At 41.6% G+C, this 121,359-nt stretch overlaps 3 protein-coding genes and 1 non-coding gene across 8 annotated transcripts; 1 reads left to right on the top strand and 3 right to left on the bottom strand.

Annotated features, from left to right (window-relative positions):
- Positions 1 to 3,704: 3,704 nt before the first annotated feature.
- On the bottom strand, positions 3,705 to 47,088 carry LOC138981847 (ubiquitin carboxyl-terminal hydrolase 40-like). The gene is made up of 29 exons (XM_070354952.1): positions 46,623 to 47,088; positions 44,115 to 44,176; positions 43,068 to 43,184; positions 35,760 to 35,885; positions 34,769 to 34,957; positions 33,686 to 33,772; positions 32,908 to 33,090; positions 32,296 to 32,424; positions 31,753 to 31,821; positions 29,960 to 30,156; positions 29,183 to 29,343; positions 27,288 to 27,369; positions 26,307 to 26,499; positions 25,183 to 25,270; positions 24,602 to 24,672; positions 23,476 to 23,789; positions 22,843 to 22,939; positions 22,448 to 22,501; positions 20,830 to 20,932; positions 20,275 to 20,345; positions 18,707 to 18,839; positions 15,642 to 15,784; positions 14,007 to 14,094; positions 12,288 to 12,513; positions 11,750 to 11,815; positions 11,249 to 11,459; positions 10,670 to 10,792; positions 10,054 to 10,175; positions 3,705 to 7,135 (listed from the first exon to the last, which is right to left on the bottom strand). Exons 1-29 carry the CDS (start codon positions 46,807 to 46,809, stop codon positions 7,042 to 7,044), a joined length of 3,786 nt encoding a protein of 1,261 aa, XP_070211053.1. The 5' UTR covers positions 46,810 to 47,088; the 3' UTR covers positions 3,705 to 7,041.
- Positions 47,089 to 51,763: 4,675 nt separating this feature from the next.
- Positions 51,764 to 83,459, top strand: LOC138981848 (ATP-binding cassette sub-family F member 2-like). 4 transcript variants are annotated; one of them, XM_070354953.1, is made up of 15 exons: positions 51,764 to 51,873; positions 54,699 to 54,872; positions 55,869 to 56,099; positions 56,918 to 57,106; positions 58,661 to 58,785; positions 63,725 to 63,867; positions 64,228 to 64,330; positions 64,673 to 64,768; positions 67,400 to 67,519; positions 75,199 to 75,288; positions 75,896 to 76,006; positions 76,526 to 76,588; positions 77,288 to 77,416; positions 82,185 to 82,388; positions 82,948 to 83,459. In XM_070354953.1, the coding sequence occupies exons 2-15, from the start codon at positions 54,728 to 54,730 to the stop codon at positions 83,074 to 83,076; spliced, it is 1,878 nt and encodes a 625-aa protein (XP_070211054.1). In that variant the 5' UTR covers positions 51,764 to 51,873; positions 54,699 to 54,727; the 3' UTR covers positions 83,077 to 83,459. The 4 variants fall into 4 exon arrangements, with proteins under 4 accessions (XP_070211054.1, XP_070211056.1, XP_070211057.1 ...); XM_070354955.1 differs by having other exon boundaries at positions 54,699 to 54,866; XM_070354954.1 differs by having other exon boundaries at positions 51,765 to 51,873; positions 54,705 to 54,872.
- Positions 83,460 to 84,434: 975 nt separating this feature from the next.
- Positions 84,435 to 95,067, bottom strand: LOC138981851 (prostaglandin E synthase 3-like). 2 transcript variants are annotated; one of them, XM_070354959.1, is made up of 8 exons: positions 94,908 to 95,066; positions 92,945 to 93,061; positions 92,499 to 92,568; positions 90,237 to 90,338; positions 89,177 to 89,269; positions 88,616 to 88,678; positions 85,553 to 85,577; positions 84,435 to 85,063 (listed from the first exon to the last, which is right to left on the bottom strand). In XM_070354959.1, exons 1-8 carry the CDS (start codon positions 94,943 to 94,945, stop codon positions 85,044 to 85,046), a joined length of 528 nt encoding a protein of 175 aa, XP_070211060.1. In that variant the 5' UTR covers positions 94,946 to 95,066; the 3' UTR covers positions 84,435 to 85,043. The 2 variants fall into 2 exon arrangements, with proteins under 2 accessions (XP_070211060.1, XP_070211059.1); XM_070354958.1 differs by lacking the exon at positions 84,435 to 85,063 and adding an exon at positions 85,074 to 85,155 and having other exon boundaries at positions 94,908 to 95,067.
- A 6,061-nt stretch (positions 95,068 to 101,128) lies between these two features.
- Trnaq-uug (transfer RNA glutamine (anticodon UUG)) lies at positions 101,129 to 101,200 on the bottom strand. The gene has a single exon. It is a non-coding gene; the product is annotated as a tRNA-Gln (tRNA).
- Between the last annotated feature and the right edge of the window lie 20,159 nt (positions 101,201 to 121,359).

A 121,359-nucleotide genomic window follows, 5' to 3' on the forward strand; every position in this document is an offset into this window, starting at 1 on the left:
GCCAGGCGGAGCAGCCACTAGATTGCCAATTTTAAAGTCTTAGTCGGTATGACCCGACTGGGCCGTTCAAACCCACGACCTCCCGATCACGGGGCGGACGCCTTACCACTAGGCCAACCGTGCCGGTCCATTTTAGGAATAGCGGAGACAGGGCTTGGTAATTGGATGCGATCATATAAATGGACAAGAAAAACAACAAGTCGCGTAAGGCGAAAATACAATATTTAGTCAAGTAGCTTTCGAACTCACAGAATGAAACTGAACGCAATGCAACGCAGCAAGACCGTATACTCGTAGCATCGTCAGTCCACCGCGCACGGCAAAGGCAGTGAAATTGACAAGAAGAGCGGGGTAGTACTTGCGCTGAGAAGGATAGCACGCTTTTCTGTACCTCTCTTCGGTTTAACTTTCTGAGTGTGTTTTTAATCCAAACATATCATATCTATATGTTTTTGGAATCAGGAACCGACAAGGAATAAGATGAAAGTGTTTTTAAATTGATTTCGACAATTTAATTTTGATAATATTTTTTTTTTATTTAATTTTCAGAGCTTGTTTTTAATCCAAATATAACATATTTATATGTTTTTGGAATCAGCAAATGATGGAGAATAAGATGAACGTAAATTTGAATCGTTTTATAAAAAAAATATTTTTTTACAATTTTCAGATTTTTAATGACCAAAGTCATTAATTAATTTTTAAGCCACCAAGCTGAAATGCAATACCGAAGTCCGGGCTTCGTCGAAGATTACTTGACCAAAATTTCAACCAATTTGGTTGAAAAATGAGAGCGTGACAGTGCCGCCTCAACTTTCACGAAAAGCCGGATATGACGTCATCAAAGACATTTATCAAAAAAAAGAAAAAAACATTCCGGGATATCAATCCCAGGAACTCTCATGTCAAATTTCATAAAGATCGGTCCAGTAGTTTGGTCTGAATCGCTCTACACACACGCACGCACACACACACATACACCACACCCTCGTCTCGATTCCCCCCTCTACGTTAAAACATTTAGTCAAAACTTGACTAAATGTAAAAATGGCAAGACGAGAGAGGAAAAAAGAAGAAGAAGAAAGCAGTCTATAAACACACACACGCACACACACAGACACACACACGCACACACAACAGACACACACACTAAGACATATATATACCCTGGCTCATGCACGCACTAACTCACAGTGTTGTACAGGTGAGAATGGTAAAGCAGTCTTCCTTTCTCTCTCATTCAGCCGGTCTGTCTGTTTGTGTCTGTCTGTTTCCTGTGTCTGTCTGTTTCCTGTGTCTGTCTGTTTGTGTCTGTCTGTTTCCTGTGTCTGTCTGACTCCCGTCTCTTTCTCTGCTCAAACTCACACACAGCACCCGGCCTAACTCACGCACACGCCGCGCGCGCCGGCGCACACACACACACACACAATGGGGACACACTCACACACACTCACACACACACACACTCACACTGGGACATACGAACACACACTGCCGGACACGGCGCACACACACACAATGGGACACACACACATCATAAACACACACACACACACACACACACTCAAACTGGGACATACGAACGGCACACACACACACACATACACACACACGCGCACACACACAATGGGACACACGGACACTGACATACACATAAACACACACACACTCTCACACTGGGACATACAAACACACACACACACACACACACACACACTGGGACACACGACAACAAAAAAAAAAAAATCCACAATGTTTGCATGACCTGTCTTTAAGCCTTCTGATGAGTTCCGGTTATCTGTGCGCGTGTGTGTGTGTGTGTGTGCCGGTGTGTGTCTGCGTGTGTGCGTGTATGTGTGTGTATACAGTCGGCACATGTCTTTGTGACCATACGAAAACAGACGCTAAGAAACGTACAATAGAATCAAGCAAATGGCCAAGATAAAATCGATTTAGCGCTGACAGCAGGAACAGGTGGCGTGGTCCAAGAAACAAGGATGTAAGCTGGCAGGAATCGGATCACACACAAGGTCACCGCTCCACGGGACAGCATGAACAGCCGGCTTACCAATGGGACCGCTACAGCTTAACACAGGCCTGTCTGACAGACGCCCCCCCCCCCCTTTTAAGACCGCCAAACATTTGAGAAAAACACGGAGGGGATCTCAAATATGTGTGTACATTTGCAGATGCGGCAATACAAAATATGACGTTAACCAACAACAACAAATTTAAAGAAAGAAGAAAGAAATACAGGGCGGTAGTGGTGGTGGTGTCTTTCGTGATGGGGGGGGGCACTGGGGAATAAGCTGCTAAGCCAGCGGTTTAAAGTTAGAGTAGTCTGGATAATTGGGAAGAGATATGTGTTGACGCTAAACGAAGGTGTCATTTTTGGAATGGCAATCGTCGGATGTCTTGTGTGTGTCTGTGTGTGTATGCGGTCACAACACTTAACATGTTTCCCAGTTGGCCTTTGAACGTTTAAAAGGCACAGTCCTCCTCCTGTAGATGATTCAGCTCACCATCTTACATCTGACCAGGCGTTTATATGAATCAGAGCAACTTTTCACTTGGATACACACCACACAAACACAACAACACAAGCTTGGTGAATTTCTTTTGAATTTTTTTTCCACATTGACATAGAGAGGTGTTAGTTATAGAACTAATTCAGCAACAAACAACTAAAAGAATCCCATTCTGTGTAGAAAGCTGTAGATTTTTGATACATGCTCAAGTGGAAGGATGTTCTAATCTCAAGTACCAGTCTTATCGTGATTTACCAGTTGCATGGTTTGCACAGGAAGGAAGGGTAGTCTGGATAGCAGGATAGTGTGATTTACTGTTGATCGTGTTCATCTAATGTCTGTTTCATAAAAGTTTCTCAATTAATTTGGGATGCATGTTTTACACAGGAAGGGTACTTGCATGACACAGACCACTTTGAACTCAAAGCCATGACGTTCCCTGTGTAGGGAACGTCATGGCTTTGAGTTCAAAGTGGACAGACACCCATACACACACACACAAGCTGGCAACCACACACACACCACTACACACCAGACCACTGCCAAAACGGGTATACACACACTCTCATACACACACACATCAAGGGCGGATAACATCATTTTTAAGGGGGGGTGGGGGATTTCCCCATTGCAGTTTAGAGACAATTCGACAACGCGAAGCGTTTAGTTGCGGGCGCGAAGCGTTCGAATCTCCTAAGGGGGTTGATAAAAACAAGGTAAATGGAACAATCTGAGCCAAGAAACTTCCTCTAATACACCTTCCAAAAAGTAAATTTAAGAAGAAAATTTGGATCAAAACAAGGACAATTCACCGATCTGGTGCAACCTGAGCCAACAAATTACCCAAATACTTTCCACACCCCTCACCTAGAATACAGAGGCCGGCTCTTAGGGGGATCCAGGGGCATAACAATCAAGGAAAATGGAGCAATCTGGTGCAATCTGAGCCATCAGTTTTTCTTCTTTTATTTTTTATTTTATTTTTTTTAGGCTAAGGGGGGAGGGGGTCTGTAAACCCTGGAAACCCCCCCTGGATCCGCCCCTGCACATATACTAACACACTTATGCACATACACTAACACACACAGTCACACACACAGTCATGCATATATACACACACACACACATACACACACACAAAACACTACACTCAAGACAACACTGCCATAACAGGTATCAGATTTCAATATTTCTTTCATAATTTATTGCCACAATAAATTTATGCTGACCAGATCTCCATCGTTCTGAGGAGAATGCCAATGAAAGTGACAGAATAGAAGCAGAATATGAAACAATGCTCGCGCCATGATGCACTGTGTTAAAATCAAACAAAAAGAGAATGCAACTTTTAACCGATGTTCCACAGTGCTGATCATTCCACCTCCTGCATGGATCCCTGGGCTGAGTGCACAAAGCGAAACTGGGTGCCACCCACTTAGTTTTTTTTAGATTTGTTGCGATTTCTTTATTTAACCAATCAACCATTTAGTATCTTCTCTTCAGCACTCAAAGAGCGCTTCTGGGGTGATAACGCGAGACAACTCCTGTGATCTTGACGCGAGGTGGCGCCAGTTACCAGCCGAAAGAAAGAAGGGGCATAACCTCACCAGAACCGCCCATTGTCTGTTTACCATATAAAATGCACGACTTACACACGAACTGTTACCAAACCGATATGCTGTTTGGGACAAATGCAAGTTTTTTTCCTTTCTTGTGTGCTCTTGCCGCGAGGTGGCGCCAGTTACCAGCCGAAAGAAAGAGGGGTCCTTCACACCCAGTTGGGTGGCACTCAGTTTTACTTTGTGCACCTCAGCCCTGATCATCATTTCATGTCTATTTAAGTACAGGTGTTATCCATTAAATAAAGAAGACAGTCACTGGCCTGCTACTATAAGACATTCTTATGGCCTTTGGTGTTAGCTGAAAGTACGTATCTCTTTCATACACTCATGTGCACATTCACACATGTTTGTATGTATGCACGCACGCACAAACTGCAATAACATTCCATCTTCTCTTTGCCCATGGGGAACAAATTAATTACAGAAACTATTCAACCTTTATTAACACAAACATATATGCACTCAGTACTTGTCGCTAATTCCTGCATCAATTGATTCAGCTACACCAAGACTCTGTATTGTGTACTCAAAAGTATAAAATGATTATAAAAATAACTCCATGACTTATCCCTTTTTTTTACACAAACAAAGATTTTATGAACATGAGTAACGTTTTCCTCCGAAAACGGCGTATGGCTGCCTAAATGGCGGGGTAAAAAACGGTCATACACGCAAAATTCCACTCGTGCAAAAAACACGAGTGTACGTGGGAGTTTCAGCCCACGAACGCAGAAGAAGAAGAAGTAATGTTTACTGCCAGCCATCTGTCTGGAAAGAGTACAGACAAAAAAACGTTAACTGTCAAAACCATTTAGTAGCTTCTCTTCAGCACTCAATTATATTCAGTTAGCGGTATCACCACAAACTAAAACTACTGACAATAACAATTTGTATCCTGATCACTCAGACAAACTTAGTCTTGACACTTGGTTAGTGGTACAAAATCCAACAATACAAAGATAATAAGTCATTTGTAGAAATAGCTTCCTTCTATGTTCTGTCAGAGACCGTGGAGTACACAGTCTGTGTACTCTACAGTCTCTGGTTCTGTTTAAATGCACAAACAAATGTTCTTCACTACTTTGCACCTGCCCTATGTTCATTAACATAACACAAAATGCACTCTCATTTTGGAGCTGACCCGCAAAATACACCAAAAAAAGAAGGAAGCCAATACCAACAATATCACCTCATCCAGAAATCAAAATAATATCTTTCTTTCTTTATTTGGTGTTTAACGTCGTTATCAACCACGAAGGTTATCAAAATAATATAATAATTCCCCTTTTTTCATTCAAATTGAAGCATTTATTTTATTCTCATTATCTGAGAATCGCAACACAGTAACACATCAGCTTCTCCAGCCATTGACATATTTTTCCAACAGCATCCCAAACATCCAAATATCATATCAAGAAAAAGACATAAATAAACAAGTCGTGTAAGGCGAAAATACAACATTTAGTCAAGCTGTCGAACTCACAGAATGAAACTGAACGCAATGCAATTTTTCAGCAAGACCGTATACTCGTAGCATTGTCAGTCCACCGCTCGTGGCAAAGGCAGTGAAATTGACAAGAAGAGCGGGGTAGTTGTTACGCTGAGAAGGATAGCACGCTTTTCTGTACCTCTCTTCGTTTTAACTTTCTGAGCGTGTTTTTAATCCAAACCAAGGACTACTAAACATATCATATCTATATGTTTTTGGAATCAGGAACCGACAAGGAATAAGATGAAAGTGTTTTTAAATTGATTTCGAAAATTTAATTTTGATCATAATTTTTATATTTTTAATTTTCAGAGCTTGTTTTTAATCCAAATATAACATATTTATATGTTTTTGGAATTAGAAAATGATGAAGAATAAGATGAACGTAAATTTGGATCATTTAATAATTTTATTTTTTTTTAACAATTTTCAGATTTTTAATGACCAAAGTCATTAATTAATTTTTAAGCCACCAAGCTGAAATGCAACACCGAAGTCCGGCCTTCGTCGAAGATTGCTTGGCCAAAATTTCAATCAATTTGATTGAAAAATGAGGGTGTGACAGTGCCGCCTCAACTTTTACAAAAAGCCGGATCATCAAAGGTATTTATCGAAAAAAAGAAAAAAACGTCCGGGGATATCATTCCCAGGAACTCTCATGTAACATTTCATAAAGATCGGTCCAGTAGTTTGGTCTGAATCGCTCTACACACACACACGCACAGACACACACATACACCACGACCCTCGTCTCGATTCCCCCTCTATGTTAAAACATTTAGTCAAAACTTGACTAAATGTAATGAATAAAATAGACAAGTTTGGAAAATAACTTTATCGGGTTTGTATGGGTTGTGAAAGAGTGAATACTCTTGCTTTTAGTGAGGCAAGCTTTCTACACATGCCTTGTCCACGTGTTTCAGACACACCTTTCACTAGTGACGGCCCTATAATGTTATGGAACCTTCGACTCGCTCAAAGCAACCCATAAAAACCTGACTGAGTTATTTCCGAATATCATCTATTGCAACACAGCAAAACATCAGCTTCTCCAGTAATTGCAGCTTCCACAAATCAATTCACACACAGCCACACAACAAATGTATATAATTGTGCCAAGGTGTAGAAAGATCTGTCGATGAGCTATTGCATTGCCATCTTTGTGGTCACATCACAGCCAAGCTTGAAAGACTGAAAGTTTACAATAGAACCCCCCCTTTTAAGACCCACAAATGTAAGGCTTCCTCCTTTTTAAGGCCTTGATTTATCTGCTCATAGCCTCTGTAAATTGACCTCCATTTAAAGACTCCCTCCTTTGTGAGACCTGACTTTCTCACATTTTGTTGAGGTCTTAAAAGGGGGGTTCCACTGTACGGTGAGTTCCTCTGACATCATTCTACCGCTACGTAAAGTCTCCGATCTTGATTCTCAGGGGAACCTCTGGTCGTCTTTTCCCTGGACCGCAAAGACCATCCACCAGGTGTTTGGCTTGACGTCTGCAGACAAAAATGCAACAAAATAAAAGCTTTTGTTTTCTAAGTTTATAGATGTTTTGTGTGGCAGACTTCTCTGCAAAGTGACAAATTAAATATGTCAGAAGTTTGCCATCATCAAACCACTGAGTTAGAAAAGGTGGTGCTTTGCTCTGAAGATAAAAAACCAAACAGAATAAAAGTGTTCACTTTTCTATGTTTATAGACAGTTGTGTGTGACAGACTTCTCTGCAAAGTGACAAAATATGTCAGAAGTTTGCCATCATCAAATCACTGAGTTAGAGAGGGGGAGCTTTGCTCTGGGGATAAAAAACAACAGAATAAAAGTGTTCACTTTTCTATGTTTATAGACAGTTGTGTGTGACAGACTTCTCTGCAAAGTGACAAAATATGTCAGATGTTTGTCATCATCAAAACTGAGTGGTGCTTTGGTTTTTACCACCATTTCAATGTCACAATGAAGACCGAATAAACTTTGTTTACAGATGGTGATGGCTTGTCCACACCTAACAAGTTATAACCAAGATATATATGGGTTATTCATGTTTTGTTCTTTGACTGGCAGAGGACCCAAAATGAGGATGTATTTTCTCTCAGACCACAACTTAATACTATTACTAGCCCTAGTAACAACATACATAAACTATAATAACCACCATCAATCACTGCACAGGACGATCAACATTTTAAGATCAATACGACATTAACTGGTATGTAATGTTAATTTGAAGTAACATTAAAGGCACACCCCTTCCCATAAAATCTCTTCTGCTCACTATCTCAGATCTGCCCTGGCTTTAACATGGGATAACACTATCGATCCATTTGGACACACACCAAACATCAACATCCTGACCAGTGGGTTTTAAATATGAATTTTTGTTTGTTTGTTTGCTTAACGCCCAGCCGACCACGAAGGGCCATATCAGGGCGGTGCTGCTTTGACATATAACGTGCGCCACACACAAGACAAAAGTCGCAGCACAGGCTTCATGTCTCACCCAGTCACATTATTCTAACACCGGACCAACCAGTCCAAGCACCAACCCCATAATGCCGGACGCCAGGCGGAGCAGCCACTAGATTGCCAATTTTAAAGTCTTAGGTATGACCCGGCCGGGGTTCCAACCCACGACCTCCCGATCACGGGGCAGACGCCTTACCACTAGGCCAACCGTGCTGGTTTAAATATGAATAATACAACAACAAATTCCCACTCTGCACAGAAAGCAGCAAGGCCTTTCAATCTTGGTATGTGTTTGTTAAATCAATCAATCAATGAGTCTTATATCGCGCATATTCTGTGGGTACAGTTCTAGGCGCTCTGCAGTGATGCTGTGTGAGATGAAATTTTATACGGCCAGTAGATTGCAGCCATTTTGGCGCATATTTACCTTTCACGGCCTATTATTCCAAGTCACACGGGTATAGGTAGACAATTATTAACTGTGCCTAAGCAATTTTGCCAGGAAAGACCCTTTTGTCAATCGTGGGATCTTTAACGTGCACACCCAGTGTAGTGTACACGGGGGGAGGTTCGGACACCGAAGAGAGTCTGCACACAAAGTTGACTCTGTGAAATAAATTTCCGCCGAACCTGGGATCGAACTCACGCTGACAGCGGCCAACTGAATACAAATCCAGCGCGCTACCAACTGAGCTATATCCCCGCCCAAGGCACAGTAAGCCTCCCGTAAACCATCACTGAGCTCCCCGAGCCTCTACATACAGTGCAAGCATACTTCCATTTGAACGCTCACCGAACGGGAACATCCTGGCTGCTTTCTGTCGAGAGTGAGACGTTTTCAAAGAATTTATTTTTGTGGACTATCCAAACGGACTATCAGGCGCCTCGTTTTGGTGCTAGACCTTACTTTTAACATCTAAATAATAAATGGACAGCTTGTTACACAAACATTCTTAAATCATAAAAGAATTATTTTTTCATCAAGACAAGATCAGTACAATTCGAAGTTTTGAAAGTTTGAAAAAAGAAAAGCCCGGAAACGTGTCACGGGAAACGTTTCACGGGAAACGTCTTTCTTGTAGCAGACGACGGTTCTGCTTAGCGCCAGTTACTCTGAATGGTCAACCACCACCGCTCTAGTTCATGTGACTCGCAGCCGTTTGTTGCGTTTTTAGATTCAGAGGTACACAATAACTTGCTATTGCAGATAAGCTTACAGTGAGTCGCATTGAAATCACAAACTGACGACTAAATTGTGAAAAAAAGGAAACTGGATCACACGGGTTCACGATGTCTCAGGGGTAAGATAAACCACACAAAAATAAATTCTTTGAAAATTGCTTGCTCTTTACAGAGGGCACCTAGGATGTTCTCAAGCGGTGAGTGTTTAAATGAAAGGATGTTTGTACTTTGTGTAAAAGCCTGACAGTGTCTGTGATGGTTTACGGGAGGCTGACTGTGCCTTTAAGTTGAAGGGTTCTCTTATAACAATTAGAAAGCCTGGACAGATCTGTGGGGTTTGAAAGGAGAAGAAAGGTACCATTGGACATCACTGACTTTAAAAGGGCGGGGATGTAGCTCAGTCGGTAGTGCGCTGGATTTGTATCCAGTTGGCAGCTGTCAGCGTGAGTTCGTCCCCACGTTCGGCGAGAGATTTATTTCTCAGAGTCAACTTTGTGTGCAGACTCTCCTCGGTGTCCGAACACCCCCGTGTGTACACAAGACCAAGTGCGCACGAAAAAGATCCTGTAGTCCATGTCAGAGTTCGGTGGGTTATAGAAACACGAAAATACCCAGCATGCTTCCTTCGAAAGTGGCGTATGGCTGCCTAAATGGCGGGGTAAAAACGGTCATACACGTAAAAGCCGTGGGAGTTTCAGCCCATGAACAAACAAACAAACAAACAAACTGACTTTAAAAAAAATGAAAACCACACTCTGTGACAGCAACTCACTCTAGTTGCTTTTGGCGCTGTCTCTCCAGTTGCTGCTCTCGGCCCACGTTGTCCTCTGGGGTGGAGAAATCTTCTGGACCCGGAGCACTACCATCACTGCCTACCAGCTGTGAAGACTTTCCCTGGGGTACACAAAATAAACCACTACTGTAAACACATCAAATTCCATAAATGTCCATTTTATAATAAGAAAGAGAAGACAAAGAACACCAATTTCCATTTTCAAGTTTTTAGTTTGTACGTCATTGCAGACAAATATTTTTCACCGTGCAATAACATCCAGCTCAGGCACAAAAGGTTTTGCAAAACCCCTTTGTCTCCCCACTCAACAACAACAAAATCCCCCCCCCCTCCCCCCCCCCCTCCCTCCCTCCCCCCCTCCCTCCCTCCCCCCCTCCCTCCCTCCCCCCCTCCCCCACCCTAAAGAAAAAATACAAAACAACGGAAAACACACAAACAACAACTACGTAACAAGTAAATAAACTAGTTTAAAAAAAAATTGTTTTAACTTATTCCTTCCCTTCCTCCCGTCCCCCTCTCAAAAATCAAGAGAAACCAATGCCAAAATTGCAGTATCAAAAATGATTCATACAAGCATACTAAATGTCATACGTACTATAACGCCGATGACATCTCCATCCTGAACCTGAAACGGTTTCAAGCGAATGTTTGACTTGGGTGCGTGGGTTCTCTTCTTCCCCTTCTTGTTATTGCTTTGATGGTGGCCTTGATTTTGAACCTGCAAAATTAATTGATATTTACAATTTCTTTTGTGAGCCAAAGTTTTTCTGTCTAAGATACAGTTTCAAAATAAAAGTCTTTCTTGGTCAATGTAACTATTTACCGGTACTGCAGTGTATCATTCTTCACAGACTTTTGCTGGAATCCAGGTAAGTGTCAACCCTCACTGTACTAGACTGAAATTATTTCCACGCCTTTTCATGACACACACACTGACACCATCTTTTGTTCGCCTTTCTCTTGCCTTTCTATGACTCCCACCCCTCTCTCTAGGAAAGTGACAGACAGAAAGAGAGATACACAGACTGACAGACACACAAAGACACTCACAGCCACACACAGACACAGACACACAGACACACACACATTAGCTTGCAACACACACACACACACCACACAACACAACCCCACCCCCTTCATGAAATAAAAACATAAACACCTGAATAATCCCTACCTGATCTGTGAGAATCTTCCATTGGAAATCATCGGGGAAGTGTTTGGCGATGGTGAGTGACTCTTCAGACATGGTGAGGCGGCGAGAGATCTCCTGTTTGAGCCTGGCAGTGCTGGAGCCCTGGGCACAATCCCACACCAGCTCCTGGGTCTCTCCGTACGCACGTTCCTCTGGTTTGCGCAGCCTGAGGTTGAGTACCACCTGGTCCGTGCTGAAAACGGCATATTGAAAGATAAGCCAAGACAAGCAAGCAAACAGAGTACAGTGTGTGTGTGTGTGTGTGTGTGTGTGTGTGTGTTAATGAGCGTGTGAGTGTGTGTGTGTGTGTGTGTGTGTGTGTGTGTGTGTTAATGAGCGTGTGAGTGTGTGTGTGTGTTGGTGAGTGTGTGTGTGTGTGTGTGTCAGGGGGTCTGTGTGTATGTGTGTTTGGGGGGGGGGGGTTGGGGGGGGGGGGGGGGGAGGAGAGACACAGGGATAATCAAAATGAATATAAATTCTTACCTGGGCTCAGCATCTCTTGTCACAACCTGAACACCAATGACAGTTTCACCAGTTATCTTCAAACGCCTGAAACCAACCAGAAAGATGTTGTTGTTTGTTAGGAGCAAATTCATTTCAGATACCAAAACATCTGTTGAAATTCTGTAACTGCATAAGTGTACATGTACTAGTTTCTGGTTTCAAAATAAAGCATTTAGTCCATGCTTTGACACTTCTTTAATTGCCAATAGCCAGCTAATTGACCGACGGTTTCATGGATAGATTGATCAAATTATTGATTAATTAATGTATCTATTGATCTATCCATCCATCGCTCCATTCATTCATTTATTTACTGACTGATTTAGTAATTTCTTAATGACTTTACTTACTTCTCTGTTGATTTTTTTATTCATTCATTTATTTACCCATATTTACAAGAGAGTGTGAGCTACATGAAGACCTTTAATCATTTATTCATTTATCTATTTATTTATTTATTTATTCATTTCTGTCTGTCTTTCTTTCATTCTTTCTTCCCTTATTGATTAACGTTTACCTGAGAGTGGTCTGAGCTCCACGCAGAACTCGACGAAGCCGCTTGGCTCTCCCCTCCACTGTGCTGACTCGTAGCTGATTGACCTTGACCTGCAGCTGCTTCTGCGACACTAATAATTCTCGGATCTCGATACGAAGATCTTCAAACGTTGCGTCTCTGGAGATGAGGATGTCTCCAACACGTTGCGGGCTATCTTTGCCTTTCTTCATGTCTCCGATTAACAGGTCTATCATAGGGACAAAAGTGTTGCGTGATTTATTTTAATGCAGAACAAAAATTGTGGAAGTGAAAAATGAGGCATGGAATGATGCTGTAATGAAAGTACATTGAATGATGTAATGCAGAAAATGTGCAATAAAATTTTTTTGTGGTTAAAAGACTGCAATGATATTGTATTACTCACACGGACAGTTTTTGTACTACATGTACACAACAAGAATACAAAATCAACAATCATGAGACTTAAGAGAACATGAAACAAGGCAAAAGTAATCAACAAAGCTTTGAAGATAGAGTTAACATGGAAGAAAACTCTCTTCCCCCTCGCCTAACAATCCCCACCTCACCAGATTTACCTTCATCTCTTGTTCACTGCAGACCAACTTTAAACCTGTCATCGCCATGAGCAAGACTTGGCGAAGCAAGAGCATACTGCAGACTAACTTTACACCTGTCATCGCCATGAACAAGACTTGGCGAAGCAACAGCACACTGCAGACCAACTTTACATCTGTCATCGCCATGAACAAGACTTGGCGAAGCAACAGCACACTGCAGACTAACTTTACACCTGTCATCACCATGAACAAGACTTGGCGAAGCAACAGCACACTGCAGACCAGCTTTACACCTGTCATCGCCATGAACAAGACTTGGCAAAGCAACAGCACACTGTAGACCAACTTTAACCTGTCATCGCCATGAACAAGACTTGGCGAAGCAACAGTACACTGGAGACCAACTTTACACCTGTCATCGCCATGAACAAGACTTGGCGAAGCAACAGCACACTGCAGACCAACTTTACACCTGTCATCGCCATGAACAAGACTTGGCGAAGCAACAGCACACTGTAGACCAACTTTAACCTGTTATCGCCATGAACAAGACTTGGCGAAGCAACAGTACACTGCAGACCAACTTTAAACCTGTCATCGCCATGAACAACTAAATCTAATCTGTATGTTATGCAGTGTGCGCTTAATATGACACTCTTTTCTTTCGAAAATATACTCATCGGAGTTTAAGATTTGCTGCGGCAATGATCGCTGGTCTGCAGTGATTGCAGAAGTGTTTTAACTAAGGTCACGTGGGTTTGGCTTGTGGTCATGTAAGTGTAGGAACACACATGTGCCTAGCGATCATTGCCAGTGATCGGCAAGCAATCGGCGGCAACGCTTGGCTCAGTTGTGCATATTTTCTAAAGTAAAGGGTATCATAACGAGCACACACGGCATGACATACACATCAGAGTTAGTTGTCTGTCGCCCTGGCCGGTCTAGGCCGGTCAGCAGCATTCTGTTCTTTTGTCTTGCTTTCAAAAGCTTGCCACACTGCTTGAAAATCCTGACAGTGTTATTTCCGAACATCGCCTATTTCAACCAATCTGACCAAGCGTTTGGTTTGGTTCTCAACCAGTTGGGTACTTTCTTGTGAATACCATCCTGGCTGTGCTGAACAAAAAATGTTTTTGGTTTTTAATAATTGTGTTGTCTTTACCTTCAATTTTAGGTGAGAAGCTGCTGAGCCAGGAAGCATCCAATTGCTTGGGGGAAGCATACAGCCAGATAGGAAGCGACACAAACCCCTGCACAAACAAACATATACACGATACATACTGAATTCAAATTTAACAGGTTCAAATAGTGCCAAAATTAACCATTGGTAATTTTCTGCAACAATACATAAACAGAACGAGTTGCACAGAGCAACAGACAGACAGACAGACAGACAGACAGACAGACAGACAGACAGACAGACAGACAGACAGAGAGAGACAGAGACAGACAGACAGACAGACAGACACACAGACAGACAGACAGACAGACAGATGCACAAACTTAAACGTTTATAGTGTGTTCAGACACAAACTCTTTCTCATTCTTCCATTTAACTACATTGGAACCCCCCTTTCAAGACTTCCGATAAATGGAGAAAAGCAGGTTTTAACAAGTCGCGTAAGGCGAAAATACAATATTTAGTCAAGTAGCTGTCGAACTCACAGAATGAAACTGAACGCAACGCAACGCAGCAAGACCGTATACTCGTAGCATCGTCACTCCACCGCCCGTGGAATTGACAAGAAGAGCGGGATATTCGTTGCGCTGAGAAGGATAGCACGCTTTTCTGTACCTCTCTTCGTTTTAACTTTCTGAGCGTGTTTTTAATCCAAACATATCATATCTATATGTTTTTGGAATCAGGAACCGACAAGGAATAAGATGAAAGTGTTTTTAAAACGATTTCGAAAAAAAAAATTTGATAATAATTTTTATATATTTAATTTTCAGAGCTTGTTTTTAATCCGAATATAAAATATTTATATGTTTTTGGAATCAGCAAATGATGGAGAATAAGATAAACGTAAATTTGGATCGTTTTATAAATTTTTATTTTTTTTTACAATTTTCAGATTTTTAATGACCAAAGTCATTAATTAATTTTTAAGCCACCAAGCTGAAATGCAATACCGAACCCCGGGCTTCGTCGAAGATTACTTGACCAAAATTTCAACCAATTTGGTTGAAAAATGAGGGCGTGACAGTGCCGCCTCAACTTTCACGAAAAGCCGGATATGACGTCATCAAAGACATTTATCAAAAAAATGAAAAAAACGTTCGGGGATTTCATACCCAGGAACTCTCATGTCAAATTTCATAAAGATCGGTCCAGTAGTTTAGTCTTAATCGCTCTACACACATACACACACACACACACGCACAGACACACAGACACACATACACCATACCCTCGTTTCGATTCCCCCTCAATGTTAAAATATTTAGTCAAAACTTGACTAAATATAAAAAGGACAGGATCTTAAAATAGGGGCAAATGTACAAATGTTATGAACAGAAAATCTGAAAATTCAAGGTCTTAAAAATGGGGAAATCTGAAATTGGGGGGTCTTAAAAGGGAGTTTCCACTGTATTCCATTATCATACGATTCATAGCAATAAACAGTGTCACAACCTATCTTTTCTCATAATCAATAGTTATACATGTACTAAGCAACCCAAACCAAACCCACAAAACCAACCCAAACACACAGAGAAATTAAGACCAATACAACCCAAACTAACCCAACAAAACAATCAACCAAGCTCACCAATCATCATCTTTCATGAAGATTACCTTTGGAGGAAGCCTGCCTTTTTCAAGAATGAAGAAATCACCAGGGTTTATTGCGCATTGGTAGAGGTTCTGAGTCAGATCCTCTAGAATATTTGCTGGTTCCCCAAAGAAGTTGGTTTTACGCAAGTGCCACTCTGAGGGTTCTGTTGAGGGAAAACAAAATTAATTAAAAGAACAAATAATAATGACAAAACAGTAACATGAAAAACCCACAGACACACAAATACAGACAGGCACACATACAGACTATGTTGAGTCTTCAGAGTGTTTTTGTTAACAAGACAAGAAAAATTTACACAACTTTTCTAGACGTTGTGTTTAAAAAACACTCTGTGTTTGATATGGCAGATTCATTGGGATACCCTGATATCGAGAGATTGTTATATGGGGGGGGGGGGGGTTGTTATGTTGAAACTTTTATGCTGAGCACATTCATAGCTGTTTCTCATCTGACCATTTTTTCAAAATCTGCTGATTCGCACAAAAATGGGATCCCTAGGAGTAGGATCCTGTTCAACATACATATTAAGACTGAAAGTTAATATTTTCCATGTAGATTTACCCAGATGTTCCATTTCATACTGAACCTTTTTTTTTTTACATCAACATAACACAGCTTTGTCATAAGCAACTAATTTCCCTGACTGATTTGTATTTGTAAATGACTGTAATCTGAACAGTGTGGGCTAAATTATTCATCCTGCTTTTCCGTTCTTTCTACATAAAACTGCTTGCAGAATATTAAAAAAAAAATTAGTCCCCCACAAAATGCCCAACAAGTGTTCCATCAAATGTATGTTAAATTCATCTTGTGAAATACTTTGATGACCAGCTTTTGTTTTTCTATTTGGAAATGTGAAATATGAGAGCCAGGCAAAACTGCTAACATGTACAGAACCACACAAATACACACAAATAAACAGAGCAAAAAGAGACAAACACACAAACACTTCTTTCAATTCATCTGCATCAATGAAAGCAATAGTTGAGCTTTAGCAAGCAAAAACTACCCCCAAGGTTTCAGTAAATCATAAAATGTGTTGAAGCCAGGTGTGCTGTTGTCTGCTATGTACCCAGGTGTTCAGACAGGTTAACTACATGGGTACAATATTAGTTTCATATCCTTTCTTTGTTATGTGACTCACATTTCACATTGTTCCCACATATTCAACCTAATGCTGAAACTTAAGTAGAGTATGTCTGGCAAACTTCAGTATCAATTATTTGTGTACATTATTTTAAAAAGTTCTTTTTTTCTCCTTTTTTTTTTGGGGGGGGGGGGGGGTGGTGTTGGGGACTGGGGCTGGAAGGAAGAGCAAACAAACTCTAACTTATAGTCTAAGCCACAAAAAAAGCAAAAGTCAAAAAACCTTTTGCAGTTCAACATCAAGAGGATTGCAAGACATACTAATTTTCTTCTTCCCTGCCCTTTGTTTCTAAAACACCTTCTGATTTCTCTCTCTCTCTCTGAGACTCAATTTAAATTGACTCTAAACAGTCATCTTCAAATATCATCCTTCCTTCTGTCAAAACACTGAAATAATTATCAGTAATATTTTGTTTCCTGTATGCCATCATCCACCTTACTTCACAGATGACGCCAATGGAAATAGTCAGAAGTTGTAGCTGTAGTCATTTCAAAACATATAGCCAGACTGCTAACATTCCGAAAAACAAGAATATTTAGTTTATAAAACATACATTTAATCGCTGACAAAACAAACCATTCACAGTCATCACCAGCATTCCATATATAAAACCATTCTCGTTTTTTTCCATTCTTGTACATTCACACTGCGTACAACTGCAATATCAGTCCACTTTCGATTGTTCTCAAGGGTGTTCTTACATCACCGGTACCATTGTATTAGCAGAACTGTCCGCATACAGGAATGAGACCAGGGTAGAAATGAAAAAGCTTAACGGCTTCTTGGAAAGGGGGCATGCCACCTGAAGCTAAGAAATGTTCATAATTTGGAAAAGTTCATCATAAATGCAAAAAAATGCCCATGTCAAGTTTTTTAATGGGCCGGTAAGGCATGTTTACACAGATCCACGTACTTCCTCTTCTTGTGCATTCCTAAGCTTTTTACTTTCAGCGGCACGTCACCTTATGGTTTGAGTTTTGCGTGAAACCCTGCCACGTGGGTAGCATGACGCGGTCTTTGAAGGTATGCAAGCTAGGTATCTGTGTGATTCTAAGTCTCTAGACTTTTGCTGGAAATTGGAGATCTTTAACATGCACATCAGTCTTTTCCCTTGCATTTGGGTGGCACAATTCCGTCAGCTTAGAGACTGCACGGAACCATTAATCTGGTCAATTCAGAAAAATACCCCGCCGTCCCGCCATAGCGAAAAACTGGAAGCCTGTGTGCTACTGACTGGAAGCTACAAACCAACCACGGATCCCCATACTTCTTCTTCTTCTTCTGCGTTCATGGGCTGAAACTCCCACATACACTCGTGATTTTTTGCACAAGTGGATTTTTACGTGTATGACCGTTTTTACCCTGCCATTTAGGAGATCCTCATACAAATCCCATCCCTGCACATACAACTTACCACTGAGACCAGCTTCCTGTGCCATGGCCTGGACGCAACAACTCACCACTGAGACCAGCTGCCTGTACCATGGCCTGGACGCAACAACTCACCACTGAGACCAGCTGCCCATACCATGGCCTGGACTCAACAACTTACCACTGAGACCAGCTGCCTGTGCCATGGTCTGGACGCAAGAACTTACCACTGAGACCAGCCGCCTATGCTATGGCCTGGACGCAACAACTTACCACTGAGACCAGCTGCCTGTGCCATGGCCTGCACACAACTTACCACTGAGACCAGCTGCCTGTACCATGGCCTGGACGCAACAACTTACCACTGAGACCAGCTGCCTGTACCATGGCCTGGACGCAATAACTTACCACTGAGACCAGCTGCCTGTACCATGGCCTGGACGCAACAACTTACCACTGAGACCAGCTGCCTGTACCATGGCCTCGACGCAACAAATTACCACTGAGACCAGCTGCCTGTGCCATGGCCTCGACGCAACAACTTACCACTGAGACCAGCTGCCTGTGCCATGGCCTCAACGCAAGTCTCCACTGTGGAGTGTTTGTGCAGCGTGACCTGCAGGGCTGGACCTTCTTCTTTCCCTTCGGGCTGCGGGCTCAGCTTGAACGCCAGTGTCATCTGCCCATGGGATCTCTTTGTTATCAGTCTTGCAACATCTACCTCATGTTGACACAATTATACAGTGGACCCACCCCCATACACACACACACGCACATTCTCGATTTAAGATCCCCCCACCCTTTCCAGGCCTTAGATTCTAGATTTTCTGCTAATAACATCTGCAAATTACCTCCATTTTAAAATTCCAGTTCCAGACCTGTTTACCCTAAACCCGAGGCAAGAGTACTTTCCCAAAAAGTTGAGTGTATTTTTTAAAAAGTTGGTGTACTTTGCAAGCAAAGCCATATGGGGTAGGGAAAATGTACGCGTGGGTGCAAACGTGTTTGTGTAAGAATAGCATGTCTTGTGAACACCTTCAGAATTTAACTCCTTCCAATACAACAGGAATAAAACAATTTTATTTACCTGTCAGTTTATAGCATTATAACCAGTGTCTTCCAAACAGATTGATAATGAAAAGATGAAGTTCGTGAAATAACATCTGCGGTTGACAGTGGAAAGTTCATTTTTACAATCATCTCAGAAAACATTGCTTCAGCGCGGACTACAGCCTTTTCTTCTGGCAGGATTTGCTTTGCGGGAATGAACTTGATAATTCATTGGCAGCTTTCAGCGGATTTCTTTGCAGCAAACTTGTCCAGGTGAGTTTTGGAACTGCAGTGTCGTTCGATGTCATTTTTCCCAGCATGGGCAACAGAGAAATCTGATTTACAATACTTGCAGTGTGCATGACTTTTTCCCATAGTAGACTCCACAATTCCTGGCTCTTTCTTATATTTCTCCAAGAAAATCTGCTGCTTCTGCTGTTTAGACTTGGTACAGTCATCCGAAACTGGCACATTTTTCCGCTTCATTTTGCCACGATTGTCCAGACGATCGCACGTGCCGACAACTGAACAAGGTTTCCACAGCTGAAGACTCGCTGTCATGGTTATCTCCCTTCGACCGAAACCGGTATCAGTTGTACTATTCCGTAATCAGCACACCAACACCGGAAAACGTATTCTAGACTTTTTCTTAGGCGTATTTTGTGCATGTGTCGCGTATTTGCGTACCGATAATAATTTGGCGTACAAAATACCCCCAAATCGTACTGGTAAACAGGTCTGCAGTTCAAAACCTGATTTTCTCAGTTTTTACAGTTTTAAAAGTGGGGGGGGGGGGGGGGGGGGGGGGGGGGGTGTGTGTTTCCAGTTTCACATTTTACCGAATTCTGTTGAAGACCCAAGAAGCACTGATTTCAAACACAAAACCTGGCAAGCGTCAAAAAGCATCAGAAAACAGAATAACTCTGAGGTGAGAATATTGTAATTACTTTGAACGCCACTACGATACCCAAAGCTTGTTATCCAGGCATATTTACTTCTTTTTTTTCATTGAACACTTGCAAGATGTACACGAATGTTTAAAAAAAAGAAGCATATTTCCTCACCTGTAAGGTGTCCAGCACTAGTTTTGTGTTTCTAGTGATACCAGCTTTGCCCACTGTTAAGTCCTCGTTATCTGCACGAAAAAAAAATCTAATAAAATTGTTTGGATTCTTTGGGTGGATCTAGCCCAACCGCTGCACTTGTAATGCGAAAACAGATGCACGCACGCATGCACACACACAGACACGCACACACACATACACACAGACACGCACGCACACATACGCATGCACACACTCGCACACAAACAAGTATTCAAAATCACAACAAATGTTTGCTGCTTTCTATGTTGACTGAAGGACGATCAGCTGTCTGTTACAGTTTGCTGGTCAGTCTGTTTGACATGCTGTCACTCTCTCAACCTGGGCCAAGAAAAAGTAAAGCAATAAGGAAATTATGTTCAGCATGGTTCATCATGTGAGCATGTGTGTAAGAACATTTTAACTGCTAGTATTCATAACGTGGGGTGAATTATTAGCTGTACCTAGGTCACGATTGTCCTTTGACCGACAAACTTAAACAGATGAGTGGGGTTCGTTGCCTTAGGAAAGACTTACATGCTGTCTGCAACCCCTTGAGTGAATCATTCTCCCTGATAGCCGCTGCTTCACAGGATATGCAGTATGTTGCCATGAACAACTGTTTCACTTCTCCCACCGTCTATATTGAGTAAATCAAATGAAAAAGACTAGTTAATGCAGTTACGAGTAAAAAAAAAATATATCCAGACAGATAATTCATCAAAATAAAAACAAGTCGCGTAAGGCGAAAATACAATATTTAGTCAAGTAGCTGTTGAACTCACAGAACACGTGGAATTGACAAGAAGAGCGGGGTATTCGTTGCGCTGAGAAGGATAGCACGCTTTTCTGTACCTCTCTTTGTTTTAACTTTCTGAGCGTGTTTTTAATCCAAACATATCATATCTATATATTTTTGGAATCAGGAACCGACAAGGAATAAGATGAAAGTGTTTTTAAATTGATTTCGAAAAAAAAAAATTTGATAATAATTTTTATATATTTAATTTTCAGAGCTTGTTTTTAATCCGAATATAACATATTTATATGTTTTTGGAATCAGCAAATGATGGAGAATAAGATAAACGTAAATTTGGATCGTTTTATAAATTTTTATTTTTTTTTACAATTTTCCGATTTTTAATGACCAAAGTCATTAATTAATTTTTAAGCCACCAAGCTGAAATGCAATACCGAACCCCGGGCTTCGTTGAAGAGTACTTGACCAAAATTTCAACCAATTTGGTTGAAAAATGAGGGCGTGACAGTGCCGCCTCAACTTTCACGAAAAGCCGGATATGACGTCATCAAAGACATTTATCAAAAAAATGAAAAAAACGTTCGGGGATTTCATACCCAGGAACTCTCATGTCAAATTTCATAAAGATCGGTCCAGTAGTTTAGTCTGAATCGCTCTACACACACACACACACACACGCACGCACACACATACACCACGACCCTCGTTTCGATTCCCCCTCGATGTTAAAATATTTAGTCAAAACTTGACTAAATATAAAAGGTAACAAAGTATTCACCCTCATATTCTTTGTGCTGTGAATGTTCTTTTAACATCTTTCAACTACCACACATTCTACCATCACCACCAAAACCAATGTCTAAGGCTTTATTCCTGGAACTCAGAAGAAGAAGATACGAAAAAAAAAGTTCTTTATGAGGATCAGAACAGAGAAGAATTCAATGCAACATCTCTTGCTTTTATAATAATAAACCGGACTTCCTATTTCTATCATAATGATCTGGACTTTGTTTTATTATATGCACATTGTTTTTTAACACCTCATCAGTTTCACGAAAGATGACAGCATTTAACTGTACTCACCATCTTATCTCAGCCTTGCTCTTGATTAAAATGCAAGGAATAATCATTATGTGTCCAACATGATCTTTAAATTCTGAAATATCGTTCACAAGGATAAAGCTAAATAGTTCAGAACTTGAAAAGATAAACAGAGTTCCTAAAAACGCTGGAGAACAGATCTTCCGAAATCTTCCTTGCTTGAAAACAACAACAAAAACAAAGCTACTGTACTTTATATATAAATTGTCAACTTCTGGCAAATCATCAAGGTCCAGAGAAAAGCACAGAGTGTGCAATGAGCAGAGGTACTTTTGAGGTGCCACAACTACTCACCATGTCTTTATCAATCTCCAACTCCAAAACTGACCACTTCTGTTTCTTCTCTTGCTGCAAAAAGAAACAGAGAGCAGTTCAGTCCTTTCTGTCTGGCTGTATGAGTGAGCGAGAGTAAAAGGAGAGGAGAATGCAAAATATGCAGTTTACTTAAAATGGCTAGTTTACTTGTTCGTCTTTCTGTTTTTCTCTCTTGCAAACGACCTCCCCCCCCCCCCCCCCTCCTCCACACACACACACACACCTACTTATCACTAAGTAAGTGAAAAAATCGTCATATTTACACACTTCAGAAAACACACACACACACACACATGTGACATACTGACACACATACACACATACTGACATGAAAACAACAAGAAAGACAAACAGAAGAGGAAACCAAATCTAACCTCATCACAGCGATTCTCAATGTTGACACAGAATCGGTACTCAGACTGACTTTCCGCTGGCGTGGGCTCTGTTTCACTGATAGCGACATTGGACTGACTGAAAGTAAAACAGCAAAATTGTGTAAACCAAAGTACTCAAATTCGTCCACACCTTGTAAATCTTAATACCTATTTTTCAGTTTAGACAGAAATTTCCATGAGAAAGTATCTTTTTTTTGTGTGTGACACCTAAGGCCGGTTCTTGCAAAGAAATATATGTTTTAAAAATATCCAGCATGATCACTTCAGTATAGTACTAGATCTCTCCAGCCCATAAGTAACATCTCTGTCATCAATTTCCTGATCTAGCCCCATGCGAGGTTTGCTGACCCGCTGAATGAATCTCAAAATGTTCACTCTTCTTTGAGTATGTAACATCGTAATACCAACTGTAAAAGAATCTGAGTTTTAAAGGACCTTCTACCTTTTGCTCAGATACACCTAAAATGTGAATAGTTTTTAAAGAGGCGGTCAAGAACAAAAACAGAGAATAAGATCGATGTCGAAATGGGTCTGTATGACCCCTGGGGAAACATCAACCAACCAACCATGTGACATAATTGCCAAAGGGGATTGGGGAGAAATTTCTCTCACTTGTTGGCATCAGTTGCAAAAGAGGCTCTGCCCTCTCCATCGAACAGAACACAAGAACCATCCTTGAGGTAAATGGACTCGAGCGTCTCTTTCTCTTGGCTGTTCTCCTCGCCGCTTTGCATCGACCCGTCTGGGAACTGCAGGCGTAGCAGGTCAACAGGGATTCCCGACAGACTGCTGACTTGTGCGTGGAACTGTTTTAAAGGCATGTTCTTGGGGAAGTTGTGCGATATCTCCTGCGCTGAGCAGTACTGTTTGAGCTGTAACGTGATTGGTTCGCTGTCCAGGCCTGTTGGGACCGGCTGGCCATCCACCTGCAAAAAGGTATGAGTGTAATATAATGATGATAATGATTAAAAAAAAAAGAAGATCCGGAGAGGGAGAGGGATACTTAGGTTAAGCTCACAGACTTCTTCTTCTACTTCTTCGTTCATGGGCTGAAACGTTCACTCATGTTCTTGCAGCCATACGCCTCTTTCAGGGGATTAGCTCACAAACAAATCATCAACAGTAAGTGTCCTCTTCAGGGCTTCCTCTTGCTGCTTACAATATCAATCCATGGTGAAAATTAGAATTGTTGAAGAAAAGACAACACCAGAGTTTGTAACAAAACATTTACACAATGCAGTAGCAGAATAGAAAGGAAGTGAAATCACCAAAATAGTGTAAGCAAGACAAAAGCTTGAGTTTCACATTATGAGAGGTAAATATTGTACATTGGGCGGGGATATAGCTCAGTTGATAGAGCGCTGGATTTGTATTCAGTTGGCCGCTGTCAGCGTGAGTTCGATCCCAGGTTTGGCGGAAATTTATTTCAGAGTCAATTTTGTGTGCAGACTCTCTTCGGTGTCCGAACTCCCCCCCGTGTACACTACATTGGGTGTGCACGTTAAAGATCCCACGATTGACAAAAGGGTCTTTCCTGGCAAAATTGCTTAGGCACAGTTAATAATTGTCTACCTATACCCGTGTGACTTGGAATAATAGGCCGTGAAAGGTAAATATGCGCCGAAATGGCTGCAATTACTGGCCGTATAAAATTTCATCTCACACGGCATCACTGCAGAGCGCCTAGAACTGTACCCACGGAATATGCGCGATATAAGCGTCATTGATTGATTGATACCTGCTGACCATCCCAGACAAACAATATTGTGCCGTTCTCCACAGAAAGCTCCTCCAGAGTTTTTGTTTTGTCTGAAAAAAAATAACATTTCTGCTGTCAACAATTTTTCTTTCATATATTAAACAGAAGACCGCAAGACAAACAAGAAAAAAAAATGAACAAGAACGCCCAAACCACAGCAAAAATGTGACCAAGTCAATCTCATGTTAAACGAATCCCTCAATGTAATCATCAAGTTCAGTGTGCAACTGCATGCTATTCATCACACACATAGACACACACACACACACACCACACACACACCACACACACACACACACACAGACACACACACAAACACACACACACGCACAGACACACACACACCACACACACACCACACACACAGACACACACAGACACACACCACACACCACACACACACACACACACAGACACACACACAAACACACACACACACTTCCAGACACATAGACACACAGACACACACACAGACACACATGCATTGAAGTAATCTGTCCACAAACATTTACAAATACAGTATTCAAATCCTTTTTGACACATATACATCATCATTTTACCTTCCAGTTCATCAAACAGGTGACGCTTTGCTTCCCAGCACCTCATTCTGTGGACGTGAAAGCCAGGACTCAACGCCTCACCACCAAGCTGTGGAATGACAACTTCAGTGATTCATCACAACCTTACACAGCTAGAGTGGATTTGGAAGGGTTGTAATGTATGTTTTAAAGTTGTAATTCTTATGAAAGGCTGTGATTTTTATGTGATGTAATATATAGGGTGTCTAAAAAAAACAAGTACCCAAAAAGACATTGAAACATCAGTACCGAGAAATGGAAAAACTAATATGTAAGCTAATACGCTAATATGTCTGTCATTGGAAAATGGAGTGGCTACATTGATCACGTGGTGTGAAGAAACAGACGATCTCAACTGAAAGCTGTGAACTGGGGACAAAACTTCTATGAACTGACTACAATATCACGCAAAAATGATTTCAATAAAGTTACTGACTTGTCTGTGATACCCCGTATATCTAAATCTGTTTAGTGAGGAGGGGTGGGGTGGGGGTGCTTGTAGACAGCTTTGAATGAAAATGGAAAACTAATTCTTTCATATGTTAAGCAATTGGCTAGTTCTTTATTCTCCCAAACTGCTAATGCTGTCACTTTGCACAAATCCAAATGCATGTTTTAAAAGGTATCTTCAATCTCACCCTTAGTTTTAACAGACCAAGCCTCACTTTTTAAAATACAGGGTTATCTTCACCTTACAAGTTGCTCCAAAGGGGGCACTCTAACCAAAATGAATCATTGTAGTCAAATGATTTCCCTGTTGTTACATCCTCTGCTAAAATGTCATAACTTCATCAGTGTTTTTTAGTTGCCTGACTTTTTTGTTACGTATGTGAACTGTGGAATTTTAGTTCAAAAACAGATAGACTGCTAATGTTCCACAATTCACAATAAAAAATACAAGAATTGTAGGTTAATGCAAAAATCCAAAAACAGAGCCCTGAGCCTGCAATCCGGCATGGATTAGCGCTATAAAAGAATTTTTCATTATTATCCTCATTATTAACTGTGCTGGTTTGCACTCACTGTAGTAATGGCGTCAAACAGGTGAAGTCTCGGACAGGTCAGCTGGATTATCATTATTACTAGCTATGCTGGTTTGCACTCACCGTAGTAATGGCGTCACACAGGTGACCGAGGGTCTGAAGTCTCGGACAGGTCAGCATGATTTGCTCCTCCTGTGAGGTCAGCACTCCCTTCTCCATCCCATGCGTCCAGTGGAAGCGAACCTCCACCTGCACCTCCGTCTTCCGCCGCTCTTCCTCGTCCTTCCACTCTCGTTCCTTCCGTGCATACTCCTCCCTGGGTGAGCAAACAAGAGTTAAAGTAACAGTTAAACCCCCCTGATAAGACTCCCCAAATGTTTAGACTAACCCCCCCACCCCAAATTTAAGACCCAAGTTTTTCTAATTTTGATGCCTGTAAACTTACCTCCATTTTAAGACTCCCTTCCAATTAAGATTTAATTTCTTTCAGATTTTTCGGAGGTCTTGAAATGGGTGTTCTGCTGTTCAACAGAAACTTCACTGATCATAGCATGAATACAAAAAATAAAAAGATTGCTGGAAATGTTGCAAGCAAGCACAGTTTTAGGAACATAATAAAAGAATTACAGAGACAGAACATGTGAAGTTTATAGTTGTGACCTAAATTAACACTACAAAAACTTCTTGATGCCAATACATTGTGGCTCTATTGCAGGATCCAACTGTTCCCTTGTTAAATAGTATTAAGAAATCAAGAGAGAAGTAAATCTTCATCGGCAACTGCCATTTTTGTCTAAGACTTGTCTTCTTTGTTTTTTGTTGTTTTCTGCTCCTTTTTTCGACAGCAGAAAAAATCCAATAAATAACAAAGAAATGAGAATGTTGGTAATCTATCATTACAATGTACTCCTCCGATGACGTTCCAGAGAAACACTCTGTTGAAGTGTAAAGCCTTGCCCTATCCATCATGTTTGACTACCTTTCTTTTGAATGAGGATGTTCTTGAGGAACATCTTATCAGTAGTCTACCATTACAATATAATCAGATGACAGAGAAACACAGTGTTGAAGTCTAAAGCCTTGCCAAACTATCCACTCCTATACCTTTCTTTTTGCAGCAGGTGATTCTTTTTCTCCACTTCCTCCAGCAAACAGTCAGGCATACCACAGGCTGGATGTCTGTCTCCTAAAACACACACAAAAACAAGAGGCGAAGCCTTCAAGGCTCATGTAAGAAATCGACAAACAGTAACACAAACTCAATCACTCCGTCACACATACACACACACACACACACACACACAGTAAGCATAGGTGAAACTGTGCAAGAAAGCGAGACCCTGGATCTGCCAAGTAGTCTCGGCCCGCTCACAATAACAATGACCGAGACTTTCAGTAATTCCTTTGCGTGACGTCTAACCCTCTTACGTCATAATGTGACGTCTTCAAATAGTTTCTATCACACACGTCAAACACTTTTGACCGAGACGTAATCTTCTTATGCGAGCTTTATCCATAGACTCGGAAATGTTAAAGTTTCTATCACACACACACACACACACGCACGCACGCACGCACGCACGCACGCACGCACAGACAGACAAAGTTTATCATCGCATAGGCTACACTTACGTGAGCCAACAAGTGCTAGAAAATATTACAATGGGTGGAAAAGAGGTAAGATAAAAATGTGGTCTAGAGAAAGAGAGTGATAGAGGGAGTATGCCTTCATGATACACTTCATGTATCTATATATATATACGACTAGTGTCTGTCTGTCTGTCTGTCTGTCTGTCTGTCTGTCTGTTCGCGATGCACGGCCAAAGTTCTCGGTGGATCTTTTTCAAATTTGGACACCGTATTCAGCTACACCCCGGACACAACCTCATCGATGAGATATTTCAACACGTGCTCTCAGCGCGCAGCGCCGTGCGCGCTGAACCGATTTTTTTTGTTTTTTTGTGTTTTTTGTTTGTTGTCGGGATCCACTACCTGTAACTCTTCCTTATCTTCTCCAGTGTTTTCAGCCGCGATTATCTCCCTTCCTCCATGTGGCGTCAATCCATATTCCCGTTACTACGTTACTATTTTTAGAAGGTCACTGCACGTTACTATTTTTAGAAGGTCTCCAGTGTTTTGCGCGTTTATCTCCTTTCCTTCGTGCGCCGGCTTCACCGGCGTACACCCGGCAAAGCCGGGTCCCAGACACAGCCTGGTATTCGGCTCTACTTCTTCCCGGCGAAGCCGGTACCCGGCGAAGCGGATAATCATCTAGTACATTAATACAGTGGAACCACCTCTCAAACTCTGAGAAATTCAGGTCTTCAAAAGGAGGGGTGTCTTAAAGTGGGGGTAAACTTACAGAGGTTATGAACAGAAAGTCTGAGAAAACAAGGTCTTAAAAGGGAGGGAGTCTTAAAACGGGGGTACTCTTACTTTCTGTTCATAACTTCTGTAAATGTACCCCCATTTTAAGACTCCCTCCTTTTAGTTAGACTTACGTATTTTATTGGAATTAGAGTTAAACATTAGACAGAAGTTTATGTTTTGTATAATATAAAGTTGATTATGTTATACAGAAAAAGACCAAGGAAGAAGGATGCCTTAAAAAAAAAAAAATTAAATTAAAAAAATTTAAAAAAAATTAAAAAAAAAAAAATCGGGCAAAAAATATGGGTTGAAGCATCCTGCATGCAACTGAGGTTTAAAAAAAAAAAAAAAAAAAAAAAAAAAAAAAGACTCCCTCCTTTTCAAGACCTGGTCTTGTCAGTTTTTTTGGGGTGTCTTAAAAGGGGACTTCCTCTGTACAAACACTATCATCTCACCAAGTGAACAGCAATCTTGATGCTCAGTTATTCTCCTTCTACTACCATCTTAAAGAAACTTTTGACAAACTGTGCCAAATGGTGGAATGCGCTCCCTTCAAGATACCATCCTTCCAACATACTTCAGATTATTTTTACAGCCACATGTGCCCATATGTCAAGACATGTGCTTACCCTCTGCTCGTTTGGGAAGATTCTTGCGTCGGTAGAAAAGCAGGTAGGCACTCGTCTTGCCAGCAAACTCGTTCTGCAAGTCCTTGGCATGCATGGGGCTCACGTTGGAGTCGTTGAAAAAATACCAGCACTGCCCAGATGGGGGATGCCCTTTTTCTTTTCTGAAAATAAAATATATAAAATGGATCAAGAATGGTACAGAGGTATATTTGCTAAGTGAGATGCCTCCAATGAGAGGACACCTCCAAATGAAGGACACCTGCTGTACCTTTGCCTTCTATCTAAAGCAAAATGTACCTGTCGTGACAGGACACCTGCAATGTAGGGGCACTTTTAACTGTTCCCAAGAGGATCCTTTAATCACAGGTACCACTGTATACATAAACGAGGTTAATGTACTAGGCCTTGCCATCGAAACAGAGACAAAGTGAAGCAGACCGAACCCGAGGATAAATGGAAGTCAGAACGAAAGTTGAAGAAGACAAAACAATTAAAAGTTTGCGTCATTTTTTCAGAATCAAATCCTAAACAGTGACACCCATCCCCCCTCCCCCTCCCCAAAAGAGAAGAGAGACCTTAAAATGCAGTGTTAAAAGCAATCAATTTCAGATATAAAATATAAGGACAAAAAACAATGTAAATTTCACTACCCACAAACAGTAGCATTTTACATTAGTAGAAAACTAGTGACCAGGACAAAACATTACAGCAAGAAATGAACATTTACAAGTAAAAAGGTCAAGTGACTGTTAGCAAGAGAGAGACAAAATTACTGACTCAGGTAAGCCGTTGGTCATAGGTGTGACTCCTGTTGTACGCTCTTCAATGCTGCAGTTGTCATTCACGTTTTCAGCAGGAGGCGATACTCCTGTGGTGCTGCTCTCGGCATTTTCACTGCTGTTTGGTGCGGCATTTTCCACCAAGGTCACCATGTTGCCGTCTACCAGAAACTTGTGAGGGTTATCCTTAATGAACTGGAATAAATAAACGAAGCTCAGTGTTTACAAATGTTACGTCAAGTAAAGAACACCTCCTCCACATTACTACTTTTGATAAAATGAGAAAAAAAACCTCATCCATAAATGTTCAGACTTTTGGATTCTACAGATGTTACAACATAACAAGAAAAGCTCCTCTATAGTGCTACTTTTGATAAAATGAGAAAAAAAAACCCTCATCCATTAATGTTCAGACTTTTGGATTCTACAGATGTTACAACATAACAAGAACAGCTCCTCCACATTGCTACTTTTGATAAAATTTAAAAAAAAATCCTCTCTGAATGTTCAGACTTTTGGATTCTACAGATGTTACAACATAACAAGAACAGCTCCTCCACATTGCTACTTTTGATAAAATTTAAAAAAAAATCCTCTCTGAATGTTCAGACTTTTGGATTCTACAGATGTTACAACATAAAAAGAAAAGCTTCTCTGTAGTGCTACTTTTGGACCAAAAAGTAAGTATGAGAGAGAAAAAAAGCAAATCGTCTATTATGTTCAAACTTCATAAAAAAAGAACAGTTAATCCACAGTGCTTATTTTTGACAAACAGCAACAAGGATAAACAAGTCGCGTAAGGCGAAAATACAATATTTAGTCAAGTAGCTGTCGAACTCACAGAATGAAACTGAACGCAATGCCATTTTTCAGCAAGACCGTATACTCGTAGCATCGTCAGTCCACCGCTCATGGCAAAGGCAGTGAAATTGACAAGAAGAGCGGGGTAGTAGTTGCGCTAAGAAGGATAGCACGCTTTTCTGTACCTCTCTTTGTTTTAACTTTCTGAGCGTGTTTTTAATCCAAACATATCATATCTATATGTTTTTGGAATCAGGAACCGACAAGGAATAAGATGAAAGTGTTTTTAAATTGATTTCGACAATTTAATTTTGATAATAATTTTTATATATTTAATTTTCAGAGCTTGTTTTTAATCCGAATATAACATATTTATATGTTTTTGGAATCAGCAAATGATGGAGAATAAGATAAACGTAAATTTGGATCGTTTTATAAATTTTTATTTTTTTTTACAATTTTCCGATTTTTAATGACCAAAGTCATTAATTAATTTTTATGCCACCAAGCTGAAATGCAATACCGAAGTCCGGGCTTCGTCGAAGATTACTTGACCAAAATATCAACCAATTTGGTTGAAAAATGAGGGCGTGACAGTGCCGCCTCAACTTTCACGAAAAGCCGGATATGACGTCATCAAAGACATTTATCAAAAAAATGAAAAAAACGTTCGGGGATTTCATACCCAGGAACTCTCATGTCAAATTTCATAAAGATCGGTCCAGTAGTTTAGTCTGAATCGCTCTACACACACACACAGACACACACACACACGCACACACGCACATACACCACGACCCTCGTTTCGATTCCCCCTCGATGTTAAAATATTTAGTCAAAACTTGACTAAATATAAAAAGGCAAATTATGAATGTTGAGTGTTTTCTATTTGGTGTAAAAAGCAGTGTGTATGTAAGGAACAAGAAAAAGAATAGCATGTAACATGTGATGTTCTCAAGGCAGTCACACCCACTCCAAAAACGGTCTTACCTTTGGAAATGATCCATATCTCTTCTTATAGGATCTTGACCATGGGACTCCTGTTCTTTTCAAAATGTCCTGTATCACAAACAGTAGCAAAATCAATATGTAACTATAATTACAAATTTTGTACAACAAAACATGGCCCAAAAAATTGCTGACGCACCTTTTAAATAAGAATCCAGCTTGTAATAATGTTTGTTTATAGCTGAAAACTTTACACACAAACAAAATTCAGAGACTTCTCGGTTGAATCGAGTGTCCAAAATACAACTATGTCACCTATGTATACAGCCTGCTGCTTTTTCACCAGCTTAATTTCATTTTATGCATACGTCCCATCATAAGCTGGCGCATACACACATGTGAATTACATTTGGCATATTTTATCTATCTCACACACATGCACAAACGTACACACAAACACTCGCGCGCGTACACACACACACACAACCAGAAAGAACAAATTGATCTTCAAAAAGAGAATGTCAAAGAGCAAAAAACAGATGAAAAAAACAAAGTGTAGAGAAAGAAAATGAGAGAAGCACGCACAGCGGACAGTTTGTCCATGGTCATGCTGTGGCCAGGCTGCTTGGACAGTATGAAGGCCACCAGCTGTTCCGGGGAGGTGCACTCCACCACTGACGTAGGGTCAGCGGTCACTTGCACTGTTTTCTTGTCCTGCGGTCAAACATAAATATTCTACCTGTATATTGTTCATAAATGGCTTTAGGATAAGGATAGGATGGGGTATTTATTGACACTAGTTTTGAAAAGATACACAGACTAAATAAAAATTGAACTGAATGACTTTTGTTTATGTTGAAGAGCATATACATCTGTTTGTGTTTGTGTGTGTGTGTTGACGTGTGTGTGTGTTGACGTGTGTGTGTGTGTGCGTGTGCATGTGCGTGTGTGTGTCTTGTCTGTGTGTGCATGTGCATGCATTTGTGTGCATGGACGCGTACGTGCACAAGCCTACGCGCGTTTCGTGTACATGCATGTGCCTACATGTTTAATTGCATGTCGCTGTATGAGATGCATGCTTCTGTACAGACATGCAAGAATGTGCCATCCTGTGTGTATTTAGTGCTCTCCTGCGATGTTATTCTCAGTTCTCCCCGTCTCCTTCTCCCACCATCAAAAAAAGTGATGTAAACTCACAGGGTCCTCCCAATGTCCGAGGTCGTCGATATCCCTTATGCAGGCGGTGTAGTGACCGCCATCACAGCTCCCCCCGTGGATGATGACCGCGTACAGCTCATAAACGTTGTCCTCGTGGGACTGGCCTTGCTCGGTGTAGGTTGACATGTCCATCTCCATAGGAAATGGGAATCTGTCAGTTACCTGTGAATTTAGATGGCAAAATGATAGCAAAAGTCTATGTTTCAAAGTCCATTTAAAGATCTAAATAACAATGGAACTCCATCCCCCCCCCCCCCCCCCCCCCCCCCCTGCCAAGTAAGACCTCTAGATATAAGCTTTTCTACAACTTTCATAACATTGATTTTTCTGATTTTCTGTTCATAACCTCTGTAAATCCACCTGCATTGAAAGACTCCCTCATTTTAAAGGCCTGATTTTTTTACATTTGTGCAGGTCACAAAACAGATGTTACACTGTACTCAGAAACCAAAATACAGCAAGACCTGAAGTGAGCCATGCAGACCAGCTGCAATCACCTCAGCAGTGATGAGGACAGTAACACCTCCTTAGAATAAGCACAGGTCTTCGTCTAATTTTATTTCTCAGCAAGAGGAGAGGAGGAGGAAAAATTGTCAAGATGTTCCTACCATAATAACTAAAACAGTAAAAAAAATGTTTGATAAAAATAAAAACAACAAACGCCACCCACAATTTTGAATTGTGTTGTTGTGCAGTTCTGAGTTGTTAAGAAGTTTAAAAAAAAAGATGGTTGGCTGGAGAGTAAATGAAAGCTTACCTTGTAACGTTTCCAGGTTTTCATGTCATAGCTGAACCTCATTAGTGAAATCTTCAGGAAGGGTGGAAGGCTCCGCAACGTGGTTGTCTGAGTGAAAGACAAAAACACAAGTGACATTTCATTCCACTTGCATAACGGAGTGCCCGAAGCACAAGAATCACCTTTGGAGGCAAAGCTAGCCAAAAAGGGGTGAGTTTGGCTTAACTCATTGTCTCCCAGGTACGGATAGATCCGTACCCACTCATATGGCTCTATCTGACCAGGCACGGATATATCCGTACACACATAGTCACTACATTGCATCTGCTCTCATTCGGCACATATCCACATTCTGCTCAAACTGTTAGCTTCAGTCGCTTCCTGTAACGTCGATCTAACGCCTGCATTCCAGCATGTTGATACACAGTTTCTACACAGTTACTACAATTCTGAGTGACCTGTTGCAGCACAGCTGGTCTCAACTAAAAAAAACCTGGTCAACATAGGTGGGGTACAAAGTGTTAAGTAAATAGTCCTATAAAACCCTCTATGTGAACACTCAGTCTCACGAGGTTTAACAGCAAAACGACGCAGAGAAGAAGAAGAGAAGATGAAGGGGCAATGCAGGAACTGTCTGGGCCAATAAAGCCAAGCAGTATCGGGGAATGCACCATGCTAAAATCAGATAGCAATATTGACTGCGTATGGTTCAGCAGCCAGAGCGAATACAGTGGAACCCCCCTTTTAAGACATAATTTGTTCAGATTGTCTGTTCTTCAGAACTGTAAATTAACCTCAGTTTTAAGGCTCCTTCCTGTTTACCATCTAATTTTCTCAGGTCATGAAAGGGTGATTCAAATATACTACACTTAGACTCCCACACATTGAGCACAATAGAACCCCCCTTTTAAGACCTCCAAACATCTGGTCTTAAACAGGAGGCAGTCTTAGTCTCACAACGGGGGTAAATTTACGGAGGTTATAAATAGAAAGTCCAAGAAAACAGTGTCGCAAAAGGGAGGAAGTCTTACTTTCGGGGGTCTTAAAAGGGGGATTCCACTATAATATATATAAAAGCCCACACACGTGTGAAAAGCAACTCACCCTAGCAGCGTCAACGTGTGCGTTGCAGACGTCACACTTGTACTGGTTCGTGCCCGTCATCATCTCCGCAGAGCAGTAGGCGTTGTCCAAGGACTCCTGCAGGCCCTTGGAAAAGCCCTCCACATGCACAAACAGGTCTGAGAACTCCATCTCCGTTTCGCTGCAGTTGCCACAGGTGAGACATTTGATCTGCTCACACAGATGACAGTATTACGCTGTTATTTGAACAACTATTTTAAGGGGCTGTGGATTTGTTCTTGTTCTCTCTCTCTCAGTCTCTATCTCTCTCTTCACACAGATGAAAATAAGATAAAATAAAATAAAATAATGCATGCTTGCAGTGCTCACACACAAACACAAAGATGGGGAGAGAATCTTGGTTTGGGGCATGGGGCACATTTGATTCTACATAAACAAAGTGGTGAACATTTTTCAAGCTTTTTTATCATTTTCTTTTTTAAGAGACTGAAACATGGAAAGCAAATAATGGGAACCAACTGTAAGACGGAAATGTAAGAAATAAACTGCCTCCAACAGGATTCATTTACTTCGTTTTCCTCCACGTGTAAACCTAAATTAATATGACTGTTAACGAGGATGTCCCAAAAGATCTTGTCACTTGTAACACACACACATACTCCACTGAAAAAAAGGCCAAATGATATTCCAAAAAACACTTTATTTTCTGCCATTGTATACATAAGGTGTTTTTGTTAATGTCATAATATTCTGAATTGCCTTTCCCATACTGTGAACCTGAATGCATGCATGTAACCTTTTCTGAATAAAAAAAATTGTGAGAAAAAAAAGGCCAAATGTGCAAAATGCATGTCGAAGATACAAACACAAACAATGTGCACACAAAATTATTTGCACAGTATATCAGCCTGCTGCGTGTTCTTTCCGACTCAGCTTCAAACAACATATAAACCACACTAAGACCAGATTTTCTTAGATTTGTGGAGATCGTAAAAGGGGAGTTCCACTGTACCTTGTTGACGGATTTGCCGTGGAAGAGCGCCTCAATCAGACGCTCACCAGATGTTCCCTTCAGTGATTGGCTGATGGCGTCCAGTAGCAACTGATGCAACTCCTGCGCGTCATGTTGCTGGCCCACCTGTCAGACACATTACGAACTTGACAGTGAAAGTGTAAATACAGATGAATACTTGTTTCAGTGTAATTTGCACCCAATGAACACATTGAGACATACTGGTAAAAAACCCACCAACTTATGTTATTTCTCTCTCCCTCTCTTTCTATCTCTCGCAAACACAAACTCACAGTAACATGAACACACATGCACACACCAACACATGCTTGCGCACACACAAAAACATTCCACCTCCTAAGAATAAGGGAAGAGGTATCATTCCTCCCAGTGAAAAAAACCACTATCAACACATATAGGCCTGATGATCATATTGTTCAATCTGTGTCTGTTACACACGCCTTAGCCTCAGATCATTTTTGTGTTTTGTTTGATCTGATGACCCAGTGTCCTTCTCCTCCACCCATGTTTAAGTCTGTCCGTTGTCTCCGTACGATGGATAAAGACGCTTTTAGGGACGAGCTGCAGAACGCGCTGCCCCCCTCCCCCTCCGCTGACCAACTTGATGCCACACTTCGTGCTGCTCTTGACGTTCATGCCCCCATTTCACGTCGCCGTGTCTGTCCGTCCAAGTCCGCACCGTGGTACTCCGATATTTGTGTCGAACTGCGTGATGCCAAATGTGACCGTAGGCGTGCTGAGCGCAGGTATCTTACTGTCTTACTGTCCATAAACAAATATTTCAAGGAGCAAAGGACATTGTAACTAAGTTAGTACACGCAGCAAAGACAACCTTCCTCCAAACCCAGATTATTGCTTGTGTAAAGCCGAGCGGTCTTAGCTTCACATTAACTCTAACTGTCTGTGTCTGTGTCTTAGATGTTATACGTGTTTGAAGGTCATTTGTCAGGATGGCAATCACACGACAGGACAAACAGACGCACAGAATATAAACTCAAGAAGAGGTGGGTGAAGTTCAAAATTGTATTGAATCAAAACAAATCATGAAAACAACTCAATACAAGGCGTAGTTCTTTTCAGAAAGTATATCTGTACATTGGTTCACTCTATTCCTGTAATTTTCCTACTACTTAAAAATATATTCTAAGTCCTAAAATGGCTGAAAATTGGGGCAGGGGTTCAGGGCCTGAGTAAAAATAAAGTAAAAGAGTAAAGCGACGCCACTTTACTCGCCGTGTGGTAACCTGGGACTGCGGAACGTTTGTTTTTAACCCTGTTAGTTCAGTCCACAGGGCGGAGTCTGGTATACCATTTAGACACAAAGTCAGGTTGGTTGCTCAGACCCCGGAGGACAATTTAGAGATGACAACAAATACTTCTCAGTACTCAGGTTGGGATCCTCCCACAACCATTCCCAAAGAAGCAATGCTGTAACTCTTAAGTGGGGAGTCCGGTATACCGTTTAGACACAAGGTCAGGTTGGTTGCTCGAGACTCCCGCCGAACCTCAAAAACTAACAGCTTATATACCTTTCGTGACTGTCCCTGACGTCACCGCTAAAGAACCAATAAAAAAGTCGCTCTGGGACCACAACAAAATGGGGAGGGAGGGGGGAGAGTTTCGAGGCTGCTGTCAGCCTCCATAGAAGCTACAGTTAAAATCCCTCAAAAATACACAAAAACTCCTGTACTAAGAAAACTGCATCAAAAACGCTATAAAAATATACATCAATAAAATGGAAATTCTACGACGCATCATTTGATACCAAACACTCATTGGTTATCAACACTGTGAACAAAGTGCAAAACCTCTGACTATTACCTCGCAAAATAGTCATGTCACACCAAAAACCGTATGCAGTTACAAGTTAACCACAATCAAACACAGTGTATATTCAACAGGCTTCTCGTATGTAGATAATAAACATAAAATCTACATTCTACTAAACAAATGAATACAGAATACATATTTATATCGAATACATGGGTAAAAGAAAGAATGATATAAAAGCTACAAGAGAGAGAGAGAGAGAGAGAGAGAGAGAGAGAGAGAGAGAGAGAGAGAGAGAGAGAGTGTGTATGTGTGTGTGTCTATGTGTGTGTGTGTGTCTATGTGTGTGTGTGTGTGTGTCTATGTATGTGTGTTCGTCTGTGTGTAACAAGTATTATTAACAAAAGCACAGCAACATAAAAGTAAAGAATCAGGTCAACAGGAAAAGGGGGTTGGGGAGGGGTGAATGTAGAAAAGACAATGCCCTCGCTGACGGCCCACGTGCACAAACAAAAGCGTAGGGAGTTCGTGACAGGAGAATTGACCTAGGGTTCATATCCCGTCAGTTACTAAGGGAAAGAACAAATATAATTTTAGAGTGTGAATCTTAATTCCACACAGTTTCAATACTAACTTAGATAATATATTCTGCTCTCTACGCCTTCTCTTCTTCTTCACTCTATATACTTTAAGAAGAAAATTGCATATGGAGAAAAGACAAAAATATTCCTGTAGTCGCTTTTCTCCACACTTGCGATTCAAGCAAAAAATTGTTCGATATTTGCCGCAGTAAGGTATCCCCACTTCCACTGTTTTCCCCGCGAGTCAGCTGCCAGATGTATTCAGTGATTATTTAATCAAGAAGGTTTCTGATATTCGTTCTGAACTTGATCAGATGAGTGCACATTCTGCTTCCTCCAGTCATGTTGATGTTCCCACTGATTGTTCTTTTCCATCATTTCAGCCAATCAGTGAAAAAGACCTTAGAATCATTATTCTGAAGTCCAAACCAACAACTTGTTCACTTGATGCCATACCCACACCACTGCTTTTTGAGAATCTTGATGTGTTGTTGCCAACTCTTACTCAAATTGTCAATGATAGCCTGTTATCTGGTGTTTTTCCATCATTGTTCAAAACTGCACTTGTCAAACCACTTCTCAAAAAACCTGGTCTTGATGTCAATATTTTGAAGAATTATCGTCCTGTATCTAATTTATCATTCTTGTCCAAAGTTTTTGAAAAGGTAGTTTTGAAGCAGCTGTTGTCATATTTGAACACCCATGATTTGATCTCGCATTTTCAGTCCGCTTATCGCCCTTCTCACTGTACTGAAACAGCCCTACTTAAAGTAATCAGTGACATTTTGTCTGCTCTGGATGGTGGTGATGTGTCAGTGCTTACCCTATTTGACCTTTCTGCAGCGTTCGACACAGTTGACCATGTCACGCTTCTCCATAGACTTCAGACTCTGTACGGCATCTCCGGTCCACCGCTGGCATGGCTTGAGTCCTATCTTATTGGCAGGACTCAGGCTGTGCTTGTCGATGGCCAGATGTCTGCTCCAGCCCCACTTTCTTTCGGCGTTCCTCAAGGTTCAGTACTCGGTCCCATCCTTTTCATCATATAAGCCCCTCTCCACACTGATTCAAAACCATTCTGTTTTAAATCAGTCTTTTGCTGATGACACCCAGCTGTATAAACCCAGTCCCCCTGCAGAGACACATTCTGCCATCCAGACCATTCAGACATGCATCACTGATGTTAAATCTTGGATGGTCGATAACAAACTTGTTTCTGTTCAAATAGGCAACACCGACATTCTTTTCTCACCATCAGCTAGAAACCTTGGATTCACCCTTTCATCTGACATGACCCTTACTTACTTATGCCTTTGACCCCGTCCGGGGCATAGGCCGCCAATTTTTTCCTTGTATCTCTTGTTGACGTTTCTGTAACATGTATTTTTTTTCATGGATGGGTTGTTAGCCCTTCGCACAACCCCCAACCTGGAGGGCCAGGGTGTATACTTAGTCTGGCCCCATTCACCTCAGACCTGTCCGGTGTGGTTACACCTGCCAGGAGCACTATGAAGGCTCCAGCCGGCATAGCTCTTTGGATCATCAGGGCACGCAAGCTGCTACGCCACGGCAAGGCATATACACCAGTGACATGACCCTTAACAAACATATATCTTTAGTCTGTAGAGCAGCTTATTTTGAGCTGCGTAAGATCAGCACCATTCGCCACACACTCTCATCTCAAACAACTAACACTCTTGTCTGTGCCTTTGTTCTTTCTAAACTTGACTACTGCAACTCTCTTCTCTCTGGCTGTCCTCTGTACCTCCTGCATAAACTACAAAAAGTCCAAAACTCGGCAGCACGCCTCATTCTCAAAGCACGAAAACGAGATCACGCAACACCACTTCTTCGCACACTGCACTGGTTACCTATTCAAGGCCGCATTGACTACAAACTGTCCACCCTCTGCTTTAACTTCTTTTCTGGCTCGTCTTCTGCTTACTTCTCTGAACTCCTCACCGTCTATTCTCCAGCAAGACAACTCCGTGCCTCTTCTGACCGTCGCATCCTTACCATTCCACACACCAAAACCAAAACATATGGACAACGCACTTTTACATTCTGCGCACCCACACAATGGAATTCTCTCCCCTTTCACATCCGCCACTCTCAGTCACCCCAAGCATTCAAACGAGCACTTAAAACACACCTCTTCAAGAAATACAACCCCTGATTTTGTTTTTCTCAGTCCATCAGTAGGCTACATGTAGTGTATTTGTTGTTCTAGTGATAATGTGATAATGTATATAAACATCTAGGGCTGTTTTCAGTATTGTTGATAACATGTTCTGTTTGATTAACACTATTGTGACTAGCATTGCCACGGCGTTAACGTCCTGCCTGCCCAAGCTTGCCACCAAGAAACTTCCCAAAAAACAGTAACTGTAAAGAAATCTGTCTAGCAAGCTTGAATTAAGTCCAATCACCACCACATTTTGTGTACTAATTAAACAAGAAGAGCAAACGCTCGATCGAGTCACTTTCGCAGTTCTGAATATTATATGAGGCATCAGATGGACAGGAAGAAATTGCTATTCACAACACAATGAGTCACGTTCACATAAAATTTGAGCCCGGTCACTTTTATAGTTTCCGAGAAAAGCCCAACGTTAAGTTGTGTGTTGCCGAACAGAAAAGGCTAGTTATCTCCCTTGTTTTTCTGATAACGTTCGTAAAAGGCTACAGATGTAAATACTTTGATGTAAAGAATAATCCTACAAAGTTTCAATCACATCCGATGAACTTTGTCAAAGATATAAAATGTCTAATTTTTCCTTTGACGCTGACCTGTGACCTTGAAAAAGGTCAAAGGTCAACGAAACCATCGTTAAAGTGTAGAGGTCATTGGAGGTCACGACTAAACAAAATATGAGCCCAATCGCTTTGATAGTTTCCGAGAAAAGATATAAAATGTCTAATTTTTCCTTTGACGCTGACCTGTGACCTTGAAAAAGGTCAAAGGTCAACGAAACCATCGTTAAAGTGTAGAGGTCATTGGAGGTCACGACTAAACAAAATATGAGCCCGATCGCTTTGATAGTTTCCGAGAAAAGTCCAACGTTAAGGTGGTGTCTACGGCCGGCCGGCCGGACGGCCGGCCGGACAGACTAACACTGACCGATTACATAGAGTCACTTTTTCTCAAGTGACTCAAAAATGGATGCCCAGTTCAGTCGTGCTATTTATAAGTTTGTCACGCAATTTGTTTTAGCAAAGGGGGGGTGAAAGGGGGATAATTTGTGGTTTTTTACGTTTTTTTGTGTGTTATTTTTTAACAGAAAGTATTATAAATAATGTTATAACCAAACAAGGTGTAAAACATATGAATTAGCTGAAATATTGTTAACATTCTACACAGAAATAAGGAGACAGTACAAAGAAAAAAAAAAAGCAAATCCCGCATTCACTCACAGCATCCTGACTCAAATGAAACAAAACGGTGACACTCACCAAATGATGTCTAGGCAATCCATATTGAATATGTCACATTTTCACAACAAAGTCCCAACTGTACACCTATGAACATTTCCAAAAGGATTAGGAGGCTCCAGCCATCCATTGTTATCAGTGCTGCCACGCCCCCTTGCAAACTACACGATTCTAAGATCCATGCAGTACCACCCTACCACGTGTAGTTTGCCGACTCATACTAGCAACAACAGGGCTGTTTCTTCCTCAATATCACTGCTATTATCGCTTTCTTGAGGCGAAAACAACACGTCGGAATCATGATCTACAGGATCCTCAAGATCCAACATCCGGAGAATCTCCTCCCGTGACAAGGCTCGCCTTCGATTCATTTTTTTTGTTCGAAAAAACCACGCAAATCTTCTCTAATTTGCACATGGCGGAAGAGCAAGTCACGTGTATCAAGGGAAACAACTCAATTTATTGCAAGCTTCAAAAACCGGGAAGCAATCACGAGTCGTGTACCTTGTATGTCTGTTACTCAAATAGTCACATCCCGTCCATGGGCGTGTCAGCGCTGTTACTAATTTAGTCACCTCCCGTCGCGAAAGTGTTAAGGGTATTCAGCTGGTATTTCCTTGTTTATCACTACCCATTTTATTCATATTTTCATTACTTAGTTAGTGGAAGAATTTTTTGTAATGTATATATTTGATGGTGTATGCTTTTAACTAAGCGTTGTTGACTATGAATGTAGATGTAAATGCTTGTATAACTGTGTTTCAATTTTAAATGTGTCAAGCGCAAAGAGCATGATTGTAAAGTTATGATGTTGCATTATATAAATGCTCATTTATTATTATTATTATTATATATATATACTAGATGATTACCCGCTTCGCCGGGTACCGGCTTCGCCGGGAAGAAGTAGAGCCGAATACCAGGCTGTGCCTGGGACCCGGCTTTGCCGGGTGTACACCGGCGCACGAAGGAAAGAAGATAAACGCGCAAAACACTGGAGACCTTCTAAAAATAGTAACGTGCAGTGACCTTCTAAAAATAGTAACGTAGTAACAGGAATATGGATTGACGCCACAAGGAGGAAGGGAGATAATCGCGGCTGAAAACATTGGAGAAGATAAAGAAGAGTTACTGGTAGTGAATCCCGACAACAAACAAAACAAAAAACAAAAAATCGGTTCAGCGCGCACAGCGCTGCGCGCTGAGAGCACGTGTTGAAATATCTCAGCGATGAGATTGTGTCCGGGGTGTAGCTGAATACGGTGTCCAAATTTGAAAAAGATCCATCAAGAACTTTGGCTATGCATCGCGAACAGACAGACAGACAGACAGACAGACACTAGTCGTATATATCTATATATATATAGATACCTACACATACAATTGGCATTCAAATCATGTTAAACAACTAAACGAACAAACAAACCAGCTCAAGACTTACAAACATCATTTGAAAAGTGCCACGTAACTCTTTCACACACACACAATGACTGTAAAGACCTACCTCACCACTGGTCCAGCCAAAGCTGTCTGTGACGTCTTTGCTAGACACAGCCTGCTGTTCTTCCAACATCAGCATGGCAAACAGCCGCTGCAGCTGCAGTGGAATCTCTCTCACTTGCTACAATAATTACAAGAAAACAAAAATGTTTGTTTTGGCTTCACTGTAAAAACACATTCAAAATGTTCAGAGGTTTTATGTTCATTCAAGCTGTAATGTCTAACAATAGTAACATGAGCATTGCCAAAGGTTGGGAATTCTGTTAAAAAGACATCCATTCAAATCAAGCATGTACCCACACATGTACTCATGTAGAGAACGACCTAACAAAATAAAAACATTTTTAACTTTAAGTATTAAAGTAATAAGTTGCATATGCTGCAGCGTGAGTTCGTCCCCACGTTCGGCGAGAGATTTATTTCTCAGAGTCGACTTTGTGTGCAGACTCTCCTCGTGTGTACACGCAAGCACAAGACCAAGTGCGCACGATAAAGATCCTGTAATCCATGTCAGAGTCTGGTGGGTTATAGAAACACAAAAATACCCAGCATGCTTCCCCCGAAAGCGGCGTATGGCTGCCTAAATGGCGGGGTAAAAACGGTCATACACGTAAAAGCCGTGGGAGTTTCAGCCCATGAACGAACAAACAAACAAACAAAGCATATGCTGCAATGTCCCACATGAAACTCTGTTCTGACAACTCAACCAAAGTTATCTGACTGGTAGGGAGGCATGCTGGTCTCTATGCATAAAGTGCCAGATGAATAGCATTAAGATTCAGGAAGGCCTTGACAGATTAGAATAGAATTTAATGTGTAAGCTTAACTTTATTAGGTATGTGGACAGACATAAGTAATTACATGTACTTCAGATTTGCAAAAAGAACAAGAAAAGAAAAATAATGAAAAATGTCAATAAAAATGTCAATAAAAAAAAGTGAAAGGTTACATCCTTTTTTTTAGCCGGACTGTGACACTGCTCTCTGAAACTGACCTGCTAAAATAAATAATTGAGGAAACCTCTTGACTTAATAACAACAACAAAAATTACCCTGTTAAACTCCTTTTCCTCTAACTTGCCCAACTCTTTCTGTGGAAGCTGAAGCAACTGAACTGGAATAAAACAAACAGACAATCGACTGCAATCAAATTCTGAACATGTGAAAAATGGAATGAACATTCAGAAGTTCGGTGAACAAAGCACATAACCACATTTTGTGTGTAGTGAATCACACACAGGCTATGTCAGGATCTGGCGATCTGCTCATTTGTGTTCAGTGTTGTTCTCATACTGAAAGGACAATAGGTCTGTATTGAAAATATGTATTATACACAAACATTGTTTTGTCAGAACACCTGCATTATTGAACAGCCAGGGGTCAGACCAATGTGTCAAATCAACAAGTCGCGTAAGGCGAAAATACAATATTTAGTCAAGTAGCTGTCGAACTCACAGAATGAAACGCAATGCCATTTTACTCGTAGCACCGTCAGGCCACCGCTCATGGCAAAGGCAGTGAAATTGACAAGAAGAGCGGGGTAGTAGTTGCGCTAAGAAGGATAGCATGCTTTTCTGTACCTCTCTTTGTTTTAACTTTCTGAGCGTGTTTTTAATCCAAACATATCATATCTATATGTTTTTGGAATCAGGAACCGACAAGGAATAAGATGAAAGTGTTTTTAAATTGATTTGGACAATTTAATTTTGATAATAATTTTTATATATTTAATTTTCAGAGCTTGTTTTTAATCCGAATATAACATATTTATCTGTTTTTGGAATCAGCAAATGATGGAGAATAAGATAAACGTAAATTTGGATCGTTTTAAAATTTTTTTTTTTTTTTACAATTTTCAGATTTTTAATGACCAAAGTCATTAATTAATTTTTAAGCCACCAAGCTGAAATGCAATACCGAACCCCGGGCTTCGTCGAAGATTACTTGACCAAAATTTCAACCAATTTGGATGAAAAATGAGGGCGTGACAGTGCCGCCTCAACTTTCACGAAAAGCCGGATATGACGTCATCAAAGACATTTATAAAAAAAATGAAAAAAACGTTCGGGGATTTCATACCCAGGAACTCTCATGTCAAATTTCATAAAGATCGGTCCAGTAGTTTAGTCTGAATCGCTCTACACACACACACACACACACACACGCACGCACGCACACACGCACGCACATACACCACGACCCTCGTTTCGATTCCCCCTCGATGTTAAAATATTTAGTCAAAACTTGACTAAATATAAAAACATATATTATTATACATAATTGACCGAAGACCGAGGCCTGAGAACAACACTGCATCATTTGCTCAATCACAATTAAGGCATTATCACAAAAAAACATTTGGCGAGTAGATAAACATTTCTACTCACCAGTTACATGTTTCTACTCACCATGGCGAGTAAAATACTCCCGAATTTCAGGCCTGTTTAACTGTTAAACTTAAAAGTTACAGCCCCTTTCAGCACGTGAATCCACTATATTTATAGACTCACTGGAACTGTAAAAGAGACAAGGCAATAGCTGGACTGAAGCGGAAAGAACAGCCCAGAGCAGAGTACGATGGAGAAACGTCGTCAATGGCCTATGCTTCGCTGGGGGCAAAGGGCCTAAGTAAGTGAATACTGGAACTGTAAAGTTTTTGTAGAAGTTGGGTCTTCGCTGTTAATGAACATTATGATTATCTATAAAAAACGCTCGCGCTGGACCCGAGTACTCTTCAGACATTCACACACACACACACACACACACACACACACACACACACACACACACACACACACACACACACACACACACACACACACACACTCTCCCTCACTCCCTCCCTCTCTCTCTTTCTTTCTTACACACACACACACACACACACACACACACACACACACACACACACACACACACACACGAGTAGACTCATGCACACACACACACGCACACACACACACACACAAACAGTAACACTAACACATGTGCACAAAATGAACACACACACACACCGCGCGAGAGAAAAAGACTACAGGGAGGCATTGACGTCAAAGACTTTCGACCGTGACGTAAAATTTACGTCACTATTCTTGGTTTACGGTACCATTCGGCGGCTTTGCTACGAGTATGCCATAGTCTTGGTTGGCCGAGACCTTGCACCGTTCTATCAGACTGCCTGGCTGGCTGTTGCACCGCGAATTCCTCCCACCGCCAAGTTGTTTTTTTGTGGTTTATTTCGCATTTAGGTCCCAGGTAACATTATGAAGTTTTAATACGATCAATCGGACCTATTATCAAGTTAGTGTATCAACTTTTGAACGAGCTGCGCCCAGTAGTTTCCCAGCAATAAGCTGTTAAGTCGACACACACACACACACACACACACACACACACACACACACACACACACACACACACACAGACAATTAAAGTCTGCTGAGCCCTAGTACTAGCGTACTCGGGGATAAAAAGAATTCTCTCTAACGCTGGATACTGAGATCACCCAGAAGGCACATTGACAGACAGATAGGCAGGCAGAAGAGGAAACACAAACAACAAACCTCTGAATTCGGGAGTAAAAGCCAGAACCTGGAGAGCTGTGTTGAGGAAGCACGTTGAACCTTGGTTCCATATTCCTGCCAACCCCGTGCGGTTTCTTGGTGGAGGAGCGGGAGGTATTCTGTTACCTCCCTCTGCATAATCAGTTGCTCCCCCACCCCCATCATCGTCGAATAAATTCCCGAACATCTCTTACTCTTATGGTCTTGTATCACTTTCTCTTTTCCTAGTTCCGATGACTGAGCCAACAAAACAAAACAAAACAGTTCGAAACAAGAAAGTAATGATGAATATCTTCACAAACTCGTCGTCTATTTTATTCTATCAATGAGAAAGCATCGGACAGGCAGCGTCTGTGGCACCTTTCTGACACAGGCGTGTTGCAAGGTAGAAAATACCTTCTTTCGACTTACTTTCTGAAAGCCCTTATTTCGGTTCTGTTTCTCACGAACTTCCACGAGATTGCAACTTCCTGTAAACAATGGCTGCTCCGCACTCAATTTTCGGAACGCATTTACGAAGATTGTGCAATTTTATGCACAAACTCATAAAAGTTTGTCAAATATAAATTTATGTCTCCGGGAACTCAAAGGTCCAATATACAAAAAATTCAAACAAACACGAAAAATTTCAGTTCTAACAGAGTCAAAAAGGTTTTAGACATCAAATCATCTTTTAACCCTAAATCAGTAGACCTCTTCCCAAATAATTGTACCTCACACCTTGAGAGAAGTGGAGGAGAGTTTTTATTCAGATAACAAAAAGAAGAAGAAAGAGGAGGAAGGCCTCGGGCGAAGCAGGATGGACAAAATTAATGACAGACGAAACAGATGAACGTGTACGGTTTGAGGCACTGTGACTGACTGCATGCTAACATTTTAGTTGAGGCTGGAACTTTAAACTCATGTTTTCAATGTGTTCGTTTAACGCATGTATCCATAAGAATGTTACTTCTTCTTCAACTGCATTAATTATACTGTAGTAACAAAGATGTCAATTCACTCCTCCCCCCCCTCCCACGGGGCCCACCGTCCACCCGCACACGCCCACACCGGCCGCGGCCGTGCCATACCGTCCGGCCAAAGCTACAGTGACAGAAAAGAACGAAATAATCCTCTTAGCTCAGTTTCAATTATATCATAATCCGCCAACAATATAGTAAACTTTAAATCAATAAAATAACAGCTTTGTATCAACTGTTAAAAGAACATAATTTGATTGCCAAGGCACCTGTTCACAGGCGACACTGACGTCAGTATTGATTATGTTTAATGATCGGCCGGCTCACAGTGTAACACTGACTGAATGACAGAATGATGTAAGGTGGTTTAGTTAGTAAGGAGACATGGCCTCTTTTTGTCGGTCTGTGTCCGTCTGTCTCAGCACAGTCAACGGTGACTGTCTGGATGAGTGTCCGCCCCCCGGCCCCCCCCCCCCCCCCCCCCCCCCGGCCCCAGTCTCTCAGTCTTTCTTTCTCTCACACGTGACCCCCTCCAATAGTCTCTGTCTCTCTCTCTGTCTCTGTCTCGCTCTCAGGGTCTCTCTCTCTCTCTCTCTCTCTCTCTTTCTCTCTCTCTCTCTCTCACACACACCGTCACTGACACAAGTCACAGTGACACTCCGTCTCTACACTGATAATCAGTCGCTCTCTCGAGCTCCGTCTGTCTCTTTCTCTCTCTCTCTCTCTCTCTCAGTCTCTCTCTCTCAGTCTCCGAGTCTCTCTCAGTCTCTCTCTCTCTCTCTCAGTCTCTCTCTCTCTCACTGAGTCTCTCAGTCTCTCTCTCTCTCTCCGGCTCTCACGGTCTCTCTCTCTCTCTCACGGTCTCTCTCTCTCTCTCCATGCTCTCTCTCTCTCTCTCTCTCTCTCTCAGAGTCTCTCTCTCTCTCTCTCTCTCTCTCTCTCTCTCAGTCTCACAGCGAGTCTCTCCATATCAAATCAGTGGAGCCGAGTTTCCTTCTTTGGCCCATGCATTAGGATTCAGCAAGCTGTATATATACAAGATGTCAACAACCACCACTGATATAGCAGTATCCCTTCCTTATTAGCCCTCAAGCAATCCATTTAGAGAAAGCTGATGACAAGCCCTCTGCTGCCTTTCCGAGCTCTAAAACATCGCAGAACACAACCCTTGGCAGGGGTGTTTATGTTATCGCTCGGCCAGGAAAGAACAAATTTGCAAGCAAGACAAGGAAGAGAAATGAATTTCTGGCTGAAAATGTGCACAGTTAAGAAGTCACACACTGAGTCAGTTTAGTAGAAAGAGACATAGTCAGTACTATCAGGGCTGCTTAATAATAATACACACATTTTAAATCATCAGAATACACTCTCTGCAATCTTCTATACTGATTGCACAAAGAAAGATTCAATGCGGAAGAAATCAGTTAAATACTGCTGTTTCCTACATGTCGAACCGGTACATAAGAATCACATTACACCGCCAACCGAAAGACCAAACTTGTCAAAGTTTTGTAAGTGAACACTACATCTTACAAGCAACAAAATATGCATGTTAGTGCATTTACACCTCCAGCATACATACAGATTAAACTTATTACGCTTAAAACAATATTTATGCTGTTTTCAAGAAAAAAAAGTGAGTGTGGTTTAAGCTTTTTGAATATTCCGCGCAAATTTCGATGCTCCGCCCTGCAAGGTCACGGCGGCCGCTAGCTGCTGAGCCGCAGGAATTCGGAAATCTGTGGCACCATAGGCGCCTTCCTGTAACATTTACGTGGTTTTAAGTGTGTTTAACATTTCTCAGTTCCTGGAGCCCTTGCAATGATTATAATGATGACAAGAAGCAGAAGTTTCAAAGTAGTGTTACACTGAAAATGTGGTTGTCTTGAAACAATTAACACAGGTTTTTTTCCATGTTGAGTGCAGCTGAGAATAGTTCTGTGTGAACTCAGTTATGCTGGTCCGCAGTAACCGAGCCGCTACTGTCGGAACTCGCGATAAAAGAAAAAACACAATCAGCACTTTCTTAAAAATCTTCCTTAATCTATTGGTATATATATATATGATATTACACTGACTAACCTTTTCATCTAAACCCTAGTTCTTCTTTACGAATGAATGTATTTTCTACTTTTGACGAGAAAAAAATAAAATGTATTCAGCTAGAGCCTATGCTTTCTTACTGCTGGGTCGGTGTCTGTAGCAGACGATACTTTGCTCTGACAGAGAAACTGAATACAAGTCTAGAGTAAAGATAATGCAATGAACTTCGATATTTATCAACAGAGACAAAAGGTTCCTTTGGATATGCTTTCAAATAGAGATATTATATTCAGCAAGTATTTGTGTTGTTGAGTCAGTAGTGCATGATAACAGAGATATAATATAGCCTACATTGATCATCTATCTACATAATTATGTCTTATCACTGATGATAAGTTGGAACTCCATTTTGACAATTTTAACACAGATGCATATATTTTCAGGAAATGGGTGAAACACTGTACACTTTTCTTGGCAGTGCGGCGGATCTATCCAATTATAATTAAATTCCAATCTTCAATCCCCCCCCCCCCCCCCCCCGGGCCTCTCTCCGGCTGCTGTTTCTAAAATCATCTTCTTTTATTTTGTTAATCTGTTTGGGGGGCTGGGGAGGGGGGGGGGGGGGGAGATTGTGTGCTTAACAGATTGCTATTTAACCTGTGTTACGGCCACTTCAGTGAATGCAACTCGGTTCATCCATACATAATCCCGTTTATTTAAGACGGAAGCACGTGACCATCCTGGCAATACTCTCTAGATAGATAAAAGAAAGTGTTAGCAGATTATATTTCACAGTTTTGGTTTGAATCAATAAGTGCTTGAAGCGATTTTAAATTAGCATAATGATTGACCTTGCTAAAATGTGCAACTGAGATACTTTATCGAAGTTTTTAATACAACATTTTGATGCAGTCATGGCAACGCGTATGCTTCAAAATGTCGTCTGCAAAACCCCCACATACATAGCAAAAAAGCTCTGGTCTTCGCTTTGCAGACTTCTCCAAGAGTTTTTACTGAGACTCGGTTCCGAGATTCTGAATTATAAACAGTGGCCACCAGAGATAAACAACGCCAACTCGCCTGCAGGCTAGCGGCGAAAGACAAACCGTTTAACGCTTGACGAGCCGGGGCTTGTTTTGTCAGCACACGCTAAACAAAACAAGGCAACTATAACACAGGACTGTGAGCTCTAATACTGAATTCGCCTCCACTGTTTTGATATGCAGTGGTCTCTCTCTCTCTCTCTCTCTAATTTCTCTTTTAGAGATGAATAAAGATTATTGTATTGTATTGTATTGTATTGTATTGTATTGTATCTCTCTGAGTCTCTCAGTCTCAGTCTCGGCGAGTCTCTCTCTCCCCGGCTCGGCAAGTCTCAGGCTCTCTCTCACTCTCTCTCTCTCTCTCTCTCTCTCTCTCTCTCTCTCTCTCTCTCTCTCTCTCTCTCTCTCTCTCTCTCTCTCAGTCTCTCAGTCTCTCTCGGTCTCTCGGTCAGGAAATGTATTTCAGTTTTACTCTGTGACTCTTTTCAGTCTATTGGATACTCTAGTTACCTTCAAAACTCAGTAACACCGAAAACTTTAGCCTGTAGTCGGTAACTGTTTGTGTCGTGGCAGAGACATAGATAGAATGTATGTCTCTGGTCGTGGTCAGCCGTACTGACCGGCCGACGGACGTTGTCGTTGTGTCAGTCACTATATTGAAGCATCGTTTAGGTAACTGATGCCATAACTATGAAGTAAATGCTTTGTTGTCATTAATATTCTGCATCAATCAAATTAACTTGAAGTCTATACCGACACTGAATTAGCGAAATGACACTGATACAACATCAAAGCTGAATTAAAACAAAATTGTTTGGTTACTCAGTGTTTATTCGTCATGCCTCGGAGTGACACACGAACGTGACACTGATAGTACACAAACACCTACTCAGTATCCCTCAAAATCTCTCTCTCTCTCTCAGTCTCTCTCTCAGTCTCTCTCTCTCTCTCTCTCTCTCTCTCTCTCTCTCTCTCGCGCGCGCGCTTGCTTGCTCACCGTCCACGCACATGAGCCTCTTACGGACGCACATAGTGATTCTAACTAATTTGCAAATGTTATTTGTACGCATTCCACTCTTTATTGCGAGTTTTTGGTGAAAAGATGCAAGTAGTGGCAGCTCCACCCGGACAGAACATTTTTCCATGTGCTGAAGTAACGATCTGCCGGCGACGGGGAAATTGCAGGAATTTCATCACTAAAAAGAGGTAAAACGGCAACAGATTATTGAAGATAAACGTCAGAAAATAAACGTCGTACCGTTTTTAACATGTTGTGTGTTGGATCCAACCTGTTATGACGACAATCGAATTTTCCTTTTTGAGCCATTTATGGACTTGGAAAATGGCCAGCCAGCATCTGACGCGGAGTATGTAGAATCTGTTCCCGGTGACCGACGGACTGGGTCTTTTTTCGGCTAAAAGAAGATGTTTGATTTTATTCTAAATAATTCGTCTTGCTTAATCTATGTGAGATTTGAGTAATACAGGATAAATCCATGTGAAATTTGGGGTCCTTTATTTGTCTTGTGGGCTTTTTACTGTCTGCGGTTCAGGTGACGATGACGTCACAAAGCTGAATAAGGAGTGTTCCATACGTGTGATCATGAACAAATAAACATTACAGATTAATTTCTGGAAGCGATCATTTGAAACTTACTAATAAATTGATTTCATATGGAATGTTAGTTAATTTGTAACTTAACCCCTTCACTGCCACAGTATAACAGCATTATGATTTTGGTATTGCTGTGTGCCAGGGCAAAATTTCGCTTTCTTCGGTTGGTTCACTGATCTGTTCACTGCTCGATCATTTATTGAGATATCTCTTAGATCTTTGGCATGTGTTTTGCTTATGAGACTGTGCCAAAAGGTCAGGTGTCATGTCTACTGTCCCGAATGACACACGATTGCTGACATTTCACCATTGCCAACAGAATAAACAAATAAGAAATAGGTAGAAAATGAATGTGAAAACTGACTTTAATTGTTGATCAGTATTTTCTATACCACTAACAAATAATCTACTTGCAATAGCTGTTTGGCAAATGTATGTTGCATGGGACACACTGACATGAAAGTGGAAGATGTTTTTCCCTCTAAAGAAACTACATATCAAGTTACACTTTTTGTGCTCTTCCATTCCAGTTGGCAATCAATTGTTAACGCATGTTATTAGAAAAAATAGAACGAAAACAGATTAGATAGAATGAAAAATGTACTGGTGATGTCATTTGGGACATACTGACATGAAAACGTCACCTTTTGGCACAGTCTCTTATACCTTTTGCTATTATAGGATGACATGATCATTGGACATTGTGATTGTTATAGTAAAAATTGATATAATTTATAATGACCATTTTTGTCAAAAATTACAGTTTCCGGACTTACCCACACACACATTGCAGCACGTAAAACCACTCAAAACACTGCTAAAACTGGTGTCAAACATCAGGTACTCACTTTACAGCCCATAAAAGTATTCTTCTGTGTGGTAATCCATAAATCACTTCTTGTAGAGCTTCCAGAACACTGTATCGCTTGAAAACAGGTCTACGAGTTGAGGTCCGACTTTCGGCCGCCATTGTGAATGCTATAGATCGGTTCTACATTTCTAACACAGTTTTCACCACGTGGTACTAACTTATCCGAACGGTCTTTGGGAAAGAACTGTGTTTAGAACCCCTACAAGTACTTGGACAGTGGTTACCTCCCATTTAGTTTTCAGAAATGTCCTGAAATGTTGCCGACGCAAATTCCACGTACTAGGTACGGTTATCGTTATGGGCGTACGACAAACCGAAAATGACCACGTACCTAGTACAGGGTGGGCAGTGAAGGGGTTAAATGTTTGTCTTATGAAGTTATGTTGTTTTGAATCTCTGGTTAGAACTTAGATCAGCTTTATTAGAATTTAGACTGCTGACCAGGCTGCTTTCTGTTTCACCTTAAAGTTGGTGAGTTAAACTACAGTTAGAAGTAGAACCATAAAAGAAATGCTCACAGTCACCGATTAGTAACTCAGACACAGAAAATATGCAAACTGATGGTAGCTGTATTACTTTTCGCAGGTGGGTATTGTTTTGAGGCATGTAATGGCAGCACCATGCAACAATAATGGTCATTTATGACCGTGGTTGCTAAACGGAAGAAGAAGCCCTTTCAATGGAATGTAATACTTATATATTCTTTTGATTTATGCTGGTTTTTATTAAAAAATAAGAAAGGTTTGTTATTCAAACTTTTGAGTTGTAGAACAAATGAAACATTCATTAGTATATCATTATCAACCTCCTGAACTTTGTAGAAGACAGCTATACAAATAATAAAGAAATAATCCGAGGAAAAAGAGCTTAGCTCAGGAAAGTGATCAGTGTCGTTCCCAGGCCTTGGTCTTCGATCATTGAAGCATACGTTTTTGATCTGATGCATTGGTCTGACCCCTGGCTGGTCGACCGTCCAATAGCCTTGACATGTATGAGGTCTTCTAAACAGCAGTTTTCCTACCAATTGAACATAGCCCGGGCATTTGGACCTATAATTTCAAACCAGGTCGAATTGACCTTTTGTCCTCGGAGGCTTGGAACAACACTGAGTGGAGGATCTCTTGATAAGAAAAGTCTAGGAGTAGGATGTCTGATTAAAAGTTCCACTAATTAACCTTTCTTGTTGGGGAAATGGCTCAGTCGGTAGCTGTGCTGGCTTCAAAACCAGTTGTCACTATCGGCATGGGTAAGACCCCGACGTTCCGTGAGGGATTTATTTCCAAGAGTCAACTTTGTGCATACTCTCCTTGGTGGCCGCACACCCCAGTGTGCACGCATGCGCATGATAAAGAACCAACGTTCACAGTGAAAGTCTCAGGGCTTGGAAACATGAATAAACGCATGCAGAAAAAAAGAAACAAATGGGCAGCGCCGTATACTGTGTGGCAGCTCGCTTTCCCCAGTGAGAAAGCAGCCCGAATTTCCATGAGGGTAACCTCACAGGACTATATGAAACCTTATCCTTATCCTTGTATTTTTATTCAGTTTCAGTTTAGTCAGCCACACCCACAGTCATGCCTTCCGACGCCAAGAAAAAGAGAGACGCCAAGAAGAAGGAGGCCTCCAAGAAACGCGGGCCGAATAAGGGCAAGGAAGAGGAAGAAGAAGTTGGTGCTGTGGAGAACGGACATTCAGAGACCAATGGAAGCACTGGTAATGGTATGTTTCTCCTTTTTGTTCCTCTCAACCTTTTTACATTTAGTCAAAGTTTTATTTTCAGTGTTGATGTTTTAATGTGTGGACGGCAGATCGACTAAATGTTTTGATTTGCTTGACGCGACTTGTTATTCTTTCATTTTATTTTTTTTTGTATTCCATTGCTGGAAATAAAAGGGCGCTTCCTCCCAGTAGGAAGCTAGATGGCAGCCAGTTGTGTGCGCGTTCATGTGTAATCAGCCATCTGCACTTCTGGTTGAATGAATGGGGTGTTTTAATCCGTCTCAGACTCCGTCATCACACAACACGTCAAGTGCTCTGCCAACTGAACTACCAGCACCCCATCCCGACCCCTCCCAATTGTAATGACTCAACAATAGCAAGAACTCAGTTCTGTTGATGTTATTCGGTTTGGAACAATTCAAACAGCTGAAGAAATGTGCAAATAGGTAGTTTTTCCTTGTCATATCTTGAAGACACACTTCTTCCGGTGCAAACAGTTCGGCTCACTGTCTCAGACCTGTCCAATTTGTTTTACATGGGATAAAGCCATCCCTCCACCTGGTCACAAACCAAAAATGAACGGCCTGGTCGCTCTGTGCACAAAGGGAATTTTCTGATGGATTCATTTCCTAAAAAAAATGTGAACTCGGCACAGAAAGTAGTCAGGCTGATTTTTGATATGTGTGCAACTGAAGGGACATCAGTGTCCCATGTATAATCCTGGCAGATCTGAGACGGTGAGCCCAACAGTTTGCACGGGAAGGAGTGTGCTTTCATTTTTGAGGATGTAGATGTATGCATTGTGTTATCACAATGTTATTATTGAATTAATGAAACTGAAAGACCAGGTCTTTATTTGTGTTTATGCTTGCAGTCTGTACTTAATGCAACAACATTTGAACAATAGTACAATCATTTTTTTCCAGTTTATATATTTATTGATATGCATCTTCTCAGTAAAAAGAAATATTCAGACTCAATATTTTGTGTACCAAGGTGACGCCGGAGGAGGGGCCAGCATAGCGGTTTTAACCAAAGAGATGGGTGAGATGGAACTGGCTGCCTCGCATCGTTCAGTCACTGGCGTCTTGGCCTCGCACCGAGACAGTCGGGACGTTCACATTCACAACCTCTCTATACTTTTCCACGGCGCAGAGCTTCTGATGGACTCCAAGCTTGAGCTGAATGTTGGCAAGCGATACGGTCTCATTGGCTTGAACGGCTGTGGTGAGTTGCACGCTCTTTTTCTTCTCATAAACATAAGACATGAGATTTTATTTCAACCATGTGCAGCACACTAGGAATATGGCTTGGCTCGAGTACATTCAATACAATGTTTGAAACTTGAGCAATGGGGAATACTTGTTGACTGTACCGCCACTTGACACTGGTGGGGCCATGTGGCACAGAGAAAGTGGCTCTGTCATTCAAATGGGAAAATAGCAGGTACTACCATTTTCAATCACTCCGCCATACATTGTTATATAGGCAGCCGCACTGTGTCCTAGGAGGATTGGCGGCATTATTTTGAGTTCAGTTGTTTATTTTGTTTGTTCGTTCATGGGGTGAAACTCCCACAGCTTTTACGGGTATGACCACCCAGCCATTTATGCAGCCATTCACTGCTTTCGGGGGATTTGAGCTTGTAACTTTGCGGGAAACGATACAAGCGTTTACTAGTTTGTTTAATATATGTAAAAGTTGTGTTGATGCAATCTACGAAGTTGTCAGATTTTGTTGCTTGACTGCCTTTATTCTGAGAGCGAAGGGACATTCTAGTTTCTACCTGATACCAGAAAATCAATAATGTGTAAGTGTTGTAAAGTGCATTCTTGTAAGTGCAAGCATAGAAATTGTGGCTGTATCACATTTGTGAACTTTACTAGTCTAGGTACTTGTAGAACATGTTGACCTGGCAGGAGAAAATGTTTAGCCTTCCTGACGAGTCACAACAAATCTGAAGCGTCTTGGGTAAATTTAGGTTCTCATTAAGAGCATGGTACACTTCTAAGGTGAGAAATGAGAATGTTCCTTTTGTCTTTCAGGTAAAACGTCCTTGCTGTCAGCTCTTGCAAACAGAGAAGTAGAATTGCCAGACCATATAGACAGCTTCCTGTTGCGTCGTGAAATGCCGCCGAGTGACAAAACAGCGCTGGAAAGTGTGATAGAAGTTGACCACGAGAGGCTCCGTCTGGAACAAGAAGCAGAGGAACTCAGTCACAGTAATGACACAGGTGAGTCTTTCTCTGTGTGTGAAGACGTGCAAACACAAGGGTCTGTGTTCTCGCTCTGAGAACAAATTGATAGTGTAGTTAAACAAATTCAGTGCTGAGCCTTGGCGTGTGTCCGTTTGAACATTATGCAAGGAAGAGTGATTGTGAATTACAACTTTAGCTATGAGAGCAAGAGAGGTTACACGAATTCTGTGCATGGGGAGTCTGACAAAAAAAAGTTGTAGTAATTTCCCAGTGCTGGAAGGTTATAATTAACTCGTACCAGTTCGGGGGTTTTAGGGCATATTTTACAGTGCTGTTGGTGCCTACTTGCCGAGTGGCTATCTGGGGTCATATTCTAAATGAAATATAGAAAGTTATATATCAAAATAAAAGGAAAATGAATAAGCTTTTCATATTTGCAAAGAGAATTGTGCTATCTTTAAAGGTAAAAAAGGTTATGGGGGTGACAACATGATTTTTGTTGAACTTTGTACGCCCATTTTTTGGAACACGTGACAAACACAAAGAAGACATTTTTTTGTGTTCAGTTTATTTTAGACTAGATGAATACCCGCTTCGCCGGGTACGGCTGCGCCGGGGAAAAGTTTAGCCGGGGACCGCCGGCGCACCGCACGAAGGAAGGGAGATAAACGCGCAAAACACTGGAGAAGAGTAGTGACCTTCTAAAAATAGTATAAGGGGAATATGGATTGAGCGTTGTCGACAGTGACGTTCTAAAAATAGAAACGGGAATATGGATTGACGCCACACGAAGGAAGGGAGGTAAACGCTGAAAACACTGGAGAAGATAAGGAAGAGTTACTGGAAATGGATCCAGAGAAAAACCAAAATCGGTTCAGCGCTGCGCGCTCAGAGCACGTGTTGGAAATTCTCATCGACCAGATTGTGTCCGGGGTCTCTCTGAATAAGCCCACCAAATTTGAAGCAGATCCATCGAGAACTTTGGCCGTGCATCGCGCACAGACACACAGACACTAGTTGTATATATATGTAGATATGCTGCTAACTAGTCTGTTTTGGCATTCATTTTACATAACATAGCAAAGTTTTATTGAGTTTTGCTGATAAACAAAAAAGTTATTGTCACCTGAATACCCCCACCCAAATTTCAAAGTTGGACGTTTCATGACATACGCATGCCTAAGGCAAAACAAAAAAAAGCATGTTTACGGTATCCCGACCGACCCTATTTTTCGCGTGACCCAAGACTTTTTTTTGGCATTTGGGGAGGGGAAAAAAGTCTGTTTTTTGGCAAAATAACTTAAAAATATTTTTTGGAAAAAAAAAATCTTTGTTTTTTGGCAAAATAACTTAATATGTTTTTTGGAAAAGAAAACAAAAAGTCCCGACCTACCGACCCTATTTATTTGGCCTATGTATTAATCAAATAATTTTCGATTTTTGGTGTGCCTGAAGGGCACAATTTCAGCGCAAATTTTGCGATCCACCCTCAGAATATATTTTTTATTTTGGAGTCATGGGTCTCTTTTAGACAATGTTCCCATGCCTTCCTGTTATTGGTACATCACCACCTACTGTTTACTGTTGCAGAAGCCCATGAGAGGCTGTTGGCAGTGTACGATCGTCTGGAGGAACTGGATGCGTCCAAAGCCTTGTCCAAGGCTGGTTACCTCCTGCACGGACTGGGTTTCACCAAGGAGATGCAGAAGACAGCCGTAAGAAACCATTGTTCTTTTATTGGTATTGCGGTGTTCTTTCCAGACTAAGAGGACAAGAAGTCAGTTGGATTGGGTTTAAAAACATGTACTAGTCTAAATGTCGTGGCTTTAGCACAGTCAGAAACCCTACAACACAGTTGTTAAGTCAGAAGCCCTACAACACAGTTGTGCAGTCAGGATCCCAACAACACAGTTGTTCAATCAGAAGCCCTACAACACAGTTCTTCAGTCAGAAGCCCTACATCACAGTTGTTCAGTCAGAAGCCCTACATCACAGTTGTTCAGTCAGAAGCCCTACAACACAGTTGTTCAGTCAGAAGCCCTACATCACAGTTGTTCAGTCAGAAGCCCTACAACACAGTTGTTCAGTCAGAAGCCCTACATCACAGTTGTTCAGTCAGAAGCCCTACAACACAGTTGTTCAGTCAGAAGCCCTACAACACAGTTGTGCAGTCAGAAGCCCTACATCACAGTTGTTCAGTCAGAAGCCCTACAACACAGTTGTGCAGTCAGAAGCCCTACATCACAGTTGTTCAGTCAGAAGCCCTACAACACAGTTGTGCAGTCAGAAGCCCTACATCACAGTTGTTCAGTCAGAAGCCCTACAACACAGTTGTGCAGTCAGAAGCCCTCCTACATGTCAAAACTATACAGTTGTTGGTGTCATCCCGCAAGGGATCAGACCAATGTGTCAGATCAAAAAAGTATGCATCAGTGACTGAAGACTATGGCCTGGTAACAACACTGATGTTAAAATTACAGTGTGTTCATTTACTGCAGTACACATACAGTATTTGGCTGCAATGAGCTGTTACCAAGGAAATGCTGAACACTGCGGTTAAAAACAATTGATCTTTTCTTGGTATGGGTAATTATTATTATTATTATTATTATTGTGATCATTTTTATGCGCCTAATCTAGATATAGCCCTAGGCGCTTACATATTAATTTCTGCCGTTTGAAATGGAATTTTTTACAGACAGACAGACATTTTTTACACACAATATATAACGCATTCATAATGCAGTTATGTTCCCAGACTTAAGATGTTAGGTCGGTCGAACCTGGATTGAAAATATGTCTAGGTCCAGGTGTCCTGCCTAGAATCAGATTGTTAACTAGAGGGCCTCCTACATGTCAAAACAAATGGACGGTCGACCGATCAGAGGTTAGACTAGAGCATCAGATCAAAAGAGTATGAATGGAACCTGTGAGGATTGATTATCATCTTTTTTCCCTGGAAAACAGCAAAAGATGTTAACGTTCTATGGTAGAATTTTTTTTTAAGGAAGGAAAACATGAGAAGTTATTTACAGAACTCACAGATTAAAAAAAAAAAAATAGACTTCGAAAACAGGAGAATGATGAAAAAAAAGGCCGAGTTATAATGCCTCGACTCCTGCCTGTGCAGTTGTAGTTGGGCATGATGTTCAGAACCCCTGAAGCGAATCAATTCACAACTGACTCCTGATATGCAATAATACACTTTTTGGCTCACGTAAGTGTAGCCTATGCGATCGTAACTTTGTCTGTCTGTGCGTGCGTGCGTGTGTATGTCTGTGGTAGAAACTCTAACATTTGAAGACGTCACATTACATTGACGTCACATTATGACGTAAGAGGGTTAGACGTCACGCGAAGGAAGTACTGAAAGTCTCGGTCATTATTATTTTGAGCGGGCCGAGACTAGTTGGCAGTCGTGTCCCTGTAAGTAGGCTACATGCAGACAGACAGATCTAGATCTAGTGTCTCGCTTTCTTGCACAGTTTCACCTATGCTCTTTCTGTGTGTGTGTGTGTGTGTGTGACGGAGTGATTGAGTTTGTGTTACTGTTTATCGATTTCTTACGTGAGCCTTGATGGCTTCGCCTCTTGTTTCTTTTTGCACATTTGAATGTTCTGGTAATGACAAGTTTTGATTGAATACTCTTGTTTTTATTGAGGAAAACTTTTCCATGTGATATCTTAGGCCAGTCACTAGCAAGGGATGTGTCTAAAACATATGGACAATGACACATGTTGAAAGCTAGCCTCATTAACACTAAGCGCAAGAGTATTCAATCTGTCATAACCCATCCAAGCCGGACAGTTATTTTCAAAGTTCGTAAAAATGATGCAGATTGAAGTGGATGGCAATTGCAATGTAGCTAATATATACTGTTCAAAAAAAGAAACGCATAGTTGCTACTTGCCAAATTTGTTTTATTTTTCGAAAAAATAACAGAAAATCCAATATTTAGATTATTTGTTTGAAATTTGGTATGGACACAGTTGAATGCACACACAGTTCATTTGCATCTTCAAATCAATCAGTCAATCAATACGATTGGGTGCCGAGGCTGTCAAGTCAGGAGGGGGTGTGACTGCCTTGAGCAGCAACAACTGCCCGGCACCTTCTGGGCATGGACTGGATCAGATGCCGGATATCTTGCTGTGGGATGGTGTCCCACTCCTCCTGAAGTGCCTGCAATAGATCGCGGTGATTTGCCGGCGCTTCTTCTCGCCTGCGCACACGTCTGTCCAATTCATCCCAGAGGTGTTCTATCGGGTTCATATCTGGCGACATGGATGGCCAGGGAAGCACCTGGACATGGTGGTCGGTGAGGAACTGGGTGGTGAGTCGTGCTGTGTGCGGGCGAGCGTTGTCCTGCTGGAATATGGCATCCTGGTCAGCCAGAAGAGGAAGGGCGTGTGGGCGCAGAATTTCCTCCACGTATCGCTGGGCAGTTATGCGCCCTTGGACGTGCACCAGGGTGCTCCTTCCAGCGGTATTGATCGCCCCCCACACCATGACGCCTCCACCACCATGAACGGGTGCCTCATCCACACAGTTGGGCGCGTAACGTTCGTTTACTCTCCGGTAGACCCTCCTCCGACCATCATGTCGCTGGAGCAGGAAGTAGGACTCGTCGCTGAACCACACGTGTCTCCCGTGATTCCGGACGGTCCAGGGAAGGTGCTGGTTGCCCCACTGCACTCGGTTCTGGCGATGGCGGCGGGTGAGGACAGCTCCTCTGTGAGGTCTGCGAGCTCTCAAACCAGCTTCATGCAGGCGGTTCCGCATGGTCTGGTCCGATAATCGGTGTGGCCCGGGGAGAGCCTGAACAGAAGATGAGGCCGACAGGAAACGATTCCGGAGGTGGCGGAGCCGTATGAAGCGGTCGTGAGCAGCAGTTGTCGCCCTTGGTCTTCCCGCTCGTGGCAAGTCAGCAACGGAGCCAGTGGCTTGAAACCTGACCCACAGTCTACTGATGGTGCTCTGGGACACGTGGAAGTGCCTGGCGATTGCACTTTGACTTTGGCCTGCTTGTAAACGACCCAATGCAATTTGGCGGTCTTCTCTGCTCAATCGGGCCATCTTTCGTCGCTGAATTGTCGTCTGATTTCTTTGTGGCGAACAATCCGCTTTTATGGGTTTTGGAAGACATGGTGAGAGCTCAATATTCCCCGAGTTTCATGAGATTACACTGAAGCATGACGAGTGGCCATGCCAAATGAGCAATTTTGACATTGTAGCCACTGATAACGCATGCGTCACGTGCAGAGCTCACTTGTGGCAATGGACGAAAGGTCGACGACCAGATAAACATTTTCTGCAGTTTGGTGGATATCCTTGTAGCCATATAACTAAATTAACCAAATATTACAAGCTATGCGTTTCTTTTTTTGAACAGTATATGTTATTTGTATTTTTGACCAATATAGAACATTTTACACAGATCGAGACAGTCAGTGTTCCTCCGAGACCGATCCAGCGGTGGAGGTTAACAATGACTGTTGAGATCTGTGTCAAATGTCATATTTTGGTCAAAAATACAAATAACAGTTATGTATCGATCGATTCTGGTTAGAATTCCTTTTAGTTTTTGACTCACATGCGAAGCAAAAGTGAGTCTATGTACTCACCCGAGTCGTCCGTCCGTCCGGCCGGCCGGCCGTCCGGAAAACTTTAACGTTGGATATTTCTTGGACACTATTCAGTCTATCAGTACCAAATTTGGCAAGATGGTGTATGATGACAAGGCCCAAAAAAACATACATAGCATCTTGACCTTGCTTCAAGGTCGCAGGGGCCATAAATGTTGTCTAAAAAACAGCTATTATTCACATTTTTCCCATTTTCTCTGAAGTTTTTGAGATTTAATACCTCATGTATATATGATATATAGGGCAAAGTAAGCCCCATCTTTTGATACCAGTTTGGTTTATCTTGCTTCAAGGTCAAGGTCACAGGAGCTCTTCAAAGTTGGATTGTATACATATTTTGAAGTGACCTTGACCCTGAACTATGGAACTGTTTCAAACTTAAAAATTATGTGGGGCACATGTTATGCTTTCATCATGAGACACATTTGGTCACATATGATCAAGGTCAAGGTCACTTTGACCCTTATGAAATGTGACCAAAATAAGGTAGTGAACCACTAAAAGTGACCATATCTCATGGTAGAAAGAGCCAATAAGCACCATTGTACTTCCTATGTCTTGAATTAACAGCTTTGTGTTGCATGACCTTGGATGACCTTGGGTCAAGGTCACATGTATTTTGGTAGGAAAAATGTGTAAAGCAGTTCTTAGTGTATGATGTCATTGCTAGGTTTAGCTGAAGGTCAAGGTCATGTAAAGGTCAAGGTCAAGCATGTGAGTCGTATGGGCTTTGCCCTTCTTGTTATCATTGAACGCACACAAACATGCACTATTTTGTAGTCTTTGGCTGGCCGCCTAGATATAAAGTTTTGTCAGCCTCTGACGTCACATGTTTCAAAGAAGGGAAATCCAGTGTTCAATCGATACATTAGAATAGTAACATATTAAGACATTACAATATTTAAAGGTAAAATTATGTGTCCGGTTTCATCTAGAGAGCAAAATGTCACCAGAACTAGAAATGAATAGCAATATATACTCATGCCTGGTTATTATTGTGGTGTAACAGGTGAAGCACTTCTCTGGAGGCTGGAGAATGCGCATTGCGTTGGCGCGTGCCCTGTACCTGCGTCCCTCGCTCATGTTGCTTGACGAGCCGACAAACCATCTGGACCTCAACGCTTGTGTGTGGCTGGAGGAGGAACTCAAGACGTGAGATTATTTTATAGTATTGCAATGGCAATGATGGGTGTAGTGCGTGGTATCTGGTTTTCTCCGGCGCTTGTTACTCTGCAGGAGGTCTGCCCGCTGGCTGCAGCCAACACGTTCCTATTTCCGGGCATCTCATGGAGTGTATTGCAATACAGTGGAACCCCCCAATATGTTTTTGCTGTTTCTACCAGCTTCGTGCGAGATGTGAATGTTAACAGTTTTGGAAAGGTGCTGTGGTTCCTTCGCTGGTATTTAGAGTTTGAAATTGACAGAAACACTTTCTCGTTACGTGAATTGTATAGGAGACAGTGTCAGTCTAGCAAAGGGCTAGTATTAATAGGATTTTGCTTTTCTTTCCAGATACCCCCGTATCCTGATGGTGATCTCTCACTCCCAGGACTTTTTGAACGGCGTCTGTAACAGCATCGTCCACATGGAGAAGAAGAAGCTTCTGTACTACGGCGTAAGAGACTTCTTTTTGTTCCCTTCACCTTTTGACTCGTTGTGGTGAAAGGCTGTATATCTTGTGCTACAAGCATAAGAGTCGATCTTTTGGGTCATTTTACTGAAACATGGAGTGTGTATTGTAGTTGATTGAGAAAGAGACGGTGAAACATGGCATATGTTTTGCAGTTGATTGAGAAAGAGACGGTGAAACATGGCATATGTTTTGCAGTTGATTGAGAAAGAGACGGTGAAACATGGCATATGTTTTGCAGTTGATTGAGAAAGAGACAGTGAAACATGGCGTATGTTTTGCAGTTGATTCAGAAATAGACAGTAAAACATGGCATGTGTTTTGCAGGGTAACTACGACAGCTACGTTCAGACTCGCATGGAGCTGCTGGAGAATCAGGCCAAGAGGTACAAGTGGGAGCAGGACCAGATTGCCGGCATGAAGGTCAGTGATCGCCACATGTTCCACCTGCATTAGGAATTCACAATAACGAGAATTTGATTAGGAATCCCAAACAGATAACGACTGTGGATGTTCCAAAATCAAGAATATACAAGTCGCGTAAGGCGAAATTACTACATTTAGTCAAGCTGTGGAACTCACAGAATGAATCTGAACGCACTGCATTTTTTCACAATGACCGTAGTCCGCCGCTTGTGCAAAACGGAGTGAAACTGACGAGCCTGTTCAGCGCGGTAGTGGTTTCGCTGTGCTGCATAGCACGCTTTTCTGTACCTCTCCCTGTTTTAACTTTCTGAGCGTGTTTTGGGGGGGGGGTGGGGGGGGGGGTTTGATCAGGAACCGACAAGGAATAAGATGAAAGTGTTTTTAAATCGATTTCGGAAATTTAATTTTGATCATAATTTTTATATTCTTAATTTTCAGAGCTTGTTTTTAATCCAAATATAACATAATTATATGTTTTTGGAATCAGGAAATGATGTAGAATAAGATAAACGTAAATTTGGATCGTTTTATATATAAAAAAAAATGTATTACAATTTTCAGATTTTTAATGACCAAAGTCATTAATTAATTTTTAAGCCACCAAGCTGAAATGCAATACCGAAGTCCGGCCTTCGTCGAAGATTGCTTTACAAAAATTTCAATCAATTTGATTAAAAAATGAGGGTGTGACAGTGCCGCCTCAACTTTTACAAAAAGCCGGATATGACGTCATCAAAAGTATTTATCGAAAAAATGAAAAAAAACGTCCGGGGATATCATTCCCAGGAACTCTCATGTCAAATTTCATAAAGATCGGTCCAGTAGTTTGGTCTGAATCGCTCTACACACACACACGCACAGACAGACACACACACACACATACACCACGACCCTCGTCTCGATTCCCCCTCTATGTTAAAACATTTAGTCAAAACTTGACTAAATGTAATAAAAAAGGACATTAGTTTTTGGAATGTTTCGATTACAGACAAAACAAACGCATTCACTTTTTGTTTTTGAATGTTTTTTGTGTCTATGATTAAACATGCTGTTACCTAGAGTTGATTAGAAAGCTTACACCTTTCGTCCTTAGGTAAGGAAATTGTGTGAAATTGGAAACCTCAATTTAGGGAAGAAAAACACGAGAAGTTTAATCCAGAGTTCACTGGTGTTTGTTTTTAGGTCAGAAAAACAGGAGAATGATGACAAAAAAGGCCGAGTTATAATGCCTCGACTCCTGCCTGTGCAGTTGTAGTTGGGCATGATGTTCAGAACCCCTGAAGCGAATCATTTCACAACTGACTCCTGATGCACAAAGATACATTTTTTTCTTTTCAACATTTGAATGTTGTGTTAATGACCAGTTTTGATTCCATTCATGATTTGTGCATTACAAATCTGATGCTTGCTTTGTTGTTTGTAAATCTGGTGCAAAATGAAGAAGAAAATGTCAAGCTTGTACCTGATGTATGTGTGTGTGACGGTCTGGAGCATGTCAGATTTAGTCACTTGTCTGTCTACAGAACTACTTTGTGTGCTGACTGTTTATTCACTCTCTGTCTGCAGAACTATAGTGTGTGTTGACTTTATTCACTCTCTGTCTGCAGGAACTACATTGTGTGCTGACTGTTTATTCACTCTCTGTCTGCAGAACTACTTTGTGTGCTGACTGTTTGTTCACTCTCTGTCTGCAGAACTACATTGTGTGCTGACTGTTCAATAACTCTGTCTGCAGAACTACATTGTGTGCTGACTGTTTATTCACTCTCTGTCTGCAGAACTACATTGTGTGTTGACTTTATTCACTCTCTGTCTGCAGATCTACATTGTGTGCTGACTGTTTATTCACTCTCTGTCTGCAGAACTACATTGTGTGCTGACTGTTTATTCACTCTCTGTCTGCAGAACTACATTGTGTGTTGACTTTATTCACTCTCTGTCTGCAGAACTACTTTGTGTGCTGACTGTTTGTTCACTCTCTGTCTACAGAACTACTTTGTGTGCTGACTGTTTGTTCACTCTCTGTCTACAGAACTACTTTGTGTGCTGACTGTTTGTTCACTCTCTGTCTGCAGATCTACATTGTGTGCTGACTGTTTGTTCACTCTCTGTCTGCAGATCTACATTGTGTGCTGACTGTTTGTTCACTCTCTGTCTGCAGAACTACATTGTGTGCTGACTGTTTCTTCACTCTCTGTCTGCAGATCTACATTGTGTGCCGACTGTTTGTTCACTCTCTGTCTGCAGAACTACTTTGTGTGCTGACTGTTTGTTCACTCTCTGTCTGCAGATCTACATTGTGTGCTGACTGTTTGTTCACTCTCTGTCTACAGAACTACATTGTGTGCTGACTGTTCAATAACTCTGTCTGCAGAACTACTTTGTGTGCTGACTGTTTGTTCACTCTCTGTCTACAGAACTACTTTGTGTGCTGACTGTTTGTTCACTCTCTGTCTACAGAACTACTTTGTGTGCTGACTGTTCACTCTCTGTCTACAGAACTACTTTGTGTGCTGACTGTTTGTTCACTCTCTGTCTACAGAACTACTTTGTGTGCTGACTGTTTGTTCACTCTCTGTCTGCAGAACTACATTGTATGCTGACTGTTTATTCACTCTCTGTCTGCAGAACTACATTGCCCGGTTCGGTCACGGCAGTGCCAAGCTGGCCCGTCAGGCGCAGAGCAAAGAGAAGACCCTGAAAAAGATGGTTGACGGAGGGCTTGTAGAGAAAGTGACGGGTGACAAGGTGAGCAAAGAGAAGACACTGAAAAAGATGGTTGATAGAGGGCTGGTAGAGAAAGTGACGGGTGACAAGGTGACCTTGACTTGGTTTTACATTATTTTGTAAGACGTGCAACACCTAGGAAAAGAGGAAATTATGCGGAAGGGATCAAAGTTCTAATCTAGATGTCCTGATCATTTTTCTTCAAAAAACAATTAACAAGTGGCTCTATCCCATCTCCCCCCTTTCCCCGTCGCGATATAACTTTGAACGGTTGAAAACGACGTTAAACACCAATTAAATTTCATATTCTTACTCCGAATCACATTAGCATTGAGTCACATGAGATGCTTAGCACTGAAAAACGCTTACCTATCTAAGGGAAGCAACCCCATCACCAAAACGAAAGCGAAAGTAGCTTAGGTAATGAGCAGTCACACTGGGAGTTACCTCCCATATTGGTGTGCACACGTCACTTCCCATAACTCCACGTGTCTACCTACCCTCATACGATCTTTTCACCTCTGAGGGAAAGGTCACTGAAATTTTTCGCTCCTATGGTCTGCTCTTGTGTTGTTGTGACACCTGCCGGCCATGTTACCTGTCTGTCTGCTCGTCACTACTGCTGTTTGGTGAGCTCGTTCCCGTTTTTGTGTTCTCTTTCTCGCTTTTGTTGCTGAACTTTCGTCCGTGTTCGGACTTGTTTGTCAGTGACTTGTTGCTTTGTCGCCATTGTTAGTGTGTTCAGTTAGCTTGCTAACTTCCATTATAATGGTATTTAGCCGTGCGGGCCTCCTTTGGGTTCGGCAAGCATGGTTATTTTGGGTGTTTCTCTAGAGAATTATTTTGTTTACTGACTGGGCAGGCCGTTGCGGCTTGCGTGTTTCAGTAATTTTAGCCGTATGTTTTTTCGCCATTTGCATCTTGTTAGCTTTGCTGACTTTAATGTTTTTGGTAGGTCGCCTTTGCTTGTTTACTCGGGTAGTTTACAAGCTTGGTTAGTTGCTGTTCTTTGAACTTTTTTAATTACTGAAGTTTTCTGTCCATTGGACTTACGTGCTTACAGTAATTTGTGCGAAGTTTTTCGTATTTTCTTAGCGTCTGATAGTTCGTCCTTCGTTTCGGTTATCAGTAGCTATTATTGGTTTTAGCTTTTTGGCTAGGCTGACGTTTAAGGCTAGTTTAGCTTTCGTCCGCCGTCGCCTTTTTTAGCTTGGGGTCGTGGTTTAGGCTGCAATCCCCTCTTTGTCCGTGCATGTTTCTGCTTCTAGCACTTGTGCTTTGCGCAGTCGTTCACGTCCGTTGTTTCTGTGCTCCCTTCTTGTTGGAGGGGGGTTTTTGGTGTCCTCTCTCGTGTTATCTTTGCCCCAGAGTTCGGCATTGAGGAGAGAGGAGATGCAGCGTTCCACGGCGGTCGGCAGTGTCTTGCTCCCTTCCGTGGTGGTTGTTCGGTTCCTGGCTTCCTTGCTGGATGCTTCCGTTTCCGGGAAGCAGGTTCCTGCCTTGTCGGTGGCCGCTTCTGTGGTGGCATTACCGGTAAGTTGAACTGGTCCTACAGTCCTCGTGAGACGTCTGGACACTCCCTTCGGGGAGACAGTTCTTTGGGGCAGGGTCACTCCTTGCATTCTCCTGTTGTTGCCAATACCGACATTTCCCCAGAGGGCACGGACTGCGGCATAACAGTAGCGGCAGCCGTTTACGGCTACTGCGTTTCCGGTTTTCAACCGGAAACATAACTCCCGTTCTGATACTTCCGCCACCCACGATGGTCACGGACTATACAGAACGGTAGCGGCAGCCGTTTACGGCTACTGCGTTTCCGGTTTTCAACCGGAAACATAACCCCCGTTCTGATACTTCCGTCACCCACGATGGTCACGTACTATACAGAACGGTAGCGGCAGCCGTTTACGGCTACTGCGTTTCCGGTTTTCAACCGGAAGCATAACCCCCGTTCTGATACGTCTGTCACCCACTGCGGTCACGGACTAAACAGAACGGTAGCGGCAGCCGTTTACGGCTACTGCGTTTCCGGTTTTCAACCGGAAGCATAACCGCTGTTCTGATACTTCCGTCACCCTCCGTGGTCACGGACTATACAGAACGGTAGCGGCAGCCGTTTACGGCTACCGCGTTTCCGGTTTTCAACCGGAAGCATAACCGCTGTTCTGATACTTCTGTCTTACCCACCGTGGTCACGGACTATACAGAACAGTAACGGCAGCCGTTTATGGCTCCTGCGTTTCCGGTTCTCAACCGGAAGCATAACCCCTGTTCTGATACTTTCGTCTTACCCACCGTGGTCACGGTCTATACAGAACAGTAGCGGCAGCCGTTTACGGCCACTGCGTTTCCGGTTTTATCGGAAGCATAGGTCCTCTCTCATGCGTTCGCTCGGACAACGGTGACGGGATGGACTGGATGTGGCTGCCGTTTACGGCCGCTGCATTTCCGGGTTTGGTCGGAAGTATAGGTCCTCCCTCATGCGTTCTCTCTGCACCGGTGATGGGATGGACTGCAGACTGGCCTCCGGGCTTGATGGCTTCTGGCCTCAGTCTATGCAGCCTTCATTTCCGCTTTTGCGGTTGCGACGGCTGCGTTTTTTCCGGTCCTCACCGGATTAGGGGGTCCTACGGCACGCGTACGCTAAGGCGACGGGGAAGTGCTGTACGGACCGCCGACTGGCCTCCGGTCTTTTATGGTTTCGGCCTCAGTCTATTCAGTCCTCGTTTCCGCATTCTGTGGTTTCAGGGGCTGCTTTTCTGGCTTTGGCTGGATACGCTGTCTCTTTTTCTGGCTTCTTACAGCCAGAGAGAGAGCAACAGCGGTCGGCATTGTCGCACTCTGTGCTTCAGCCGGGGCAGTTTTTGCTTCACCCCGAGGGTGTTGTGACTTCCGCTTTTCCAGACACGGTGGTTGGATGGCCTCTCCTCTTACCCTTTTCCTCTGAGTCAAGGGATGAGCAGGTGTTTTCCAGAGACACGGGCTCCGGTCTCCGGTTATTGCGTGTTTCCTTCCGCCTCTGGGCCCTCCGTGGTATAGGCCTTCGGGCTTTCTTCACTTGGCTTTCTTTACTCTCACACCAGTCAGAGTATAAGTCAAAGTGATACTTCGGTACGCGAGTTTCCGGTTTCCGGGTTACTCGTGCATCGTTTTTTATGCCACTGGTCTGTGACCTTGGTCTTTGTCGCCTGCTTGTCCACCCCGACTGTGGGTCTGAGGCTAGCGAACAGACTTGTTTTCCGGAAGGACGTCAGCTGTTTTGGCACACTCTTTGGGTGCCTGTACGGCGATGACAACTTCCGTTTGGTTGGGAAGAGGGAGTTTTTCCTACTTCGGTTTGGAGATTCCTCTTCTGTGGCATACCATTTTTACAGGTTCTTGGGCTATTTCATCCCATACCTGAAGTGGTACTCCTGCCGTTTCTGTTCCTTTTTCCTGTCCCTCAAGACAAGTTACGGAACAGTTTTAGCCTTAGCTTGTTTTGGCTATTTGGGCTTCGTCTGACACTCGTCCTCTGCTTCTCCGCGGTCGCCTTGTCTGGGGACCCGGATTTGGCTCCCTCTACTGGTTTCCAGTTATGAGAGACTCGGTTGTGGCTGTTTCAAGACGCATCCTTCTCTCTTAGGAGGAGATGGGACGTCCGTGTTAGATCTGGCATCTTTAGGAGACCTTCATCATATTTTTCGGTCCAGGACGGATTATATTGATTTGCTTACACTTGGTGTAGATCAATACGATGATGTCGTCTTCATTCTTGGTTCAACCTTTCCTAGGGTGAACGAAGATCAGGTGTTTTTATCCTCTCTTCACCTCGCTCACGCGTTTGGGTGTCGACGGGATTTGATTTCGCTCTTTAGCGATGTTCACACAGCGAGTTAAGTCCACCGGCTTGAGCATCTTCTGGGATCTCTTCCGGTGGGTTTCGGGCTGACCTTCGGGTATGCTGGCTTCTGGCGGTCAGGGTGACAGTCGTTTCAGCCACAATTTGCTGTTCCGGTCACATTTCCGGTTAGCCGGAGAGTTGTTCTCTTACTGACGTCATGGTTACGTCGGCGCTTTAGGAACAATGACTGACTTATGCGGCCGGTGTTGGTCTTTCGCTGGGTCAGGCTCTGCCTTTCTCGAGCAAGGACTGGTTCTGATGTTTCGTCCAAACTTAAGTTTCACTTAAGTCGTCCTCGGAGGTGACATACAGATTTTCTGAGGGGGCATTGTCTTCGGCAATATCAGTTCGAAGGATCATCCTTTGTGGCTGACCTTCTCTCTCAGTTTTTTGGTTAGTCCTCTCCTCTCGGCAGAGGGCTAACTAATATTCCGAAACCTTTGAGTCATTCCTTTGCCGGTGTTCAGCGGGTATTTTGGAATGGTGGCTGGGTTACGGGCTCTGTGGCTCTTAGCCTTAGTCTGTGCGTTGTCCGGCAGCGTTTAGCTGCTTGACTTCGCTTTTTCGGGTGCCTATGTCTGTGGACCCGACGCTTTCTTCATCCTCATTCTAAAATGAGGAGAGTTAGAGCGACTGCCGTTGGGTTGGGTTTCCTTTTACGGTCACCTTTCTACCACAGGCAACAATGGCTAAAGGGTTTTGCCTTTTGTCTGGCCTTCCGTCTCTCAAAGACGGACAGACATTTTCTGGTTGGTTCGTCCAAGTTTCAGCTTTCTCTCGATTTGGCTACGAACGTATCTTCCAGCTTTTCCGGAGAATTTTTTCTCGGGAATTTCCTCGACTGCTTGGCGCCACGGTTTTTTGATGCTTATCAGTCTCGCTTTCAGTCTGGGGTTTGGATTCTCTTTCGATTTTCCTACAAGCAGACTGAATTGCGTACTCTTTTGTTCTTGGAACTTATGTACGCTGACGCTCTTTGTGAGTTTTCGTCATCGAGTTGGACTCGGGTACCTGGTACTCGGACGTCTCTCTCTTTCCTTTACGTGGTGATTGGTCGCCCTTCTTTTTGAGCTGCCTCTCTTTGTCCACGCTTCTTGTTGGGTTGAACTTTCCTTCCTAGAAGAAGAAAGGGGGGGGGGGTGGCAGATTGTCTTTCCCCCTCTACTTAGCTCGGGTTCATTTAATCCAGAGCTTTGGTCTCTCTCTGTGCCTTTTCCCTTTTTTGTCCGTGGGATTGATCGAAGGTTTGGGCACAGCTTACTAGCCCTCTGAGGTTTTCCTTTGGCTAGTTTTGATTAGAGACTCCTTGGCTGTCAATCAGGTTTGTTTCTCCGCTCCCTTCCTGATTTGTTGGCAGCGTGCCAGTTCCTGGCTAAGGATTAGTGTGAGTTAGAATTTTCTTTCCACCGAGCCCTCCCTGCCTTGTTGGCATGGGGCTACTTCCTGGCAAGGTTTTTAGAGTGAGTTAGATTTTTCTTTCCCACCGCCTTCTTGATGATTATCTGCTAATGTGATTCGGAGTAAGAATATGAAATTTAATGAAAAATTTCTAAAGTAAATTTTGATTTAATTAATATACTTACCCGAATCACATATTGGATTCCCTCCCGCCTGCCCCGCGTATGGTTTTTGATGTTTGTGTAAAAGCCGTATGAGGGTAGGTAGACACGTGGAGTTATGGGAAGTGACGTGTGCACACCAATATGGGAGGTAACTCCCAGTGTGACTGCTCATTACCTAAGCTACTTTCGCTTTCGTTTTGGTGATGGGGTTGCTTCCCTTAGATAGGTAAGCGTTTTTCAGTGCTAAGCATCTCATGTGACTCAATGCTAATGTGATTCGGGTAAGTATATTAATTAAATCAAAATTTACTTTAGAAATTTTTCAATAAAGAAAGAAAGATCATTTTTCTTGATTGTGATGGCATTAGGGATGTAAAAATCAGACCAAAAATTGAAGAAGAAAAATCAGAAACCTCCTGGTCTTGGGGCAGATTTTGGTCCGATTCTGAGTATTGTTATCCTAGTTAATATCATCAAACTTTACTGACATCGTTCGAAGAAAGTGCCTGAATTTCTGAGACTGAGTGCTTTAAATTTTGGGTTAGATGACAAAGAAGGGTGTACTTGTTTAACACTTTCTACCCCACCTATGTTGACCAAGTTTTTTTTTAGCTGAGACCAGCTGTGCTGCAGCAGGTCACTCAGAATTGTAGTAATTGTGTTGTAACTGAGTATCAACATGCTGGAATGCAGGCGTTAGATGGATGTTACAGGAAGTGATTGAAGTTAACAGTCTGAGCGGATATATCTGTACCTGGTCAGATAGAGCCATATGAGTGGGTACGGATATATCCGTACCTGGGAGACAATGAATTCAGACAAAAATGCAGTCATCTATGTGAGATTCAAGAGGGTACTTGGGGGTCCTTTAGAGCGGCATGGGTGCAACTCTTCCGTCTAGGACGGAATTTCCGTTTTTCTCAGGAGGCTGCAGACGGAAAATCCGTTTTTTTGAAAATTCTGGAGCAAGGCCATTGTGTTTGGGTGGGGGGTTGCTTGAGAGGTCAGCCACCTTTGACCATGCCTGATAGGTACGGCTGTGTAAAGGGGGGGGGGGGGGGGGAGGATGTCATGTCATACTGGTGAATGTGGCATCTTAAGTTCTGTGTATTTAGCCTTCCTTATATACCCCACTTTTAGGGATTCAGAGACCTTGAGTTGTAGAGAAAATTTGCATTCCTGATCTATGAACCAGTGGTATTTTGCTTCAGCTACATTGAGTCCTTTAGAAAGTTGGCAACTAAAACAAGCTTGCTTGAAACTTATTTTTCTTTTAATTCAAGCTATGATTCAACAATCATTTGCGAATTTAACTCCTAAAATGAAAAAGCAGCATCAGAAGATTGCATGTGCATGGCAAGGGATATAACTCTGGAGGTTTCTGTTTTTGTCTAAACCTTCTTCTTTTTAACCTGAGCAGTTAGCCCTTTTGAAAGTATCCAATTGAAACAAACTCAGTGACTTGAAACTTGTTTCTCATTTGGTTGAAGCTATGGTTCAACAATTATTTGAGAATTTACCTCCTGCAATGATAAATTCATAAGCTTCAAGTAAAGAAGTTGTAATACAAGGGAGGTGACTGTAATTTCCTGTGTTTGTGAAAACTTTTTGTTAGCATGGTAATTTTCCTTTAATTCAGTAAACATTTTTTTAAATCAAAGACAAAACTAAGTGATTAAACACCTTCAAGTTTACAAGATTTTTAATTTGGGCATCTCCAATTTTAAGTTTGTTAGCAAGGAGAGGCTTCTAAAACCCTTCTTCAAATGTGTTGACCTTGTTTTTTGTAGACCCTCTAGCAAGAGTGATGCAACCAAACACCTTCAAGTATAGAGGTTTTTCATATTGTGCATCCTCCCCTCCCCCCCCCCCCCCCCCCAACATTTTGTTGTTGCTGTTTTCAGTTTTAAAACCAGGAGAGGCTCTTAAAATGCTAAAATTCATTTTCGGCTGGGTGGTTGCAAATACCTTCAGGTTTACAAGATTGTTCATAAATTATTATGCATATCCGCAAAGCCTGTTCTGAAATAGATTTAGAGTCAAAAGAGGCCATTCAAATCCTCCCTGAAATGGACCCCTCAGCAAGGGCGCTGCCCCTGCACCCCGCCGGGGCCTTGACGGCCCCTGCCCCAGGACCACGACATTTTCAGTTTTTTCATTTTCCAGCAGTTGCACCCATGGAGCGGTGAAGATATTAATTTTTCCTGCATATTCAGTAATGAAATGGGGTTACAGTGTGTTTCGTTTTCCATCAGAATTTGGCGTTCTACTTCCCAAGCTGTGGCACTCTGCCGCCCCCGGTCATCATGGTGCAGAACGTCAGCTTCCGCTACAATGAGCACAAGGTATGTCTTCCTCTTTGGCAAATAAAATGCGTGCGTCTTCTGGCAAGTAGATGATTAGGGAATGTTGGCGCTTTTCAGTGGGTTCCTTTTGTAGTGTAACATTAGGTTCTGTCCTTCTTCTGAACTTTCTTCATTCTCTCTCTCCCTGTCAACTCTTTTTTTTTTTACTCACTTGAGTTATCAATCCAAGTCTGGTTGACCTGCCACAAGTTCTAAGATCGCAGTGAGGTCAAGTTTGCATCAAATAACTTATAATTTTTTAAACATTTTGATGTTCAATCTTCAAAACTGTTTAAGCTGAGGGAGACTGTAGTAGAACCCGGTTCTGTTTGTTGTTTTCATGTTCGTGTTTGTTTCTGGTTGTACATCTTGGTCTTTCGAGCTGACGTAGATACATGTATCAACACTTTCTTTTATCTCAGATGAGAAAATCATTTGTGGTGCTAAATTTGAACTTTTAGGCAAAATGTAACTTAACATTTGAAGAAATGATGAAAGACAATTACACGTCTTGCATGAAGAGATTGAACTGGCGCACAGTTCCTCACGCAGTTGTGCAGGCAAAATGATGATGACCTTGAAGTCAATGTCTAATTTGTTGTTTCAGAATTACATCTACAAGGACCTTGACTTTGGCATGGACCTCGACACACGCGTGGCTCTTGTTGGACCCAACGGGGCTGGCAAGTCCACACTGCTCAAACTCATCAGTGGAGAGGTAAGGGCAAGAAAATGACATTGTCTAATCGTGATTTTGGTTTAAGCGTGTTTTTATTAATTTTTCTTGTATACACATTTTAAACAGAAACAACATTAAGAACGTTAACAAGCAGACTGCTTATGGACACCTTCTAAAACTGATAATCAATACAAATTCTGATAACAAGACATGGCGAACAAGTGATAACTTCAACCCTTTTCTTTCAAAATATTTCATATTTTATACAAATAAAATGAAGAGAGAGAGACTGGCAGTGATTTTGATCGTTGATAAATAGTAGTGGTCAACTTAATCATCAGTAAAGACGTTTAATGGAGAGGTAAGGGGGGAAAAGGATGGTTTTAAGGATGGTTAAATTGTTAATTTTTTTGTATCAACGTTGACAAATAATGGTCATGAAGTAAATGGACTAACATCAGTAAAGTGGGTTCTCAAAAAGGAAGTTTGGCACTATTGGGGTGGGGTTTTTTTTTCAAGAGACATCATTTGACTTGTGTTATGCCTTTTCCTCTCCAGCTGATCCCCTCGGATGGCTTGATACGAAGGCATTCCCATCTAAAGATTGGAAGGTACCACCAGGTAAGTCAAATAATAACATTTTAATTTATTTTTGTTAGATTTCCTTACGTTGTTCAAAAAGATTCAAAAGCTGAACATGTGACTTCGATCTTCAGATGTAATTTTTGCATGCGAAAAGTTAAGGGGATGCATATCTTGAGTTTGGCATGACTGCATTTTTTGTGTTTATGTAGCACAATACTTTTCATCTAGGGAGACTGGTGGCAGCTATTGACATACATGAAGTTTTGAGTGGATGCTATTAAACATTTTCAGGTATTTCAGTCTAATAACATAAGGCGGAGTTTTGTTGTTGCATGACAAACCTTTGTTAGACACGAACCATTTCAATCATACGAGTGAAATCCTGCTGTAACTATTACGGTACAGTCTTTCTGTGTAAGCTATTTAATTGACCATCTTAGATATGTCCAGGCTTTTACATGGACCAAGAACTTCCCTCCACTTGGACACATCAGAAGCCTGGGTGCTCTCTGTGCAGAGTGCACACTGTTTTATCAACTCATTTGTTTTACTGGTGTCAATCTGTGAAAGGAACTCCTCCGGAAGCGGTCAGGAAGTTGATTGTTGGTGTTCAAGTGGAGGGATGGCTTGACTCCATGGAAAAAGCTGGGGCAGATCTGAAATAGTCAGCAGATCAGTTGTAACGTGAAGGGATGTTGGCCTTTAAAAATGAACCGACTGTGTGTGTTTGAACAGCATCTAGGTGAACAACTGGACCTGGATCTCTCTGCCCTGGAGTACATGATGAAATGCTACCCGGAGATCAAGGAGATAGAACAGATGCGCAAGATCGTGGGGCGCTACGGTCTGACTGGACAGCAGCAGGTGGGGACACAATTTTCAGCATCACACACACACTCACTGGCGTGCACAGGCTCACACATATACACCAAACACATTTTTCAGCATCACACACACACACTGGTATGCACACACTCACACATATACAACAAATACATTTTCCAGCATCACACACACACACACACACACTGGCATGCACACACATATACAACACATTTGTCAGCATCACACAGTTACACACTGGCATGCACACGCTCACACACACCAAACACATTTGTCAGCATCACGCACTGGCATGCACACGCTCACACACATACACCAAACACATTTGTCAACATCACACACACACACTGGCATGCATACGCTCACACACATACACCAAACACATTTGTCAGCATCACACACACTGGCATGCATACGCTCACACATACACCGAACACCATTGTCAGCATCACACACACACACTGGCATGCACACACACACACACCAAACATTTGTCAGCATCACACACACACACTGGCATACACACACGCACACCAAACACATTTGTCAGCATCACACACATGCACTGGCATGCACACGTTCACACACACACCAAACACGTTTTTCAGTATCGCGCACTGGCATGTTCACACACACACCAAACATTTGTCAGCATCACACACACACACACACTGGCATGCACACGCTCACACTCACACACCAAACATTTGTCAGCATCACACACACGCACTGGCATGCACATGTTCACACACACACCAAACATTTGTCAGCATCACACACACGCACTGGCATGCACACGCTCACACACACACCAAACACATTTTTCAGCATCACACACACACACTGGCATGCACACACACACACACACACGAATATTTGTCAGCATCACACACACGCACTGGCATGCACACGCTCACACACACACCAAACACATTTTTCAGCATCACATAGATACAGTTGAACCCCCCTTTTAAGACCCCCCAATTTAGCTCTTAACCTTCCCCCATTTTTGACCTTATTTTTTCAGATTTCTGTTCATATCCTCTTGAAATTTACCACCTTTTTAAAGGCTGCCCTTAGGGCGGGGATGTAGCTCAGTCGGTAGCGCGCTGGATTTGTATCAGCGTGAGTTCGTCCCCACGTTCGGCGAGAGATTTATTTCTCAGAGTCAACTTTGTGTGCAGACTCTCCTCGGTGTCCGAACACCCCCGTGTGTACACGCAAGCACAAGACCAAGTGCGCACGAAAAAGATCCTGTAATCCATGTCAGAGTTCGGTGGGTTATAGAAACACGAAAATACCCAGCATGCTTCCTCCGAAAGTGGCGTATGGCTGCCTAAATGGCGGGGTAAAAACGGTCATACACGTAAAAGCCGTGGGAGTTTCAGCCCATGAACGAACAAACAAACAAGGCTGCCCTTTTCGTAGCGTTCATTAATTCATTCCTATTCAGTATTGTTTACATTTGCCAATAATGTTATAAAACTGTACCTAAAGGGATATAATAACGATTGGCTGTAGCTTTCGAACACAGAAAAAATTATTTCAGTATTGCAAAGTGGTGTTGATAGTGTCGAATGTAAACAGAACAGTCTCAAAGTGAAAGTGGATGTTTTCCGGAAATTGCGAAGTTAACAAGAATACAGAAAAGCGCGCTTTCCTGCTTAGCACAATACGCTACCGCGCTAATCTGGCGTGTCAATATCACTACGTTTTGCACGTGGAAGGTGAGCGATTTCCTTCACGCTGGGATTGACGAAGCTGTACTGTCTGTGTTGACGGTCTAAAAATAGCCCAAGTCCTTGAGAACTGTTTAAACATAGCAATAAACTTTATAAAGAATTAATTATTTCTCGTAATTGGTAAGGACTTCAAACCTAAAACTTTGCAGGAAGCTTAATGTATACCGTACTTTCCGGGTCATAAGGCGCGACTTTTTTCCTCGAGTTCGACCCCTGCGTCATGTATAACGAAGCGCCTAATCCGTGTATGAAATACGAAAAAAATCAAAGAGACCGCTTGAGTACCAGTCAAACAACTTGTGATAATGCATGTTTCAGCTACTAGGTACTGCCCTGCCTTTGATCTGGCCGCACACACAGATTTCCACTCTGTTAAACTCAGTCACTGACCGGTCACTGACCCCGATGCAGGAAGTGTTTCCTCTCTCAGATATGACAGGGGAACCACCTCTCATGGCAAAAACTGGGTCATTGACCCCTGGGAAGAAGGTCGTGTCTTTTAACAAGGCCACCCAGCTATCACAATGCCTTTGATCTGGCCGCACACACAGAGCACACATATTTTCACTCAGTTAAAGTCGGTCACTGACCGGTCACTGACCCCGATGCAGGAAGTGTTTCCTCTCTCAGATATGACAGGGGAACCACCTCTCATGGCAAAAACTGGGTCATTTTGGTGCGCCCTATCGGCCTCCTGCGTCCAATGGGTGACTGGATTACAATTTTTTTTAAAAAGAAGGAGGTGCGTCTTAGATAACGAAGCGCCTTGTCACCCGGAAAGTACGGTACATCCCCGTAACGATGGGAAAAGCCCTGGAAGTAATTAAAATGATTAAATAGGACTATGTCAGCCTTTAAGACCTGATTCTCGCAGATTTGTGTTGAACGTTCGGCTTTGCACTATTTCAGCCACAATGTTTTTCATCTTCTGTTGTCAGATCTTTTGTATATACTGTAGCAGTTTTCCTATTATGATGCTTGTAAATTTATCGACCCGGCGGAAAACCGTGAAAGTTGTACATGTAGGTATAAAACAGGTTACATCTTTTGTTTAGCTCGGCAGATCTTGTGACTAGTGCGTGCACTTATTACTTCTTTACTTTATGTCTAGTTCGTTACCAAAGTGTTTTGTCCCTAAACCTAAATCAAGTTTCCCCCTTGTACCATACGCAAAACAGACGGGACACCAAAAGGAGCTTATCTGAGTTTGCGCAGGTCACCTAAGGTTTAATTTCCCCACCTAGCTAGCTAATTTAGGACCGCTCAATCAAACGTCACCTGACGTTCTAACCGTCTGGTTGTTTATTTTCTGACTAACTACGAGGTTTCCGCCTATTCACTCTTTGAACCTCTACTGGCATTTGAGGTAAACAAACCAGTAGCATGCGAGGTTATCCTTTGAAGCTATCTATTCCTATACTGTCCTGACGTTATGAAAATGTGGCAAGATTCTCTAAGTTCTTTTACGCTGCGTTTTCCCTATGCTATCCCGTTGAAAGAATGCGAAGTCTCTTCTTTCTTGTCCCTATTCTAAATCTTGATCTAGTCTACCTTGCCTCTTCTCTCTCCCTATTCTAATCCCTAACCTAGCGCCCTCAGTCTATGTCCTTATTCTAACCCATTCTACTCTGTCCTAAAGCCTGTCCTAATGCGTGTAGGAACTTCATTTTACACTGTCTTTAATACCAATCTGCATGGCAACGTAAACAAACACACAGAGGCAGATTGGCTGACCGAAAAAGAACATTAACCGCACTACTTTCAAAACATTACGCGGACAATATAGTCCGTCCTTTTTCCTTTATCTTTACACTTGCTGATCACAACAAGCGCTCTTTTAATAACTGTTCGCAATATTTCAGCAACCTACAACACTATCTTCATCAAAGAAACCTTGTCTCTCCTCTCTTTTACGAATTCTGTTTCTCCAAGTAAGATCACTGAACGACTTGCGGTTAACGTTATTGCCACAACGACGAGTCGCTATGACTTTCACTCCCGCAGTGGGGCACTGCGGTTATGAAATTAAAGGCCCCTCCTGTTTTTGGAACCGCAGGAGCTTTCTAGTTTGCTGTTAGGTAGATTTTTGGTTCCTCTTTCCTGTCATGCTCTCTTTTTCTTCATGAATTCTTTTTTTTCATGAATTCTTTTTTTTTTCTGCCTTCTTGCTCATTCACCTGTATTTTTTCCAAAAATCTCTTCTCTTGCCGCTTGTCTCGCGATTCATGTATAGTTTAATCTGTTAGTGTTCTGATGTAAGTCCAGCAGTAGATAGGTTAAGCCTATTTTAACATACTGGAAACTGGTAATCTTCCAGTAGGTATTAATTTAGTTTTACTAAAGCCTGCTGGGACACAAGTAATGGGTTAGTGCATTTGTAAACAGGAATCGCTTGACAAGTGGCCCCCTTCATCCCCCCTTCCTCGTCCTGATATGGCTCTGCGTAGTCGGCTGGACGTTAAGCAACAAATAAACAAACAAACAAACAAATATGACTTTCACGTTGCCTGACTAAATTGAGAACTGTCTTTCAATGGCTTGAAAACATATTTCAAACACTTTCATCCACACTTCTACCATTTATCATATTAACTAACACATTTTCTCAATGTTTATGAATCTTTACTGGTAGACAGCATCGGTACCGTCCAAAATGGCCGACCGAAACAGAAACCGAAAGTTCGATTACCTCCCTTGCGAGCGTCTATCGATCTCCTTCTATACTTCGATTTTAAAGGCTGGGGCCAGCGATAGCATGACAGAGGGAACTCTGCATGCCATGGCAGTCCCGAACCTTCAATCATTTATTTTATCTAATGCTAACTTTTTCAAACATGGCTCTCCCGCCACAATACTTCTAACTAGAAGCAACCTGTCATGCAGCATAGAGTACTAAGTTTTTCATTTCTGTCTCCAGATCTGCCCTTTATGCAACCTGTCGTGCAGTATACAGAGTACCATATTGTTAATTTCTGTCTACAGATCTGCCCTATACGCAACCTGTCATGCAGTATACAGAGTACCATATTGTTCATTTCTGTCTCCAGATCTGCCCTATACGCAACCTGTCTGACGGTCAGCGTTGCCGTGTGACCTTTGCCTGGCTGGCCTGGCAATGCCCTCACATGCTGCTTCTTGACGAACCCACCAATCATTTGGACATCGAGACGATCGACTCTCTGGCTGAGGCTATCAATGACTTTGACGGAGGAATGATCCTGGTTTCTCACGACTTCAGGCTCATCTCTCAGGTGAGTTTGTGTGAAAACTGGCCTGTGTTTGTTTCCTAAATCAGCATCGCTTTTATAGGCAAGATAATTGTGTGTGTGTGTAAATGGTATAAGTTGTGGTGGAATTATGTTTAATTTTGTAAATTTGTTGTCTAAGTCCATAGGACTATTTTACTTGTATGTAATTTCCAGTTCAAAGTTGTTAGGCAAGACGGGCCAAGCAAGCCAAACATTGTGCATGTGACTTGACGTTAAATCTCTTACTGCTTTGTATTTGTGGCGTGAACTAAAGTTGTGTCTCGGTCAGGTTATAATAAAGGCCTTGCTATTCGTGTTGTTTTTCCCTTGAAGATGACAGGGTGTCTGTAGTTCCTTCTCTGAATGTAAATCAGTTTATGTTAGTTACACTTGTCCCCCCAAAAAACAAACAAAAAAACAAACCTATTTTAAGAGCCCTCTCTTTCAAGACCTTATTTTCTCAGCTTTGTGATGGTCAAGGAGGTACCACTGTACATAGGAAAAACAGGTGATGGTGTCCTTCCACAACTTCAGTGCCAAAACAACTTATTATCTTCGACAGGTTACGGACGAAATCTGGGTGTGCGAGAAGCAGACCATCTCCAAGTGGGAGGGGGACATCTTCTCCTACAAAGACAAACTGACCAAGGAGACCAAGAGGGACAGATCCAAGGCGCTCAAACAACTATGATCGTCTAGTCCTAGGTGCCACGTTCCACTTTGACTGTACAGCATCCAACCTCAACCACTCCTTTCTCCACATTGTGGATTTTGTCCTCAAAAAAAAAAAAAACCTAAGAAAGATTGCCTTGACTGTCATAAAAAAAAAATAAAAAAAAAAAGTGAAGAAAAAATGTCTTGGCATTGGCAAGGGCGGGTGGGGGGGGCTATAGATACATGTATTTGTTTTGTGGACAGTGAAATGTTTTGGATTGAAGGAAAACTTTTGTGCATCATGTGAAACTTCAAAAATAGCGATGTAGTTGATATGAGGGAGTCGGTGTGAATTTATGCGAGTGATATTGCAATTTATGTGTACATATGCACGTAATCTATTAAAGAGGTGGAAAGGAATGAGTGCTTGTGTTCTATGATTTGGAAGAGATGTATTGAATGCGATTGGAACATATGCTGCGGAATTGTTCAATGGTTTGTTATTTCCGAACACTCCAAACATACATGATGCTGTGCCAGAACCTGCCTCTGTAAATGGGACACTTGAGACAAATAAAACTTCACATAATGTTGCTGTTTGAAAGAGTATGTTATTCTGTATGTGTTGCAGATTTCAGAAAGATAGGTGAAAGCATCATTAATAAAAAATGAACAAAGACAGGCAACTGGTTGGTGTTCCATTGAGAAAATTACGACGATTACCATCGATATGAAAAATGTACCCAACTTGCTTTGACAAAATTAAAGATTAAAACAGGTTAAAGATAATGGTTTGGTAAATAACGTTCAAAGCCAGTTTGTAGCTTCCATTTACATGTTAACCAGAGCCCCCTGTAGAGTAGCGGACAAACTTCCCTTTTAATAGAAAAAATTGTGTGATCATGGTGTGATGATCGTAATACATTGGTTTCACGTGCTCGGGAAGCGGTAGTGACGTAGGTCACTCCAAGGGGAGGTAACCCCCACGGCAAGCGTCCCTAGCTACGCTTCCACTTTTTTGTTTGTGGGGTTGCTTCCCTTTGACTGTTAGACAGGTAGCGATTTTCAGGACCTTAGCATCTCTAGCAAGAATATGTAATTTAATATCCCTTTACCAGTACAGACACGCGATTGGTGGCTAGTTGATAAAAAACAGGTAACTCAAGGTAGTGATTTTTTCTTTTTATTTGTGTACAGAATTCACTTCACACAGCACAACTGTATGTATTATCTCCGAGGTACTTTTTTTTCTTGAAAAACCAATTGTTCGTTCTGAGACTTCAGGATGGGCAAAGAAAATGTTGATTAAACTGAAGTGGTTTTCCTCTGACCATGTTCCGGCACAGCATCACATACAGACACAAAGCCATCAACCCAGAAAAACAGTACAAAAAGAAAACTGAACATTTTTTTATTCTCATCAGTCAAACATGACATACTTTTAAGTCATCAAAACACACAGGCCAGACTTCTGTGTGAATCTTCACTGTGAACTGGCAGACAATACAGATGGTAAAAACGAAGAATCAGGAAATAAAAAAAATACATGTGTGAATACCACTTTGGACACAAACCAAAGCTGCAGGAATTATGACATGCTTCTACACTCGCTGCTTAATGAGTAACTAAAGACATGAGAAAAAATGAGGCTTGCACAAACAGTATCATCAATAATCAAACTTCAAAATGGAACTATGATGTAAACGAATGTTTAAAAAATCATTAAATGACGGAACGAATGTCTTTGTTTTCTTGACTGCCGATATGTCCATCCTTTCAATGCTGCACTAGCACAATGCAGATGTAATGCACTCTTGTAGACATGTGTCGCCAGCTGTTGGACAAGGAAACAAGTCCCCCCCTCCCCTCTGTTTGTCCATGGCGTAGTAGGCACAGAACCAAGGCTGTGATTGGGTGCTCCGCGGGCAATCAGGGCTCATCAGTCTGCATCATCATACGTTCGTTTCGTCTGGTTGCGGTGAGGCTATCTACATGGCAGGAATCTCACTGAAGGTCTGGTAATTCTGTTGACAAGAAAATGGAATATATCAAAATTTCGGAAAAGTGGCGACGAGGCTTTCTACATAGCTGTAATCTCTCTGAAGATCTGGTAATTCTGTCATCGATAAAATTCAAGATATCAGAATTTCTTAGGTTCTCTTTGCTTTGTAAATAAAAATTGTTTCACTAAACGTGCATGTCGGAAGCCAATAATTGACAACATAGGATTTGACAAAACTGTTCACCACTAAATTGGAAGTGAATAGACTTGCTGAAGGAATTTACACCTTATATATCACCCTTTAAGAACTGTGCAAGGTAAGGTCTCATCTACAGCTTTCAGAAAGACATGTACACTGTCAAAGACAATGAAAAAGATTGACCTATGACAGCAAAATGATGCAGAGATGCAACGTACAACATCAAGACAGCAATCCTGAAAGCTTTTTTTGAAAGCATGTCAAGCAGCTTTACTCAGTTTCACACATTTATAAATGGAAAAGTACACTCACCTTCATCGTCACTATCTTCTTGTTCCTGATGAAAAGAAAAAAAAAGAAAGAAAAAAGTTAGATTTTCACAAACATACATGTATTACAGTGGAACACCCCCCCTTTTAAGACTCCCTCCCTTTTAAGACCGTGCTTTCTTTCTTTCTTTATTTGGTGTTTAACGTCGTTTTTAACCACGAAGGTTATATCGCGACGAGGGAAAGGGGGGAGATGGGATAGGGGAAAGGGGGGAGATGGGATAGAGCCACTTGTTAAGTGTTTCTTGTTAACAAAAGCACTAATCAAACAAGAAGGGCAAAGCCCATACGACCAGACCTGTTTACCCCCATTAGTGTTTTGGAGTAATGCTCAGCCCCAAAAATAGTAATCCTGGCACAAAAATAGTAATCATCCAGCATTCGTCACCAATTACAACGCCGCGGCACATGACAACTGTGTCTGCGAAACGCAATCAGCGAAACGCAATCATGCACATATATCCATCATTCACAAACAAAACACATCAGTCAGTTTTTGTAGTCATCATAATTTCAAAGAAGATCACATCAAAAGCACATGCATCACTGATTCTTTTTCTTTTGCTCGTAGTAGGCCTTTTTCAGTGTGTCAAGCGCTTCTCTACTGTACTTGCGCTTGCCGAATGAGTGAGGGCGAGACTTCACCACTAGAATAAGGCTCTCCAGCGTCTCATCAGACAGACATGATCTCTGGTCAGTCCTGTGCTTTTTCACCCCATTTTGCCATTGAAAAAAACAATGCCAAACATGTGAATTGATAAAAAATAAAGAATAAAATTTTTTATTATTTTTTATTTATGAAAATCGTAGTCTTGACACGGATAGCGGAATGGCGTATTTTTTGCAGAAAATCGTAATAAATTACGCCAAAATCGTAAGGGTAAACAGGTCTGTACGACTCACATGCTTGACCTTGACCGTCAGGGTCAAGGTCAAATAACTAAACCTAGCAATGACATCATACACTAAGAACTGCTTTACACATTTTTCCTACCAAAATACATGTGCAACACAAAGCTGTTAATTCAAGACATAGGAAGTACAATGGTGCTTATTGGCTCTTTCTACCATGAGATATGGTCACTTTTAGTGGTTCACTACCTTATTTTGGTCACATTTCATAAGGGTCAAAGTGACCTTGACCTTGATCATATGTGACCAAATGTGTCTCATGATGAAAGCATAACATGTGCCCCACATAATTTTTAAGTTTGAAACAGTTATCTTCCATAGTTCAGGGTCAAGGTCACTTCAAAATATGTATACAATCCAACTTTGAAGAGCTCCTGTGACCTTGACCTTGAAGCAAGGTAAACCAAACTGGTATCAAAAGATGGGGCTTACTTTGCCCTATATATCATATATAGGTGAGGTATTCAATCTCAAAAACTTCAGAGAAAATGGGAAAAATGTGAAAAATAGCTGTTTTTTAGGCAACATTTATGGCCCCTGCGACCTTGACCTTGAAGCAAGGTCAAGATGCTATGTATGTTTTTGGGGGGCTTGTCATCATACACCATCTTGCCAAATTTGGTACTGATAGACTGAATAGTGTCCAAGAAATATCCAACGTTAAAGTTTTCCGGACGTCCGGACGGACGGACGACTCGGGTGAGTACATAGACTCACTTTTGCTTCGCATGCGAGTCAAAAATTGCTCCAGGGGCTTGCAACGTAGTACAATATATGACCTTACTGGGAGAATGCAAGTTTCCAGTACAAAGGACTAAACATTTCTTACATACTGCTTGACTAAAATCTTTACAAACATTGACTATATTCTATACAAGAACCACTCAACAAGGGTAAAAGGAGAAACAGAATCCGTTAGTCGCCTCCTACGACATGCGGGGGGCAGAGAAATAAGGATGTGGAAAAGAAAACTTTTGGTAAGTGAAATAAAGGTGATGGATCCAGTCAGGTAGAAATAAGACAACAAGAAAAGAATTGGAAAACTGCAGGGAATAGTAGAGAGAGTTTTCTTGGAAGGAAATATAGGTGAAAGGACTGGTAAGGCAGAAATAAGACAAAAGAAGAGAAGTAAAGGGGTGGGGTAGCTCTGTGGAAACACTCCCGCCGCGTGAAGGCGACCCCATGGGAGCAGACCGTGCTTTCAAAGATATTCTATTTATAACCTCTGTATATTTACCCCCAACAGTGTAAATAAATACACAAATACCTACATAATAAAACTGCGCAAAGAAAACAAAACTCCATACATGGGTGCAGATGTGATCTGACTCCCTCCTTACTAAAACCTGATTTTGTTAGATATGTGGCACTCTTAAAAAAAGAAGGGGGGAGTCTACTGTATCATTAATGATTATGCAACAAATAATTGAGTGTAAATGTGAGGCAATCCATAGAGATTCAATACAAGTCACACACCAGGAACTGTGCGTCTTGAAATCTTATCCCTCATAAATCATGCATTTCACAAGTGAAGGCAATTCATCTAACCAATCTTTGCGATAAATCTGTCTCAACGTGTTTCCGAAACACCCCACGCTAGTGATTGCTCCCTTCATTGTTTGTCTGCCGTTTTGCTAAAAAAGATAACTCTTCCACAACCCATACAAACCCGACGGAGTTATTTGCAAAAATAGTCTATTTGAATGTGTACAACAAAGGAAATGAATGTGTACAACAAAGGAAGATCCCCCCGCGGGTTAGGGGGAAGAATTTACCTGATCCCAGCATGTCGTAAGAGGCGACTAACGGATTCTGTTTCTCTTTTTACCCTTTTTAAGTGCTTCTTGTATAGAATATAGTCAATTTTTGTAAAGATTTTAGTCAAGCAGTATGTAAGAAATGTTAAGTCCTTTGTACTGGAAACTTGCATTCTCTCAGTAAGGTAATACATTGTACCTTGTTGCAAGCCCCTGGAACAAATTTTTGATTAGTGCTTTTGTGAACAAGAAACAATTGACAAGTGGCTCTATCCCATCTCCCCCCTTTCCCCGTCGCGATATAACCTCCGTGGTTGAAAACGACGTTAAACACCAAATAAAGAAAGTAAAGAAAGAAACAAAGGAAGATAACTTACTTCTGCTGGCCCACCAAGGTCTGCACCGTTAAAACCGCCCATTCCACCCATTGAGTTCATCATCTGAAAGTTGAAATACATTTGATAGACATTTAAAAATAAATAAATATGGCTATGACAAGTCATTACCATTTGTGTGTGAGTGTGTGTGGGGTTGGGGGGGGGGGGGGGGGGAGGTTGTCAGGAAAGGTTGGAAAGAACAGACCGCTGTGATAGCTTCTTCTTCTTCAGCGTTCGACGATGGGCTGTGATAGCTAATTATGATTAAGTTAATCACATTCCCAAGGTCATCAATTCCAATTTTAACTGTTTATAATCAAACTGCATTTATGCATTTAGCTGTAAACTTCTCTCCCCTCCTGTTTTCAATGTGTTTTTTTCTTCTTCACCACCAGTATAAAACTGTACCTGTCAACACATAATCTGAAGCACTAAAGATAAAGATTATTCCACTTGTGAAAGAGCACTGGCAACCAAATCAAGACGCACATTTTTTTCCTGGGTATTATACGGTATATTTGTTTTCCTGTTGTTACTGTAAAGATATTGGGAAAAAATTACCTCGTCTAAATTGAAGTCTTCTTTCTCTTCTACTTCTTCTTCAGAGTCGTCCTCATCTCTCCACCGACTGAAGTCTGTCTTGAGGAAATGGAGCTGAAAAGAGAAATTGTTACTGTGAAAATGAGACTTGTCGAACCAGTCATCTATGTCTTGTACCACACAATGATTCAAACTGAAAAAAGCCAGCATCAGTGTCAAAAAAGAGTGTAGAAAAAACAAGTCGCGTAAAGCGAAATTACTACATTTAGTCAAGCTGTGGAACTCACAGAATGAAACTGAACGTAGTCCGCCGCTAGTGCAAAAGGCAGTGAAAGTGACGAGCCTGTTTGGCGCGGTAGCGGTTGCGCTGTGCTTCATAGCACGCTTTACTGTACCTCTCTTCGTTTTAACTTTCTGAGCGTGTTTTTAATCCAAACATATCATATCTATATGTTTTTGGAATCAGGAACCGACAAGGAATAAGATGAAATAGTTTTTAAAACGATTTCGGAAATTTAATTTTGATAATAATTTTTATATTTTTAATTTTCAGAGCTTGTTTTTAATCCAAATATAACATATGTATATGTTTTTTGGAATCAGAAAATGATGAAGAATAAGATGAACGTAAATTCGGATCGTTTTACAAATTTTTTTTTTTTTTACAATTTTCAGATTTTTAATGACCAAAGTCATCAATTAATTTTTAAGCCACCAAACTGAAATGCAATACCGAAGTCCGGCCTTCGTCGAAGATTGCGTTACAAAAATTTCAATCAATTTGATTGAAAAATGAGGGTGTGACAGTGCCGCCTCAACTTTTACAAAACGCTGGATATGATGTCATCAAAGACATTTATCGAAAAAATGAAAAAAAACGTCCGGGGATATCATTCCCAGGAACTCTCATGTCAAATTTCATAAAGATCGGTCCACTAGTTTAGTCTGAATCGCTCTACACACACACACAGACACACACACCACGACCCTCGTCTCGATTCCCCCTCTATGTTAAAACATTTAGTCAAAGCTTGACTAAATGTAAAAATCATGCTTCAACTAATATGATTTAAGCCCATACCTTTTTCTGTTCTTTTGTGAGACGTGGCCAGTATGAAGCGGTTCCATCTTTCTTCATTATCGTGAAGAAAAGTTGCCTGTCTGTTTTCTTGCACGTGGACTTCTGAAAAATAAAATGGTAAGGTCTGGTTACTGACAGGCCACTTTTCTTGTCATCATTCTCATTTTGTCATTTTCATTCATAACAAGCTGGGGAATAAAAAAACTCATGCTCCCCATGTAACAAATCGAGGTTGTGAATGGGTTTGAGCTTTCAGGTGAAACGTGGATTGTCAAAGTAAAAGCCAATCAGGCTGATTGTTTGATGTGTGGAACCATTGCAGCTTTGGATTTGTGTTTCCAAGGACAACGATTGTAACCATTCACTCTCAAAGACCCGATCAATGTTGAAAATTACCGCGGCGACTCTTGGTCTTTTTGTAACTTTTCTCTGTAATCGCAAAATCCACAACGAAAAGTCATAAAAAATGTAAATGAACAGAAATATGCTCAAAACTTACTAAACTTGTAAAAGTGATCGCAGCTCTGTACATTTTCAGACAGGTGGAAAAGCGACAAACAAGTTGTGTTTGACGTCACAGACAAGTATGACGCGTTCTCTTGAGCTAGTGTGACGCGGTTTGCGGCCCGGAATTGGATTCTAAAAATGTGTCTCCCAGTGGCAGACCTGTTTACCCCCATAAGTGTTTTGGAGTAATGCTCAGCCCCAAAAATAGTAATCCTGGCACAAAAATAGTAATCATCCAGCATTCGTCGCCAATTACAACGCACATGACAAGTGTGTCTGCGAAACGCAGTCATGCACATATATCCATCATTCACAAACAAAACATATCAGTCAGTTTTTGTAGTCATCATAATTTCAAAGAAGATCACATCAAAAGCACATGCATCACTGATTCTTTTTCTTTTGCTCGTAGTAGGCCTTTTTCAGTGTGTTAAGCGCTTCTCTACTGTACTTGCGCTTGCCGAATGAGTGAGGGCGAGACTTCACCACTAGAATAAGGCTCTCCAGCGTCTCATCAGACAGACATGATCTCTGGTCAGTCCTGTGCTTTTTCACCCCATTTTGCCATTGAACAAAACAATGCCAAACATGTGAATTGATTAAAAAAAAAATGTAAATTTTTATTTTTATTTTTTTATTTATTTTTTATTTATGAAAATCGTAGTCTTGACACGGATAGCGGAATGGCGTATTTTTTGCAGAAAATCGTAATAAATTACGCCAAAATCGTAAGGGTAAACAGGTCTGCAGTGGGTTATTGTGCGTTTTGTTGCAATACCTTCTTCTTCTTCTGCGTTCGTGGGCTGAAACTCCCACGTACACTCGTGTTTTTTGCACGAGTGGAATTTTACGTGTATGACCGTTTTTTACCCTGCCATACGCCGTTTTTGGAGGAGTTGCAATACCAAAATGATGACAAAAATGATTTTTGGTGGCTTGCTGTGTTGTTGGTCCTCGGGGACCATATCGCCTTTTGTCACATATTTATCAACTGCGGCCTTCCCCTTGGACCAACAAGAAAGTGGGTCTGTCAACATGCCACCAAACATCTTATATTGTTCACAATCACAATGTTAAGAGTGTTAGATATGACCTTGGGTGCAATATAGAGTAAACTATAACATTTACATCATTTCAAATATAACATCTAGTCTATACCTTTCTCCTACTAAACATAAAGGTGAACCATACAAAAATGACTCTTCATTTGTCATTTACAATTAATATAATTATTATAATAATCTACATTTCAGGCATGCTTTTTGATAATACTATGCAGGAATTCCACCAATACTACAAATATTGTCAGCTGCTAAAAAAGTAAAAAGTAAAAAATAAAATGGGAATCAGCAACTGAACTGCTAAATACCATCACCAAAACATAACCTGTCATGTGCATGAGAGATAACCCTTTAAAGACACATAAAGTGCACGTAATGTTATCACAAGATTTATGATTATGACTGGAATAAACTTATTTGATTATTACACGTATACTCTTCAGGCACAGACACAACCCATTCATAATAAGACTATTGGAAATAACTGTCACTGCTACATGACGGTTCGGCAGAGTTATATGCCGCTTGAAGCTCGGACAAATATTTCAACTTCGTGTACAGGAACCACGTGATGTTTGTCTGAGTAAAGCAAGGGCAAAGGTATTCACTCTTTCACAAGCCTTACAAACCCACAGAGTTATTTCCGGAATTCATCTACTGGGTAAACTTAAAGACATGGATGAATATTACTTGCCTCTGGGTCGATTTCCCCGTACAACTCTAACGTGATCTCATGGTCCAAGTTTTCTGTACCTCCTTTACCCCTGAAAAAAAGAAATCAAAGAAAACATTATAATCATGATATAACAAAACAAATTTGTTAAAAAGCATCATTAAGCATCATGTACAATGGATTTCACTGCAATTAAAAAGAACTGTCGTCACAAACATGAAATGGGATAGATGTGAAACTTCTTTTTTGAAAATGAAATACCTTGTCAATTGATATCTAGTGCTATGGTAAAAAAAGAAAAGATATAACTTAAAACTGTCAGTTCTGTGGAAGTCCTGGACAAAGAAGTCGAGCAAGCTTCTGCTCCGTATTTGATAACTATACAGCATAATATTAAACAGAATGAAAATAGTGCAGTATAAACATTTCTCAGTCTCACAGTGATACTGATCAGCTGCCATACTTACTTGAAGAAGAAAGTCTTCTCTTTCAACTCATAGGTTGGGTTTTGGCAGTTTTCTAGGATCACAGTGAGCCATACTCTGTCTCGTCTCTGGGCCCACTCTAGGTGAGGGTGAAGAGCACTGCAACAATCAAAGAAATCATACAAATTCTGACGCTTCTTGTACTTAATCTTAACGGATAAATAACAGGTCAGGGCTCACTTTCATTTTAAATGGATGAATTTTTTTATTTTGAGGCGACATTTGCCATAATCATCAGACTATGTGTAAATTTAAAAACAAATCGGTCATCTATTCTTCATGCGGTAAAAGACAGTAGCGTGCAACTTCAGTCTTGCAGAAGACACAGCAAAAACACAGGCTAGGAGTAGGAATGATAGGAAGCATTTACTGATTTAGTATTAGTAAAACTCATTCATTCATGATTCACTCACATGCCGACTCATTCTGTACTCAGAAATCTTATTTCAAATTTAAAAACACTAAGACTGAGCATTTTTCTATTTGGACTTTCAATGATTAATCTCATGGGGATGCAGCACGCTGGCTAAAAAGCAATCGAGTTGGAACAAGCACATTAACAGTAACACTAATGGGGCCGTCACACAATGCGATTTTCCTACGATTTGCAGTCAGACGGCCGACTGACTCGTAGAAAAGAGCTACGACAGAGCTGCGACTTTGTCGCAAGAGATTCCCTCGTAGCTTGGGGAGATAGAATTTGTTCTTTTCCCCGCGAGACTGTCGTAGGGCAGAGCCAATCGGAATGCACCGTTGCGGCCTTCACGCCGTGACTTGAAAAAATGGCGGACATCAGCAGATAGCGTCTCTTTGAGTTTGATTCAAAACTTTTCGGAAGAACAGTTTCTTACTCAGATATAAAGGAGACATTTAAGGCGTCGAACGCTGAAGAAGAAGAAAGGCGTGTACAGCGGTCGGGAACCATGATCATCAGATGCAACTGTTTGGGAACTTACGTTCTCGCAAAGGCACAATGCTGAAAGGTATTTTTTGTAGAAAGGGTGGAGCGATGTTGGAACATTAGCAGAACCAGCTTCTCCAAAATAGCGTCTGCTCTCGCGCAGTGCATTTGCCGTGTTGCGTGGAGTTATCGTTCGTCAATCGTTCATAGTGTGACGGCTCAATGGCCTATGAATTGATCGGCGATCGGCTCCCAATCGGATCGCAAGAACAAATCTCATGATTGAATCAGGTGTGTGACGCCAACTTAAGTCTAACAGTTGTGCAACAGTTGCTAATCTACTTTGATCCGCAGTTTTTTTAAATCCATTTTGATTTATGTTTTCTGACACACGCACAAGACATAGGCATGTTAAACCAGGTTCATGTGCTGCACGCATGCATGGTATGAGTAATGACCACAAAACTTTCAAGAGCGAACTCTTCATTCCAAAAGTTGCACCGAACTTAAGCTAGTTTTTCCCTGGAAATAATCATGGATTTTGAGACCAAAGCTTGAATCACAATGCACAGCTCTGGTAGGAAGGAGGCTTTAAAATGTTCTATTCCCCGTCTTTCGTTTATGGACTTACTAATAGTAATACAGACTAAAAGTAATAATACTAATAACATTTTTATACACCTACCAGTGTCCCATACAGGCTAAATTCTGCTTACATTTTGAACTCTGATTACATCAACACTTAAGATAAATTGGTTACCGGGTATTCCACTAAAAATCAATGTGTGTAAAGCAACATAAAACCTAAACGACCCAATTTTCGGTTTCAATCATAAGCGCAGTAGAGAACATTCCCGAAAGTGGGACGTTCAATTCCTGACCGTCATGCCTGCCCGGTTTATAGAGTTCTTCCAAGTTCCCTGTTTCACTAAAGCGCACAATGGAACTCATAAGTTAGACCATAAATTCTTCAACCAACGTATTTGCAAAACGACGTATAAAGAAGGCCGCAATCTACTCAAAGAAAACCGTAAAATAACTTACCTAGCGTCGCCAGATCCGCTTTTTGTAGAGGCCGCCATCTTGTTTCAGCACGCTTGTAATTTCGACACACAAAAGACGACAAAATATCTAAAATAAAATATTCTAAGAAGCTAATTTTGTAATTTTCTGATAGTAAAGTAAATTTGTGACCGTACATATATTGTTCCATTAGAAAAAAATGACAGAAGTTTGAGGAAGTCTACTCATTTTGTGAGAGTAATGGAAAAGAAACGAAATAATACGTACCTAATACTCTAGACTCTTGAACATTGCGATACAAAAATAATAAGAAATATCACCAATAAAATGTAAAAGTTTATTGTATCATTTTCATAGAGTATTTGTCTTTATAAGTATTTTATTTTCTGCCCAAGAACCGGCAGTTAGTAATCAAAAAACCCGAATTTGGACCAATTACGAATAGGTACATATAGGGATTTTCTGCTGCTGACGGAGTAGAGAACGTATAAACCAATTCATGTCCAATATAGGCAAGTAAGACCTGACGGACAATAAGCCCCTTAAATTTCTTCTTTAGTCAAGTTTTGACTAAATATTTTTTATAACGTTAATATGCTATACATCACCAGGGGACTAGAGAGATCAACTTTTATGCGTGTGTGTGTGTGTGTGTGTGTGTGAGAGAGAGAACTCAGAACGGTTTATTGTACTAAGGCCACAGACCCCATATACAAACCAAGGGGAATGGGAGAGGAACAAAAACAGAGAAAACACAACCATGAAATAAATACGTGAAAAACATTACTGCTACTTGAACTCCGAAACATTAAACATCATCGTATTCATTTACAATATACCTATGAAAACAATTGTCTTCGTCTGATTGCATAATATATAATTTTTGCAAGGGATCTACACTGTATGGAGTCTCTACATCTTAATGAGAGAGAGAGAGAGAGGGGGGGGGGGGGATAAGATAAATTTTTAATTTTCGAAGGTAATGGTGTAAGCATACAGTAGTGCTTCTTTACATCCAGCCCTCACCCAATATGACGGACTACTCCACCATATATATATATACATGTTCATAGAAACACAGGTAATGCCACACAAACAACACCACAAAGACAATGTAGAGAGGAAGAAAGAGAGAGCGAGTGGATGATCGACCCAGCTCTAAACTAAAAACTTTGTTAAACTGAAAAGTGACAAATCACCCCCACACGCACACCAACTGGCACACGCACAACACAATCAACATAAAAAGCAGTAAGAAAATATGTTGCACTAAGGCCCTTGTCATGGCTAAAAACTGACAAACCAGGTGCTACCACAACGACACCACCGATGAGGCCTTAACCCCCCCCCCCCCCCCCCCCCATCCATACCCAGACAAGGGTTATAAAATGGCAGGATGGTTATGCCTAAATTTCACACATTGCAGTAATTTGAATTTGTCAAAAGAGCTTGTCATTTTAGGGTATTTAGACAACTTTCATACGGATGCTGTTTTTGATTTGTTTATTCTCCTTGCCAAACAAAGTATATTTGGAGCCAAATTAAATAAGACAGTCCCAACACTAAATGTTTTTGTGAAAATTGTTAAACAAAGGTTTTTGATCGAAAAGTATAATGCTAGTGTAAATAATTATTATGGTAAATTTGCAAAAGATTGGTGTTTATATAGACACTTTTTTCATTGATGCCATAGGATAATTGTATTGATTGATTTCGTATGTGAGTTGTTCTTTGCTACTGGTCACAAGTGGGGGTCAGCTCACACGGACGCATTGTTCAATACAGTCTAGGGGAGAAACTGGTCACAAAGCACCCAGTACATGCCAGAGAGATAGGAGAATCGGCACAATCAAAGAAAATACCAAAATCATTCAATAGATATGGAAATATTAAGATTTACTGTGAAAATGCCAGCAAAAATGGCGTCCAAAAACGGGAACGCACACTTGGTGCGTCTTTGAAGACTTACCTCCCGTTCTGTGTTGTTGATAATAGTCGTGTTTGTGCTGTTGTTGTTGAAATAGTATCTAATAAAACTGATGCAGTTCTTGAAATGTTGCAAATTATTGTTGTCTTTGTGAAATGCGAGAGTGTTCTGAGGCGTAATCTGCATACGGCTGATGTCCCACATAGGGTACCCCACTTCGATCAGCGTATCACTCCAAATGAGCTTCATAGCAGAAAAGCAGATACACTACCAACACACTGCATAACAGATCTACAAGTCTGAGCCAGAATCATTGAAATTTACTTTCTGTATAAAATATTGCAATCAAATTTGTTCACGATGTCCCACAAATAACGCAGGTTACCCTCGCCTTCGATTCAAAGTAACTCCAATCTGACTTAATTACAATCGAAACGCAGATGACGAACTGATTCACCACAAATTTGTGGTATTTTACACACAAATTTCAACTGTGTTGTTTCGCGATAAACAGCCATAAACAAACAAATGTGGCGCCGTCACGTCGCCTTGGAAGGAATAACGCAGGTGACCAAGGCTTGTTTCCGATACCTGTCTGATTAAAATCATCGTTTTTTCACGAATGACGGCTCTTTGGCAGATCTGGTGAGTTGGAAACTTTCTATGAATGTTTCATTTAATGTCAAATGCGTACATTCTTGTCGATATTGTTACCTTTGGGCTCATAAATTAAGTCAATCGTCGTGTTGTCCGAAAGTGACTTTTGTCAGCATAGAACTTACTGTGCTTTGATCATTGACTGAGAAGAATCTTCCGATGACACTAGTTCATTTCACTACGCGACTGCAGATCTGCAAGGAAACTTATGGCAGGGGAAATAAGCTTAACTGAAGACGAATAAGCGGAGTAACTGTTCTTCAACGGATTGCTCTCACTGATCTAAATATTTAGATCTTGTCGTCTGCTAGTCTGCTAGTAAGTTGTCTTCGGTCGTGTGAAAGTCACATCTATTTCGACTGTGTGCATCGATCCGTGTAGTGAAATGTTGATCTTTGATGATTTGGCAACATAACTTCGCTAAATGTGCTTCGAGTGTATCTCCCCGCCGCATTTGAAAACGTCTTTTAACAAGACCATGTTTCGACAGCCCAGACGGGGAGGATCCTCGATAGCTCACAGGGTATATAATGTTTTCCGCCGTTTTTTGAAGAATCCTTTCAAATTTGCTATTCCAAAAGTACCTTATGACACGACTCGAGTGGCAAAGAACATTCTCTGCAATTCCTGTCTCAGTCCGTGCAGCCGTTTCGGGTCATATCGTCATCATACAAACATACACACAGACACACAAGAACCAGCTTTAAAAGTTAGATTATGTAGGAACCATGTGAACCAGTGATTTTTTCTTATGTACAACAGATACTACAGTATTTCTGCTTTATGAAAAGCAATATTTCAAAAACAAAACTAGAGATTTGAATTTTGACCACTTTTCCCCCTTTCTGTCACCAGTACTGAAGAACAACTCATGAACATTTTTGAATGTGATACCCCCTGACCCATTTATTCATAACAGGTTATACAGTACTTTTATGCCGATAATTAAACCCCATGTATACTTGGAGGCTAAAGTGTGACCACGTCCCCACCTACCCCCCCTCCCCTCCCCCGACCTCAGTTACCCCCCCCTCCCCTCCCCCAACCTGTTTCCCCCACCCCCACCCCCCCACCCCTTCCATGTCCCCTGTCTTTTCAACAACCCACCCTACTGTCTATGTCTGTGTCTTGTCTAGGTATGTGTGTGTGTATGCGCTAAGACAGCCATACCTTATGTTGATAAACTCTGTGTATGCTGTATGTTATGTTGTGTTTATGTGTATATAAAAGAAATAAAATTTAAAAAATAATAAAACATAAATAAAAAATAAATGGCAGGCCACCACTTTTAAATAAAACAAACCTTCTTATTTAATAAATACACCTTTTAAAAACCAACCCTTTTACCCTAAAAGTACTTTTAGATACATGTCAGTATATATATATGTACTCGGTGCCTCACCGAGCTTTTGAGTTATTCCTGGCACAGACACCCATGCCACCTGCGCCATTGGCTGACGGCCGGGGCGTAGGCGGAGTGCCTGGCTTGCCAGTAAATGTAGATATACATATTTGTGTGTATGAATGTTCGTTGTGTCACTGTGGCATAGCCTTTTAAAATGTAAATATAACAAGATGTGTGTACTGTATAAACTGGTTCTTATTTTCTCTCTGTATAAAGCTGGATCATCTTTTTTAACCTTTGGTCTAATATAGGTCTATGGTTTTATAAAGTGGATCTGAAATTTTTATCTCTTTAAAACATATTCTTTTTTCGAAATGAACGTTTTCTTTTAAACAAAAAACAAACCCTACCCCAAAAACGCTTTTGAAGACAATATACACAGAAACGAAGAAACGAACCGAAATCTTTTAATAAACTTTTATCACCACTCTTACCCGCTCCGACATCCTCCCTCCCTCGCTCCTTCCCTCCCTCGCTCCTTCCCTCCCTTCTGCTCCCCCCCCCCCCCCTAACACATTACCTATTTTCATGTCCCGAATAGATATTAGTATCTGTGAGGACGTAAAGGACCCCCATAGTATAGTACCCCCCGCGGGGGAAGAATTTACCCGATGCTCCCCAGCATGTCGTAAGAGGCGACTAACGGATTCTGTTTCTCTTTTTACCCTTGTTAAGTGTTTCTTGTATAGAATATAGTCAATATTTGTAAAGATTTTAGTCAAGCAGTATGTAAGAAATGTTAAGTCCTTTGTACTGGAAACTTGCATTCTCCCAGTAAGGTAATACATTGTACTACGTTGCAAGCCCCTGGAGCAAATTTTTGATTAGTGCTTTTGTGAACAAGAAACAATTGACAAGTGGCTCTATCCCATCTCCCCCCTTTCCCCGTCGCTATATAACCTTCGTGGTTGAAAACGATGTTAAACACCAAATAAAGAAAGAAAGCCATAGTATAGTATATTAGTATGTTGCACTAAGAAAAACAAAAAACAAAAACACAAGATAAGGTACTGCACAGGTTCTTGGGTGGCAGAAGACAACCTGTTATTAATAAATCACTAAGTTTAATGTAGAGTGCAATTAGTATTTCATACCATCTTGGGGTTTTCATTCTGACACTAAAATTCAACGAAATATATTACTTGTTTACTACAATCTCCTGCCATCAAGAAAATATTTCTGAATTGGCAATGGAAGCGTGAAATAAAAGTGACAGTTGGCAGTTGACAATGTCCGTTCATTTAAGAAAGAGTAACTGGGCAGTAGAGAACTATGGTAAACATGTACCCTCACACACAGAGTTTCCTCCTACTTTCGGTTTCTCGTTTGGTTCGATTCTCACACAGCACGAAATAGAGCACAGAAAAGAAGACTAAGCTTAGCCACAAAGCTTCCTGTTTTCATCAACGATCAAGTGGTGTGCTTCAGTAACGCGTGGACTCGCTGTGTATCTTCTATCGTCTGTGTTTCCTTGGAATGAACGACGATGCCAAGCTTTGCGGATTGTTTTTGGGTGAGCACATGAAAAAATTAGTTGCACCTGATGTGATTTTCTCTCATCGGGTACATGTAGGCCTACCCCACACAGTGCTGCAAATGTGCTGGAATCAGTAGATGTCGAAACAATGTTTCGTAAAGTAGAGAATGACGATTCACACTACATTTTTCCCACTAGAGCTAAAGGCAGCGGCAGTTGTTTTGTTTACAAAGTTAATGACTACAAAAAACGGGTGGAAGTACTCGGACATACAGATGAAAATCAAGTTGGCTCCTCTGTCAGTGTCTGTATGTTGTGCGTAAAAGTTCAGCATTTTGTACCTTTTCCTCTTTAAAAATGTATTTATATTTTGTAACCATATTAATTAAATTACATTTTACCTGTACACGTTTTGTGACGATCCACACGCTTGCACATTGTCTTATGTTAACTAATTAGTGTTGTGTTATAAATTTACAACTTCTAATTCTACCAAATTCAAAAGACCTCCACTATATAGAATTCCACACTTTCTGAGTCTTCTTCTTACATATTTTCTGGTCATTGAACTGAAGATTTTACTTATTTCATGGACATTATGAATTTCGTAGTTTGTATAATATTATTATTAATATAATTTAACCTTCACCGTGTTTTATGGTTAAAAGAGGGGAAGTCTTGAATTGTTGTTCCTGTCTGTGTGTAAGTAGGTATCACTGCACGATAGATCTCCAAAGTTTCGTGAACAAAAAAACAAAAAAAAAAGAAAGTTAATAAGGTCCCACCGAGATTTGAACTCAGATCGCTGGATTCAAAGTCCAGAGTGCTAACCATTACACCATGGGGCCTTGATATCCACTCCAGGACCAGTAGGGAAAACGTTCAGTTGAAGCACTGTAGACCCCTTGTAGATGTAACGTTATACCTTTTTCTCTCCTTTTCCCCATATGGCTGAGAGTGAGCAAATGTTGTTGCTGCAATCACAGTGCAGCAGTATGCTTGTGTGTGCGTGTGTGTATCACTATCAGTGTATGTGCGTTTGTGTGTGTGTGTGTGTGTGAATGATTTGTTACGTAAGATTGCTCACTGATGTGCACCTATGTTTTTTGCTACAATGTATTAAGTGAATCCCCATTGTGAACTTATCCGTGGATACAAAGCAGTTTTTGTGCTTTGAGTTTGAACAAATACTCAACTGTTGATGCATGAGGTATGATGATTCATGCGTACTTTAGCAGTGACAATAAGTTGCTCCTTCTCAGTTCTGTAGATTTTCATCCTGTATGAGAATATTTTTAAACGAGTTTTATGAATGACATTTTGAAGGTCAACAGGCACTTATGGAAATGACTCTGCATTGCTAAATTGGCATGTCATGTCCCATTTGGAAATTTATAGTTATGCCAACAAAATGTAAGAATTTATTGTATAATTTTCATAGAGTATTTGTCTTTATAAGTATTTTATTTTCTGCCCAAGAACCGGCAGTTAGTAATCAAAAAACCCAAATTTGGACCAATTACGAATGGGTACATATAGGGATTTTCTGCTGCTGACGGAGTACGAGTTAAGAGAACGTTTTGTGTTGCACAGTGATCGAAGGGAGAATGCACTGTTTTTAGTACGTTAATATGCTATACATCACCAGGGAGAGATCAACTCTTATATGCTGCATTGGCAAACACTCGTATGCGGTCAGTCAGTCATGAGTCATTAAAAAAAATGACTGCCCGTCATGAGTCATTATAAAAAATTCTTTTTCATTGCTACTATTTTCATTTTTTACATTTAGTCAAGTTTTGAAATTTTACATGAGAGTTCCTGGGTATGATATCCCCGGACGTTTTCTTTATTTTTTCGATAAAATTATGTCTTTGATGACGTCATCCGGCCTTTTGTGAAAGTTGAGGCGGCACTGTCACACCCTCATTTTTCAATCAAATTGATTGAAATTTTGGCAAAGCAATCTTTGATGAAGGCCGGACTTGGGTATTGCATTTCAGGTTGGTGGCTTAAAAAATAATTAATGAATTTGGTCATTAAAAATCGGAAACTTGTCATTAAATGTGTTTTTTTTAAACGATCCAAAAACAATTTCATCTTATTCTTCGTCATTTTCTGATTCCAAAAACATATACATACATGTTGAATTTGGATTACAAACAAGCTGTGAAAATTAAAAATATGAAAATTATGATTAAAATTAATTGTCTGAAATCGATTTAGAAACAATTTCATCTTATTCCTTGTCGGTCCCTGATTCCAAAAACATATAGATATGATATGTTTGGATTAAAAACAAACTCAATACGCTAAAAAGAATAGAGATACAGAAAAGCGTGTTATCCTGCTCAGCGCGACCATTACCGCACTATTCTGGCTTGTCGATTTCACTGCCTTTGCCACGAGTGGTGGACTGACGAAACTACGAGTATGCGGTCTTGGTGAAAAAATGCAGTGCGTTCAGTTTCATTCTGTGAGTTCGACAGCTTGACTAAATGTTGTTAGGCCAAAAAAAATAATAGGTGTGGTTACGGTAACATAGCCAAAAAAAAATAGGGTAGGAAGGTAGGCAATCACTTTTTTTTTTAAAACTTTTTTTTCAAATGTGTACAAATTAAACCTACTTGACAGGGAAATAAGTGTGCGACTCGGGCGCTTTCGCTTTCATTGCGTTTTCTGCACTCGTTTACTTGTTTTTGGGGGTATTTTTTTGACAAATGTAATAAAAAGTTATAGGGTCGGCCCCCAAAAATAGGGTAGGTCGGGTTACCGTAACCACACCTATTTTTTTTTTAGGCCTTATTTTGCCTTACGCGACTTGTTAACTTGGTAGGGTAGCTTGCTATCCTGGCTGATAAAAAAAAATGGCAAAAAGTTAAAATTGTACTTGAACTGATTTATAGCCATTCTTCAGTTGTTGCTTGTAAGTTTGTGTCTTTTTTTTCTGAAATAATACTTTCTGTTTTTCTGGTTATGAAACAAATATCACAGGTTTTTTCTGCCTTGCAAGATTGTTAAGAACATTATTTCTCCTGTGAGCTTTGTTGGAAAAGTCTTATGCCTGTTGGAATGGGTTACACAAATCTTGACCTGTACTGTTCCCTAGTTGTCAGTGTAAGTGTCGATGTCACAAGTTCATCTGTGTCTAGTTTAGTGTCAGGTTTCCTGTACAGATGAGTCACTTTCCATGGCACTCCGCTATTTCTTTGTATCTGTGGTCCAGTTTCACAGCTGTTAGGGGATGTTAGGCTGTGCTGTGACTTGTTTAATTGTAATCAGCAATTACCAATTGCATGAAAGACGTCCTGGCTAAAGTATTAGAAGTGGGCATTAGAAATGGCGTCATCATTAGTGGATTAAGATGTCAGTGCTTGTGGAATGTTGCTTTCCTTTGCAAAATTTTGTTTTTCAGGATTTGCCCTGGGATGCTTAAAAAAAAGAGGAGTGCTATTGCAGAGGGAACTAAGATGAACTCTTTATAGTAATTATAACTTGAGCAGTTTCAACCAAGTAGATATTATAAATAACAAGTCGCGTAAGGCGAAAATACAACATTTAGTCAAGGTGTGGAACTCACAGAATGAAACTGAGTTGCAACGCAGCAAGACCGTATACTCGTAGCATCGTCAGTCCACCGCTCACGGCAAAGGCAGTGAAATTGACAAGAAGAGCGGGGTAGTAGTTGCGCTGAGAAGGATAGCACGCTTTTCTGTACCTCTCTTCGTTTTAACTTTCTGAGCGTGTTTTTAATCCAAACATATCATATCTATATGTTTTTGGAATCAGGAACCGACAAGGAATAAGATGAAAGTGTTTTTAAATTGATTTCAAAAATTTAATTTTGATAATAATTTTTATATATTTAATTTTCAGAGCTTGTTGTTAATCCAAATATAACATATATGTTTTTGGAATCAGCAAATGATGGAGAATAAGATGAATGTAAATTTGGATCGTTTTATAAAAAAAATATTTTTTTTACAATTTTCAGATTTTTAATGACCAAAGTCATTAATTAATTTTTAAGCCACCACGCTGAAATGCAATACCGAAGTCCGGGCTTCGTCGAACATTACTTGACCAAAATTTCAACCAATTTGGTTGAAAAATGAGGGCGTGACAGTGCCGCCTCAACTTTCACGAAAAGCCGGATATGACGTCATCAAAGACATTTATCAAAAAAATGAAAAAAACGTCCGGAGATATCATACCCAGGAACTTTCATGTCAAATTTCATAAAGATCGGTCCAGTAGTTTGGTCTGAATCGCTCTACACGCACGCGCACACACACACACACACACACACACACCCACACACACACACACACACACACACACACACACACACACACCCACACACACACACACACACACACACACACACCACGACCCTCGTCTCGATTCCCCCCTCGATGTTAAAACATTTAGTCATAACTTGACTAAATGTAAAAAGCATGGATGATGTTTACAGACTTAAACAAAAGTGTTTTCTGATTCATGAAAGGGTCATGAAAAAGAGGAAGCAAAAGAAGGAAACATACCAAGCCAGTTATCACATACAGTGGATTCCTCCCTTTTAAAGACTCTTGTCTACCACCTTTTGAGGCTCTACTTTTCTAGATTTTCTATTAATAGTGTCGGTAACTTACAGACTTTTTCTCCTACATACATGTATTTATGTTTTTATGAGAATTTTGCTGTGACCTTTGGGATATTTATCGTGTCCATGCGTGCACACGGGGGTGTTCGGACAGCGAGAATAGTCTGCGCAAAGTTGACTCTTGGAAATAAATCCCTTTGCGAACGTGGGGATCGACCCCTCAGAGATATAATATATATCAACAACTGGTTTCAAAGCAAGCCCTGTACTGACTGAGCTATCTCCCTGCCCCTAAATCTCTAAGTGCCTGTAGTTTTGTAACACTACACATATCTATCTAGCTTTAGATCATTGATTCCCGCCTGGTGGCAATTTCTATTGAACACCTTCTCCTGGCGGATGCTGGTGCCACCGGGTAGATAGTGCATCTTCTCAAAGAATGAGGCAAAGTGCTGCTTCCAGCCTTTCTATCAGACTGAATTAATGACAAACAGTTTGGAGAGCTTTTTCTCCTCTCCTTCAATGTGATGAAGAAAATGCAGCGCTGCAGCTATTGGTACAGGCATATGAATAGGTTTGATTTTTGTTTAGTTGTCTGAACTTCTTTTTTTTAATGACTCGTGTAAAATAAGCCACAATGCGTGAGGTAAGAGTAGCCTTTAACGTCACACCATATTATACACAAATCTGGCGCCTGTGTTTTAAATGCTAGTTTGCACTGAACATCTGGAGAAGCAAGTCTATCGTTTAAAAGCAATGTTTGTGCCACACAAAAACAACACACAATTTAGATGTCTGTCTGAGAGTGACTTTAAGTCTTTTGCACCTAATATACAGATCAGGCGCCTGTGGTCCAAAAACGACTTTTGTGCCACACAACGCAAACTGTGGTCTAAAATCTACTGATGCGCTACTTAACACAATGCTTTTGTTGGGCGCCTGTGTGTTAGTGATGTAGCTCGCCTGGAACCGCGATGGAGGGTGGTGCACGCCGTATGACGGTTGCAGAGCCAGCGATGATGGTGGAGCAGATACAGCTAAGCTCAGCGCTTCGTAGCATCATAGTTCTTACTCATACTCTGGAACTAGAGCGGTTGAGTGTTGCTTGCATCTTTACATTGATGTGGATGAACTTGGGAGAAAAGAGAAGAGGGGCGAGGTTATAGAGGGAGGATTGGACTGTATTAGCAGCCCAGCTGTGTTTGGCATCATCGCTGAGAGAGCGAAACAATGCAGCCAAATGTGTGGTGTCTAGTGTTTGCCTGAACGGGCCCTGTGTGTGTTGTCATCGCCCAACCCGTCCCCATCGGGACACAAGAGTTTCAAAGTGCTTAGGGCATTTCGGCGATGGATTGGAAGTCGCACAAGAAAAACGGACTGTGCTTGGTTCGTTGTGATTTCATTCTTTCAAGGTTTTTTTTTCTGTCGCTAAGAGGAGTTGATTCTCACAGTTGGATGTATGTGTACACTACATGGTTCTGGAAACGTTGATGCGTTGACATCAGTGGTTGTTGTGATGTGCTTGGGTGTTCTCTTCGTGTTTTCACGCAGTTGTGTTTTCTCCGTTTTGTTCCGCCGCGAGGTGTTAAAACTGTGGTTGCGTGAAAGTCACAGTAGTGCCGTTTTTGAGACATGCCATTTGTGTGTGTGTGTAAGTGTGTGTGTGTGCGCGCACAAGATTTCCTTGAATTACAGTCCTGTCTGTGTATGAGAGGGAAGTGCTTAATTTCACTTCGGGATAATTGCAACCCCACGGTGTCTGTTGATCACTTTCTCTCAGCGGGTGAAGGGCGAGAGAATGAGCACGCGAACTGGTGATATTTATGCAATTTGTACCTGCGTCCGCTGTCGTGGGTTGGAGGTGCCCACGCCCTATTGTCCACCTCTCCGTCTCCTGACACACAGACACTGATGAAGCGGTCAGACAGACACGCCTCTGTGTGTGTGTGTTTGTGTGTGTGTGTGTGTGCGTGCCGTATCAGTGTGTGTGTGTGTGTGCGTGCGTGCCGTATTAGTGTGTGTGTGGTGTGTGTGCGTGCATGCCGTATCAGTGTGTGTGTATGTGTGTGTGTAAGCGTGCATATCAGTGTGTGTGAGTGTGAGAGAGGTAGTTGAGGGGGGGGGGGGGTGGAGAGAAAGAGAGAGAGAGGGACGAACCTATCGATCAACTAAGAAGGCCGACGGACGGTAATGAAGACGCTTTACTTTAATCCACCCTAATCAAGGGCATGACAAGTACGACTGTCAGAGTACCACCTCCAGTAATGATGATAAACTGCCATCAACACGTAGAAGGGAGGTGATATATCCAGTGATGATGGATTAAGTCTTGCACTACTGCTGGCCTTAGTCAGGTCAGTACAGTTCTGAACATGGTGCATTTAACGAATATGTCGCCAAACTGCTGGGAGTATGTGTAGCTAACGGCAGTAACAACGATCAAAAAGTTTCATTTTGCAGTTTTAATTCAAACCTGTCCATAACTTTGATCCATTGTGTCATCGATGTGTTGTGAGGTCAGAAAATCATCACCAAGTAAGGCACAGAGCACTAGCTCGTGCAAGATCAGAGAAACAACTTGGGAAGTAAGCGGTTGAAATATATAGACAACAACTGGTGATGCACGTTGCATCATTGTGTCTTCCAACGTCACCCAGCCAACGGATTTTAATTTTTTTTTTTATAACGATTAATGTGCTTGTGTGCAAAACTATTATACGTGTGGTAACACTGTTTGCTTGTGAAGCGAGAAGGTTTGCCTTGCGTTGCATTGAGAGTTGTATCCATTGTATCCGCCGCAGACGATCGACATCTGTGTATCTATCTCAGTGTTTGCTTAGTTTGTGTGCGCTATGCGATGTATGCCAAGAAGGCACAAACCCCATTGAAGCAGCGTACTCAAGGAGAAGAGAATTGATGTGGTAGGTCTGGTTTCTGAGATCTATCTCGTTCCAGCAGCAGAAGCTTTGGTTGTTATCCAGTGGCGAATTTTTGCATGATTACTTCAGATGCCTTTACGATAGACCTGTGTGTACTGTGAGTGTGTGTGTGTGAGAGAGAGAGAGAGAGAGAGAGAGAGAGAGAGAGAGAGAGAGAGAGAGAGAGAGAGAGAGAGAGAGAGAGAGAGAGAGAGAGAGAGAGAGAGAGAGAGAGAGAGAGAGATTCAGATTCAGATTTCTGGAATCTGACCTTTGTGAGCTGACTATGTACAGAGCAGTTTTTGTGATTCAGACTCGGAATGCCCTATGTTTCTCAGGCCAAGAATATCGTTGCTATTTTGAACGTAAATTTCAGATTCTTTGACACGCCTCATAGTTTCCTGACTTATTGGTCACTGTCAGGCTTTCTTCTCTCTCTCTATCCCTCTCTCCCTCTCGTACTCGCTTACTCCAAAGATCTCTCAGTCTCACTCACTCCCCCCCTCTCTCTTTCTCTCTCTCTCTCTCTCTCTCTCTCTCTCTCGATTATTGCTTGTATTCTTTGATTTCTCAAGTCTACAGTCCGGTACACGGAATTTTTGCTAGCTGAACAGTTTACTTCGGTTGAAAACGACGTTAAACACCAAATAAAGAAAGAAACAGTTTACTTCTGTCGATATATGACAACCGCACCTGTTGCCATACTGTTTACATACTTGTAACTATAGTACGTGGTGTGAGTACTGTTTACCTGGAGGGGAGAAACTGATGTTTACTGATTCTGAACTTGCCATTAATGGTGCCGGTACCGCTGGTTAATGTTTACCTGAACGATAAATGTTCGCTGGCATCGGGTCTTTGGGAACATAACATCAGCTGACGTTTACCTTACCTTGACCAGCAATCTGTATATAAATGGTTTTTTGAGATTCTGGATGTTTTGAGAGAGAGAGAGAGAGAGAGAGAGAGAGAGAGAGAGAGAGAGAGAGAGAGAGAGAGAGAGAGACTCAGACTCAGAACTTTATTACAAAAGGATAAAGGTTTTAGGCAAAGCCTATTCGAGAGAGAGAGAGAGAGAGAGAGAGAGAGAGAGAGAGAGAGAGAGAGAGAGAGAGAGAGAGAGAGAGAGAGAGAGGGAGAGAGAGACAGAGACAGAGACAGAGAGACAGAGAGAGATATTGTGTGTGTGGCATAGTTTATGTGGTGTCGGCCGTTACATAAATGATATTGGTGCCACATTTTACCCTCTCTAACTTACTGTGAACCTGAAACCCTGTCTTGATGCAAGGTTGTAGCGGGGTTTATGTCGCCATATTATTGCAGGATATCCAACTCAGTACTACTAAAGTTGTCATTTGAGACGCAACATGTAAACTAATACCGAAGACAAGAAATTAGGCGACAAAGAGATCAATTAGAAGATAGAACTCTCGGAAGAAAGAACTCCGACTGAGTCCGAGAAACCCTTCGTTACAGCGTTGTTTTACATGTATCCATGGCGATCTTAACAGAATGCTATGCATGTATCGCATTTCGCCAGGCACTTCTTGCTTGTACGCCGAAGCTAATTTTTGTAGATCGTGACAAGTTTCAGAGAATGACGAAATATTGCGCCCAGGACTTTGCTTGTATTGGGCATAAACAAAACCGTTTAATATTACATTTGCCCCAGGTATTCGAGAATTTTTGGCATTTTCAAGACCTCCAAAATTCTTTGCCATTCGGGTCTTAGGAAGGAGGTAGTGTTTACAATGGAGGTACATTTACATAGGTTATGGGCAGAGAATACTGAGAAACAAGGTCTTAAAGAGGTGGGTTCCACTGTATAGCGTTTGTGACCGTCCCTGGTAGCTTTTAGGAGAAATGCCTAATTGTGCATGTTTTTGCAGCATATTTATGTATTGATGTTCCTTTTGTCGCCGCTGCATTCATTCCGCGGTTGTTATTGATTTTGGAGGCGTGCCATTTTCCTCTCACTGACACTCGGGTGAAAAGGGCTGGGAGGAATAGCTTATACGACGAACTGAAAATTCTCTCTCTCTCTCTCTCTCTCTCTCTCTCTCTCTCTCTCTCTCTCTCTCTCTCTCTCTCTCTCTCTCTCTTTTCTTTATCTCTTTTTGATGATCGCTGAATATTAGTGTCGTCTCCTTTCAGAGAGAGAGAGAGAGAGAGAGAGAGAGAGAGAGAGAGAGAGAGAGAGAGAGAGAGAGAGAGAGAGAGAGAGAGAGAGAGAGAGAGAGAGACGCAGACGCAGACGCAGATAGTTTATTCAATAGGCCATAGCCCCTTATGAAGGGGTGTGAACAAACGGTTCACATTGCATATAAATTAAACTCAACAGGTGCACACAAAAAAGGTACAAAATAATAATCGCACAACACATACATTACACGGCATTTAACTAGGAGGTTACAACATCTCTTAATTTAAAGGCTTTATACAAATACAGGGATACATTTCGGACAACAGTTTCTTGAGGTGATGCTAAAAGCAAGCTGAGTCGGAAAATGCTTGGGTTCTTATAATATTTAAATGGGATCAAATTTTCTCTTAATTTGTTATAGTATGGACAACACAAAACAAAATGGACTTCATCTTCTTGGTTTTGTTTACAAAGAGGACACATCAAATCATCGGCATTATGTTTTCTATATCGGTAAGCATGCACTGCAATTTCTGAAATGCCGAATCGAAACCTGGTCATAATAAACTTTAAATGCCTATCCATATTCGACAAAAGATAGGGTTTAATGTCATGTACAGTACAAAATGTCCGATAAACAGCAAATCTATCACTATTTTGCATATGATAATCCCACTCTTGCCATCTGCAATCGACCAACCTTTCCCTAAAAACACGCAAAAAATATTTTTCATTAACAACGCCCTGATTCCACCACACAAAACCAAAACCGTACTCATACAATTTACAACGGACACCTGAGGCCCAGTTCGTTTTACCACTTTCATCCATTTTATACAACATTTCATAGGATTTACGAGGAAGTCTGTGCGCCTCCATCTTTAACAATTTCAACCAGTAGCTAATGCATCTTAAAATAGAATTCAAATATATCGGATATCTGTTTGTCTCGCCATATACAAGATCATTAGGTGTTCGCATTCGAACTCCTAAGAACTTCTTCAGTGCAAATAAATGGACTTTTTCACACTGCAGAGCAGCCTTATCCAGTCCCCATATCTCAGCACCATACTGTACTATTGGTTGTACTTGGGAATCAAACAACTTCAAAAAAACATTCAAACTATTATTATTAAGCACAGATAATCTTTGTATAATACACATCAGAGAGAGAGAGAGAGAGAGAGAGTAGTCGAGAAGACAAGAGAGAGAGAGAGAGAGAGAGAGAGAGAGAGAGAGAGAGAGAGAGAGAGAGAGAGAGAGAGAGAGAGAGAGAGAGAGAGAGAGAGAGAGAGAGAGAGAGAGAGAGAGAGAGAGAGAGAGAGAGAGAGAACCGCCTGTAAACATCCGGGTGCCTGTGAAGGCGCATCTCCCATGCCCCACGTCTCGGTCAATCACTAGATACATCGACTGTTAATTTTAAGAATCGATGCGTTCAACGTGAGTGCAAAGCACTTCTTACTTACGCCTCCTCCGACTGGCACCCTGAGTCATGGGATAGAAGAAAAGCCAGCTCAGCTAACACAAAGTTCTGTATTGATCCGACATTCAGCTACCGAGAAGGGCGCACATGAGCTATATTGGGCTTGAGAATTATACAGACTACGTGCACTTCTTCCAAGTCAGTAACATCAGATAGTTTGACTTGGGGAACTCTACAGACTACGTGCTCTTCTTCCAAGTCAGTACTATCAGATAGTTTGACTTGGGGAACTCTACAGACTACGTGCTCTTCTTCCAAGTCAGTAATATCAGATAGTTTGACTTGGGGAACTCTACAGACTACGTGCTCTTCTTCCAAGTCAGTAATATCAGATAGTTTGACTTGGGAAACTCTACAGACTACGTGCTCTTCTTCCAAGTCAGTAATATCAGATAGTTTGACTTGGGGAACTCTACAGACTACGTGCTCTTCTTCCAAGTCAGTAATATCAGATAGTTTGACTTGGGGAACTCTACAGACTACGTGCTCTTCTTCCAAGTCAGTTATATGAGATAGTTTGACTAGGGGAACTCTGCAGACTACGTGCTCTTCTTCCAAGTCAGTGATATCAGATAGTTTGACTTGGGGAACTCTACAGACTACGTGCTCTTCTTCCAAATCAGGAATATCAGATAGTTTGACTTGGGGAACTCTACAGACTACGGGCTGTTTTTCCAAGTCAGTTACATCAGATAGTTGATACCGTGTCTGGAAGTCTGTGCCAGAGACGGACGTGGCATTTTTTTCTTTTTGAAACTGAGACGTTATTTTTGTGTACCACGAAGAACAAGAAAGAGGGGTCCGATGAGTATGGAGGGGGGGGGGGGGGGGGGGTCTGGGAGACAGTGTGCCTTTCTCCAACCTTGACAGTTGTCCATTCTTTTTCCTTATTATAGCTTGTATTTGTTCTTTGAAGCACCACGAAGAACAAGGAAGAGGGGTCTGTTGAGGGGTGACGTAGTTTGAGGTGTGTGTGTGTTTGTTTTTGTTTTGGGAGGGGGGTGATTAGGTGAGGAAACGGGAATACAGTGCTCCATTATCCGACCTTGACAGTTTTCGAAATTTTCTTTGCATATATTTCTTAATTTGTTTAGTTCTGATAATTCCTTTTTGATGACAGGCTTTAAACAACGTGTGAGGAAATCAGCTTTGCGTGTCAGAAAGTTTCTAATACATAGCATCAACGAAAGTATGAACTGGGTAATAAACAAAAGAACCCGTTGTCTCTGTAACCAGACTCTTTAAAAAAGCACGGCACACCCAGATATTAGCGACGCATGTTTATCGCAAGATAAGCTGTCTCGCTGCAACACATCACTCTGCAACGTCGTTAGTGTATACAAAAAGATGTCTTGATCATACAAGCTAATGAGAAGTAGTCGAAACTACCAAAGTTTATCGGAATGTAAAACCTCTTGCTCGTTCCTGATCATAAAGATCACTTCGGAAAAGTTGTTCCTGTGTATGCATTACACTAGCTTATAGGGCGCGGAGGCAGTCAACATTACATTACTGGTGCATTTGTATTGAAAGATCAAACACCTTGCCAGAGGTTGTAAGTGACGGAAAAGAGCACTTTATGTATTATGTTATACTGGGGGGAGAGGGGGGGGGGGGATACCAAGAAACCAGCTTGCCCGATCCGATGCTTTTACTGATGCTAGAAATCACTTTGTTTACAGTGGGACCTCCCTTTTAAGACATGCAAAAATATTAGAAAATCAGGTCTTAAAAAGGAGGGAAACTTAAGATAGGGGTCAATTTAGAGAGGTTATGAACAGATAATCTGAGGAAACGGGGTCTTAAAAGGGATACATTGGAGGGTCTTAAAAGGGGGGTTCCACTGTATCATGCAGGCTAACATGAGGGAGGCAGTGTAAACATATATATATATAGTTGGCCAAGTCAGACAGGTGTGTGTGTGTGTATATACACTGATCGAGACTTTTTGTAGGCAAACTGTTCCCCTCTAGCTAGCTAGCTGCCAAAAGCCCCAACCTATATCATCCTGTCAGAAAAGGGACAAGCGTCCATTTGTTCTCGAAGGAAAGTAACACTCTTGTACACATTACACGAGGTCACGGAAGCAAAGAAATGCCAAATGGTGACTTTTCACTCCATCGACCAGCGCACTGACCCGAGTGTCATCGCCTGACAGAAGGGAGAAGAAACTTAAATTGAGGTGTTCTGTGCTTGCACTCCACTCCTCACAAGCGAGTGTTGTTCCCTACGTATCGCCCTGAACTGACCCTAACCAAAGCATAGACCTGCTGCGCATACTCAATGGAGCTTCGTAATAAACGATTGTCGGATATTATAACTCAGTCGGGTTTGTTGTGAAAGAGTGAATACCCTTGCTTTCCTTTGACAAATAACTTCACACGTGCTCCTTGTCCACGTGTTTCCGACACACCCATCGCTAGTGATTGGCCCCTCCAATGTTTGTCCGGGCAAAAAGCAAGGGTATTCTCTCTTTCACAACCCATACAAACCCGACAAAGTTATTTTCGGAATTCGTCTTTTCTACCGTTAGTTGGAGAGAGCTAGGTCTCTGCGCGGAGTATTCAAGTACCTCTCTATTATCTCGATACTGATGCGATATTTTCCGAAACACTTGTGCCCGTGAGGAAAAGAGGTGCGAATGTGTGTTGGGTTTTACCGACAGAGAGAAAAGAATCCTTTTCAGTCGGAATAACGTTGGATGCTGGGGGTAGGGGTGGGAGATCGGGTGTGGTAGTGGGTGGCAGTACGAGAGCCAGTTGGAAAAACGTCGGATGGTGGTGGTAGGGGTGGCGGAGATCGGGGGTGGGAGTGGGTGGTAGTGCGAAAGCAGATATTTTGTGTGTGTGGATGAGGAGATATATATGTTAACTCAGAAAAGGGTTAGGCCTTCGTCGCACGTCTTTAGCATTTGACTTTTAATCCCCAGGGCCTTTCTATCCTTCTGGTTGTCTTCCTCTCTCTTTTTATGGTACCTGTCTCCCTCTCTCCCCTTTTTCGTCTGCCGTGTTGTGTGGAGTTTAAAGGTTACCGGGGCGTTCGTCTGCTTTGGTGTGCATTGTTTGAAAAGGGCAGAATGTCACAGTCGAGGAGTTTTGGAGACATTAAATCTATTGACCGGAGTCATGGCCGTGAGCTGAAGAAGAGGTCTGGGATTTTTAGCTGGCCAACGGTTGCGCCCGTTTATGGAGGTGGACCAAAGCAGAGACTGAGGCGGTCGCGTAAGCACATAGGCACATAGACGGATCAGATAGACAGACAGATACACAGTCAGACAGACACACAAACACACACACACACATACACCAACACACACATACATAAACACATTCCTTCTATCTCTATCTCTCTCTTTTTTTTCTATCTCTCTCTCTCTCTCTCTCTCTCTCTCTCTCTCTCTCTCTCTCTCTCTCTCTCTCTCCCAAATACAGCTATATTCCCACTGCATTTGAACACTGCTTGCTTCCTCTCTCTCGTTTTCGTTCGCAGAAACTCGTAAAGTCAAATGGACAGACATAGGCAGACAGACAGCTTGTAACAGGACAGACAAGTGGTGGGGTGGGAGGCAATGTTTTGATGTTGTGTGTGTGTGTGTGTGTGTGTGTGTGTGTAAGGGGGTACTCTCTGTTCGTGTCTGAATCGTACACGCTTCAACAGCTTCTTCTCAGCATTGGGCTTCTACCATCACGCGAAAGTGGTATCCTGTGTGACCGATTACTCATCGTTTTAGTTTGGGTACGGGGTTAAAAACCGCACACACACAAAAGACACGACTTCCTGCACCTACCACTTGCTACATTTTGATTTCAGAAGCTTCTGCGTCCGGTTGGGCTTCTATTCTGTGCATGAGTAAGCATACGTAGTAAGACTTAGAGAAAGTAGGTATGTGTGAAAGAGATACAAAAAAAGAAGAGAGAGAGAGTGTGTGTGTGAGAGAGAGAGAGAGAGAGAGAGAGAGAGAGAGAGAGAGAGAGAGAGGGTGTGTGTGTGAGAGAGATGGATTGATGGTGTGAGAGAGAGAGAGACGGAGAGAGAGAGAGAGGGGGGAGAGAGAGAGAGAGTCTGTGTGTGTGTGTGTGTGAGAGAGAGAGAGAGAGAGAGAGAGAGAGAGAGAGAGAGAGAGAGAGAGACGAGAGAGAGACGAGAGACTGTGTGTGTGTGAGAGAGAATTTCCTTGATTTTCGTTTCCTTTGAACACGATCCTATGGCCGCTGTAAATAAACGTGACTGATTTTAGCAGGTGGTGGTCAGTAGGACGAAAGTAAACGTGATGTCACCAAGCACTTAATAATTAAACAGTAGCATCCTGTTCTGACTTCATACACCACAATCTGAAAAAGGGCGTAAGCATAAAAATCGCAGTTGCAAGATATATAACATTTGTGTATGTACAGGTGTACTTCCGTGATTGAGCCTGAAGTTTACTTCGCGAAATCATTTTAACAAATATTCAGTGTCAAACTGTGTGCACCGAGTTTCGTGAAGTCTACGTATAAAGCTTTACACATCCGATTACAGAATAGGATGATTATGACGATGGCAATGATGATTGACGATGGTTCTCCTAGCAATGACGCCTATCACGAAAAAGGGCAACATCTTTCATCAGGGTCAGTAAAAAAACCACCAATGTTTCTACTGTAGATTAAAGGCACAGTAAGCCTCCCGTAAACCATCACAGATACGGTCAGGCTTTTACACACAGTACAAACACCCTTTCATTTAAACACTCACCGATTGAGAACATCCTAGGTGCCCTCCGTAAAGAGCGAACAATTTTCAAAGAATTTATTTTTGCGTGGTTTATCTTACCCCTGCGCCATCGTGAACCCGTGTGATCCAGTTTCCCTTTTTCACAATGTAGTCGTCAGTTAGTCATTTGAATGCGACTCGATGTGAGCTTATCTACAATAGCACGTTTTTATGCACGAAACAAACGGCTGTGGTTCACAAGAACTCTAGCGATGGCTTTTGACTGTTGAGAGGAACGGCGATATGCATAAACCGTCGTCTGCTACGACCCTTGCGTGACCCTGCTTCCGGTCTTTTCTTTTTTCAAACTTTCACAACTTCGAATTGTACTGATCTTGTCTTGATGAAAAAAGAATTCTTTTATGATTAAAGAATGTTTGTGTAACAAACTGTCAATTTATTATTGAGTCACTTGAGAAAAAGTGACTCTATGTAATCGGTCAGTGTTAGTCTGTCCGGCCGGCCAGCCGGCCGTCTGGCCGGCCGGCCGTCCGGCCGGCCGTCCGTAGACACCACCTTAACGTTGGACTTTTCTCGGAAACTATCAAAGCGATCGGGCTCATATTTTGTTTAGTCGTGACCTCCAATGACCTCTACACTTTAACGATGGTTTCGTTGACCTTTGACCTTTTTCAAGGTCACAGGTCAGCGTCAAAGGAAAAATTAGACATTTTATATCTTTGACAAAGTTCATCGGATGTGATTGAAACTTTGTAGGATTATTCTTTACATCAAAGTATTTACATCTGTAGCCTTTTACGAACGTTATCAGAAAAACAAGGGAGATAACTAGCCTTTTCTGTTCGGCAACACACAACTTAACGTTGGGCTTTTCTCGGAAACTATAAAAGTGACCGGGCTCAAATTTTATGTGAACGTGACTCCCAGTGACCTCTACACTTTGACGTCTGCTTTGGTGACCTTTGACCTTTTTCAAGGTCACAGGTATGTCTTGAATTCTTCAGGTATGCATTGTGTTGTGAATAGCAATTTCTTCCTGTCCATCTGATGCCTCATATAATATTCAGAACTGCGAAAGTGACTCGATCGAGCGTTTGCTCTTCTTGTTTAGATTTTAAAAGTTAGGTCCAGCGCAAAAACGCACCACGGTCCAAAAACATTCTGATAATCATCGATCCACGGCTATGGCCAGTTTACATCGATAGAATGAGACCCGAAGGGAAGTAACTCATTTTTGACCTGAGTTCAGGATGGGTCCAAAAAGTGTTCGAGACAATCTGCAAAATTAATTCTTTAAAAATTGCTCGCTCTTTACGTAGGGCACCTAGTATGTTCCCGTTTGGTGAGCGTTCAAATGGAAGGGTGTTTGTACTGTGTGTAAAAGCCTGACAGTATCTGTGATGGTTTACGGGAGGCTTACTGTCCGGGCGTGATTTCCGGTATTGAATATTTATAACAGCCGTCCAGCACCAAAACGAGGCGCCATTGTTGTAGAGGACCAAGTCCACGAAAATAAATTCTTTGAAAATTTCTCACGCTCGACAGAAAGCAGCCAGGATGTTCCCGTTCGGTGAGCGTTCAAATGGAAGTATGCTTGTACTGTATGTTGACGCTCGGGGAGCTCTGTGATGGTTTACGGGAGGCTTACTGTGCCTTTAAATTTAGTGACCAAATATGCCTAAGATAGAAAGGAATCGCTTATTACAGACGATGATAATAGCAACAACGACGAATAAAACCCCGTATTTTTCAACAGGATTGGTAGATAAAACTCTTCTTGGTTTACTTTTAGTTACCAAATATTCCCACAGTTTATAGGAATAAGAGGAAAGTATGCGGCGCTGAACGTAGCAACCACTCAACAGCATTGTTGCTATGCAAACAAGTATTGCATTTTTTCTTATTAGCAATTCAAAGCACAGCGAGCAACCCACACGCACAGTTCTCTGAAGTTAAAGTGAATGCGGTAAACAAATATACCTCACGGTGAGCATCTCTTCACCCCCCCCCCCCCCCACCTCGCGTCATGGGGGTGCAAAGGATGGCCCTCCTGTGTCAAGTCAACTGCATGCACTTCGTGTGCACTTCATTTTAATTGCGCTGTTAAAAAGTGAGGACGTCTCCCTGTAAGACTCACACGTGAGCCTCTGACGTCAGCTTGATTGTGTGAGGATGTAATGTTTCTTTTTGGGTGCCTCGTGGCGACAGAGATGTTGATTTTTATTTCAAGCCGTGCTTACAAATGAGAAATGTTGTCTTGATTTTATTTAAAGCTATGATTAAAATATGAGAACATTTTTGTTAGTTTTATTTTAAGCTATGCTTAAAATATGAGAAATCAAATGTTGTGTTGATTTTATTTCAAGCTATGCGTAAAAATGCGAGGTGTTCTTAAAATTTACAAGCGATGATATCAAACATCACAGTGATCATTGTCATCATCCCTTTATGTGCTTGTATAGTGCCATATTTTCTTCAAGTTCTTTCGCGATTTTTGTTTTTTGTTTGTTTGTAGCGTGAGAAATTTCTATGGCAGGAACAAAACTTGTACGCAAAAAAAAAAAAAAAAAAAAAAAAAAAATTACTGGTACCAGGCCCTCTCTTTCTCTGTATCTTCTACTGTCACCTTAGTCCTCAACACAGTCAACTCAGTTAAGACAGCGTTTACACGGGCTACTGGATTTAAACCAGACACATTCGTGTTGTACGTCACCCGTTGCCGTCAGATCGTGCTTGTGGAGGCTCAACCGTCAAGTCTGGCTGTACATCTGTGTGCACACTCGTTGTTTGCGCTTCTGCATCTTCGTCGCCCACTCGAGTCGTTTGCATCCTTGCGTTGCCAAGTCAGAAAAAGAAACACACACATGCACACACACACACACACACACATACACGCACGCATGCACTTACACACACACACACACACACACACACACACACCACACACACCACACACACACACACACAGCGAGTGAGGATAGTCAAAAATGGAGAGAGAGAGAGAGAGAGAGAGAGAGAGAGAGAGAGAGAGAGAGAGAGAGAGAGAGAATTGAATTGAATTATTATTATTATTATTGTGATCATTTTTATGCGCCTAATCTAGATATAGCCCTAGGCGCTTACATATTAATTTCTGCCGTTTGAAATGGAATTTTTTTACAGACAGACAGACAAACAGAAATTTTGTACACACAATATATAACAATTGAATTGAACTTTATTTAACAAGGATTAAGATTTAAGGCTACGCCTTTTCTTACAATCTGTCCTTGAGAGAGAGAGAGAGAGAGAGAGAGAGAGAGAGAGAGAGAGAGAGAGAGAGAGAGAGAGAGAGAGAGAGAGAGAGAGAGAGAGAGAGAGAGAGTAGTCGAGAAGACAAGAGAGAGAGAGAGTAGTCGAGAAGACAAGAGAGAGAGAGAGAGAGAGAGAGAGAGAGAGAGAGAGAGAGAGAGAGAGAGAGAGAGAGAGAGAGAGAGAGAGAGAGTCAGAGAGGACAGCCAAGAGGATGACAGAGACACGGAGGAAGACAGGCAATGCAAGGAGTGTTGCTGGTCTTACTGTGGTTAACTGCAACAGCAGCTAGCTTTAGCATCTTCTTCTTCTACTTGGGTGTTTGAGGGGCCGCCAAAACAATCCTTTGACGCCGCCTGCAAGCCGGGAGGACAACATTTGCCCAGCATGAGGCGAGCGGGGGGAAAGGAGGAGACTAGAGGGACAGGTTGCACTGACAATTACTGTATTAGGACACCGACGTTTGACTAGTTCGGCAGTTATGACTGGGCTGCTGGCGTCGGACGCGAGGAAATTCCTCAGGAAAAAGAAAGTATGATGATCATGGTGGATTTCATTGATAGTATGATGATCATGGTGGATTTCATTGATCAGTGTTATATAATGAGTTGTGCAGTTTATTTTTGTGTGTGATTCTGTTGGATTTTTATTATTGTCAATTCTGATGAGGTACAGTGCTGTGCGACAGGCTGCCGAACAGTTGAAGAAGAATTTACCAAAACTGGTTTCTGTTGTGTTTTCTTTGTGTTGTGGAATTACGGTGCAGTATACTGTGATTCTTGTTGGATGATTGTTTTCTTCTGGACAGTTGAAGCTGTAGTTTTGGGTGTTGGAGTGCTCGATGGTGTGTTGATTGTGGTGATCGTCTATGAGGGAACAGAGATCTCTGGACATCGGTTTGTTTGCTGTGTGGGCAAAATTCGACAGGCTGGAAAGTGCGACCGTGGAATTCATTAACTGTCCTGCTCTGTGAAGTTTACTAAGATTATCTTGTTTCATATTTTTTCCTGAGCGATGATGATGTCTATTTGGAAATGGCAGCCCTTGTTTTGATAGTGATGATTTAGGTGAGGCAACAGAGCCAGACTGGTGTATTTGAGTTTTGGACCGACATGTGTTTATGTAAAGGATAAAGATTACGAAAGTGCGATTCTTTTCGTTGAATTCTGCTGCGGATTGGTGCCCACTTTTGGTCTTTTTGGAGATGTGAGCGTGTTTTCTGCCATTGGGAAGTTGTGGTATTTTGATAGTGGTGGCCTACGTGACAACAAAACTTCATCGGTGTACTGTGTGTGTGTACGTGTTTGCTTTGTAGGTAGGCGTTGATTGAAGGAATTTTTTTCATTGTATTTGTGGGTTTTTGAATCGTGACTGCCTGAATTGTTTTAAACTTGAGAGAGAGAGAGAGAGAGAGAGAGAGAGAGAGAGAGAGAGAGAGAGAGAGAGAGAGAGAGAGAGAGAGAGAGAGAGAGAGAGAGAGAGAGTTTTGAATCGTGACTGCCTGAATTGTTTTAAACTTGAGAGAGAGAGAGAGAGAGAGAGAGAGAGAGAGAGAGAGAGAGAGAGAGAGAGAGTTTTGAATCGTGACTGCCTGAATTGTTTTAAACTTGAGAGAGAGAGAGAGAGAGAGAGAGAGAGAGAGAGAGAGAGAGAGAGAGAGAGAGAGAGAGTTTTGAATCGTGACTGCCTGAATTGTTTTAAACTTGAGAGAGAGAGAGAGAGAGAGAGAGAGAGAGAGAGAGAGAGAGAGAGAGAGAGAGAGAGAGTTTTGAATCGTGACTGCCTGAATTGTTTTAAACTTGAGAGAGAGAGAGAGAGAGAGAGAGAGAGAGAGAGAGAGAGAGAGAGAGAGAGAG

The sequence above is a fragment of the Littorina saxatilis genome, linkage group LG12, assembly GCF_037325665.1.
Source record: "Littorina saxatilis isolate snail1 linkage group LG12, US_GU_Lsax_2.0, whole genome shotgun sequence".
Classification (NCBI taxonomy): domain Eukaryota; kingdom Metazoa; phylum Mollusca; class Gastropoda; order Littorinimorpha; family Littorinidae; genus Littorina; species Littorina saxatilis.

Excerpts from the sequence above, each read along its gene's own strand:
- LOC138981847 (XM_070354952.1), bottom strand. The coding sequence starts at position 46,809 with ATGTTCGGGAATTTATTCGACGATGATGGGGGTGGGGGAGCAACTGAT. Across the intron at positions 20,346-20,829 it reads CAAGGGGTTGCAGACAGCAT|ATAACGAGGACTTAACAGTG; the intron begins GTAAGTCTTTCC and ends TTTTTCGTGCAG. Across the intron at positions 18,840-20,274 it reads TAGTGCTGGACACCTTACAG|ATGACACTGGCGTTCAAGCT; the intron begins GTGAGGAAATAT and ends TCCCATGGGCAG.
- LOC138981848 (XM_070354953.1), top strand. The coding sequence starts at position 54,728 with ATGCCTTCCGACGCCAAGAAAAAGAGAGACGCCAAGAAGAAGGAGGCC. Across the intron at positions 58,786-63,724 it reads AGGAGATGCAGAAGACAGCC|GTGAAGCACTTCTCTGGAGG; the intron begins GTAAGAAACCAT and ends GTGGTGTAACAG. Across the intron at positions 75,289-75,895 it reads TCCGCTACAATGAGCACAAG|AATTACATCTACAAGGACCT; the intron begins GTATGTCTTCCT and ends TTGTTGTTTCAG.
- LOC138981851 (XM_070354958.1), bottom strand. The coding sequence starts at position 94,945 with ATGGCGGCCTCTACAAAAAGCGGATCTGGCGACGCTAG. Across the intron at positions 85,578-88,615 it reads ACCTTGGTGGGCCAGCAGAA|GAACAAGAAGATAGTGACGA; the intron begins GTAAGTTATCTT and ends TCTTTTCATCAG. Across the intron at positions 85,156-85,552 it reads AGAAGATAGTGACGATGAAG|AATTACCAGATCTTCAGAGA; the intron begins GTGAGTGTACTT and ends TATCGATGACAG.